Source organism: Carica papaya, chromosome 1 (assembly GCF_054855325.1).
Source record: "Carica papaya isolate Zhongbai chromosome 1, ASM5485532v1, whole genome shotgun sequence".
In the NCBI taxonomy this organism is placed as follows: domain Eukaryota; kingdom Viridiplantae; phylum Streptophyta; class Magnoliopsida; order Brassicales; family Caricaceae; genus Carica; species Carica papaya.
Window position 1 is genome coordinate 3,510,983 of NC_142309.1, and position 121,896 is coordinate 3,632,878.

Genomic DNA, 121,896 nt, shown 5'->3' on the forward strand with positions numbered 1-121,896 from the left:
TCTTTACATGTTAACCGAAGTAAAACACCCAATCGCAAAGGTGAGCCAGTGGAGCCGCTGCACCAGAGAACTTTGTCGCCGATGAGTTTAGATTTTTCATTTTTTTGGGCTAATCGAGGTTCCTTAACGTATTTTATCGTAGGAATTAATGCAAAACTGGTCGAATTCGGTTGAAAACAGCTGGCCCAAGGTAAACCGCCGTCGCCAGAGCACGGCGAAGCCGCCATGTCGGAATTCTAAAATTGGCCAAAAAGAGGTCCTGACACTGATTTTGGGTTTTTTGGGATATTTATAGGTACTTGTAGCATGTTTTAATTCTCGAAGAAAAATTCAGGGAACCCGAGGACCAGCAGTAGGTGCAGTCAACAAGTTTAGCATTTCGGGCATCAATTTGAGTAAGAACCTATCACCTTATTCTTTGTTATGGAATTGAAATCAAATTAACAATAATACGGTGTTTTGTGTAATTTAAAAAATATCCATAATTAATTATGAGTTACTAATAGAGTTAGAATCGAAAATTATTCACTGTTGATTCTATTAATTTATTTTACAGTTTGAATGTATGATAGTATCTTATTGATCGATTTTATAGTTTTGAATGTATGTATTGTTTGTTTTATGTTATTACGGTTGAATTAGAAAACTGGATATTAAAGGTAAGCGAAAAATTGTATCATTAAGTGAATGAACGAAATGGTAGCCTTACTGGATATTATGGGAGATGGTGGACGGACTGGGTATATAAGGAACCCTACTGTTAATGTTGCCTCATACTGGACAGGGTATGGGGACGTCCCGTTTCACTCTCATATCGGACGGGGTATTGAGGTTTAGTAATTTAATGCTCATATTGAACGGGGTATGGGGACGACCCATTAATTAAAAATATTAAAAGAAATAGTTCACGTGTTGTGGGGACATCTCTATGAACCCTCATGGATACCAGTAGGCTGATAAAAGAAAAAATTGTTATTCCAACCAATTGCATATGAAATCAAGATATGTGTTATGTTATTATCTCTATAAGTTATTTTGTAAATCTCGTTACAGTAAGTAGATGATAAATGATTTTATTTTGCTAAATTAAGAACTCTATTAGTTGTTTTTATTATTTCTATCAATTTTTATTTTTGTGTCAGTGAGTAGCGTGATATTCTTGTTGGGCTAGTGTAGCTCATTCATTTATTAATCATTTCATATCAAGAGGACCAGGATCCAGTGTCCGATCTACAAGAGAGTTGCGAGTAGGATGCCAATTTTATTTATTTTCTGATTATTTTTTTAATTTCTCATATTTCTCTCAAAAAGGTCATTCTCGTAGTCCTACTTGGTACTTTAAGTCATTTTGTAAAGAATGTAAACCCTAACTATTTATTTTACTTCCGCACTTAATTTATAATTTATTTCTTTTAGAATTTTCTGGGTTGTTACAAGAGAACAAAAGACAATAATTTTTTTTTCTTGCTTATTGGTACTCCTGAGATCCATAAGGATGTCCCCCTACTTGTGAACTAAATATTCAATTTAAACAATTAACCAACCGTTCCCATATCCCGTTCGATAATAGGTGCCAAATATTCCATCACCTCAATACCCCGTCTAATATGAGGGTGAACCATATCTCTTAAACCTTTCCGATAAAGGACTTTCTAGTCCCATTTGAATGAGGTAATGTTCACGGTAAGGTTCCCTGTATACCGGGCCCGTTCGCTCATTCAATAAGTACCCAGTAAGTCTTTCACATAAAGATTTTCATCAAGCAAAATAACCAACAAACGTATACCAATATCTCATATTATATTTGTAAATCAATTAAACTATATTCATGATGATGGTATATAACTGAATAAACCAGATAAATCGATAAGAATAAAGAAAATATAATTTAAGAACATGCACTATATAATAACGAACAATTAGAGCAGTACAGAAAAATAAACAAAAAATCGGGACAATTGTGAACTAACTGGCTCTGGCTCTGGCTCTACTAGTGATCTGCAATTATTTTTAGGATTATCTAATTTTTTATAAAAATACAAAATTATACAACGTTAAACCTCAGGATATCGTAACAGAGAATATGGTGAGGGATCCTTACCTGAATCGGTATTTTGAGACATCGAGCTGTCTACTACACCTCATAACCAGTACTGAATTTCCTGAATTTTTCCTATAAAATCCAAAACACTTGTCATATACTAAAAAATACTCAAAAAAAATCTAAAATTGGTGTCTAAAACTCTTTTCGGATAATTTTTGGGGTTCTGGCACGGTAGCGCCGCTGTGCTCCAACCTCGGCTCCATCACCCGCAGCAGCGGTTGCTTCGACATGATCGGTTTTGGCCAATTTTACATGTATTCTAGTAAAAACAACACGTTAGGGGGTCCCGATTGGTCAAAAAAATCATAAAAATTGAATCTACCGACGGTGGGGGACTCCGGGTGCGATGGGTCCACCAATCCTCCTTCGCAACTGAGATTCTTTCTTCGGATAACTTATATAGAAAAAGATGATGAATACAATAACTAAAATATCTTGTGAAACAGGAAGCAAAAAGGGGCTCATCGGAGAAATTTTTAGGTTTTGACCGCGACAGGTCCACCAAGCTTTACCCATAATTTCTGGCTCACCCGTTGTCCTTCTTGCTCCGATTTGACTACAGGGATACTCAAAATCAAATTCCGAGTGGGTAAGAGAAATTTTTACCTTTTTGGCAGCCGGATGTGGCTCTGGTGTAGCGACGGTCTGTAGTTGGCCTCCTTCTCCGGTGCCTGATTCTTCTTCTCGGGTAGGGGTTGGCAGTAAAGGTTTGGATTTTCATGCGACGTGAAGTATTTATACCCATCCTGCGTCAATCTGGGTCATTTATCGCAATTGATCTCGTCCGTCCTAGTGTGCCTAAGAAAAAAAATAAATCTGAACCGTTCATTGCAATTGATCTCGTCTGTCCAATCGTGTAACACCCAAACAATTGGGCATTTTTGGGATTTTATTATTAATTTTAGTTATTAAGTTTAAAAAAAAAAAGAGCGCCACGTCAGCAGCCACGTCAGCGGCCCAGTCAGCTGCCTTGGCCAACCAGGACCTGCCACTTGGCAAGACCACGTCGACCCGGGGACGGGCCATGTTGGCGATCTGCGTGCGTGCGATCAGACGGCCCATATGTGTCCCCGCGCGCACGAATGGCCCAGATCAAGCGTGCGTACGGACGGCCCAGATGCAATCGCACGGACGGCCCAAATTCAATAAAAAACGGACTGCCCAGATTAAATCAAAATGGATGGCTGAGATCAAAAGGCAAAAGGGTATAAATAGAACCCCCACACCTGACCACAAAAACCCTAGCCGCCTGCCCTCGCCGGAGAAGACGAACCAGACGCCGGAGGAGCTGGCCGCTGCCACCCGCCGCCTCACCGGGGAGATTTCTGACCACCGATCGAGGTAAATTTCATACCCACGACTCGTTTTTCCACGCTAAATTCCCCTATGGCCAAATCAGAGCCAAAATTTTGGCCAAATGGCCGGAAAGCACGGCCGAAACCCAGCAGCGCCGCCGCGCCCCTCCTCGGTTTTTGCCTCCGATGAGGCCCTTCCCGGCCTCCGTTTGATGCAATTTTTATATCACCGTGATCACCATTCTTTTCTCTACAGGTTGATCGAGCCGAATCACCAAAACACGAACCTCACTGGAGAGCCGCCGCACCCGAGAGCACCACCGCCGGTAAGCTTCGGTTTTTCGTAATTTTTTGGCCCCCCGAGAGCCCTAGGGTTGTTTTATCGTAGGGACCGATGCAAGTGTGGCCGAAAATGGCCAACCCGAGGCGAATCGCCGCCGTGCCGGAATTGCGATATTGGCCGAAAGGGGCCCTGGGCCTAATTTGGGATTTTTTGGAACACGTGCAGGTACCAGTAGTGCGTTTCAATTCCCCAGGAAAAAAATTCAAGGAAAATTAGGGACAGCCTGTAGGTGCACTGTGAAGCCGTGTTCGGACCCCGAAACGGGTAAGGACCCCTCACCCTATTTCTTATCACGGTGTTAAAGTTCAATAATGATAAAACGGTAATTCTTGAATCAACAAATGTGTGAAATTGCTTAAGGTCACTAATGGAGCCCGAGTCTAGTGTGTATGTCGGTTAACTATTATTTGGCATATTTTACAGTTTTAAATGCAATATGAGGTCTGATGTTTTCATTTTATAGTTTCGTGTGCATATTTTACTGTTTTATTGATTATGGGTTGAATGACTGAGAAACCGATGCTGTATGTTGTCTTGTTTGGCATAAATTACTGTTTTGCTTGTTTGTGTGTGAATTGATGATGTTGACTGAGGAAAAGGGGAATGAAAGGTTATGTAAATTGATAATTGTATAATGTGATCAGCCTGACTAGATATCCTGGGAGATGGTGGACGGACCGAGTCCGTAGGAAACCCTACCGGGATTGTGGTCTCTCATACCGGACGGGGTATGGAGACCCTATGTGTTTTGGCGCCCATACCGGACGGGGTATGGGGACGACCCGTTTCACCCTCATACCGGACGGGGTATCGAGGTTTATAGTTTTAGCGCCCATACCGGATGGGGTATAGGGACGGTCCTGGAATCTGATTACAAGTGTTAAGGGTTAATGGGTAGCAGGACCCCTATGGATCCCCATGGATACTAGTAGGCTGGTAAATGAGGAAAAAAATATGTTGTGTAATGATTGAATTGCAAAAAGCGTGGTAAGTACTATGTTATACAGTTTATATAATTTCATGATGATGATAATGTTATTGCTTTCGTATACTGTTTTATGACTTTCACCGAGGTAAGTGGATGGTAAGAGTTTTATTATTGATAAAAGGATTTGTTATAAATTATGCTCCATTGGTCTTTTTGTGTTTTCTACCCACCTTTACCTCCGTGACGGTGAGATATCGTGATGTCTTTACTGGGCTAGTGTAGCTCATTCTTTATTTAATCATTTCATATCACGAAGACATTGTTTCCGAGCCCGTTCCGCAAAAAGACGACGAAGGGGACGCCTAAAGACTCCATAGTCATATTCATAGCTTTTACTTTCGAGTTTCTCCTTTAGTTAGTTTGATCTTTTATATTTTGAGAACGTTTTTGGTTTTAGTGTAAGGGATGTTAATCGAAATTTTGACTTCGCTTCCGCATTTGACATTTTTAATACACGTATTTCATTTTAAATTTTCGGGGCTGTTACAAATCGCACCTAAAGAGGGAATGGATCTGAGCTGTCCATACGTGCGGGATCGATCCTGGGCTGTCTGATCGCTAGGCACACGAATCACTCACATGACATCCTGCGTGACAACGACATCAGCGTATTTTACCATGCGACATGCTACGGTTCGTCCGGACTACTGACTGGGTCGTTCTATATGGTCGAATTTTTTCTTTTTGCATTTTAACCCTTTATTTCTAATTTTTCTTTCAAAAATACTTTCCAAACCCAAATTTTTATCCATTTTTTACAAAATTATTTTTGATTACATGCATAACCTATTTTTTTCTAATAATTTAACAAAACTAAATTAAATTAATTTATAAATAAATTTTTAATTTATTTATAAATTATCAAAATTGATCCTAAGCCAGGGTATTACGACTATAATAATTAAACTATATTAATTTTATAGATAAATAAATATATTGTAAAGACAAAATATTAATTAATCTCTTTAACGATTTTATCTATCTGTAATGATATTTTTATTATTTGACAAAGGGTATATATAATTATCGTGTGATACATGTTAATTAATTATGAATTTAATGTCCATTACAAGGAGTAAATGTAGTAACTGAAAAAAAAAGAGAGAAAAACAGAGAAGGAAGAGAGTGGGAAGTAGAAAGAAGAGAGCAAGGAAGGTTCCAGAAAGAGAGAAGGAAATCGGAGTGGAGAGGAGCGAGACGGGAGAGAGAAGGAGACCGCGGACGGTGATAACGCTATCGACATGAGGAAGGAAGATGGAAATGGGAGGTACGGTAAAGATTCAATTTCATGTGTGGATTTAGGATTGGAATGTTGATGAGAGATTTGGCTTGGTTAAAGGTGTAGTGTTTATTTGTGACTGCATATGGAGGTGGTGGTGTACGGAGGAGGCCGTGTAGGGAGTGAGTGTGCAAAGTGAGTGAGGTATATGGGAGGAAGTAGGTCCGCGTGAGCATCGCGGGAGGAGAGGGAAGGAGGATGGCAGTGTGAGTGAGGTCCGAGAGAGAGGTAGGGATGCGGAGTGAGTGGAGGCTGAGAGAGAGAAGGATTTGTGGTGTGAGTGTGGTGTGTGAGAGACAGTCGGTCTGTGTGAGCATCGCGGAAGGAGAGAGAAGGAGGATGGCAGTGGGAGTGAGGTCTGAGAGAGAGGTAGGGATGCAGAGTTAGTGAAGGCCGGGAGAAAGAAGGATTTGCGGTGTGAGTGAGGTCTATGAGGGAGAGGAGTGTGATTGGTAAGGGCCTTACGAGAGAGAGTAGATTCGGGGAGCACCGAGGGAGAAGAGAAAAAGAGTAGGTGGAGTGAGTGAAGTCGGTAATGGAGTGAGTGTGCAGTGTGAGTGAGGTTCGTGAGGGAGATAAGTGTGATTGCTGGGGCTTTGTGAGAGAGTAGGACCGGGTGAGCACCAAGGGGGAGAGAGAGAATGAGTAGGCAGTGTGAGTGAAGTCTGTGACGGAGAGGGAACGCGGTGTGAGTGAGGTCCGTGAGGGGGAGGAATGTGGTTGTTGAGATTGGTGAGAGAAAGCAGATTTGTGTGGGCATGCCTGTAGGAGACCACAGAAGGAGAGAGAATGAGGAACGCGGTGTGAGTGGGAACACTTAGAGTGTGCCACAGGAAAAGGGAGAAGGAGGAGCAGTGGGAGGTTGGGATTAGTACAAGCAGAAGAAAGGAAAACGGGGTTGGGAATAGAGGTATGTTGGGAAATTAGAGAGTAGGAAAGGGAGACCTGTGGAGCGTGTATAGTGGGATTTATATATAGGTTGTCGTGCCTTAGTGGTCGGCACGGAGAATTTGCGGTTGTGTGCATGTTAAATGTTACTGGATATACTATAGAGGGAACCGACATTGGTGGTTACGAGTAGAGAGAGTAGGTTGGCCACCGATAGCGGTGTTAGTCGGGAGATCCCGACGGACAGGGGGCTAGGTCGCCGATATTGGTGACAGAAAAGAAAGATAACTGTGTGTGTGTGGCCCATTAGAGGTCGAGAGGTGGCTAATGGCCGCCAATGTTGGTGACGAGAGAGAATGATAACTGTGTGTGTGTGTGGCCCATTAGATGTCGAGAGGTGGCTAATGGTCGCCGATGTTGGTGACGGGAGAGAATGATCATTGTGTGTGTGTGTGGCCCATTAGAGGTCGAGAGGTGGCTAATGGTCACCGATGTTGGTGACGGGAGAGAATGATCATTGTGTGTGTGTGTGGCCTGTTAGGGGTCGGTAGGTGGATGTTGGTCGCCGATGTTGGTGACGAGAGTGAATGATAATGGTGTGCGTGCGTGGCCTGGTAGGGGTCGAGAGGCGGATGATGGTCGCTGATTTTGGTGGTGGGTGACAATGTTGGTACGCTTGGGGTGGCGTTGGGGGACGGTCACCCTTGATAGGTATGATCGTTGAGATATCAGGGTGAGCTTTAACTCTGAGTAGTCTCATGGTGATAGTAAGGTGGGACTTGGGTTAAGTAATGAAACATTGGTAAAAGTATGAGGTTTTATATTGTTGCATCTCATATCTGTAACTTGATTTTTACTGTACTGAATTATATAGACTCACTCTTTATTCTTTACAGATGATGTAGGAACGGAGTCCGGATCGAAGTTGCTGGTGTCCGAACCTAGTGTATAGAGCGACAGGATAAAGATTTTCCTTTCTTTTGACAGAATTGAGTGTGTAAAAGTTGATAGTAGTGTAGATAGTGAGTACGGTTATATTGTATGCGATGTCTCGTGCATGATTATAGATTTATCTTGACCTTGAATATGAGATCGCGATAGTGTTTCTATGTGCATGACTGATTTGATTATGAAATTTGTTGTTTTAATTATGCCATTAGAAGTGAAAAGAGAAAAAAGGAAAAAAAAAGGGCATTACAGTAAATATGCACATCTAAAAAACATTCATAATTTATTATGTTATAATTCGGAAATTCCAGATCATGATAGTTCAATTAATCATAAATTTTTATGCTTGCAAAAAAAAATAGAACTATTGGGTTCGTATAAACTATACATATATTGTAACACCCCGTTTTTTTTATTTTTTCTAACGGTATACGATAAAGCACTCATACAACACAATACCGAAATCCCATATTATTCCAACCATGCACAAGAGAAACTTGTCCACCTTCATTGTTCTAAATCAATTGTACATACATCTCCACCTCTACAACATATAGTAACACAATATCAAACATTCCTAGATGTTCAATATCCAGACTAAACCATCCTTTCAAACTACTTTAAATCACAAACAAAACTTGTGCCCTATGGCACTACCGACGGGGCTCCATTACCAGCCGCTCGGATCCCAATTCCGTTCTTACTCCACCTGTGAATGATGAGAAGTGAGTTCACATAACTCAATACGATAAAAATCAATTTGTAAGTGCAATATGCAGTGACAAGAATTTCCAGAAATGTCTATATGCATTTATCCTACCCAACCCAAAACAACTCATAACCCCCTCCCTACACTAATCATCAAGGTCCTATTCCAAGGAAATAGCACGGCCAAACAACCACACCCACCCAACAATCATCCATTAACTCCCGTCACCAACATCGGCGACTCATACGCTCTTTCCCCATCTCCCGACCTCATGAGGCCACACACACACACACAACCACCTTCATTCCACGTCACCAATATCGGCGACTCATATCCATATCTCCACCTCTCGACCTAATAGGCCACGCACACACACAAACACCATTATTCCGCGTCACCAACATCGGCGACTCATACTCACTCCTCCACCTCTCGACCTAAAGAGGCCACACACACACACGAATACCATCATCTCGCGTCACCAACATCGGCGACTTATACTCACTCCTCCAACTCTCGACCTCGTTGGGCCACGCACACACACAAACATTTCCACCTCCCGTCACCACCACCCGTGACTCATACACCCTCCTACCCCTCTCGACCTTGCTAGGCCACACCCACACACATATCCCCTCCTCGCGCCACCAACATCGGCGGCTCAAACCGCCCCCACCAACGGCCTCCAAATCTCCCATCCCAAATCTCATGCTCCCATCTCCCCTTATACCATGCTAGTCCCAAGCGCTCTAACTTACTAACTCCTACTGACCACATTACTCCTCTTCTCTCATCCAATCCCCCTCAAATCCTGTTTCCTAGTCCCCTCTACCGTACCTTCCAGCCCCCTTCCCTCTCCTACTACCCCCTACCCGCCACCTCCCCCATCCTCCTGCCTCCTCCCGTTTCCTATACACTTTTGCCTACCTAGGGCGATTAACCTCTCAGCTTGCACCGTCTCACGCCATACACACGCCCTCACCACCGTGCATTTTGGGGAAACACATCGCCGCCTATTAGCGGCTCCCTCCACATCCCCACCCACGCACACACCACGCACACACCTCTTCTGTCCTCTCGAGTTTTTATCCCACCCGCGCCCCCTAGATTGTCCTCTCACATCCTCCTCACTCTGTTCTACCCGCACCACCCCCATCCTTCCCCACGGCTTCCCACACGCCTCCAACACCGCCACACCTTCAATTCCTCCCCCGGTCACCTCCGTGAGCGCGCGGGACAACCCCACGCTTACGGCCTACCTTCACCGCTCCACTCCGTCGTGCCATTGCCGACGCCGCAACCTGCAACAAAAACTCACTACACACACACACCACACCAAACAGCTCAAATTTTCACCGTACATCCCGTTTCCATCTTCCTTCTTCCTGCCGGTCGCGTCGTCCGTCCACAGCCTCCTTCCCTCTCTCTTCTCGCTCCCCTCCGCCCCGACTCTCTCCTCTCTCCTTCTGGAACTTTCCTCTTCTTCTTCGTCTCCGCTGCCCTCCTTCCCTCCTTTTCTCTTTTTCTCTTTTTCCTTTTCTTTTCTTTTTTTTTCCTCTTCTCCCTTTTCCGACCTCCCTTTATACTCTGCCAGCCTACCCCAAAACGACGTCGTTTTCCTTCATCCCAAAACGACGTCGTTTTCCTTCATCCCAAAACGACGTCGTTTTTTTTTTCTTTCAAAACGACATCGTTTTTTCCCTCTCTAAAACGACGTCGTTTCCTACCTGATAGAAATTTATTTAATTATTATATTTTTATTTTTATTTTTATTATTATTATTATTTTTTTTTTCTTTCTAGTCTTTCTAGTCCTTACAACACTTCCCCCCTACAAAAAAAAAATTTGGTCCCTCAAATTTTGTTACCTTACCTCCAAACAATTCCGGATAATTCCGTCTCATTTCGTCTTCCCGTTCCCAGGTTGCCTCTTCCTTGGCATGATGTCTCCACTGTATCTTCACCATAGGTATCACCCTGCTCCTCAACTTCCTTTCTTGTCGTTCTAGAACTTGGATTGGCTCCTCCTCATAAGACAAGTCCTTCTCCAATAGCAACGATTCATACCTTAGAATGTGGTTGGGATCCGGACGGTATTTCCGTAGTAGTGATACGTGAAATACGTTGTGAACCCCACTGTACCGAGGAGGAAGCGCTACCCTATACGCAACCACCCCCACTTTTTCCAAAATCTCAAACGGCCCTATGAACCGGGGACTTAATTTCCCTTTCTTTCCAAACCTCAATAACCCTTTCATGGGAGAAACTTTCAGGAACACACGATCCTCTACCTCAAAGCTTAACTCCCTCCTACGATTGTCTGGGTACCCCTTCTGTCTACTCTAGGCAGCTTGTAAATTATGTCGTATCATCTGCACCTTAGCTGTGGTTTCCTCTACCATCTCCGGCCCCAATAACTGTCTTTCCCCCACCTCGCTCCAACACACCGGCGACCTACAGGGTCGACCATACAGAGCTTCATAAGGAGTCATGCCGATGCTGGTGTGATAACTATTATTGTATGCAAATTCTATTAAGGGTAGTATGTCTTCCCAATCTCCTCCCGTGTCGATAACACAGGCTCTCAACATATCCTCCAACACTTGTATCGTCCTCTCCGTTTGTCCGTCCGTTTGTGGGTGAAAAGCTGTGCTAAAGCTCAATTTAGTACCCAAAGCCTGTTGCAACCCTCTCCAAAATCTGGAAGTAAATCGGGAATCCCGGTCGGAGACAATTGTCACAGGAATGCCGTGTAATCTCACTACCTACCTGATATACAGTCTCGCTAACCGTTCTACTGGATCGGTCACTTTCATTGCCAAGAAATGGGAAGATTTAGTTAGACGATCAACCACCACCCAAATACTATCATGTTTCTTACGGTTACCTGGCAACCCGGTCACAAAATCCATAGAGACATGTTCCCACTTCCACTAGGGTATAGGTAGGGGTTGTAACAACCCCCCAGGCCGCTGGTGTTCCGCCTTGACTTGTTGGCATATCAAACACTTTAACACATACTCGGTCACATCCCTCTTCATGCCCCTCCACCAGAAGTTCTTCTGCAAATTTTTGTACATCTTAGTACTTCCCGGGTGTATAGCAAGTTTGGTGTCATGAGCCTCACTGAATATCTCTTCTCTGAGTGTACGATCACTGGGAACGCACATTCTGGTTTGAAATCTGAGTATCCCATCGTTCCCCACCCCAAAATCTCCCACTGTACCCTGTTCCACTCCCTCCCGGATCCTCTGTATCTCAGTGTCCCCCAATTGTCCCTCTCTTATTTTCTGAACCAAAGTAGGTTGTGCCCTCAAACTAGCCACATATCTGCCATTGTTCCCCTCTTGAATATCCAATCGTTGCATGGCTTCCCGTACACACCACTCCGACACCATCAAATGAGATAACACCCCAGTACTCTTACGGCTGAGTGCATCTGCCACGACGTTTTCCCGTCCCGGGTGGTACTTAATTCTGCAGTCAAAATCTTTCAACAGATCCATCCATCTCCTCTGTCGCATATTCAATTTCCGCTGCGTGAACAAGTACTGTAAACTTTTGTGATCTGTGTAAATTTCAAATGTTTCCCCGTATAAGTAATGTCGCCACAGTTTTAAAGCATAGACCACTGCAGCTAGTTCCAAATCGTGTGTTGGATAGTTCTTTTCATGTGTCCTCAATTGTCGCGACTCGTACGCTATAACCTTCCCTTGTTGCATTAATACACAGCCTAACCCAACATGAGATGCATCGCTATATACTGCAAAATTACCCTCCCCCGATGGGATGGCCAATATTGGCGTAGTACTCAGTCTATGTTTCAATTCCTGAAAGCTACTCTCACACTTTTCATCCCATTCGAACTTCACATTCTTCTTTGTCAGCTTGGTAAGAGGTGCTGCAATACTAGAAAACCCCCGCACAAACCGACGGTAATATCCTGCTAAACCCAGAAAACTCCTGATCTTTGTGACAGTCTTTGGTCTTTCCCACTTTACCACCGCTTCTATTTTCATTGGGTCTACTGATACCCCATCTCTCGACACAATATGTCCCAAGAAGGTAATTTGATCCAACCAGAACTCGCACTTACTAAGTTTTGCATACAGTTTAGCTTTTCGAAGCATCCCCAGCACCGTAGTCAGATGTTCTGCATGTTCTCCCAAATCTCTTGAGTAAATCAATATGTCATCTATGAAGACAATGACATAGCGATCCAGCAGGGGTCGGAACACCCGATTCATCAAATCCATAAACACTGCAGGCGCATTCGTTAGTCCAAAAGGCATCACTAAAAATTCATAGTGACCATACCTGGTGCAGAATGCTGTCTTGGCAATGTCTTCGGCTCTTACCCATAGCTGATGATACCCCGAACGCAAATCTATTTTTGAAAACACTTGTGCCCCTTGCAATTGATCAAATAAATCGTCGATCCTAGGTAACGGATACCTATTCTTTATTGTCACTTGATTCAGGTCTCTATAATCAATACACATTCGCATGGATCCATCCTTCTTCTTAACAAACAATACTGGGGCTCCCCACGGTGATACGCTCGGCCTTATAAATTTCTTATCCAGTAACTCTTGTAACTGTCTACTTAACTCCATTAGTTCTGATCTCGCCATCCTGTATGGGGTCTTGGAGATTGGTTGGGTGCCGGGCTGGAGTTCGATGACGAATTCGACCTCTCTATTGGGTGGTGATCCTGGAAGGTCGTCCGGGAAAACGTCTGGAAAACCTCTTACCACTGGTATCTCTCGGAGTGCAAGTCTCTTATCCTCGTTACCTATCAAACGTAGACAAAATTGTAATCCATATACATATTCCCGCTAGCACATTTTAATATAACACTCATTCATTCATTGAGATTTTTCTTTCCATACAGAAAAAGGTTCTTCGTTAGGCATCTTAAACACTACCCTCTTACGGAAACAGTCTACATGGGCACGTTGGGCCGCAAGCCAATCCATCCCCAGTATTACATCAAAATCCTTAATGTCTAACAAAATCAGATCCACTTTTAACTTCCTCCCCTCTACATCTACCTCACAAGAATTAAACATCACATCCGTACATAAAGGGCCATTAGTTGGCGTAGATATGACTAACACTCGATCTAACACTCGAGGTTCTATACCTATCCTAGATGCAAACATAGGCGATACAAATGAATGTGTGGCACCAGGGTCAATTAGTACTTTAGCAGGAATATCTGAAATGTAAAGTATACCTTGTATTATTTCGGAAGTGGCGGCCGCCTCTGGCGCTGTGATGGCGAACACCCGTCCTTGAACCCACGGTCGACCCGGCTCCTTCAGCAACGGGCAATCACGCACAAAATGTTGAGTGTTTCCGCACCGATAACAGCCCCGCCTGCCGCTCATACATGGTCGATCCCCATGATTTCTACCACATTGGGTGCAATTTGGTTTACTCCGGGATACCTAATGACTCAGGGCAAAATCCGGTGCTATCCTCTACCTTTTATCTGTTTGGCCGGAGGGGGGTGGTGGACGTCTGTAACTGGACTCCCCTTTACTATTCTCAACTTGTTCTTTATACAGTGCTTCCACCAACTGTGCCTTTTCTAACACCATCTGATATGAGGGTAATGCAAACACAGCCACTTGACGATACAGTTCTGACCGTAATCCTTTTTCGAATATGCGGGCCTTCTTGGTCTCATTCATCATCACCTCGGGCGCGAACCGCCCCAAATCTATGTACCTCTCAGCATATTCCACCACTGACAATCTTCCTTGTCTCAGTTCGGCAAACTCTATTTCCTTCCGTTGTCTCAAGAAATCCGGAAAATACTCTGCATTGAAGGCTTCCAGGAATACTTCCCAAGTGACTGGGGGAGCTAGAGTTCTTTTTTTTAATTTCCACCAACGCTCAGCGGATCCTCTAAACATGAATGTGGCCAGTTGCACCTTCTGTTCAGTGGTCACTGTGATCACTGAGAATAATTTTTCGGTCTCCTTTATCCAGTCTTCCGCCACCAATGGATCAGTACTCCCATTGAAAGCAGGAGGGTTTAACCTTCGATATTTTTCAATATTGCTGGTATCCACCACACCCTGGTGAATCCCCGGTTGTGGGACCGAGGCCGTCTCAGCCCGTAGTTCTCTATCTCTGATCACCGTGGCCAGACTCTCAACCACTCTACAAAGTCGGTTGAAGTCTTCCTGTTGTACGCCAGGCAGTCCCGTCTGGTTTACCGCTGGGCCAGGCGCGGGCCTCGGTTGTGTGGGAGGGGGCACCGCTTGATACGGGGGTGGCTCGTGAAATGCTGGGAGTGGTACCTGGGGACACCCAGGTGGTCGTTGTGGAATCCCCGGTGAGTCCCGCAACCCCGGGACAACTCCGCGACGGGGTCGGCCCCGTCCTTTCTTCGTCACCTCCCTTGATCCACCTGCAGGATAGTTATACCAGTTAGTAGGTATACTTAGTTTTGCTCTGATACCAACTGTAACACCCCGTTTTTTTTTATTTTTTCTAACGGTATACGATAAAGCACTCATACAACACAATACCGAAATCCCATATTATTCCAACCATGCACAAGAGAAACTTGTCCACCTTCATTGTTCCAAATCAATTGTACATACATCTCCACCTCTACAACACATAGTAACACAATATCAAACATTCCTAGATGTTCAATATCCAGACTAAACCATCCTTTCAAACTACTTTAAATCACAAACAAAACTTGTGCCCTATGGCACTACCGACGAGGCTCCGTTACCAGCCGCTCGGATCCCAATTCCGTTCTTACTCCACCTGTGAATGATGAGAAGTGAGTTCACATAACTCAATACGATAAAAATCAAGTTGTAAGTGCAATATGCAGTGACAAGAATTTCCAGAAATGTCTATATGCATTTATCCTACCCAACCCAAAACAACTCATAACCCCCTCCCTACACTAATCATCAAGGTCCTATTCCAAGGAAATAGCACGGCCAAACAACCACACCCACCCAACAATCATCCATTAACTCTCGTCACCAACATCGGTGACTCATACGCTCTTCCCCCATCTCCCGACCTCATGAGGCCACACACACACACACAACCACCTTCATTCCACGTCACCAATATCGGCGACTCATATCCATATCTCCACCTCTCGACCTAATAGGCCACGCACACACACAAACACCATTATTCTGCGTCACCAATATCGGCGACTCATACTCACTCCTCCACCTCTCGACCTAAAGAGGCCACACACACACACGAATACCATCATCTCGCGTCACCAACATCGGCGACTTATACTCACTCCTCCAACTCTCGACCTCGTTGGGCCACGCACACACACAAACATTTCCACCTCCCATCACCACCACCCATGACTCATACACCCTCCTACCCCTCTCGACCTTGCTAGGCCACACCCACACACATATCCCCTCCCCGCGCCACCAACATCGGCGGCTCAAACCGCCCCCACCAACGGCCTCCAAATCTCCCATCCCAAACCGCAAGCTCCCATCTCCCCTTATACCATGCTAGTCCCAAGCGCTCTAACTTACTAACTCCTACTGACCACATTACTCCTCTTCTCTCATCCAATCCCCCTCAAATCCTGTTTCCTAGTCCCCTCTGCCGTACCTTCCAGCCCCCTTCCCTCTCCTACTGCCCCCTACCCGCCACCTCCCCCATCCTCCTGCCTCCTCCCGTTTCCTATACACTTTTGCCTACTTAGGGCGATTAACCTCTCAGCTTGCACCGTCTCACGCCATACACACGCCCTCACCACCGTGCATTTCGGGGAAACACATCGCCGCCTATTAGCGGCTCCCTCCACATCCCCACCCACGCACACACCTCTTCTGTCCTCTCGAGTTTTTATCCCACCCGCACCCCCTAGATTGTCCTCTCACATCCTCCTCACTCTGTTCTACCCGCACCACCCCCATCCTTCCCCACGGCTCCCCACACGCCTCCAACACCGCCACACCTTCAATTCCTCCCCCGGTCACCTCCGTGAGCGCGCGGGACAACCCCACGCTTACGGCCTACCTTCACCGCTCCACTCCGTCGCGCCATTGCCGACGCCGCAACCTGCAACAAAAACTCACTACACACACACACCACACCAAACAGCTCAAATTTTCACCGTACCTCCCGTTTCCATCTTCCTTCTTCCTGCCGGTCGCGTCGTCCGTCCACGGCCTCCTTCCCTCTCCCTTCTCGCTCCCCTCCGCCCCGACTCTCTCCTCTCTCCTTCTGGAACTTTCCTCTTCTTCTTCGTCTCCGCTGCCCTCCTTCCCTCCTTTTCTCTTCTCCCTTTCCCGACCTCCCTTTATACTCTGCCAGCCTACCCCAAAACGACGTCGTTTTCCTTCATCCCAAAACGACGTCGTTTTTTTTTTCTTTCAAAACGACGTCGTTTTTTCCCTCTCTAAAACGACGTTGTTTCCTACCTGATAGAAATTTATTTAATTATTATATTTTTATTTTTATTTTTATTATTATTATTGTTAATTTTTTTTTCTTTCTAGTCTTTCTAGTCCTTACATATATATATATATATATACACACACACATAGGTGCATTGTGTTTTTTCCTTTTAATTTCAAGTCCTTAATTTTTTTTTGTTTCACTAATTTTATACAAGTGATAAATAATTTATAAACAATAATATACATGGTCCGACTCAAATATATAATTTTTTATTAAAAAAAAGAAAGACTTATTAATCATTTATAATTAATAATAATTAAAAATACCAAAACGTGAATAAAACTAAGAAATCCTTGTATAATCCATCTTAATTAAATTTATAAAAATAATCAAATTATAGTTTAGTAGTACCAAGAGGGAAATTATTATATATATATATATATACGTGCGTGTGTGTGTGTGTGTAATCACTTATAGTTGGCTAATTAATTAGTTTGAAAGCAATGGAACCCACGATCAGAAAGAATAATTCAAAATAAAAAGAAATTCTTTTTAATTATTAATTTAGACCTTTGCTTTATATGCGTATATGAATAATAAAGCTATACATATATATGTAGGTATGTGATATATGATAGCTTAGTAGATATTTTGGCTCTTGAATAATCAGATTTTTTAAAACAAAAATCCTTCAACTTAAAAAATATGCTTTGCATACTTTTTCAAAGGCAATAAGTTATAATTTTTAATTATTGTCTATTAACTTCATGGGTGATTTTCTCTTTTTAATGAAATATTATTTGGATAATGCCTTTTGATAAGGTTGTAATGACAATTATATTGTTTAATTAGGGATGACAATTTAGTTTTGATTTTATTAAATCAAATTCCGACCCGTTCTTATAAATAGTAAATCTTTATTTATTTCAAGTTCGGGTCGGTTTGAATTTTTTTAAAATAAAAATTGAAATTGTATAAAATTTATTGATTGTCTGATTCAAAATTCGATTTAGTTATTTTATTATATTTTAATATAATTATATTTATAAAAATAATAAATTAATATATATATTCATAATAAGTTGGGTTCGGATAGATTTTAGAAAGATAAATTTAATTTGACTCGATTCGCTTCCATTCTTCCACTAAGTTGAATCTAACTCAATCCGACCCAAATTTATATTTTTTTAAAAGAAAAAAAAATTTATTGTATAGAATTTGATTAGATCGAATTAAACGAGTTTTGGAATAAAATATCATTTCTAATTCCAAGTCTATTGGTGTATTTGAATGTACTTTCAATATTTGTAGCATCTTTTTTATTCTTTTATTGGGGTTGATTTCTTTCTGAACTTAAAGTTTAATTCAATTAAAAAGTAATAAAAATACTAAAAATTATAAATCCAGAATAATACATTTTTAAATTTCATTAAAATTAATAGCATTTATAATATATTATTTATAATATACTAAAGTTTATATATATTTTTAATTAAATTATGATACAAATAAATTTCAAAATTAATATACTGAATTACACAAATATACGAATTAATCAGAGAAAAAAATTAACATAAAATGAAGAAGATTAATCAGAAAAAAAAAAAGTAAATATTAAAGAAGAGTTTAATAAAACATAATAATTTGTGCGTAGAACTTTTTTAATTGGGTTTTTAAGTGAGAGACTGACCGAACATACATACACACACACATATTTATATGTATATATGTATGATGTAGTTGATGATGATGATGATTACTTGGTTACTTTCCAAAAATGGAAGAAACCTTGATCTTCATGATGATTAAACTGATGATGATTAACCAAGTCAATATTATCCCAAGACATGAAAGAATCAACAGCATCAACCCATTGTTTCAGAGAGAATTCTTCTTGCAGAGACGCCATTGATTGATCTGTAATGCTGCTTATAGACGACGTCGTATTATGATCTTCCAAGGAACTATTACATTGGTTTGAATCACGCGAAGTACTGATCAACCACTGCTCAAAATCAAAACTCTCTTCTTCAATAAAATATTTCATTCCTTGATCATCTTCTTCTTCCTCTTCTTTCATCTTCTTGTTACTGGTTCTGATTTCCTGTAATGTCTCTTTTTGTGCATGATCAGCCTCATCATCACGATCCGTGATGGGTTTGTGGGTTACAGGATCTAAACCCAGAAGCTTTAGTTTCTTCTTGATTCGAGTATTCCAATGGTTCTTGATTTCGTTGTCTGTTCGTCCTGGAAAATGTGATGCAATCTTCGACCACCTATATATTCAAGTTTACACAATTAATTCTATTTTTAGTCACTTCAATCTTATATCATCTTTTCTTTAATTCAATTTGTATACATATATATGTGTGTGTATTTAATTTACCGGTTTCCAAGACGAGAGTGAAGTTCGATAATTTGATTCTCTTCGGACTCCATGAATCCACCTCTCTTAAGGTCGGGCCTCAAATAGTTAATCCATCTTAATCTACAACTTTTCCCACATCTTAACAAACCTTCATCACCATATAAACATACAAAACAAATATATAAAACTTTCATATAAAATTTAATACAAATGTAAGTTTATCACTATATATATGTACAAAATAAATATTTTAATCTTAATATAAAAATGTAAGTTTAAGTCATATTGTGTTTTTATCTATGTATTCTGTTAAAAAATTTAATTATTTTATTATTATTTGTGTATAAATGTTATTCAATTATTAAAATATATAAATTTTTACAGAAAAAATATGTGTTTACCCCCACAAATAGAAACAAATATTTACATGTATGTATGTGTATGCATATATGTACGTGTATTACACTTACATATAATGTAACATGTGTATGTATATGTACATGTGAGAATCAAAAACAAGAAACATAAGAAAAACTAAACGTTAAATGCTACCTAATGATCTTATGTAATGCATATATAAATATGTATACATTTATGCATGATATTGTAAGAATACCTGCAAGCTTAGGAACGGTTCTCCAGCACTGAATACCATTGTTGAGTATAAAGTTCATGAGCTTATGATCTTCCTCAATCGTCCATGGACCTCTCTTCAACCCGATCTTATCGCAACAAGGCTGTCTTCCCATTTTCCTCCTCTTTCTTCTTCTTCTTTTTCTTCTTCTTCTTCTTCTTCAGAAAATTCAACTGATAAAGAATTCTGATTACAGAATTCAACTAAATGATCCCTCGAGAGCTTCACTCCTACTAAGAAAGCACTCGAAAGCAACTTGTAAACCAAGCAAACGTGCTTACATATATAGATATATAGATATTTATATAAATATATGATGAGCCAGATCATACAAAAGAAATAAAGAGAACAAAGAATTTGTAGCTAAACGGGGGAGATTCATGATTGGGGATGATGATCAGAAAAAAAGCTTGTATATATATGATGTATGTACGTACATATGGTGTTTTTAATTATTATATATGTAGGTATGTATGGTGTGTTTGCAATAATTAAAATGCCCACCACCTTTCTTATTTAATATCATATATATTTTTTAATTATTATAAGGTTCAATTTGCTTTTGCATTGACAAAAGTAATTAACTTAAGTAATTATATGTTAAATTTTGGTTTATTAATATAATACCAGCGACAATAATGTTATATGTACACATATATATATATACATATATATAAGCTTCTGCTCTTAATCTTATTTTTTTAATTAGCAATTATAATAATAATAATTGCTAGCTAATGATAGGATTCCTTATGGTCCCTTAAAAGCTGGCCAGTTTTGTCGTTGGAGGCAACTCTCTTCTGTTATATGTATACATACATATATATATATATATGTATGTATATATAATATGTTTGCATTAAATTATATAATCTTCCAGCCATGGATTCACTTGAGTTGGAAAGTCAAAGTAAATTGCCAACACGACATACATATATACTTTTGCAGGGTCAATTCTTATTATCAATGTTAATTAATTAAAAAACTTGATTAATGAACAAAATTAAAGATGATGTAAATGAAGCTTCGTTAATCCATCCACTTGTTAATAATCAATAACTAATAAGAGATAATGTAAAAATATTACAAATAGAAATAACTTTATAAATTTAGAAAAAAAAATTATATTACAATTAATATGTTCAAATAGTTTTAGAAACTAAAATAGTAATTTATTATTAGTATTATTATTATTATTATTTGAGATTCAACAGTCATTTCGAATATATTAAAGTTTATATATATATATATATATATATATATATATACACACACATATACGTATGATGACTTTACTTATTCTTTCGTATAATATACTCTTAAAATTTTAATTACAATTTATTAAATAATAATCATACAGTGGTGGGTTTTTGTGGGTTTTAAATAATAATTAAAGCCATTGATGGAGCATGTAATTATAGCTAGTTCTTAACAAAGGAGACAGCTGGGTCATATAAATTAAAATAATTTTGCATGTCAACAAAATTGTTGTACCATTAGGATTAGAAATTAACTTAATGAAATTAATAGTAATTTAAGTTAAATAAAATAAGTTTCAATAATGAATTTATTATATTATTTATTTTTTAATTAAATTAATTATAATATTTTTAAAATTTTCAAATAATAAAAAAAAAAATCAATTTAACTCAAGTACCATATTGTATCATAAGCACAAACTTTTAATTAGGGATTGTATAATTAACGGTCCAAAATTAGACTAAATTTTTAATTAGGACAAGAATAGTTTTCTTAAGGTCCGGCAACCAAATTCATCCCCCTAATAGCAGCAAACTAAATTAATTAATTAAATTATATATATATAAATATATATACGTAAATATAGTTATAATAGGTTCATGCATACAAGTTAGGAATATTCTCTAAACACACAAAATTCTTGAGAGATTTATTAGATTTTCAAGGATTTGAGGGGGGGGGGACGGACTATTTGGTGGTGGTTATCATTCATGAGCTCCACATTAATGATTAATTTATATCATAACTATATATTAAAATCTAATCTCGAACCAATATTGTATACCATGATCAAAAGTATTTTCCAATACCCATTTATCTAAGTTTTTTATAATCAAAATATTTTGGGACGAAATTTGGCACGTCAAATTAATTTATACTTTCATAATTTAATTAAAAATAACCCGTTCCACTCATATTATATTTTCTTACATATCTTTTTTTAAAATTTAATTGTATTATTTTTTTAATTTTCGAGAGTTAAAAAGATATAAAGATTGAGACTTTTGCTACAAGAAATTTAAATTTATTACATACTATATGTGTGTGTATATATATATATATATATAATAATGTTGACTAGCTAGCTAGTCTAATTAATTAAGAAAATTATTAATTTTAAATAATTGAGTAGTATATTTCAATGATATTATTGAATTATTTATTCTCCATAAAAATTTGAGCCTCCCACATCTTCTTTTCTATCCCAATAATTAATTAATAACTTACTTTAATTTATACAATTTATGTACAAAATATATGAGATCAATCGCAATCCATGACATCATAGTGGCAAAAAAAAAAAAAGGCAAAGGTATAGAGACATGTGACAAAAAAAAACATAGTAGTAATCAAGACATGAGCAACCTTTGTATTATTAAAGATTAAAATTGAACATTCCTCTAATGTCTCTATATGACTAATATATATATATATATATATATAAATGCCAATTGATGGTACAATTAGTTTTTATAATAAAAATGTATGTACAATTTTATTTTAATAAATAATTATTAATATATTTTAAATTTATAAAAAAAAACAGAGAAACAGTTCGATTTTTACTAAAATTTTAGCGATTAATTTATATTAAAAAATAAATATTATTATAATTTAATGTTTTTAGGAATAGTCGGACAGAAAATTTTAAAATAAAATAAAATAGAATATAAAATTTTTAATAAAATTTTAGATATTTTACTAATTAAATAATATTATGCACATCAATCACAATATAATCTCCTAATAAAAAAACATATAGAGATGCATATTTAGTTCAAATTCACAATATTTTATAATATATATTCATAAATTAAGTAATACACATACATTAATTATACTATAATCTCTTAACAAAGACTTATGAAATTGCATATATGTTTTGAATTCACATTCTTCTACAATTAAATGAAAGAATAAGTGGAGGTTTCAAATATAGTGATAGTTGATGATATATAAGAATATATATATATATATTATACAAAAAATATAATTATATGTGTTAAATTATTATAAATAATTATGTCAATTTTGTTTTTTAAATTTTAATAAAGAAATATTTGGGTCAACAAAATATATATTAAAAAAATTGGGCTTTAAGAGGAAGAAACAAACACAAATCATCTTAGGCCCATCACATTAAGAACACTAATTAAATCTTAATCTTAACAATGTGAAATATTGGATAAGTTATAAACCTTTATATATTTTCTAAAAAAATTCTAAATAAATTTAGCCAAAATTCTAAATAAGAATGAAATAATTTAAATTTAATAGGTATTTGGGACTATTATAATTTGTATTGTAAGATTTAAAAATATTCTTAAAATAATTATTTATTAAAAATAAATTTAATAAAAATAATAGAATAAAATATTATTATTTTTAAAAAAAATCAGATATTTAGTGTAGCTTACTCTTAAAATTTTAACTATACATTATTAGTTTTATTTTCAACCTATCAAAATAGATTTTGAACTTATTTGTCACCAAAAATTCTTTATATTATATACATTTAGTTGTAACTATATTTTTTAAAATTAAAAAGCTTATCCAAACACACCCATTTAATTGTTAGTGACCAACTTATATAATCACATACACATAGATTTAATGTAATATTTATGCCCGAAATTTGGTTTAGAATTAATTTTAAAAATTAAAATTAATATATAAAAATATAATTTTTAAATTTATAAATTTTTATTTAATATAAAAATTAGAAAAAAATAAGTGGAGAATGAAATTAAAAATAATTTTGAGAGAAAAATGTGAAAATTTAGATTTGAGATGTATTTTTGAAAGAAAAATTAAAAATTGGGGGGTCAAAACGTAATTTAAAAAAAATGTGACACGTATAATTGTCTGCGTGAATGATCTGAATCTGTTCCCTCATCAGACGCGATCGGACAGTCGAGATCAAACGCGATGAACGGTTCAGATTAAAAGGAGATGAATATAAATACTTCACTTCACACTGAACCCTAACCCTACTCGCCAGCCTCTCGCCGGAGAAGAAGAACCAGTCGCTAGAAAAGGGAGCCGACTACTGCCCGCCGCCGTGCAAAAACCACATTCGACCGACAAAAAAGGTAAAAAACTTTTCATTCGCTTGAAATTTGATTTTGAATACTTCCATGGCTAAATCGGAGCAAAAGGAGTGGCAGATGAGTCGAAAATTGCGAGTAAATCCCGGCAATGCCGCCGCGAAAAAAACTAAAAATCGCCTCCGATGAGCCCCATCCTGATTCTCGTTTCGTGCGATTTTTTCACCATTATAGTCACCATTCCGTTTTCTACAAGTTGACTAAAGAAAAATGCTCAACTGCAAATATAAGCCGGTGGAGCTATCGCACCGAAAAATCTCGCTGCCTATAAGTTTTTGTTTTTCGACTTTTTTCGGCCAACCGAGACCCCTTAACGTGTTTTTTTTGCAGGGATGAGTATAAAACTGATAGAAATCGGCCAAAATTGGCCAAAAATAGTCAGTCTGAGGCAAACTGCCGTCGCGGGTGGCAGTGCCGTCGCTGGAGCACAGCAGTCCCGTCGTCGGAGCACAACAGTGCCGCCATGTCGGAATTCTAAAATTGGCTAGAAAAGATTTTTAACACTAATTTTGAATTTTTTTAAGGTATTTCTAGGTACTTAAAGCGTGTTTTAATATTCGAAAGAAAATTCAGAAAATCCGGGGACCAATAGGCGCAGCTAAAAGTTTAGCATTTTGGACGCTAATTCGAGTAATAATCCATCATCTTATTCTCTGTTATGAAATTGAAGTTTAATTATAAATAATACAGCATTTTACGTAATTTAAAATTTTTCAATAATTAATTACATGTTATTAATGGAGGCAGAACCGGTTATTTATTACTGTTTGCTCTGTTTTAAACTGATTTATTGATTTTATAGTTTTAAATGTATAATAATACACTAAAATCGGTAAGATGATTCAGTTGTATTTCCTTAATGCATGTATTGCTTGTTTTGCATGACTTACAGTTAAATTATGAAATTAAAAATTAAATATAAACGAAAAATTACTTGATTAAGTGAATGAATGAATGGTAACATTACTGGATATCTTGGAAGATAATAAACAGACCAGGTATATAGAGAACCCTATCGTGAATATTGTCTCATATCGGATAGGGTATCGAAGGTTGGTATTTTGGCGCTCATACTGGACAAAGTATGTGGACGTTCCGTTTCATCGTCATATTGGACGGGGTATTGAGGAATGATATTTTGGCACTCATACCAGACGAGATATGGAGACGGTCAGTTAGTTGACAATGTTGAATAAGGGTTCAAGCGTAATGGAGACATCCCTATAGACCTCCATAGATACTAGTAGGCAGATAAAAAGAGAAAATTATTGTTCTGTTTAATTGAATATGAGATTATGATATTATTTGTATCATTATCTCTACATGTCAGTTTTGAAAATCTCACTACGGTAAGTATGTAATAAATGATTTTATATATGATAAATAAATTTGCTTAAATTAAGAGCTCTATTAGTTGTTTTATAAGTTTTACCAACATTCATTTCTGTATCGGTGAGTAATATGATATTCTTACTGAACTAGTATAGTTCACCATTTCATTAACCATTTTAGATCAAGAGAATCAAGATTTAGATCTCGATCAACAAGGCAGTTGTGAATAGTTCACCACCCGAACTTCCTTCAAATGCTAGTGAAGGTTGTTGTAGGACAGTTAATTGCTTACTTTTCATTTATTTTTTTATTTTTCATTTATTCTTTTAAAAAGATTATTCTCATAACCATATTGGATATTCTAAATTATTGTGTAAAGAATGTAAACTCTAACTCTATTATTTCACTTATGCATTCAATTTATAATTTATTTTTTTTAATATTCATATTTAATTTAAAATTAAAGCAACTTGTGTATGTGTTGTGTGTGTATATATATGTATATATCTAATCTATTATTTTCATGGCTAGAGCATAAGTGAAGTCACAACTAATACCAATTAGACCAATTAATAAAAAATAATTAATGCTCCTAGTCCTCTTTTATGCATGTCATTAACTTCCAACTATATCATTAACACATTTTGAGAAATTCACATTGAATTTAATTTGATTCCCAACTAAGAATTTAATGTTATATGTATTTTAATGCTCAATCAACTAATGTAAAATACATTAAAAACAAAAATTGATTATATTCAATTTATTAGATTTTTTTTTGAGTTCAATTACACAATTGATTGACTAAATTATAAAGAAACCATAATGGAATCTTGAGTTTTTAATTTATTTTTAATTGAATCTATAAAATTTGAAAATTTATATAATGGAATTCGATAGATTATGAGCAAATATTGCAATTTATTCTAATAAATTTTTAATATATTAAATTCGTGACATATACTACATGTAAAATATAATTTCTTATAATAATATAAAATATAATATAAATATTATCTATGTAAATAAAATAATATAAAAATAACAAAATTTCAAATAAATATATAAAAATTTAAATGAATAATAAGTAATTATTAGTGTAATAAATTAATTTACGTGTTATATGTTTTTTACTATTTAAATAAAGACTTTCTTTTTATAGTTATTTTTTATAATATAAAAGATTGTGTTTGTAATTATTTTTATAGTTTAACTTATTTTTCATAATTGAGTAAAAAATAAAATATATAATAAATATAGTCGATAAGATGTGTGTGTGTGTATATATATATATATGTATACATCCTTTTTAAGCATTGTAAAGTACCCCAAACCTAATTATTAGAAGAGAAGAGTTTTGATTAAAAAAAAGCTTCTTATAGTATACGTTTGTATTTTCATATTTTTGGGGATATATACTCTCCCATGGACTCTACCGCGACAAAGCAAGCTGACAGATGACGTGGAACTATACGGAGAATGTATGCTTATATGTGTAGGACCCACATTGCCGGTAGAATAAGTGGACCCCACTCCTTCCAAGATACTATCGCCTTTAAAAAGAATTGCACCAAACTAACACGCAAGGTATTTGATCGGATGCAACAGCGTCCACGTTAAGATTCCACGCCTATCCCAACAAGATGTAATAAATTTTTAACTCATTATTATTATTAAAATTAAAAAATATTAGTTTAAATTTTTAACTTATTATGTCCATCTAAATTAAAAAAATTTAACAATTATAGAATGTTCATATATCTAAAAACATAATAAATTTATTTATACTTAATTATATAATTACACTTCTACTAAAATATTAATAGGTTAAATCTTAAATTTAATTAAATTAAAAATTAAGTCAATCACTGATAAATATATAATATATTTATAAAATAATAAATTATATATTTTTAATAAAATTTAAATTTATGATATTTAAATAAAATATAAAAACTTTTAAATATAAAATAATCGTGTTATTGAAAGTTGGAAGTATTTAAAACTTATTGAGTTCTAATCCAAATAATAAATTTGTTACAATAACAATTAGGAGACAAATAAAATGCATGCATAATGATTTTCCATTGAGATGATATGGCGGGAGCTGATTGGCAGGGAGTTAATAACACGTGGGAAGTTCCGCAGGAGATCATAGCAAAAATAGTAGTGAATCGCATATTAAAACGACCTGAACGGTCGAAACTGCGACGATCGTCACCATCAGATCACATCATATCTCATTTAGATCATCGCCCACCTTCCTCTTCCGCCAAAATAGTGAAACAACACTCCCGACTTTCCCTCTCTCACTTCCCCGTCTTCCTCCCTCTATCGTTCTCTCCCAACTTTCCTTGAAATTTTCGAGTAGCAGGAAGAAACAGAGGAAGCAACAGGTCGATAAATGGCGCAGAATTTTACCGCACCAGAAGAATGAGCAGGAGAAGAAGAAAGAAGAAGAGATATTAATGGTGTTGTCATCTACCGTTCTTCTTGTTGTGCAAAGCAGCGGCCGTGACGGCGACGGACTGAACTGAAGTACTGTAAATATTAGTCGACGGAGGCGATGAAGAACCGTAGGAAGCGCGACGTCGTTTCATGGAGCAGGTTCTTCTGGTGCACTCTCTTCACCGTTTTCTCCTGCGTCTTGCTATCCGCTTCTTTGTTCGTCTCCACTTTTCGCATCTTCTTTGGAGGTATTTTTTTTTTTAAAAATTTTAATTACTTTTTAATTTTCGTAATTAATAAATATCTGGATTTCTTCTAATTGCTTTTTTCAAAATTAAGTTGAATCTAGTTTCCATTTTCATGGATTCGGAAGTAATAAATTTTAAAATATTTTGAAAGCAGAAACGTTTCGTCCTGTGCTTGCGTCCACGTGGCGGACTCCGGCGGTGGAGGCAGTCGCGGCCGAGTATTTGGTATCATCGGCGGCGATTCCAGTTTATGAGACGATTATGTTTCCCGATCAGATTCTGATTTTCCTAAAATACCCTTCGCCGGCTCGTTTATTTACGAAAGAGGATCTTCACTGTGTTTATTCCTCGTCTAACTGCTCATCCTCCCAGCTCAAACAGCCGCCATCTCGAGTCGACATGAAGGATCTGGAAGTTCAGATCGTACGGTGCCCGGTCGCTCCACGTGGCTTCACCGTGTCCCTAGCCACGAAACCAAACTCACACATCGCTGACGTCGGGCCCGCCCACAAGTGGGACCTCCTCGTGTACGAGGCCTTGATCGACTGCGACGGTACCACGATAGTTTTCGTGAAGGGACTGAATATACGGCCAGAGAAACTCTCCAATGCTTCGAGATATGAGTGCGTGTACGGCTGGGACTTCACTAAGCCCAAGTTGCTGCTAAGATCAGAGGGTGTCTCCGTTGCACAGGAGATTGTACGGTGCAAAACTCCCATGAGCCTGTTGAACGGTCAACAAAGAGTCAACAACAATTCGATCAAAGTCTCCGTAAGAGTGAAAGGGAACGGAGATAGTGGAACATTACCCTCCATAGCCCGCCCGAGGATGATCGGTCGGGCGTGTCCGCATCCGGATTCGGCCCGAAAAGAGCACGAGATCTGCGTCTGCACAATGCTACGAAACGGAGCTAGATTCTTGAAGGAATGGGTCATGTACCATGGCCGAATCGGAGTCCAGCGCTGGTTCATCTACGACAACAACAGCGAAGACGAGATTAACGATGTGATCGACGAGTTATCAAAGAGTAATCACCGCATAACCCGACACGTATGGCCATGGGTCAAGACCCAAGAAGCCGGGTTCGCCCACTGCGCCATACGAGCTCGTGAATTGTGCGAATGGGTCGGGTTCATCGACGTCGACGAGTACTTCCACCTACCAACACCGGATTTACCGACTATCCAAGACGTGATCAGAAACCAGACTGCCACGACGTCGTTTAACGTCGGCGAGCTGCGCGGTTCGTGCCACAGTTTCGGACCATCGGATCTTACGAGAATCCCCCCAGAAGGAGTGACAGTAGGGTACACTTGCCGGCTACAGAGGCCGGAGAGACACAAGAGTATAGTGAAACCGGAAGCCATGAACACGAGCTTGATAAATATAGTTCATCATTTTCACCTGAGCGAAGGTTACGTGTCCTTAAACGTGGACAAAGAGTTGATGGTGGTTAACCATTACAAATACCAGGTTTGGGAGGTTTTCAGGGAGAAGTTCTATAGGAGGGTAGCTACGTACGTGGTGGATTGGCAGAATGAGGAGAACGAAAGTTCTAAGGATCGGGTTCCCGGGCTGGGGACTCGGGCCGTTGAGCCGCCGGACTGGGCTGGCCGGTTCTGTGAGGTGAGGGACACTGGACTTAGAGATAGGGTGATGGAGATGTTCAGTGATGCTAAAACGCACCGTTTGCCGTGGGAAGAGGAGGAAGAACAAGCAAAGATGAGTTAGTGAAGTTTGTATATATATTTTTTCTTCTCTTTGTATTAATACTCAAATAACAAACTCAAGCAAACCATGATAACCATTTTTGTTTTCTATTCTTGAGTCTAGATGTAAGTTACCGTTATATTATTATTAAATTATATAATTAATAATAAATTAAATAAAATATAGATTATTAATTATTCATTATACTTATTAATTTTAGAGTAATTTGATTTATTAAAAGTCTATGTTTTTAATTTATTTATAGAGTTACATAATTCAAATAAATATTAAAGATATTGTTGTAAGTAAAATGGTATTATGGTAATATAGGGAAAAAAAAAACGACAATCAACTTAATTAGTCAATTAATAAGTTTCTAGCATTTTGTTTATTAAATTAACTATCTTATTTAATTTCATCTTTATTTATATAATTTTATAATTTAAATAAAATATTAAATAATTTTATGATAAATTTATTATTACATAGTATGATATTAAGAAAAAATTAATATTAAAATTAGATTTAACAGCTTAATAAAAAAAAAAAAAGAAAGAAAAAAAGTCAATTCCGATACATTGGACTGCTGCTTCACTTAATATGGGCCCTCTCTTACTTCTCACGAAGGCCCAAAACTAAGTAATACGGACGGTGATCGATCGAGGGTTCACCAGAAGTTGATGGTCGAGCACGTACTGGATAACCATAACACAGGGCTATAGCCGTTAATGAAGTATCAATCAAATTTAAAAAGAATTCGACCGTTGAGCCAGATAATGCCGTTGTTTCTCTTTCTCCTATAATCATTCGTTCTCAAGAAGAAGAAGGGTTTCTTTCTCCTCTCTATTTTCCCGCACCAGGAAGAAGAAAATTCGAAAATGGTGAGAGAAGAGACGAAGAAGAGCGCACAAGCCTATTCAAAGCAAGCAAATCCGGTAGAGAACAGCCAAGATATGGAGAATCTGTTCAGTCCCAGATTCAAATCTGTGGCCGCCATGGCTGGTTGGGATGAGGAAGCTCTATTGATTGCTAGCCTCGTTGTTGAAGACACGCCTGATCGAAATGTTAAGCACAAAAAACGATCGGATTTGCAGTTCAAGACTCCGCCTTCCACTAATTCAAGAAGGTAAAGATTCGTCCTTGTAGGATTTTGTTTTCAATTGACTGTTTGGTTGCTGGGAAAATGTAAGGGAAAAAAATATTAACCCTAATCCTGAAAATTCTCTTGGAGTATTTGTTTTGTTCATTTTTTTTTCTCTCTAAATGTGTTGCAGAAAACGCAGGGCTCAGAGAAGCAGTCCTACTACAATCCCTCTTCCTGTTCTTGACTTAGAAGAAGAAGAATCTGTAAAAGAAGGTATTGATTTTCTCTTTACTTCTGATTTTGACAGAAAAATCATGTATACTCTAAATCATTGATGGTAAAAATTGGACAGAGAGAGGGAAGAGCAATACAGAAACAGAAAGTGTTGTGAAAGAAGAAAAAAGGGAAGTAGGAGAAAAGGAATTGAAAGAGAAGAATTCTGGCGTTTCTTGCCCAAATTTGGCTCTTCCATGCATGGATAAACTCAGAGAAGAGCTTTCTTGCGCTGTAAGGATCTCTCAAATTGTTCATATTTTTCGGTATTATTTTCTGAGTTTGATTCATCAAAAGCTAAATGGGTTTCTTATATGGTAAATTTTTCCATGGATATAAGCAAAATTTTGCTACAATGGTCATATTCCTCTATGTTTTATTAGTCTGGTTGATACAAAGCTATCTGGGTTTATGTTATGTGGGAGTCATTATTTATATAGAGTAAAACATAATATATTATGCATAGAGAAATATGAGTTTGAGAGTTTATGAAATAAGATTTTTATCCAGCAATTTCGTATAAATGCAATATTACATTTTTTTTTTTTAATAAAAAGTATGGTAAGTATACTTTGTAATCAGTGAATATATTTAGAAAATTCCCAAAATCCTTCATACTATAAGTATTATGTCATAAAACCAAAGAACCCAAATTGTAGTTCTCTGTTTCGAATTTTAGTTATCTCCTCTTTCTATCTACTCAAAAGCTCTACTATTCGTTCTTTTCCAAATTACCCAAAATATAGTCAGTACAATTTTCCTCCCTTTACTGATTCCTTCTCAAGCCCAAATCTCATCCCTAACCGATCCTGCAATAATCCAGTTTATTCCCAACAAACTGTAAACCATAGTTCATAACTCATATGCCAATGAATGTGATATTACGTCAAGGCATACTTGTTATATATTTGCTAATTTCTCGTTGTGCATATTCTTATTCCTTAAATTTCCTCTGAATTCCTAACAGTTTGCTCATTATGTTTACTGGGATTAATGTACTTTTGTCAGATTTGTTTGGAGATTTGCTTTGAACCAAGTACCACTACTTGTGGACACAGGTAAATCCTAACCCATATTTGCTTTGAACCCATCTTTTTCCATTGAACAAGTCTCTTAATTCTTCCTTCCGAACACTATTTGAAATCAAATCAAACCAATTCAACCAATATCACAGTCTGATCAAATATATTATTTTTGAGCCAAATACTTGATTAATTAGGCCTGACTAGTTCTTTCCCTATTGTAGTTTCTGTAAGAAATGTTTGAGGTCTGCTGCTGATAAATGTGGAAAAAGATGTCCAAAGTGCAGGCAACTAATAAGGTAAAATTCAACTCAACTTTTTCCCATTATGAATTTGGGTTTGACTTGATTTAGATCATATTAATTCAGTTTGATTTAGTTTGAAAAAGCCTTAGTACTTTGGGCATATTAGAATTTATAAATTAATTGGTGATTGTACTCTTTGCTTTTCACAGTACTGAAAAAAAAATTTCTTTATCTTATCTGCGGATGTAGACATATTTACCGAACCAAGTAAATATTGTATTTTTTCTTCTAAATTCTTTAGTTTGTGTGATTATTATGTGCATGATTGGGATTATTTCTTTAGCAAGTTATAAAAATTTTTTATTTTCCAAGCTAACTTTCTAATTAATTTTCAAATTGTACAACACAATCTCTGAGGTGTTTTGAGTATTTGCAGTAATGGAAGATTATGTTGCACTGTGAACACTGTTCTTTGGAACACAATACAGCTTCTGTTTCCTCAAGAAGTTGAGGCAAGAAAGGCTGCTTCAAGCAGCCAAGAAGGTGGTGAGCCTAAGAGGGAAGAAAGAGGACATGATGGGAATCCTCGAAGAAGTTTGCGGAGTCAAGACTCATCAAGGGGGAGAAGAAGAGGAGAGTTGAATGAAAATGAGGAATCTAGATTGAGTGGTAGGTTCGAGAGAGAGGACATTTCGCGATTATTAGCAGTAGGGAGCGGGAGAAGGAGAGAAAGACCGAGCCAAGACGAAGATGCAGCATTGGCTTTTAGATTGCAAAGAGAAGAGTTTTTGAATGCTTTTGAGGAGCAATCTCAATCTAGGAGAAGCTCTCTTCAATTGGCAAGAGCTAACTTGAGAGCTATGGCATCAAGAGCAATTAATACTCGGAGAAGAAATCACCAACCCGTCTAGTTAATTCGTATTGTTGTTGTGTTTAGTTTCAAATTTTAATTATAGAGTTTCGATGGAATTTAATGCACTGACGTTAATACGATCACATCTATATAAAATAATAATATTAATTAAATAGTATTTAATTGCAGAATTTTAATATAATATGTTATATTAATGTTAGTAAGATCTCATTTATATAAATTTTTTAATTTAGATTAGAGACTAAATAAGTAATGATTTGTAAACTATTTGAATCAATCTACCACATAGATTTATGAACGAATCTTTAAAATTCGCAAATGTTTCTCCTAACTTCAAGAATTTTATCTTATTTGAATCAATCAACAACTTAAATTTATGAACCAACTTTTAAAATGCACAAATATTTCTTCTAGTCACAAGAACTTCATCGAAGACTTTTTTTTCTAGTAATTTCTTATTGTAAATCAAAGTTTCAAACTCTATAATCTATGATTCAGTGTATCTTATATTATTATTTAAATTATTATCTTATAAATTTTTACTAATTTTTTTAATTATTTAATCTTAAATTTCTAAGAAAAAATAGAAAATAAAAAATAAAATAGTAGTTAATCTGCCATATAAATTTAATTGGTCCAATTAGAAATTTCATTTTCATGTCAACACAAATAAATAATTTTGGTCAATGGCAACATTAATAATAAATATATATGCATACATATATATATATATATATATATTTGGAGGACTTTGGGCAATTGTACTAACAATGGGAAAGATGGTAGTACCAAGTACAACAATTGAACTGGCCGGCCAGCTACAATTAGAATATTGACATGGCATGAAATCATTCAATTCTCAAATTATAGCATTTGAGGAGGGCACGTTTTGACTTCTTCTCTTGTCATCCTCATACAATACAATACAATACAATACAATGGAAAAAAAATATTACCTTGAAAATATGTAAAAATATAAGGAAATTTTAGTTTATGAATGGTGATTAAATTAGTATTTTAAAAAAAATTAAATTATACCCAAATACCATAAACCCTATATATATATATATATATTAAAATGGTGGGTTTATTTTTGGCTTAAGTTAAAAAATATATAAGAAATTATGGGAATGTCCAGATCATTAGATGAAATATATTTTTAGAAAAATATGACTCATTCTTCATTTGGAGATTGACAAATTTAAGCCTTGATATTTTTATTCTCAACCAACCAAACACGCCCTATATAAAAACCAGCCAATGTGAGAGATACACACACACAATTCAATATATTTCATTTGGCAAAAAATGGCAACAATGAGAAGTCTCCTTCTTCCATTAGCTTTGTTCTGTATCATCTTCTTGTCAATATTTGCTGCAGTTGCAGAGTCTCATGAAGGCCATGAACACCTTGACCATTCTCCTGCTCCATCTCCTCTGGGAGAGGGCTCGGGTGCAGCCGCGAATTTCCCTCACTCGATCGTCACAATCCTTATCGTCTCCCTGACTCTTGTATTTTCTTTCGTTCGTTGAACAAATATATCGTTTTGATTACGTTTTGAATAAATTTAAAATTTTTATGGAATTTCCTTATAAAAAAAGTCAACGTCACTTAAAAATTTTAAATGAAAATTGAAGAACACGTTTTAAATCTTATCGATTTTGATAGAATTTAGAATATGTTCTTTTAAGATTTCATTAGAAATTACGTATGTGTGAAGTTACTTTATTTTTTTAAGCGGATAAAATTTTACTACTTCTCTACTAAATAAAATGAAATGTGAATTTGTAAACGAATTCCATAAAACTTTGAAGTTTAATTCAAACATAGGGTTAAAATTTGGTTTGTTGGCTGTGTTATATGATGAGTGTTTTTGGTGGGAGGAACAAGTGATTTGGTTATTTTATAACCTGTAATAAATTTATTAATATCGGATTTGTACTTTGTCCAATTTAGTGAATAAATAATTTTTCATTTTCAATTCCAATTGGGGATTACATTTTGCATTAGAACCCATTTAAATGTTCTGTTTAAATTCGATTAAATATAAATGTTTTCGAGTTCAGATTAGTATGAAAAAAGAGGTGAATCGAAAGGACTTCAAATTCAATCTTTCGTTCGAATCTAACCTCCTACAATATATATATATATATATATTTAGTATAAATATTTATATTAGTAAATATATTATATTATATTAATAAATGTAGCTATATTTATATTGATAAATATAATTAATATAATCCCTCTTAAAGAATTGCTTAAAAATAAGAAAGATGAATCTCAATGGAATTAAGTTTGATTTTATTCATAGAAATTTTGAAAATATTCCATTCCAAAAATAAAAAATTTTGAAGATTGGATGCAATTACTAATTCATGTTCTGTCGAAAGATTTTTATTCAATTCGATTATATGAGAATTTTATGAAAGTCTTTCATTTGCTTCTCTTTAATAGAAGTTTTATTTTCTTGTAAATTAAAATAACTTTTGGTCTAATTCTTCTTTTGATGATCGATCCAAGATCTGATTAAAAAGATATACCTTCATTGCATTTCATCCGTTCAATACATTTTGCAATGAGCATAATAGTCTTATTGTTCTGATGAGGAGAAGAACCTACAATTAGTTCAGAAAATTTTTAAACGAACAATTTCAACGAAAATTTTCAATTTCTTATTTTACTATGTTCAACTCTCTATATTCTTTTATCTTTAAAGTAAATTTAATGTTATGAAGTGCAAATAAATAATTACTCTACTTCGATTGTGAAGTGCAAATTATGAACTTTCAAAAATTTTCCAACATATGACATACTCATGTAGCAATCTTATTCAGTTATGTAAAGAGACTAAAAGAAACAAGGATTGTAATAGAAATCTCAATGAGACAAGAGTTCTATTGAAATTAAATTGAATCATTAAAAATACTATTAAATCTATAATCAGTGTGTTAATTTTTATATTAAATAAATGTATATGAAATTAGTTAAAAAATTTAAAAAATATATATATATATATATTCAGGATATGAGAAATAATTAAAAGAAAATTTTATGGTGGCATTTAAAAGTTTTAGCACAAGTAATTTTACTTTTGTATTACTTTTGATATTCTTTATATAATGTTAATTTTACAATAAAATGTTTTCTTTTTTACAATATATGTATCTTATAAGAAACACTTTCAAATTTTTTCTATCAAATGTCATAAAAATTTCCCCTCTGAAGAAAAGCAACAGCTTGATCAGATTTACAGAGGTTTCACAATATTTGATTTTGTGGGGTGGTGGGGGAGCTCTCTAGTGGAGTGACTATGCATCATAGAGGTTTTAGATATATTGCTATTTCCATTTCACATACCAGAAGGTAAAAAACATCAAGATATCCAAATGCTAGGAATTGATAATACACACTGACTTGATTTTGTTCAACATGCAAGATACAGTATGTAAAACAGCTAAATATGCAAGATACAGTATATTCGACATTTCTTGTTATGATGCCAGTGAATTCACAAAATAAATGGGAATGCAAGATTTACAAATGACATCCTCTCATGCAAGATTTAAATCCTCGCCGTAAATCTTTAACGACTTACAGTTTAGATCTTGAGCTTCTCTTATCATCCAAAACAAGCATCACCTTCCCAATTGCCTTCCTATCTTTAATCATGGAGAAGGCGAGCTTGGCCTGTCAACAACCATATGATAAAAAAACATCAGATCCACCATATTAAGCAGAAACTGTAGCAACAACCATTCACAATAGTAGTTATATCTTCATCTTATCTACATTTGCGTGTCGAAATTGCATGATTAATATGGCAGTAAATTTCCACTCAAAAGAAGCCAGTTGAAAAAGTGTATCTTGCTTGGGGTGACCAATTAATAGGCTTCCTAGTAAAACATGCACGAAGTGCAGAAAAGGAATGTAGAAAATTAACTGCAATCCTATTATAGCCAGACAGAAACTTATCTAGATTCATTGGATGATAAGAAGTGAGTGCACAAACTATACAGTTAAAACTGAGTACCCTGTGACAATTGGATTGGACGTTATTTAGTTCCGTAAGTTAACACAATACAGAACCTGTCAGCTTTTCTAGGCATCCTGCTCAACCAAAGTGTTGGCCCTGAACTTCGCTACCACTTAGAGTTGGAGTTTGACTTTCAAAATGTTGTAGCCACTTTGAGTTACTTACTTCCTTAATGTCTACATCTATGCTCATACACCATTCACGCATAGCTTTTTCTTTATGGTTTTAGGAGAACCTATGACGTGGGGAAATATGGAAAGAGTGTAAGTAGCCACTGACCTCTGACAGTCTGTAAGTATGAGAAACGTGGACAGTAATTAGGCCCTTTGCCATCCAGGAGAGTAATTCTCTAAGAGAACCTTCAAGTACACCTGGTTGATGTATTTTGTAGCTACCCCAGTAGAGTCCATGCACCGTCCAGTTCTGGACCATGGGAAACAAGCAACAACATAGTCAATGGAGTAAAAAGAGAATTAATAAACATTTCACAACCAATCAAGCCATAGAAACCAGTGCTGCACATGGTCTATCTTTTCAATTGTGACAGAGAGTAAACAAAGCTTTCACAACACCACAATCCAGATGTAAAGAGTCAACAAAAAGTATAATAATAATATTCCATAGCTTCTTCTAAAGTAGGTTCAGTTGTTGACTTGATTAACAGTCAAGGAATGGAAAGATTAACATTTTAACATTTAGCCTCTAGTTTACTGGTTCACATACTGCTTAGAGTAACTGAACTCCAAAATCTGCTAAAGCAAACATGGATTGAAATTAAACATTACTAATAATTTCACTCTTCCCACCACTGGTCATTTCAGTTTATAACATTTTATATTCCTACATGATCTAGACACTTACAAAAGAGCCTAAGGTGTTGAATCCTGATTTCCTTGTATAAATCAGAAGTGTAAGATGATATTTTTTTCTATTTAAACTGTTTTAAGGTATAAATTAATTTGCAGAGAAGTATGAATAAGATTGAAACTTTAACCGAGAAGTGAAGTAAAAGAATCAGGTATCCCTCCACCGCTCTTGTTTTATTTGCATTGGAAAATAGGGAATCATGTACCTTAACAAGAGCAATATTTGCGGGGATGACAGGGATTTCCCCACTTGCGAATCCAATTACCAAAATTTGTGCCCCCCAATTCAAGAGCTTCATACTTTCTTTAGTAAGTTTGCCTCCAACAGGATCATAAAGAACATCAACTCCTTTGAGCTTCCTTGTCTTGAGAAACTCCTTCACACTTGCAGTTACATTCTCACTACCCGAATCTACCACATGATCAACACCCAAGGATTTCAAAACTTGAACCTTTTCCATTCCTCTGAGATTGAAGATACAGCTCAAACGTGAGAGAAAGGGCAATTGTAAATTGAGATTCAAAAACTTCTTGCAGAATGATTTAATAATGGATAATGACAAGCTCAAAAGGGAAATAAATGGTTGAAGGAGTAGAATGATGTGAGAAGTACCGAGCAACAGCAATAACAGTGGCACCGCAAACCTTGCCAATCTGGACAGCAGCAAAGCCAACACCACCAGCTGCACCAAGGACCAGCAATACCTACAAGAGCAGAATTTTTCATATAACATCAGATGACTCCATGTTAATAAAGATATTAGCATCATTGTAATCACAAAGCAAATAATGAGATTGAGGAAGAAGAGGATACCTGACCAGATGTCAGGTGAGCCCTGTGAACAAGTGCTACATGTGAGGTTCCAAATACAACAGGAAGTGCTCCAGCAGATACCAGATCACAACCCTCAGGGACCGGGAAGCTTAAAGACAAAGACACCATAATCCATCATAAGGATAATAATAACACAAAACACGAATCAAGCAAATTCAAGGTGGGGAAAAAGAACATAACACAACACAAAAATAAAGCAAGTACAAGAAGTGGAAGATTATACGAACAGATGGGACTGGTCGGCGACGATGAACTGAGCAAATGAGCCAAGGGAGACGAAGGAACAAACAGGGTCACCCACCCTGAACTTGGAGACCTGGGATCCCACAGCATCAACAACGCCTGAGTAATCAGAGCCGGGGATGAAGGGAAGGGGAGGCCTCTCTTGGTACTTGCCTAAAATCTGGAGGTAATTGGCATAGTTCAAGCTCGTGGCTTTCACCCTCACCCTCACCGCTGTAGGAGATTCCAACTGAGGAATTGGTTCGCTTCGACTCACCACAATAGGCGAACCCACTGATGCTGCTGGATCACCCAGATCCTTGCAGATAAGTGCCTCCATTTTCCTTTACGCTGATCTTATTGCAAAAATCTCGAGATTGCCAGATGGAAACCATACAGCAAAATAGATATAAAGCTCACAAACACTACCAAATCAAGACCAAAGACAAACAAAGCTAAAACCAGAAAAACCCCATCCAGAAGTCCAATATACCAAAAGCCACAAACTAAAACTGAGAAAACTTCAAAACCAAGAATTCAATAAGAAGCTGTTAACCACTGGAAATTTAGAAAGAACATTAATCCATCTCTGCCGCAAAACACATATTGACATATCAATTAACAATCCCAAGGCAAACAAAAAAAAATAAATAATCCAATCAGATTACTCAAACAGAAGCAAACCACAAAATATCCCAAAACCCAAAATCCATCAACTTTCTCTTAACTCCCTACATCATATTCTTCTCACTTTCAACCAACAGATTTCTTTTCAAAAACGTAAGCATCAATAAGTAACAGAGTGTATGATCCACAGTATCCAACCACCGTACAGTATCTTCTTAACCAGAAAATTAAAAAGAAAAATTGTATAAAACAAAAGAAAAACCGTTGAAACAATTACAGGTACGGATTCCATAAACGGAAAAAATGGCAAGAGGAAAGTATATGCTACGCAAACCAAATCAGACTAAGAAAAAGCAACCAGAACCACTAGATAAAACAAAAAGAGGACAGGGACGACGAGAGCACTCACTTTGCCGCGGCGCTGAACCACAGAAATGGAGGGAGGTAGAAGAAACGAGTTCACAACTGAGTACGGAAGGAAAAATAGAAAGATCGGCGAGAAGTTGGTTCGCCGGCTTGAGCTCCAGTCTCTTCGGAAGTCCGGTCCGGCGACGGTGAGAAAAATGAAAGAGGATAACTGGTATCAGGGTTGTCAAGTCACACCGGGATGTTTAGACACCACGTCACAACCGCATTGGTTTTGTAAACAACAAATATTATCTTTTATAAATTAAATAATAATTTTAATTATAATATTTAAATTTAATTGTTAGAATAAAACTTAAAACTTAAAATTAAAATAGAAATTGTAGTAACCACTTTGGAGACATAAAATATAAGTTCCGCGTTTTAATGCATTTTTTACTAATTTAATTAAAAAATTTAATCGTTATAAAATATTATTTTTATTTTAAAATATAATAAATTTAATTATTATAATTTTATTAATTATATTTTTATGGGAAAATTTCATAAATTATTGTCTTATATTTTTATATATAAATATAAAAACTATTTACTCGAATTAACTCTAAAACAAATGAGATTGAAATCATGGTCTTTTGAACTTTCACCACTGTTACTTCATAATTTATGTTCTAATGTTTTCAAAGATATAACTTATTTTCATTGTCGGTATAAACAAGTAATCATGTATATTTCTAAAATTTAAAATTAATATATAAAATATAATTTTTAATTTATGAATTTTTATTTAATATAAAAATTAAAAAAAAGGTAAAAGACGAAATTAAAAATAATTTTCAGAAAAATTAGTGAAAATTTAGGTTTTAGAATATTTTTGAAAGAAAAATCAGAAATTGAGAGTCAAAACACAATTTAAAAAAAATATGTCACGTATGACTGTCCAATCAGTAGCCCAAACGAAGCAGAGCGCACGCATGGGGAGGTCACGCTAGCAATCTGCGTGCCTGCGATCGGATAGTCCAAATTTATTCCCGTTCACGTGGATAGTCCGGATCCGTTCCCTCCTTATGTAACGACCCCGGAAATATTAAAATGAAATGAGTATTTAAATATATCAAATGCGGAAGCGAGATCAAAATTTCATTTAACATCCCTTACACGAAAAACCAAAAACGTGCTTAAAATATAAAAGATTAAACTAACTAAAAGAGAAACTCGAAAATAAAGCTATGAGTATGACTACAGAGTCTCTAGGCATCCCTTTCGTCGTCCTCCTACGGAACGGGCTCGAGAACCATGTCTTCCTGATCTGAAATGGTTAAATAAGGAGTGAGCTACACTAGTCCAGTAAGAACATCACGATATCTCACCGTCACGGAGGTAAAGGTGGGTAGAAAACACAAAAAGACCAATGGAGCATAATTCACAATAAACTCATTTATCAGTAATAAAACCCTTTACCATCCACTTACCTCGGTGGAATTTATGAAACAATATAAGAAAAACAATAACATTATCATAATCATGAAATAATATAAGCTGTAAAACATAACACTTATCACGCCTCTTGTAATTCAATCATTATACAGCATATCTTTTTCTCATTTACCAGCCTACTAGTATCCGTGGGGGTCCATAGGGGCCCCGCTGTAGCGCCCGGACCGAGAAGGAGGAGAAAAAAAAAAAAGGGCCACGTCGGCAGCCACGTCAGCAGGCCTGGTCAGCAGTCCCGGCCAACCGGGGCCTGCCACGTGGCAAGACCACGTCGCTCCGAAAAGGGGCCATGTTGGCGATCCGCGTGGGTGCGATCGGACGGCCCAGATCAATCGCGCAATCGGACGGCCCAGATGCAATCGCACGGACGGCCCAGATTCAATCAAAAACGAACGGCTGAGATCAAAAGGCAAGGGGTTATAAATAGAACCCCCACACCAGACCACAAACCCTAGCCGCCTGCCGCTCGCCGGAGAAGACAAACCAGAAGCCGGCCGCCGCCACCCGCCGCCGCGCCGGGGAAATTTCTGACCGCCGATCGAGGTAAATTTCATACCCCCGACTCGTTTTTCCACGCTGATTTCTCTTGTGGCCAAATCGGAGCCAAAATCCCGGCCAAACGGCCAGAATACGCGGCCGAAGGCCAGCGGCGCCATCGCGCCCCCTCTCGGTTTTTGCCTCCGATGAGGCCCTTCCCGACCTCCGTTTGATGCAATTTTTATGATCACCATTCTTTTCTCTACAGGTTGACCGGAGCCGAATCACAAAAACACGAACCTCGCCGGAGAGCCGCCGCACCCGAAAGCGCCGCCGCACCCGAGAGCGCTGCCGCACCCGAGAGCGCCGCCGCCGGTAAGCTCCGTTTTTCCGTGATTTTTTGGCCCCCCGAGGGCCCTAGGGTTGTTTTCTCACAGGGACCGATGCGAGTGTGGCCGAATTCGGCCGGAAACGGCCGAAAACAGCCAACCCGAGGCGACTCGCCGCCGCCAGCGGCGGCGCCGTCGCCGGAGCACGGCGGAGCCGCCGTGCCGGAGTTGCGATTTGGGCCGAAAGGGGCCCTGGGCCTAATTTGGGATTTTTTTGGAACACGTGCAGGTACTAGTAGTGCGTTTCAGTTCCCCGAGGAAAATTCAGGGAAAATTAGGGATAGCCTGCAAGCGCACTGCAAAGCCGTGTTCGGACCCCGAAACGAGTAAGGACCCCTCACTCTATTTCCTATCACGGTATTAAAGTTCAGAATGATAAAACGGTATCTCTTGAATTAACGCATGTGTGAAATTGCTTAAGGTTGCTAATGGAGCCCAAGTCTAGTGTGATTGATGATTTACTGTTATTTGGCCTGTTTTACAGCTTTAAATGCATTATGAGGTTTGATTTGTTCATTTTATAGTTTCGAGTGCATATATTACTGTTTTATTAATCATGGATTGAAAGACTGAAGAACTGATACTGTATGTTGTCTGTTTGGCATGAATTACGATTTGCTTGTTTAAATATGAATTGATGATGCTTATTGAGGAAAAGGAAAATGAAAGATTGTGTAGGCTGATAATTGTATGATGGAGTCAGCCTGACGAGATATCTTGGGAGATGGTGGACGGACCGGGTTCGTAGGGAACCCTACCGGGATTGTGGTCTCACATACCGGACGGGGTATGGAGATCTTATGGTTTTGGCGCCCATACCGGACGGGGTATGGGGACGGCCCGTTTCACCCTCATACCGGACGGGGTATTGAGGTTTATGGTTTTGGCGCCCATACCAGACGGGGTATGGGGACGGCCCTGGAAACTGATTATGAATGTTAAAGGTTAACGGGTAGCGGGACCCCTATGTACCCCCATGGATACTAGTAGGCTGGTAAATGAGAAAAGGATATGTGGTATAATGATTGAATTACAAAAGGCGTGATAAGTGCTATGTTTTACAGCTTATATTATTCCATGATTGTGATAATGTTATTGTTTTCTTATATTGTTTCATGAATTCCACCGAGGTAAGTGGATGGTAAAGGTTTTATCATGAATAAAAGGATTTGTTGTAAATCATGCTCCATTGGTCTTTTGTGTTTTTCTACCCACCTTTACCTCCGTAATGGTGAGATATCGTGATGTTCTTACTGGCTAGTGTAGCTCACTCCTTATTTAACTATTTCATATCAGGAAGACATGGTTCCCGAGCCCGTTCCGCAGGAGGACGACGAAGGGGATGCTTAGAGATTCTGTAGTCATACTCATAGTTTTATTTTCGAGTTTCTCTTTTAGTTAGTTTAATCTTTTATATTTTAAGTACGTTTTTGGTTTTCGTGAAATGGATGTTAACTGAAATTTTGATCTCGCTTCCGCATTTTATGTGTTTAAATACTCATTTCATTTTCACATTTCCGGGGTCGTTACACCCGCTACCCGTTAACCTTTAACATTCATAATCAGTTTCCATGGCCGTCCCCATACCCCGTCCGGTATGGGCGCCAAAACCATAAACCTCAATACCCCGTCCGGTATGAGGGTGAAACGGGCCGTCCCCATACCCCGTCCGGTATGGGCGCCAAAACCATAAGATCTCCATACCCCGTCCGGCATGTGAGACCACAATCCCGGTAGGGTTCCCTACGGACCCGGTCCGTCCACCATCTCCCAGGATATCTAGTCAGGCTGACCCCATTACACAATTATCAATTTATACAATCTTCCATTCTTCTTTCCCTCAATCAGCATCGTCAATTCACATTTAAACAAGCAAATCGTAATTCATGCCCAACAGACAACATACAGTATCAGTTTTTCAGTCATTCAACCCATAATTAATAAAAACGTAGTATATGCACACAAATCTGTAAAATGAACACATCAAACCTCATTTTGCATTTAAAGCTATAAACAGGCTAAATAACAGTAAATCACCAATCACACTAGACTCGGGCTCCATTAGCCACCTTAAGCAATTTCACACATTCGTTAATTCAAGAAATATCGTTTTATCATTTTGAACTTTAATACCGTGATAGGAAATAGGGTGAGGGGTCCTTACTCGTTTCGGGGTCCGAACACGGCTTCACAGTGCGCTTGCAGGCTGTCCCTAATTTTTCTTGAATTTTCCTCGGGGAACTGAAACGCACTACTGGTACCTGCACGTGTTCCAAAAAAATCCCAAATTAGGCCCAGGGCCCCTTTCGGCCCAAATCGCAACTCCGGCACGGCGGCTCCGCCGTGCTCCGGCGACGGCGCCGCCGCTGGCGGCGGCGAGTCACCTCGGGTTGGCTGTTTTCGGCCGTTTCTAGCCGAATTCGGCCACACTCGCATCGGTCCCTGTGAGAAAACAACCCTAGGGCCCTCGGGGGGCTAAAAAATCACGGAAAACGGAGCTTACCGGCGGCGGCACTCTCGGGTGCGGCGGCTCTCCGGCGAGGTTCGTGTTTTGGTGATTCGGCTCCGGTCAACCTGTAGAGAAAAGAATGGTGATCACGGTGATATAAAAATTGCATCAAACGGAGCCCGGGAAGGGCCTCATTAAAGGCAAAAACCGAGAAGGGGCGCGGCGGCGCCGCTGGGCTTCGGCCGTGTATTCCGGCCGTTTGGCCGGGATTTTGGCTCCGATTTGGCCACAGGAGGAATCAGTGTGGAAAAACGAGTCGGGGGTACGAAATTTACCTCGATCGGCGGTCGGAAGTTCCTCCGGTGCGGCGGCGGGTGGCGGCGGCCGGCTTCTGGTTCGTCTTCTCCGGCGAGCGGCAGGCGGCTAGGGTTTGTGGTCTGGTGTGGGGGTTCTATTTATAACCCCTTGCCCTTTGATCTCAGCCGTCCATTTTGTTTTAATCTGGGCCGTCTATTTTTTGATTAAATCTGGGCCGTCCGTGCGTTTAAATCTGGGCCTTCCGATCGCCTGCTTGATCTGGGCCGTCCGATCGCGCCCACGCGGATCGCCAACATGGCCCTTTTTAGAACGACGTGGTTTTGCCACGTGGCAGGTCCCGGTTGGCCGGGACTGCTGACTGGGCCTGCTGACGTGGTTTTTTTTTTTTTTTTTCTCTTTCCTCCTCTTTTCTGGGCGCTACAACTCTCCCCCCCATAAAGAAATTTGGTCCCCAAATTTGACTCATTACTCTTGATCAAACAGATGAGGATATTGGGCCCTAAATTCTGATTCCAGTTCCCAAGTCGCCTCCCTGGGCGTGTGGTTCTGCCACCTGACTTTTACAAATGATATTTTCCGGTTGCGGAGTATCCTGCTTTCTCGGTCCGTGATACTGACCGGTACTTCTTCATAAGACAAGTCCTCTCGGAGTGGAAGCGGTTCGTGAGCCAAGACATGAGAAGGGTCCGGATTGTACTTACGTAACATAGATACATGAAACACATTATGAACCCGGGAGAGCTCAGGAGGCAGTGAAAGTCTGTAGGCAGTGGTACCAATCTTGTCTAAGATTTCAAAGGGTCCAATATATCTGGGGTTTAATTTTCCCCTCCTGCCGAACCTACTAATTCCCTTGAAGGGGGTGACTTTAAGAAACACCCGATCGCCTTTCTCAAAGGCCAGGTCTCTTCTTCGGGTATCGGCATAACTCTTCTGCCTACTCTGAGCTGTCTGGATGTTCTTCTTGATCTTAACTATCTTGGACGTGGTCTCTTCTACCAAATCCGGGCCAAACAATCTTCTATCGCCCACTTCTTCCCAACAGATTGGCGACCTGCACGGACGCCCGTATAGCGCCTCGTATGGGGCCATGCCGATGCTTGCTTGGTAACTGTTGTTGTAACCAAACTCTATCAGGGGTAGGTGGTCGTCCCAATGGCCCCCGGAGTCAAGGACACAAGCTCGGAGCATATCCTCCAGCGTACGAATTGTCCTTTCTGATTGTCCATCGGTTTGGGGGTGAAAAGCAGTACTAAGAGACAGCTTTGTTCCCATAGCTTGCTGGAAACTATTCCAAAATCGAGAAGTGAATCTGGGATCCCTGTCGGATACCACTGTTATTGGAACTCCATGCAGTCTGACTACCTCCCGGATATACATTCTTGCCAACTTGTCTAAAGGATCAGTCATTCTGATGGCCAGGAAGTGGGAAGACTTAGTGAGTCGGTCAACAATTACCCATATAGCATCATATCCCGATCGTGCCTTGGGTAGTCCCGATACGAAGTCCATGGTGATATGTTCCCACTTCCACTATGGAATCGGTAAAGGCTGAAGTAACCCGCCCGGGCGTTGATGTTCTGCTTTGACCTGCTGACATACCAAACACTTAGACACAAAGTCGGCTATATCTCTCTTCATCCCATTCCACCAGAACCGAGGTCGCATAGTTTGGTACATTTTCGTACTTCCTGGATGCATGGCGAACCTTGAGCTATGGGACTCTGTCATGATGTCTCTTCTTAACTCACTGTCATCTGGGACACACACTCTGTCCCTGAAACGAATCAATCCGTCGGCGGAGATCTGAAATTCTGAGCTCACTCCCTGTTCTGCACTCTTCTTGCGGGTTACTAGGGCGGGGTCGACTGACTGGGCTTCTTTTATTTTTGGATTAACTCGGGTTGGACTGCTAGGTGGCTCAAACATGTGACTCTCTTCAGGTCTCGCAGGCGAACCTGCTGTGTAGCCCCAATAGACCTACATTCTGAAACCATCAGATGGGCCAAGGTGCCTGCACTTTTCCTGCTGAGGGCATCGGCCACCATGTTGCCCTTACCTGGATGGTATAGGATGTCACAATCATAGTCCTTGAGGAGTTCCATCCACCTTCTCTGACGCATGTTGAGATCTTTCTGGGTGAAGATATGCTTCAAACTCTTATGATCAGTGAAGATCTGAAAGGTCTCTCCATACAAATAATGGCGCCAGGTTTTCAAGGCGTGTATGATGGCGGCAAGCTCCAAGTCATGGGTAGGATAGTTCTTCTCATGATTCTTTAGCTGTCTAGACCCATATGCTATAACCTTTCCATGCTGCATTAGGACACAACCCAGGCCCAGATAGGAGGCATCACTATAAACTGTGTACCCTCCTGATCCACTCGGTAGAGCCAGCACTGGTGCAGTAGTCAGTCGCTTCTTCAACTCTGAAAAACTCCTCTCGCAGTTCTCATTCCATTCAAACCTTGCATTCTTCTTTGTGAGTCGGGTTAGAGGAGCTGCTAGACTAGAGAACCCTTCGACAAACCGGCGGTAATAACCTGCCATCCCTAGGAAACTGCGAATTTCCTTAACTGTTGTCAGCCTTTCCCAACCAAGTACTGCTTCGACCTTTTCGGGGTTCACCGACACCCCTTCCTTCGATATAACATGTCCTAGGAAGGCGGTTTGTTCGAGCCAAAATCCACACTTGCTCAACTTCGCATACAACTTCTTTTCCCTGAGTACCTGTAGAACTTGGGCAAGATGATGAGCATGTTCTTCCCTACTTTTTGAGTAGACTAAGATATCATCGATGAACACGATGACAAATTGGTCCAAGAATTCTCTGAAGATTCTGTTCATTAGATCCATAAAGATGGCCGGGGCGTTGGTTAGCCCAAACGGCATAACCAGGAACTCATAGTGTCCGTACCTGGTTCGGAATGTCGTCTTGGGGATGTCTTCTGCTCTCACTTTTACCTGATGGTAACCTGATCGTAGATCTATTTTAGAAAAGACCTGTGCACCCTGCAACTGATCGAAAAGGTCATCAATCCGGGGAAGAGGGTACTTGTTCTTAATTGTTACCTTGTTTATCCTTCTATAATCAATGCACAGTCTCAACGTTCCATCCCCTTTCTTTGCAAAAGTAACCCCGGCACCCCATGGGGAAATGCTGTGTCTAATGAAGCCACTGTTTTGTAGTTCAGTGATTTGTTTCCTTAGCTCTTCCATCTCGATGCGGCTCATTTGGTAAGGAGCTACCGAGATGGGCTGGGTTCCTGGCTGTAAGTCTATGGTGAACTCGACCTCTCTGTCCCCTGGTAGACCGGGCAGTTCATCCGGAAATACGTCTGGGAAGTCTCGGACTACTGGAATCTCTTGGATACAAACTTCTTTCTTGGGTTTACCTAGTTAGGGAAAATACAATATTAAGGCACCGGGAATTAAGGAGAAAAGAATTTGTCATTAGGGAAAATCAGTACCGAATAATTTTATTAACTTGTGAATGGCTCCTCGTTGGGAGGATTAAATATAATCTTTTCATTAAAGCAGTCTATGGTGGCGTGATACGCCGCTAGCCAATCCATTCCTAGGATTACATCAAAATCCCCTGTGTCTAACCCTATCAGGTCTACCCTCAATTTCCTATCTGCTATCTCCACGGCACATGCCCTGTAGACAACCTCTCCTAGCAATGTCTCCCCCCCAGCGGTAGATACAAGCAATAATGAATCAAGTCTATCAGGTGATACACAAATTTTGGAAGCAAGAACATGTGAAATAAAAGAATGTGATGCACCAGTATCAAACAAAATATGAGCAATGTGGCCAGAGATAGTATACATACCATGTACCACGTCCGGGTCTGCGTCGGCATCCTTCTGGGTAAGGTTGTAAACTCTGCCCTGGATTGGAGGCCTCCCTTGATTCTGGTTCCTAGGGCACTCCCTCGCATAGTGCTGGGCACTGCCGCATATGCGACAGGTGTTGTTGAGGCGGTAGCAAGGTCGGTCCCCATGATCCCTGCCGCAGTACTGGCAGATCTTCCCACGTGCTGCCCCCATAGCCTGAGGAGGGGCCTGAACGGCAGGCCTGGGCCTCTTACTGGGTTGGACAGGCATGGTAGGCGCTGGCCTGCGGAGCGGGGCTGAGGGTCGGAAACTTCCCGCTAGCTGAGGGCGGGTGTCGAAGCTCCTTTCTATGATCTGCGCCTTTGCCAGGACTGCCGAATATGTCTCGAGCTCCATCACCAATAAGTGCTGTCTGATCGCCGGGCGGAGGCCCCACTGGAATTTCCTGGCATTTCGGCCCTCACCCAACAATGTCTCCGGGGCATGTCGGCCCAGCTCCAGGAACTTGTGGGCATACTCCGACACTGTCATATTACCCTGGACCAATTGAGCAAATTCTATTTCCTTTAAATGTTGGATGTGTTTAGGGAGATACTCCGCATGGAAGGCCGCTAGGAACTGCTCCCAAGTAACTGGTACAGGCAGGGTGGCCCGCTTGAGCTCCCACCAGCGTATCGCTTCCCCTACCAGCATGTAGGAGGCAATGGCAGCCCTCTGCTCAGGAATTACTCCCAGGGTCTCAAAAGCTCTCTCAGTCTCTGCCAGCCAGTATTGGGCCTCTTCGAACGAGGATCCCCCTGAAAAGGTAGAAGGGTTCAGTCTCCTGTACCTCTCTATGAAGCCGGGGTCGATCAAGGAGGGAGCGGGGTCCCGAGGTAGAGGGACTGGGACCGGCTGAGGGTGAACTGGGGGACCCTGTGGTGGCGCCTGCTGATGTGGTGGGGGCACCGGAATGTGCTGTGGCGGCACCTGTTGGTATTGTGGCTGTGGTACCGGATCGTACCGCGGCTGTGGTGCCGGGTGGTATCGTGGAGGAACAGGCTCCTGCCGGGGTGGCTCGGGATCAGCCTGCTGTAGCGGGGGCTCAACCTGCGCTAGTGGAGGAGGTCCCGGTAACTCCCTTCTCTCCTCTTGCCTTCGCTGGGCAGCTGCGAGAGCCTCCACCATCTCGAATAGTCTATCTAAATCCTCCCGAATTGAATTATCTGGGGCCGCTCGGTTTAGTGGGGGCCTTCCTCTCCTCATTCCTGTGTACCTGCATTCACAAGGAATGATTGAGTAACAATATATCGGTGAGTATTTCTCTAAGGCACATTAGTGTAAGAGATGGGTCCGAGGAAATGCGGCTCTGATACCAACTGTAACGACCCCGGAAATATTAAAATGAAATGAGTATTTAAATATATCAAATGCGGAAGCGAGATCAAAATTTCATTTAACATCCCTTACACGAAAAACCAAAAACGTGCTTAAAATATAAAAGATTAAACTAACTAAAAGAGAAACTCGAAAATAAAGCTATGAGTATGACTACAGAGTCTCTAGGCATCCCTTTCGTCGTCCTCCTGCGGAACGGGCTCGGGAACCATGTCTTCCTGATCTGAAATGGTTAAATAAGGAGTGAGCTACACTAGCCCAGTAAGAACATCACGATATCTCACCGTCACGGAGGTAAAGGTGGGTAGAAAACACAAAAAGACCAATGGAGCATAATTTACAATAAACTCATTTATCAGTAATAAAACCCTTTACCATCCACTTACCTCGGTGGAATTTATGAAACAATATAAGAAAAACAATAATATTATTATAATCATGGAATAATATAAGCTGTAAAACATAACACTTATCACGCCTCTTGTAATTCAATCATTATACAGCATATCTTTTTCTCATTTACCAGCCTACTAGTATCCGTGGGGGTCCATAGGGGCCCCGCTACCCGTTAACCTTTAACATTCATAATCAGTTTCCAGGGCCGTCCCCATACCCCGTCCGGTATGGGCGCCAAAACCATAAACCTCAATACCCCGTCCGGTATGAGGGTGAAACGGGCCGTCCCCATACCCCGTCCGGTATGGGCGCCAAAACCATAAGATCTCCATACCCCGTCCGGCATGTGAGACCACAATCCCGGTAGGGTTCCCTACGGACCCGGTCCGTCCACCATCTCCCAAGATATCTAGTCAGGCTGACCCCATTACACAATTATCAATTTATACAATCTTCCATTCTTCTTTCCCTCAATCAGCATCGTCAATTCACATTTAAACAAGCAAATCGTAATTCATGCCCAACAGACAACATACAGTATCAGTTTTTCAGTCATTCAACCCATAATTAATAAAAACGTAGTATATGCACAAAAATCTGCAAAATGAACACATTAAACCTCATTTTGCATTTAAAGCTGTAAACAGGCCAAATAACAGTAAATCACCAATCACACTAGACTCGGGCTCCATTAGCCACCTTAAGCAATTTCACACATTCGTTAATTCAAGAAATACCGTTTTATCATTTTGAACTTTAATACCGTGATAGGAAATAGGGTGAGGGGTCCTTACTCGTTTCGGGGTCCGAACACGGCTTCACAGTGCGCTTGCAGGCTGTCCCTAATTTTCCCTGAATTTTCCTCGGGGAACTGAAACGCACTACTGGTACCTGCACGTGTTCAAAAAAAAATCCCAAATTAGGCCCAGGGCCCCTTTCGGCCCAAATCGCAACTCCGGCAAGGCGGCTCCGCCGTGCTCCGGCGACGGCACCGCCGCTGGCGGCGGCGAGTCGCCTCGGGTTGGCTGTTTTCAGCCGTTTCTGGCCGAATTCGGCCACACTCGCATCGGTCCCTGTGAGAAAACAACCCTAGGGCCCTCGGGGGGCCAAAAAATCACAGAAAACGGAGCTTAACGGCGGCGGCGCTCTCGGGTGCGGCGGCTCTCCGGCGAGGTTCGTGTTTTGGTGATTCGGCTCCGGTCAACCTGTAGAGAAAAGAATGGTGATCACGGTGATATAAAAATTGCATCAAACGGAGGTCGGGAAGGGCCTCATTGGAGGTAAAAATCGAGAAGGGGCGCGGCGGCGCCGCTAGGCTTCGGCCGTGTATTCCGACCGTTTGGCCGGGATTTTGGCTCCGATTTGGTCACAGGAGGAATCAGCGTAGAAAAACGAGTCAGGGGTACGAAATTTACCTCGATCGACGGTCGGAAGTTCCTCCGGTGCGGCGGCGGGTGGCGGCGGCCGGCTTCTGGTTCGTCTTCTCCGGCAAGCGGTAGGCGGCTAGGGTTTGTGGTCTGGTGTGGGGGTTCTATTTATAACCCCTTGCCCTTTGATCTCAGCCGTCTATTTTGTTTTAATCTGGGCCGTCCATTTTTTGATTAAATCTAGGCCGTCCGTGCGTTTAAATCTGGGCCGTCCGATCGCCCGCTTGATCTGGGCCGTCCGATCGCGCCCACGCGGATCGCCAACGTGGCCCTTTTTGGAACGACGTGGTTTTGCCACGTGGCAAGTCCCGGTTGGCCGGGACTGCTGACCGGACCTGCTGATGTGGCTGCTGACATGGTTTTTTTTTTTTTCCTCTTTCCTCCTCCTTTCCGGGCGCTACACCTTAGGTGCGATTGTACGGTCCAGATTAAATCGCGATGAACGATCTAGATTTATTTTCTATTTAAACGTGATCAGACGATCGAGATCAAACGTAATGGACGATCCAGATGAAAAGAAAATGGATATAAATACCTTACTTCATACCAAACTCTAACCCTAACCGCTAGCTCCTCCCCTCTCCCCCACCTTTTTCGCCAGAGAAGAAAAAGCAATTGCCGGAAAGGAAGCCGATCACCACCCACCGTCGTACCGGAGCCACCTCCAACTGCCAAAAAAGGTAAAAAAAATTTCATTCCCTCAAAATTTGATTTTAAACACCCTCATGGCCAAATCGGAGTAAAAGAACTAGAGGATGAGCCGGAAATCGCGGGTAAAATCTGGCGGTGCCACCGCAGAAAAAATTAAAAACTACTTATAATGAGACTCTTTCCGATTTCCGTTTTGTGCGATTTTTTCACCATTGCATTCACCATTCTGTTTCCTATAGGTTGATCGAAGAAAAACGTCCAACCCAAAGGTGAGCCGGCGGAGTTGCCGCATCGAAAAATTTTGCCACTGGTAAACTTCTATTTTTCTATTTTTTTTCGATCAACCGAGATCTCTTAACATGTTTTCTCACAGAGATGAGTACAAAATCAGCCGAAATCAGGCGAAATTGACTAAAAACAATCAGTTCGAGGTAAACCGCTACCACAAGCGATGGTGCCATCACTGGAGCACGACGGTACCACCGTGTCGGAATTTCGAAATTAGCTAAAAAAAATTTTAACACCGATTTTAGGTTTTTTGGGATATTTCTAGGTACTCGAAGCGTGTTTTAATCTCTGAAGGAAAATTTACGGAATCCGGAGACCGCCAGTAAGTGCAGCTGAGAGTTTAGTATTTTGGACACCGATTCAGGTAAGAATCCATCACCTTATTCTTTATTATGAAATTGAATTTTAATTATAAATAATGTGGTATTTTGGATAGTTTAAAAAATTTCGATAATTAATCATATATTACTAATAGACCCGAAACCGGTTATTATTAACTGTTTATCCTGTTTGATTAATTTAGTTTCAAATGCATAATAATATACTAGAGTTGATATAATGATTCAGTTGTACTTTCTTGATGCATATATTACTTGTTTTGTGTAATTTACAATTAAATTATGAAACTGAAAATTAAATGTAAACGGAAAATTATTTGATTAAGTGATTGAATGAATGGTACCCTTATCTTGAGAGATGTGAATAGACCGGGTATATAAAGAACTTTGTCATGAACGTTGTCTCATACCGGACGAAGTATTGAGGATTGGTATTTTAGCGCTCATACCGGACGGGGTATGGGGACAGCTCGTTTCACTCTCATACCATATAGGGTATTGAGGGATGATATTTTTTGCGTTCATACCGAACGGAGTATGGGGATGACTGGTTAGTTGACAATATTGAATAAGAGTTCACGCATAGTGGGGATATCCCTGCAGACCCCCACAGATACCAGTAGTCAGATAAAAAAAAAAAGTTGTTATTCTTACTTAATTGAATATGAGATTATGATATTATCGTGTTATTGCCTCTATATGTTAGTTTTGAAAATTTTACTATGGTAAGTATACAATAAATGATTTTATTTGTAATAAATGAGTTTACTTAAATTAAGAGACCCATTAGTTGTTTTCATTATTTTTACTAATTTTCATTTCTGTATCGGTGAGTAGTGTGACATTCTTACTAAACTAGTGTAACTCACTCTTTCATTAACCATTTCAGATCAAGAGAATCAAAATTCAGACTCTGATCCATAAGGGGGTCACGAATAGGATGTTCAGTTGTTTACTTTCTATTTATTTCTTTAATTTTTCGTTGTTCTTTTAGAAAAATTATTCTCGTAACTTTATTGGATATTCTGAATTATTGTGTAAGGAATGCAAATTCTAACGCTATTATTTTGCTTCCGCATTCAATTTATAATTTATTTCATTTCTTGTTCAAAGTTGTTGCATGTGATCTTATAGAGTTTCAAAATTGTTCAACCATTAACCACACCCTATGGATTTTATAAATTATTTTTTTCGAATTTTGAGATTTTAATTTATTTTAAGATAATAGTGTAGCATTTAAAAGATTTTTATATATTTAAAAGAAAAATTACCTTAAATAAACAACAACAAAAATATAAATAAAGACATGGCAGTTTATGTTTATTATATTCTGCAATCTCTTGTAAATCCTTTTTAATTTTAAGTTTATTGTTAGTCCAAAGAATAAAATATTTATGTGTGGATAGAGATTTTATATAGCTATTATGAGTAAAACTATTTTATATAATATATAACTATAATAAAAAATACCATGTGACAACTTTTAGTATTCTTTGGACTACAATTTTGTTGAAGATCTATCAATCGAAGGCAGAGATGCAAGCAAATAATTTTCATCAAGCATTTGGAAGAAAAGATTTATGATTCTCCATAGCCAATCAGAGATATGTGGAATTCTCTAATTCGTACAAGCGAATTCGATACAAATACAAATACAGATACAAATTCGTAACAAAATTGTCCTACATCTAGGCTGTAGAGGAAAACAAAAGCTTGCCTAATTAAAGAAAAGCCGAGCCAATCCGCGTAAACAGTTTCCAACAACTTTTTTGTCCTAATTTTAATGATCTTTTTCTTTTTACTTTCAAATTGTCAGATCAGGAGAATTGCAGTTTGAATATGAAAATTTGCTATCAGTGGAACAACAGTAATTGAAGGCTGCCGATGTAGGTGAGAACTGGTCACTCCATATACTTACATAACTGATAGAAGGAGCTATGTCAGTTTTCTTTATCAGTGTCTGTGTGAATGCTTTCTGATACGAAAACGTTGATCTCCCTGCTCTGTTTTCTTTATCTGTAAGAGTTTTGAAACGAAGGAGATAAACCCTATGGCAGCCATGGCGTAGAAAACTCTGTATGGAGCCAAGTCCAGGCCAGAAAAATAAGAATAGTATCCGGCAAGCATATAGATGAATTGTGGTCTCACTTCAAGACTCAGGATGGGAGGAAAGTAAAACAAAAAACTCGACTCAGGCTTTAAGTTGAATATACAGTGGAATATTACACCTATGCAGAGGGCCGAATCCAAGAACCATGGGAAACTCTGCCTCATCCCAATTCTCTGCAAAAGCAGAGAGAAAAATGAGAAAAAAACAGAAAGAGCATTAACATCCCTCAAAATAAAAGAAAAACATGACTTGTCAGCAACCAAGTTGAAAGTCTTCTGGCTTTTCTTACATGCTGGTTCATGGATATATATATATATAGATATATATATATTCAAGAAAAGCAGCATGGATTTTATTTTCTCCATAAAGTGATAATAACAGTCAAAATAAAGTGTTCAAGGTGCAAGTAAATGTTGGCTTAAATCTAGCTTTGGAAAAATTGAGTGGGTTTTTGTGGCACTAGAACATTGCACGATGATCAAATTCCATATATTGAATGATTCAGGTCTCTTCAGAATTTAAATAAGGAAGCACAAAAGAAAAGATGAATGTGCAATCCATACCTGCAACCAGGCCACCAGTGAGGGGGCAAACATTAGCGTGGCAACAAGATGCAGGACCAGCAAGCCATGCCTGTGATGAAAGATCTCTATTTGTGTCTCTCCAAAACATTTTTTTGGGGAGCCTGGTAAGCTGGGAGGTTTCTCTTCTGGAGGAAAATCCTGGTCAAGTGTACCTTCATTTTTAGGTGCAGAACGCTGAGATTTATCATTGGCTTCATATTTATCATAAAAGAACTCTTTTCTACGGGAAGCCATCAAGAAACTGTCACAACAAGGGAAACGGACAACTCTTAGAATCTCATTAATCCACCTTAAGGTACTCATTAGGTTGCTCATTAATTAACCAGATTACAATCTATGAACCGTTTTCTTCAACAGGAATGGCCTGAGTGTAGGGGGAAAATTATGGACCTTAACAAGTCTAGAAGTGGCTCATCAAAGACTATGCATCAACCTTAATTATAGTCCATAATCTCCTTAAACCTCAGAGAGCTATCCAACCTAAGGCAGCATGCTGGTTATTTCCAGCATTAGTAGTTTGTTTCCAAGTACCAGAAGAATTAGAAGAATATGCTGATTTTCTTAATTATTCGCACTTTTTTAATTAACTCCTACTCCAAATGAAAGAATAGATGAAAGGAAAGGACAAATTCTAGCAAAATAAACAAAGAAGATTAATTAGACTAATGATTGAGATTTATGTAGTTTATCCTGACTCCTCAGAGTGTTCTTTTGTAGTCTATAAACATCTGGTGCCCGTTTTCTCTTTTCTTCTCTTACGTAAATCTAAAATACTATGGAATTAGGTAAATAAATGCAAATTAAAGTTTAACCTCTGATTCTTCTCTCATGTTGCTTTATTTTGTACTCTTTTCCATAGGAGGTTTTCTATTATGTATTTGTATTTATTGGTGTAATACTCCAACTCTAATATCTAAACTTTTCTCCAAATGCTCTTTAGAAAAAAAAAAAAAAAAGAAACTCCAAATATTAATATTGACAGACGGTCTAGTTATAGAAGTTTCGGCAATCTAATATTTCCCGTAGGAAGAGTTTATCATTATGCAATAGATCTAATTAGACAGATTACAATCTCTGCGTAGAAGCTTCTAATATTTATTGATCTTAAAACTTCACAGAAGAAATAATGAATTGGATTCCAGTTCTGGTTAGGGTGTCAGAAGAACACAAACTTGTTATACTGTGAGTGAGTGCCTGAAATGAAAAATAAACTCACATGCCTAATCCTATTCATGCATGAGAAGCCAAAATAACTGATAGATAGGCATTCAAACATTAAAACAGACCTGGACATTGAATTATGGCAGCAGAACGCATGAGACAAGACGAGTACGAAAAGACCCAAAGCTGGATGAACAAAACACACCAAGGAAATTGCAACTGCTGCCGTAATAAGCACCGTGTTGACTCTGAGAATCCTTATAACCTGTTTCTCAAATTAATCAGACCCACACGCAGTTCAATCCTTGCCTATTGACTTATTTTAAGGGAAAAAAACCCTTGCCTATTGACAGAAAAAGAGAATAATAAGGAAAAATCTGAAAGATTATAATCTTCTACTTCTGGAGACAACTAACATCAAAGAAACTGATGCTCAATCATCCCTTCTACCAGTCTCTATGACCAGATGGTGGGGCTTAGGCCAACACCTCTGCCTTATATTCCATAAATAAGAGTTGATAATCGAGCTATTAATGACACATTTCCAAATGTAATATTTACCTTCAAGGAAAAGAAAATTGAAGAAAGTTTAATAACCAAGCGTGGACAAGAAAAAGAAAAATTCCTCCCCCATGCTTGCCACCTGCAATTGTCATTTATTTTCAGTGCCCAGAGCAGTATTTCTACAAATTTTTCTGAAAAAGAAAAACAGTAAGACTAAGAAGAGTTTTGGAAAAATAGTGAATAAGCTTAATGAGCATTTATGCAAATAAGGCTACAACTACAAAAAAATTTTAAGGTAAAAACTCATATATTCATTAATTAGGTAACATATGTGCACCTATTATAACACAATAAAACACAGACACTAAAAGAAAATACATGAGAGCACAGCGCAACTTGAATAATACAACCTCTCATTAAAAAAAAGGACATGCTGATTATTCAGTTTAATAGTAGTTAGTACCTACAAGATTAATAGGGAGATGCTAGATAAAAACCTAAAGACTTAACCACTAGATTATCCAAAGTCAAACACATTTCTTTAGCAAAAGAGTAGGGGGCAGCGGTTTTTTCTCTTGGAGAGAAAAAGAACTAAAAATAACAGGGTATATAAATCTCTTGGGAGATGAAATTTTTTTACATTTTACAGATGTAATTGAAAGGAGATTCTAGAATAGACAAAACAGATTTTTACTCTCTTCAACTTCTGCTTTGTCTTTTTTTTTACCTGAAATAACTCCAATGTAACATTGCAAGCTACATAATCTAAATACTCAGTTTCTTAAAGCATGAGAAAGCTACCAACCTTGCCTTGATAGAAGTGTGTACAACTGCAGCTAAATAGAAGACTAGTTGAGAAACCAACGTCAACAGGATTATGAAACCATTTGCAAACAAATAGCAAAGAAGTGAGACAGTGATGAAGCTTGTCATTGGAGGAGAAGGTTGGGACTTTAGCAAGGATAAGAAAAAGGAAGCTAAAATTGGCACAATAGCTAAAAGCAAAAATGGAAAAGGCATCCTTAAGTTGAATTCAACAGCTGCCAGCAGTGATGGGATAACCAGGTTACTATCCCATTCATAGGCTTGACGCGTCAGAGAAAAAAATAAAACAGCAACAGATAAAGCAACCATCTGCAAAAGAGAATTCCTAGCATGTGAAACAGAAGTATAACAAAAGGAAAAGAAAGTAAGAAGAAAGAAAACAAAAAGAAAATGCAAAGGACTACAGCATCTGCTTTAATGCGTTAGAATTTATCACCTGCGGACCATACAGAAGCAAAAATCTGCTGGCTGCGGCTGTGACAGAAACAGAAAAGCTAATCTTATAAGAACAGTGTGGATCAACCTGCATAGTCATCCAAAGGGGAAAAAAAATACTTTTTTAACATGGAATAACAACACAAAAACTAAAAGCTATTGGCATACAAGAGAAAATTCCAGTATATGATCTCCTACCAGTAACATAACACTGGTTTTCTCCGATCCGTGAGCATGATTCCAAAGTGCTGGAGAGGCATCAACAATTATAGTCTCACTATAGAGATTTGGAAATATATGAAGACCAGATATAGGGTCCCAAGCAAGAGCTACAGGAGGGAAACAACGCATTTTGCAAAGCCCTGAAATGCAAATAAAGATAGTTAGCAGAGAAAAGACGGGAACAAGGTAATAATTGCATAATTCTGATCACAGCTGAAAATTTACTCAACAAAAAGATTTTTTTACTCTACAAACTTCCAATAACAAAAAACTTAAAACCGTTATGTATTATGCTCTTCAATTAAGAGCTTTAGAATTTAACTTTGCCTCCAATGAGTAACAAAAAAGCAATGAATGTAAAATATCAGTGAAAACTAAAACTGAAATACCAAGAGTACGTCTAAAATATTTGAAAAAGTAGCATACATTACGAGTTTTATACAAGATATCTCATTATACACTCAAACATCTACATTCCACATAATTGGAGAAAAGGTAATTAGACACGCCAGTACTTTTCATGCTCTGAGTTCAGAGGAGGCATAGTACTTATCAGAACATGAACTTCTGCCCCCATCTGTACAGAAAAGTCAATGAATTTAAATTGTACAACTGTACCCTTGAAGCTTAATTAGGAAAACAATGAGCTAAAAAAGCAAAGTACAATAAACAAGAAAAAGGATGGCAGAACAAGGTAAACCAATTCATGGGAGTGATCATTACCAGATATCAAGACAATATTCAGATGGTTGACAAGTTTTAAAGGGAAAAGAGAAAAAAAATAGAGCTTATATCTGTTAGACTATGAATCAAAAATCAAGAGAGAAGCTTCACGTTTAGCATTTCTAGGAGTCAAGCCGAAACCATAAAAACATAATAAGACTATGTTTGGAAAAGATTCAACAATTTTTGGGAACCATTTGCAGATCTTAGTTCAACATGGAGAGGTATAATTAAAAAAATTTGATGGCATATGGATTTTATATGGAATTGGAACAATGCAATCCAAATTCCATCAAAAATTAATGAAATCTGGCACAAAGTTCTATATTTTAATGAAATTTGGAATTATTACTCCAATTCTGTGTAGAACCCAATGCGGCCAATTTTTCTTTTTTCATTTTAGTAAGAATTTTCAGTCTTCTAATTTTTTTTTTGAAAAAATAAACATTGCAAAATTTGATTAACAACAGCACCAAAGGGGTGCCAACCCATATGCAAAATGTTTCACAGTCTTCTACATGAATAAAGTGTTGATTTATAAATGTAGCTCCACAAAATCTCTAGAATTATTCTAAACCTAGGATAAGAGTAGTTTCATAATCAGAACGAGAAAGTCAAGTGAAAGAATTTGCATAGTAAATGCTTAATGACAAACAATAGTGTAGTTATGGAATTTAAAAATTACTATTAAAGAACAAATTTAAAAAAAAATCTTACTACTGTTGTCCAAGTGTTCGCCATCTTCATCTGGAAGTCCAGACTTCTTTATTCCACAGCCTGCAGTTTCCAAAGAGAGAGTAACAGGCAAGAGGCCCAGACTAATAGCAAATGACAGATTAAAAGCAAGGGGGTGGTCCTCCTTCAGAAACATCTCCTGCATGATATTGAAGTTATCCACCATCAAACACCAGTCATCTTAACAATCTAAACTAATTTCATCAAGCTAGCTTGAGCTTTTCAGATTTAGGACACTAGAAAGCTCATTAGCTCTTTAAGGAATAACAACCTTATGTGAATAGGCAGACAAAAGCATCCACTGAGGAGAGTACTCTTTCTGTCCTTCCTCTGGATTAAAGAACTGCCCAACTGCCATGGAAGTGGCTGGTGGAGGTCGGCCTGAAATAGTCTGAGCACCAAAAAGTCAACTCGAAAGAATTTCAAACTTTTAAATATCCTATCCAACAAGAGAGCAGTTTTCTGCTTTGGGAAAATACAGACTAAGAAAGGCAAATAAAAAAAGCTATATTCTGTAGATGAAAGGTGAACAGATTCGGTTGTCATCATTAACTTTCTCCATGAAGAAATATAGATCAAATGGTAAAAACCCAAAAATAGGAAAAAGTAACTAAATTCCAGGACATGAAGTAAAGATTAAAATTTCCAGCACCTCAAAGAAAAAAAAAACATTAACTAATAACCAGAAATTCATCAGAATAGTACGTTGGCATTCTTGGAAGAAAGAATTCTTTACATGAAAAAAGTAAAAGCACTCTATCATACAAGATGATTAAGTATGAATGTTGTCATTCAGTTTACGAACTTCAAGGATCCGATGTTGTTTACATGTTAAAATTTGGAAAAGGCAAATTAATGATGTCAAATTAGTATAGGATTGTATTCATCCTCTCAAATAGAAGAACTCATTTCTAGTTTTCCTTTTCTGCACTATAGATACTGATAAGAAATGCACAAGCTACAACAGACAACAAAACAAATGTGAATCATGCTTTCTGATGTATGCCTACAAAGCTGAAGGCATGAGATGAACATAATCTAGAGGAGACAAGTAAAATTCCAGGAATCCTTTTTAATGCAAACTGGTTGAATGTTTCCTGGAAAATAAATCTCATGGACAAGAATTAATTGTAACAGTACCGGACGAGGAGCAACCGAGATAGTCAAGAATCTGAAACCATGCATATCATCAGGACCCAACATTAATACAGCAGATGGAGGTGCCTGCTCAGTCTGACTCCCGGGTTCAATCTAAAAAAAAAGGCATCTCGTCATGTGCAATATTTAGAAAATCAGTCAGCATGACCGACCTTTATTACAAAATAAACTTCAAACTTCTTTGCACAGCATGAAAAATTTCACATGAAGGCAAGAAAATAAATCCACTTCAAGTTTAGATGAGGGAGAACCAATAAATATCATGATTTAAATATAGATATTCCGCTCAAGAGCACCATAAAAATACAAAGCTTGGTACCTGCCTAGGTGCTGGCCCGGAAGGAATTAGAACCATCTTTGATGTCACCTCTAGAACTCTTCTAGAAGCAGGCAAATCTGATGTTGATTTCCCCTTTTCAGGCCATAGATGAAGTCTAACTCCAGAACATGGAGCAAGGTTTGTCACAAATATGAAGTGGCTTTTTCCATTTGACCCCTGTGAATATAAGGATTGAAGACCTAGTGACTTCATGAAAAAAGGATAAAAGGAAACCTAAACACCAATAGAATAAGAAAATAAGACAAATCCGCCCTCCTTATTCTCGCAGGTGCAGAAGGGTAGGGAGGGACTTTCCAGGTGTTAATTTTCAACGAGGCAGCCCCTTCCAAGATTATATATATATAATCTCAAAGTTTTTTTTTTCTTTGTTGCTCAATAGAAGAATCTCAAAGAAATATTAGAAATCTCCTGTAGTCAAATTTCAAATTTAAGAAGTCTCTTGAGATCAATCGAAGCATTGCCTGCATCAGACATTCTAAAAACAGACAAAAAGATAACTGCAAAGATTTTTAAAAACTTCCTTAAAACATATGCTAGTAAGTTAATACTAACCAATTTCTGAATGTCCAACCATCGCCTTCTCCCATCCATTGCTAAAACAGTGACAGTGGTTGTTTGAATGTACAGATCCCTCTCAAGAGCATCATCAGTCCAATAAGTGGGACAATTAGATAAAGGACATGCTTGAGAACCTGTAAAAATGTAATCCCAAATATATAATTGAGTCACCAGGAAAAGAAAATAAATTAGAAACCAGTGAAAATAATGTTTCAACACTGACTAGAAATTCGAGGCATCATGCAAGAGAACAAATTCAAGGACTCTATATCTGAAGTTTACAACATTATTATATTTCACATAAACCCTGAACAACACGTCCTAAATGCTCTATAATGCATATGATCAAATTCCTCACTAAATACATATATGCCCAGAAGTCCAAAATGATGAACAACTTCAGGAAAACTGCACCTGCTTTCTACTAACTTCTCATTCATGCTTTCTAATTCCCAAGGCATGTTCTAAACATTTCAATCTCAAGGTTGAATTTCAGATCAAAATATGTATGAAAAATGTTAAATAACCTCAACAACAGAAAACTTAACAAGCAACCATTTTTTAGGGGAAAAAAACCAAGTTCAACTGTATATTAATAGTTGGAAGGAAATGAAATGATTTCCTAGATCAATAACTTTGTGAACACTTACTAGGGAGATGAGAAACTCTATAAACAGTCCTTTGGAGAAATTAAGTTCTAGGGCTATTCTTGGAAATAACATGGTGTAAACCCAGAAGATCGTGTTTCAACATTTTGACCAAAGAAAAAGCTCACACCATTGACAGCCAAATAGATTATTTTCTTTATATTTTTCATTGGTGTTAGACAAGAGGATGAATATAGATGATACCAGCAGCATTGTTTGCATTCTCTGTGGATACAGTCAACCGAGGAAACAACTGTGGTTGCATCTTCCAATTGAAACTCTGTGGTAACCCACTATGAAGCATCCTTGTGAATATTGCAAGTCTTTTTCGAGTATCAGAAAAAGGCTGGCCTGTTCTGGAATTTATCAAACTGAGGACTGTGTGTGACACCTAAAACAAACATGCATTAGAACCACCTACGTCAGATTCTAGAATTGGTTCTAAATGAAAAGCTCGACTCACTTGCACAACAAGTTGATTGCACCACAAAATAGCTTGATGTTCCATTGACAGCCACACATTTTTCATGCCAGTACTACTTATCATAAAGCCATGAGTTGGAGGCACAATGCCATCGAGTGATTCTAACTTTGATCTTACCTGTCGCCATATAGCAAAAAAAGTTTTACATTTAGTAAGAGTAAGAGGAGTGCCAAGCATTCTTACTAAAAGAACCTCAAAGCAAAATAGCCAAGGGTGGTAACAAGATGAGTAAAATCAATTTCAGTTACCAAGGTCTTTCATATGACTTGGAATGTAAATAAAATGTGGAGAACTGGATTGAAACAACGTAATTGGCAAGCTTCACCAAGTCATATTGTAAAGTATCTACTGATATAGAGTAAGAAAATTAAAGCATATAGGATATAGCATCTTATAATAGGATTCCCCAGGAAGGATGTTGTGATTGTTAGAATTAGGAAGAAATATAGAAGCTATGAGAGGCTCAATTATCTTGTAATCGCATAACAGATTGAATAATATAGCTGTATTGAGTTTCATTAACTTGAATATCTCTTTGTTGTTCTCCTCCTCCCTCCTCTCTGCCATTTCTTCTCTTCTTCATTACCTCACCTTCTGTCTCTTATCTTCTGCTTCTTCCCTTCTTCTCACGAAAATACCACGTCAATACATCAAACAGTTCTTTTAGCATGTGTTTTTGAAGGAACCTTCTGGGCAGAATTTGGGGGAAATAGAGAATGCATGAATCCAATTATTTGAGGCAGAATTAGGATCCAGATCCTCATACTACCATCCAATATATGCTACTTCGGGACATGTCATATGAACAAAGTTGAATTGCCAACCATATTATCTACAGAGGCAAGATAAGTCTTATCTATAGCATGAAATTATTTAATCTAGGAAATGAAAAGAATTCTACACAAGTAAATACAAGCAAATGATATTTTGGATACAGCATAAACAACAGAATAATTACGAAACGGTAAGTACCTGATAATCATAATAACCACCCGAAATGGAGATAACAACTATATGAGAGAGTGGTGGATCAGACACAAAACGTCCTGCCTGAGTGGTTTGGACCTGATATCCCTCTCTCCATTCCTCATTTATTTGTGTAAAGTAATGACCCAATGATGGCTGCAATGCCACTGGAGGTGATCTGGATGACATTTCAGTCATCATGAAAATCTAGTTGATACAAGAAAGTAGGAAGTAAGATATCAAAGGATAGAAAAAGCTCACTGATGTGGCGTTGAGAGTGTAAGAATAGTTTCAACAGCAGACTTTCTTAAAGAAGGGTGGCTGGCAGCAGCTCTCGCAACAAAGCCACCCATTGAATGACCAACCAATATCACACTTTTGGGTAAGTTCCCAGACACTGCAGCACCTTCTCTTTCTCGTGCATCATGAGATTCCTTGTACTGATCCAAAATCTACAAGTATGGTCGCAAAATAACTAAATGCAGAAATTAATAGATTGAAACAAAAGTATCTAAGCATAGATGACAGAGCAAAGCGTACAGAAGCACTATGTGGAGAATACTAGATTCGGCAGCATGATTATCTACCAAAAAAGAGTAACTCCATTGGCAATGAAACTAGACTTTTTCTTTTTTTGCTTGTTCCTTTCTGATTTCAAGTAAAATAACCAACAGAGAGAAAAAGAAGAGTGATTTATTAAAGTAAAGCATACTAGATTGTGGAAGGAAACATGACAATCAGGATAGAAAACCATTGCTTAGCAACAAATCATAGGGATTCTGAAGCCAATTCCAACAAGTTGAGATAGCCTTTGCGAAGTTCAGGCCTAAGCTCAAGCATTTGGGTATTCACAAGTGAGAGGCCCAAACCTAAAATGATGTACATAATCTTTATTATAAGATTTAATTCCAGTATAAATCCAGAAAAAAAGAATGCATTTTTATGTTGGTGAGGAGTAAATGTATCTGTACTGTCAGAAATTTTGGATAGAGTATTTCTTGTTGTTTCATGGGACTGAATATTTATTGAATAAAGGGTATGATATAAAAAAAATTTATATATACAATAGACATCTCCATTGGACTATGACTGAGATTGTTACCCCAAAATGACATTTAAACACAATAAAGCAAATTAACAATCAGCAATACCCTGTGAATGGCATATACAACATATTCTGTGTGTTCTTCAAGTATCCGACCATCCATAGCAGAGTGTTCACCTTCAAGATCCACAGCAAACCAATCTAGCCTGTAATTATACTGGCTGGGCAATTGAAAGCAAGCCAAATCCATATCTGCCCCTCCCTCTTCAGCAGTGAGGAAAGCTTCTTGGTAAAACGTACGCTCAAGTGGACCCCCTTGGTATGCCCGATCAGATTCAGCTGCCAAGGACCTAACCTATAAGAAGGAAAAGGGAACAAAAAATGCAGTCTATGAAATGCACAAATCGGAAGCTGAGATAACTTAATATATAATCAGGTGTAGTATAAGCTTCCATCATATAATATAGAACCTACTCTCTCCTCTATATAATCATCAAATAGGGTCTTTTTGTTCTGAGAGAGATTCCCATGTTTTCTTCATTTGTATATATGTATTGTAATAAGTAGTTATGAGTTTGATGGCATTAGATTAGTTTAAATGGCAGTTCCTCCACCACCTTAATAATATAGACATTCTCAAGAAGAATTTGGAAAAAGGAAAGGGTTAAACAAGCACAATTTTTTAGCAAAACCGACTCCTATCAGAACTAGAACACATTTCACCATCTGGACAAACTCCAGTTAACATTCACTAAACCAGCCAACACAAACAAAAGTAAAACTCAAGCATCTTCCGCATGATTTAAATTCAATTCTGGGAACAACTTGACTGTCGAAATGTGTGGTTACTAAATGATCACAGGATAAAAGATTTTTTTTCTTTCGAAATAACACAGGATAAAAGATTTTAGATGGGCATTTGTAAAACACAATCCTTTTTCTTTCAGATAAGGGAGAAACCTCAAACAAATCCATGATTGCCGAATCGTCTTGCAAGGTGCCCACATGTCTGATACTAAAAGCCATCTATGCATGACCAACCTAAACAATTTGAATCAAACCAACTACCCATGCAAATACTCAAGTTGCATCAGTAAACCATCTGACTACATATATTTTACAGCTAATCATAAAGATGCACAACTGAATGGTTGACAGGATGTGTTCCTTACTAACAGTCAAACATCGAGCCTTTAACCTATCTCCTAGCTCAATGCTCACATTTGTTTTTGAAACATTAGCTCAATACTTACACTATAACCCATTCTCTTTTATTTCCAGGGGAAAGAGATAGGAACCTCTCTTTTTTCTTTCAAAATCAATACAGAAAAATAAAATATATATGAGATGGTAAACTTATCTCAGTGAATCCATAAATTCACAATCAAATATTGATTTACACACTTAAGCATGCACACAGATCATAGGTGTAGAAATTTTGCAGCAAATCAAAAAACAAGACAGTTTATCATGGCTACCACTTCCAACTTCAAACTCAATTAACATATATAACATATGCAGAGCATGGAAATGTTAAATCTTTTATGAGAAAGATAAGTAATAGAACTCAAAAAATGTGTAAAATTTTGCCAATCAAGAACACGAAGACCCTGCCTGTTTGTAGCTACCACCATTGCCTGGGATAAAGAGCACTGGAACTCCATTCAGCTTCTTGAGGTGCTCCTTATAATCAATCTTCTTCCAGCCTTCATGATACAAATACAATGCATATTTTGCACTTCCCATTGAGGAAATTGGGATGTACGTTGGATACATGTATGTCATAATACAACCATTGGAAACAGGCTTTAAAAGGCCATATAAAGCTGCAATGCCAATGCATAAACTTATGATGACAACAATCACCATCCTCAATTTGGCTTTGCTGCCTTGCAACATCAAGGCAACTTCTCTATGTGCCATTTCACTTTTGCATATCCACCATAAGTACAGCCCTTCAAAAACCACGAATTAGCCAATGATTAATATCAAAATGATGCCTAATTTATTTACAAAAATCAAATTATTGCAGTCCCTTTTACGCATACATTACCTGTATTTCAGATACAAAAATATTAGTTTATGCTTGAGTTTTCATTTCATTGAATGACTAAGCTCAAAGCAACCCTTCTACCTACAAAACTCAAATTATAAACAAAATTACAACTCAAGGTTCCATTTATAAATATATACACAATATATATAAGTATTTATGTATATAGTGCATGCTTGAGCTTTCATTTTACTAAATTATTAAGCTCAAAGCATCTCTATCTATCTGGAAAGAATCGCATTTTCAAAAATATTCACTACTCCCCATTTTACATAAAATACATATGCATGCAGACATATACTAATATGTGCATATAATCTCGTATTTACAAAAGCGCCAAATATTAACTATAATCCAGAATATTTAGCGGGTGCTTTAGCATTCACTGCACCAAATTATTACAATAAATACAACATTAAGCGAAAATCAGCTCCAAGCAACTGCAATTAAGAAGTTCAAGTTAGAGAAAGGAATTTTTTATCCGAAAGAAAGCTCATTAAAGCGGAAATAACAAAACCGCAGCTCAGATACCAAAACGGTCCAAATGTGCGCTTTAGATCTCTTCAGAAAAGGAAACTTTGATAAACTTAGATTTACTTTCCAGGCCTGATTTAAGCAAATATAACGCCAGATGGCAGCTAAAATCTTTCCATTCAAAGAACAAATGGCAGCTAAAACTGAAGAGTGTATATAGTATCATTAATAATCAAAAGTTAAAAAAAAAAAAAAAAAGCATTAAACAAACAAATTTGGTAATCTGCATACTTACTAAAAAGAGAAAACCAAGTAAATGATTCCGATTGCTCTACAAAGCACTGCACTGGATCGGAAACGCGCCGGAAAATTTCCCGTTGAACACGCCGGAACCAGAGGGGATCGAATTTACAGTGAGTTGAGCTCCAAACTCTGCGTTTGTGAAGCTAACACAAAGAGGCCACGTGAAAAGAATGGAAATCTAAATGAAGCGGGTCGGGTCCAGATAATTACCATAAATGATGAACTGTATTCTGTTTATAGAAAATTAATTACTTTAACTAATTAATCTTAATCTATTAATTAAATGAGAAATAATTAAACTTATTCTAATCATTATTAATAAAATGTAATTGATCACCTTGTGACGTCATAATAACTATTTCCCAGGGATAAAATTTAATCCAATTTTTACGAACGCATGACGCAACTAAGTGTCTGAGCATTCACTAATAATTGTTGTTAATTTTATAATTTCAATTTATTTTATACGTTAATTTTGTGTTATAATTTCGAATTATATTATAAATTAAGCAGCAAAATTAATACATACTCTCAATTTAAATGAAAATTTAATCACAATTTATTCTAGAAATAAATTAATCAAAATATTTTTAATAAGTTAATAACCTAATTTTGTTAATAGAAAATTACACATAATAAATTGCTATAATTTAAAATTTTAATGATCATTGTTTAATAATTATATCAATTTAAATTTAAATTTAAATTTAATCTGATTTTATAAATAAAATTAACTAATTTAAATATATTTTATTGATATATAATCAAAAATATTCTACCCACTATTAAATAAATATAAAGATAAAAAAAAAATAATAACGTTATGAAATAGTCAAAGTGCAAAATAATACAACTCTGTATCCCTCAAATGCTTCCAATATTGAGGCATCATCAGCTGATTTCTCATTTCTTCACTTTCAATTTTTGCTCATCTCAACCTTCACCTATAACCTCCTCTTATAGTTCTTCCGATCATATCATTTTTTTACTATCTCGAATTGAGAATGAAGTAAATCATAAACATTATCGAATATACATATAAATATAAATCGACTCAGGATAGACATGTAGTACATTAACAGAGCTCAATGGTCCCGACATAATTTAGTACCAAACTAGTTCAAACCTATATAGGCGAATTTGACGAACGAGTAACATGTCAACGGAAGTAAACATTACGGATTAGTTCCTAATCACGCTGGAGGAAGCCGGTGAGGCAAATTTTTTTTCCAAAATATGATTTTGATGCCCCATTTTTGAAACCTAAAGAAGATCACAAGATTTATACATGGCAATGTTCCAATCCAGCCCGGAAGATTACAAGGAGGAAAAGATAAAGCTGTCCTAATAAGAGAAGCATAGGGCAAAACCTAGTTCACTAAGAAAATTTTGAGGTGAAGATTGCATAGACATATATATAATGCTCTGGCCTAGATGTTCACTAACTGCTGAAATCAATTTTGTCTGTTCTCATTTTGAGTTGCCCAAGGCAACAAAAAAAAAAAAAAAGAAGACAGAGATCACATGAAAAATTGTGACAACTAAGCATGGGATCTGGAGAAGAATTGATGTTTCCAAATGCAAGAAAGGGGAAAAAATCCCTAACATACAGATTAGGTTAAATCTGTACTATAATTAAACAAGTTAAAGTATGAAAGCCCCTAACATACAGATTATATATACACATTAAATTACGAAAACAATTAAAGAGAAGTCGCCCACGATGACCAATCTAGTTGGGCAGCATATACAATGTCTATTCTATTGTGGGTGACTATAATCTTTAGGATTGTATACATACCAAATTATAAATCAATGATCTAAAGTTCAAATCGATTCAAGTGGAATAAGTTGCCAGTTCCATCGAACTCGAGCTTCTGAAATGAGAGTTTTCAATGTAACCTGCTATATGCGAATCTAAATGCACAAAAATTAGTATAAGAGAGAGTGAGATAAAGATTGAATTAAACTCTATGCATTAGAAAATTATACATTTTAATACACAGGAAAAAATAATATTGGGAATGCCCCAATATAACCAACATCACTCAAGCAAGAGGCAAATTCATCTCATAGATCACTAACTCTAACTCAGAAAGTTCTCTATCTTACAAAAAGAACAATATATGACATGGGGGAAATATGAAAACTGGGATTGCCATGAACAATAGATTTAATATATTCAAACCCCATGTACTGGCAGTGGCCAAGTGCTGTTGTCTCCCTAGGTACAAGGCTCTTGCCACATATTTTTAATTTCCCTTTTGTTTTCCTTTCAGATTTTGCACCTCCGAGCTAATATGAAAACTCATGACCTCGAATTGAGATGTATTTCTTAACCCAAATTGCAATATCCTCGGCGCAGGCCTGGGCCTGAGGTGTCTTCAGAAGCATGTCAAGGGTTGCAAATTCATGAACTGCATCCTTGTACTCAAGAACAGGGGAATCAACATTAACCTTCCGAAGCTCCTCCGAATAGGCAATGGCCCGATCTCTCATCCAGTCATGCTCTGCAACAACTGTCAATGTTGGGGGCATGAGCTTCAAAGGCGGTCCCCTCCCCGGAACAAGGGGGTTTGCAGCTGGGTGGTCAAGATTGAATTCTTCTTCGGGCAGAAAGAGCTTCCATGCGAGCATGCACATAGCCTTGTCATAGAAATAGGAGTTTGCCAACTTTATCTCAGAATGTGTCGGGACACTTCCGATGAAAAATGGGTACATTAGAACCTGTGCTACAACCTTCACAGGGTCCAGAAGCCTGCCAGCTTCTACTGCTTTCCGAGCCACATAATCTGCTATGTTTGCACCACAGCTCACACCAAGCAGAACACATCTGGTTACAGATCACACAGAAATTTAGCAACATACCACAAAAGGTTTGAAAGTGGAGACAAGAGAACCAAAATAATTTGAAATGATCCATATTCAAAACACTTTCCCCAAAGGTTAGTCAAAAGGAATCTTATGGAAAATGAAGACTAGTCCAACCAACAGAATTGTTCTTGCATAATCTATTCGGAAACCTTAGTTTTATGCAGTCATTTCTTTTAGACAAAAAGTGAATAACATCCCAAGGAGTACTGACTAAAAAGGTGCCGCCATAATGAATTTTTCTCAATATAGCACTTTTTCTATTAAACCATCACAACTTATTTTGAATCTCTATCAATTTTGATGAAATTTAAAACTATTTTTTCAATACCATTTAGAAATGGAATCCACCTTTCTTAATGTTTGAACTGAAGCACTAAAAGAGTGTGGGGAAGCATGGCCACTAAGGGTGCTATGCCTGGGTCACTTAGAGTTTATTTGAAATTGAAAATTATATATTCTGATTGAACTAAATAAACAAGTCTAAATGAATTCCAAATAGCTGTTTTGTTCCAAAGACACCTTTAAGAATTGAATATCAATTTAGTGGACCTTAACTTATAACAGGTAGCAACCTCAGTTAGTCAGCCTGTCTATTTCATTCTTTAGTTATTCCAGTACTGGCTAAAATTCAGGATCACGTTCCATCTAACCCAGCCTCCTTGAAGCAGGAGCATATTATAAACAACAAAGTCATCTTGTGAATGACAAACAAAAGAATTTTTTTAGTAATTGTTACATAGAAGGGAAACTAATTATGATGTTTTATTTGGGTCAAATAGTTTAGCGCCACAACAAAACAAATTGCACTATCGTAAGAACATTCTCTGCTTAAAGTTTGGTTCCTATATAAAAAATATCATCACAAATACAACAACGTCATTTTGCAGGTTTTGCAAGAGAACAGACAAAGCAGTGAATGCAGGGAACTGGTTGTAATCTAATCACTATAAAAGTTACACAAGACATTTTTCTTTCAAGAAAAAAAAAAAGATGAAAGTTACATAAGATGAACTCCCAGGACAGCCAAATGTTGCCTGTTCTATCACCATTAGACCATATCACATTAATCTTTCAACATCCATTTTTGTACGAGCACAAAATGCATGAGATCACTTGGACGTGCAACAAAACATAAATTGACAGACTAGCCAGTAGAACTTAATACAATAGACTTTTTTCCCAAGAAAGGAAAGTATAATTTTTTATATTCTACAGACAGTTTGATCGATATGTAAATATCTTTGTACTTGAGTTTGCAACCCATTGGTGCATGTGAATGAATCATACCATACTATTTTTATTTCAAAAAATATATATACATATTCTATTTCAAATTTTTTCCTTTAAAAGAACCCTGTCTTGGTATCAGAACAAATGAACCATCAGTACCATCTAGGCTTGTACATAAGATAAGCTTTGGACAAGGAAATGCTCCCATTCCATGTGTGGAAGGCAATAGATTTTAAGTTATTACATACATTAATTGAATACGAGAAGTCCTGTTAAACTAATAGCTTTAACTCCTAAAAGTAAGGTGAGTAGCTTTAATCAAAAGGACCTCTCTCTGGAAAAGGGACGAGATCACAACTAACATACATCTATAAAAAATTTTAAGCAAAGTTCGATACTTAAAATTATAGTATCAAAAACTACGATCCAAGTTATCTCTATATCAATTGATTAGAAAGCACATCGGAACCAAGACATAGAAGCCAGCTTACACTTCATTTTGAAGATAGAGGTTAAATTCCAAGTCAAGCAAGAAACTCCGAATTCCTTATTTTTACCCAATTGAAAGGCAAATTTCATTTCATTATGATACTTAGAATATATTGTATTGAAAACTATGATCCAAATTCACTATCTCAATATATCAGAGAAAACATCAGAACCAAAAAATAGAAGCCAGCTCATATTTTATCTTCCAAATAGAGGTTAAATTCCAAATCATGTAAGAAACTCTGAATTCCAAAATCAGTGTCATCCGTAATGTTTTTAACATAAAAACTCAGGAATGGCATAGATACTCCATACAAAGCTATATCTAATTAAAGGGTAAAAAGGAAAATTATTCTATGATCACTTCAATGCTCCAGTGACATGGCTTCCAGATAACAAATATACACAAATATTGCTCATGTCACTTGCAGAGCATTTCTTTTAACAATTCGAATGATAATAAATCTCTTGAGCAGGTAAAGAAGTAATCAACCTCAATCGACCATCACTACAAAAGATAGTAAGATCAAAAATTTTTAGGAGAATCAAGGCTTTCATATCTCACAAGAATAAATCTATGATGCATAATTAAAGATAGGAAAATTTAAAAAATTCTTTTGAGAATTTATGCCTTCAATCTACAAGAAAAAATGTATAACACAAAAATCAACCCTGAATTTTTTGTCCACATTATGGGATCTTGTTATCAATGAAGGGTAACACCCAAAATCCCCTATTGTAAAGCCCACAACTTTTCCATACCAAATTCCCTCCGTGAGTATGCCATTCTCTTGTTTTTCCCACACCATAAAACCACATGTGACAACTTAAGGTTAAATCAGAGGTACCTTCTGTCAGACTCCCTGAAAAAATTTGTCTCTATCAAGCAGGGTTCGGACTCAAACAAAATCAATAATCTCAGAAATATAAGTCTCACCCACAACATTCTAGAAGGAATAAATTGAAGACCAATCATTAGTGCTTTAAGAGAAATTACTTTCAGTATCCATTCTCCTTAACAGCAACGTACCCCTGCAACTTTACTATAAATTCAGCCTATTCATCAAACATACTCAGATTTCTTGTTTTCCCCAAAATGTCACAAAAAGAGAACTCGCCATGTGCGCTAACTTCTACCATTTTCAGCTAACAATAAATTCAACAACTATGGAGTTCCCCTTCATCCCAAGCAATGGATGAAAACCACATTGCCAACTTCAGCATAGCAACAATTTATCTTTTATTTTTTAGAAGAACCAAAACTAAACAGAAGAAAATTAATCAATTGAGATCAAAACGTAACCTGGAGGGATCTCCGTGAGCAGCCAGCCAGGGCTCCACCATAGAAGCTCCAAAGGCATCCACTATGTGTCGGTGCACCTCCGACTTCTTGAACTCAGTGCCACCACCTCGGGCATTACCTAAAGACTTACTGCACTCCGCCAAATTCGCCTGCTTCCCGAGCCAATTCAACACCTTGAGTCCATCATCAAACGCCGCCGGGTACCGATTCTCCGGCGCCAACCTATACCCTACGGCCAAAACGATGACGTCGCAGAGTTTCGCGACTCGTCGACAAAAGAAATCGTTGGCCACCGAATCGTTGCTTCCGCTCACCCAACCTCCGCCGTGAAACTGCAACATCACGGGAAGCCGTCGGCAATTCCCCGTCGCCGGCGAGTATCCTCTGTACACATCGGATTTCAAGTTTAACGCCTCCACGTCATTGCTGCAACCGTAGCTATTCCTTCTTGATTCTTCGATCGACGAGGTCGAATTCGGTGACCCGTAGCTGCTTCTCCTCAAAACTGGATCAGATCCGAGGTGGTTATTGTGAGGTCGGTTCCGAGGCTTAGCAGAATCGTGTTCCGGCGGGGTAAGGGCGGATTCGGGAAGGAAGATCCGAACGGAGAGAGATGTGAAGGGATCGATATGGATGTCCTTGGTGGCAACTCCGTCGGTGAATGACGGATTCGGCGCCGTAACGGACTCCTCTGGCCGGGTCGTGACGCCGAACGGGTCTGACGATTTGTCGAGCGGATATTGGATCCGGTTCTGCAAACGGTGCTTCAAGAGGAACTTGAAGAACACACTGTACAACTTCACAGCCACGCTTGGCATTGCTGTCTGTCTCTCTCTCTCTCTCTCTCTCTCCCTCTCTCTCGCTCTCGCTCTTTATACTTCTTTCCCGCTCTCTCCTTGTTACCTCTTTTCAATCCTTGTCGTCCCTCGGAGGCGTGCTTGAAAGGCAGAGAGACCAATATTACTCCTTTGTCTTCTCTGCAACGAATTTTACGAAGAAAAATTTACAAATTTTTGGATATTCTACCACGAAGGAATAAATTTTGCGATTGAATGTTACATCGGGAGTTAGGGTTTTTGAAATCTGAGATTGCTTGAATCTGATGTTTTCCAATGGAGCGCAGAGAGAGAGATAGGAGGAGGGGAGAAGAGGTAAGTTAATGGGCAAAACATGCAACTTTAGCCTGCTCTGTTTTTTTTTTAAATAAGTTAATTTATTTTTTAAAAAAAATATAAATAATTAATTAAAGAATCATTCAATAAATTATTATTTAATTTTTTCTCAAAGAAAAAGCATTATTTATAAATTAATAAATTAACTTCTTTAAAAAGGTGGTGAATAAAAAAATGTAATCAATATTCATAAATTTGAAGTATAGAAAGTAATTATGTAATATAGTTATATATTTTTTTATTTAAATTAAAACACAAAAAATAATAATATTACACTTAAAATTGAAATTTACCTCATCAATTATAAATGTTACTTTGATTATTATATTTTATTTTTATATATTAACATTTAATTTTATATATCGTATTAACAATCTAAACATAATTAAAATAAAAAATCTTTATTTAATAGTTTTTTTTTTATCTTTATAAATTTTGTTAGATTTAGAGATGATATATTAAAAGAATTTTTAAGTCTTTTAACATCAATATATTAATTATTTTTCTCATCTATTTATTAAAAAATAGATAATATAAAAGAATTATTTTTTAATATGAAATAAAATTTTTCTAATAATTAAAAAATGTATCATACTTAAATTTAACCGGAGTTCGTGATAGTTGAATAACTAAATTAAAAAAAAAAAAAATTCTAATAATAAGATATATAATGAAATCGCTAAAATGTATATTAATATTAACAAATTAATGGTATAAATTTAAATATTGTACAACATTTTTAAAAAAATTAACGCAAACACGATATAGAATAACTTTTAAATATTTACTTTCAATCAACTTTTTCTTTTAAATAATAATTATTTATGTTGGTTAATTCATCAATTAAAATAATGTTATAATGTAATAACTATTTAATATAAATAAAATAAAATTGTAACTACATTATATTCATTAATTAAATTATAGCTTAATTAATGGTTCAATTATAAACGAGATTAAAACATACCCAATAATTACTACTCTTAATAAGACTATAATAGCCTTTCCTTATGTGTAGCCATAAATATTTTTAATAATTGAATTAAATTACATAATAACATAAAAGTAAAAATAACATAAAAAATGCATATTTGATAACCAAAATTTTATAATATTACATAAAACTTAATAAATTTATATAATTTTTTATATAATCCGAATAAAAAATTTACTTTATTCCAAAATAACCTAAAATTTAATTTTTAAAAATTATAGAATTTTAGTTTCTAATATATAGTTTTAAGGTTACATTAAGATCTTTGCATGTCTCATCAATAAAACTTGAAATACACACACACGCATATATATATATATATATATATATATATATATATATATATATTAAAATCGTTTCACGTATTTAAATATGGAATTTACACATATAAACAAACACCATGTTTTGACATAAATTTATTTGGCAAAACAAATACATAATTAAGTATCAAATAATGTAAATTGTAACGACCCCGGAAATATTAAAATAAAATGAGTATTTAAATATATCAAATGCGGAAGCGAGATCAAAATTTCAGTTAACATTCCTTACACGAAAACCAAGAACGTACTTAAAATATAAAAGATTAAACTAACTAAAAGAGAAACTCGAAAATAAAGCTATGAGTATGACTACAGAGTCTCTAGGCATCCCTTTCGTCGTCCTCCTGCGGAACGGGCTCGGGAACCATGTCTTCCTGATCTGAAATGGTTAAATAAGGAGTGAGGTACACTAGCCCAGTAAGAACATCACGATATCTCACCGTCACGGAGGTAAATGTGGGTAGAAAACACAAAAAGACCAATGGAGCATAATTCACAATAAATCCTTTTATCGATAATAAAACCTTATACCATCCACTTACCTCGGTGGAATTTATGAAACAATATAAGAAAAACAATAACATTATCATAATCATGGAATAATATAAGCTGTAAAACATAACACTTATCACGCCTCTTGTAATTCAATCATTATACAGCATATCTTTTTCTCGTTTACCAGCCTACTAGTATCCGTGGGGGTCCATAGGGGCCCCGCTACTCGTTAACCTTTAACATTCATAATCAGTTTCCAGGGCCGTCCCCATACCCCGTCCGGTATGGGCGCCAAAACCATAAACCTCAATACCCCGTCCGGTATGAGGGTGAAACGGGCCGTCCCCATACCCCGTCCGGTATGGGTGCCAAAACCATAAACCTCAATACCCCGTCTGGTATGAGGGTGAAACGGGCCGTCCCCATACCCCGTCCGGTATGGGCGCCAAAACCATAAGATCTCCATACCCCGTCCGGCATGTGAGACCACAATCCCGGTAGGGTTCCCTACGGACCCGGTCCGTCCACCATCTCCCAGGATATCTAGTCAGGCTGACCCCATTACACAATTATCAATTTATACAATCTTCCATTCTTCTTTTCCTCAATCAGCATCGTCCATTCACATTTAAACTAGCAAATCGTAATTCATGCCCAACAGACAACATACAGTATCAGTTTTTCAGTCATTCAACCCATAATTAATAAAAACGTAGTATATGCACACAAATCTGTAAAATGAACACATCAAACCTCATTTTGCATTTAAAGCTGTAAACAGGCCAAATAACAGTAAATCACCAATCACACTAGACTCGGGCTCCATTAGCCACCTTAAGCAATTTCACACATTCGTTAATTCAATAAATACCGTTTTATCATTTTGAACTTTAATACCGTGATAGGAAATAGGGTGAGGGGTCCTTACTCGTTCCGGGGTCCGAACACGGCTTTACAGTGCGCTTGCAGGCTGTCCCTAATTTTCCCTGAATTTTCCTCGGGGAACTGAAACGCACTACTGGTACCTGCACGTATTCCAAAAAAATCCCAAATTAGGCCCAGGGCCCCTTTCGGCCCAAATCGCAACTCCGGCACGGCGGCTCCGCCGTGCTCCGGCGACGGCGCCGCCGCTGGCGGCGGCGAGTCGCCTCGGGTTGGCTATTTTCGGTCGTTTCCGGCCGAATTCGGCCACACTCGCATCAGTCCCTGTGAGAAAACAACCCTAGGGCCCTCGGGGGGCCAAAAAATCACGGAAAAACGGAGCTTACCGGCGGCGGCGCTCTCGGGTGCGGCGGCTCTCCAGCGAGGTTTGTGTTTTGGTGATTCGGCTCCGGTCAACCTGTAGAGAAAAGAATGGTGATCACGGTGATATAAAAATTACATCAAACGGAGGCCGGGAAGGGCCTCATCGGAGTCAAAAACCGAGAAGGGGCGCGGCGGCGCCGCTGGGCTTCGGCCGTGTATTCCGGCCGTTTGGCCGGGATTTTGGCTCCGATTTGGCCACAGAAGGAATCAACGTGGAAAAACGAGTCGGGGGTATGAAATTTACCTCGATCGGCGGTCGGAAATTTCCCCGGCGCGGCGGCGGGTGGCGGCGGCAGGCGGCTAGGGTTTGTGGTCTGGTGTGGGGGTTCTATTTATAACTCCTTTCCTTTTGATCTAAGCCGTCCATTTTGTTTTAATCTGGGCCGTTCGTTTTTGATTGAATCTGGGCCGTCCGTGCGATTGCATCTGGGCCGTCCGATCGCGCGATTGATATGGGCCGTCCGATCGCGCTCACGCAGATCGCCAACGTGGCCCGTTCTGGAGTGACGTGGTCTTGCCACATGGCAGGCCCCGGTTGGCCGGGATTGCTGACCGGGCCTGCTGACGTGGCCCTTTTTTTTTTTTTTTTGGCTCCTTTTCTCCGGCTACATAAATTAAGTGTGCAATTAATTGAGAACAAAAAATATTAACTTATACTATAATAATAAAATTTTATTAGAATTATGATTCGATGGATGATACATATTATTTAAAATATTTGAATAAATAATAGAACATACGAAACAAGTTAATAATTATTTAAAAAATTTGATTTTAATTATTTATTTAAATATATACTCCAATTTATTATAAAACCAATATTTACATATTTACTCGTAAATTTAAATTATAACCACTAAAAATATTTTTTTAATAAAAAATAATAATTTAACAAAAAACACATATAAATTGGGAATCAAATTAAACTCTTCAATGTTTAAATCAAAATCCTACCGTACACCAGGTGAAAAACATGCATTGATGAGTTGTACGTTTAGGTAAAGGTACAAATGATTAAGCAGGAATGTTGGAGATTTAAGGGACGTTGTTTTAATTAATTAATCCCCTCTCTTGATAATGTTTACGTGATAAGTTATAAGGATTAAGTTTATTTATTTTTTAATAAAATAAATATTATATATCGATTAATTTTTCTTAATTAAAAAAATATAAAATATAAAAATTTCGACATAAATTTTTATTTAAAAAAATATTAAATTATATAAAGATGTTATAATTATAATTATTTTGTAGTTGTATTATACATTAAAATATTAAATATTTAATTTAATAAAATAAATAATTTAATTTACTAATATATTTAATGATTGTACTTCGACAAAATTAATAGTTATGAGTTTATTTAATTCAAATTTGCTTGAAAATGGCATAGAGAAAACATCTGAAATGTTACCAACCGACCCTAAGAACCAAAATGAACGAAGACTCCGTACATCATATAAGTATATGTATATATATATATATATATATATATATATATTATATACACATGTGTCTGCAGCAGAAGAATAGATTTGAGCCTTAGACTGCCATACTTTTCAATTTTTCACAATGTTAAACAAAGCTTAAAGAATTCCAGCAGCACAACTAAATAGACTAATATAACATCATAGAAACTCCAAAAATACAGGAATCTCTGATTTATCAACTCAACTTCATAAGACTAAAAACTCTGAGAGAATTCTTTCAATGAATTCTATTATAATGACTCTTTCAGGATACAGCAATTCTAACAATCATAACTCTATGACTTCAAATTCAGTTTTATATAAAATCTTCCATTTTCTCACAAGACCATATATATATATACATATGTTGTTTTAAATTATAAACGTGTGGAAATTTAGAACTCAATAAATCAAAATTAGGGAAAGCACAGCGAAATTAGAACATAACATCCTAGAAATAAGTATTTTTATATAAAAAGACAAATTATCATATTAATTCTTAAATTTTGATTTTTTTTGTTTTTTTACAATTTAATCACTAATGTTTGTCTCATTATAATTTAATTCCTAATGTTTTTATTTATTTATTTCAAATGCCTAGTTTCTTTTTATTTTTTAACGAAAAAATTAAAATATTCAAATCATATTTATATACTTTCAAAAACTAATTAAAAAAAAAAAACAATATAACCAACGAGTTAAATTAATAATAAAAATTAATGATTAATTTAAACTAATTATTGAAATCATTCTTTTAAACTTTTTTTTAAAAAAAAACATCTAAATATGACCTTATCATTTTAGTTCTTTTTCATAAGAAAATATATGAAAACTGAATATTTGAAATAAATAAATAATATCAAACACAATGTTCTCATAATAAGGTTGAGCTGGAATAAGACCAAACTAGGAGGATGAAACTGTAATTTTGCACTTTGCTTGCACCAAATAACTCTTACGGGGTCAAACAATTTCGTGACTTCATGTATAAAGCTGAAAGGTATGTACGTACAACGCAAGTAAAGGCAAAGGGAAAGGGAAAAGGAAAATTCCTCTAAAAGAATTCAGACATTCCGATACGATTTTCATATCCGTGATGAATCACAAGAATACACAATCAATTAATACATATCAACCAGAGATGGATAGATACACAGAATCAAGTTCGTCACAAAAAATCTTCTGAGGAATGATATAAAACACAACGCCAACATAAATTGCTGTACTGCTCTCTAGGATCAGCCAAAATAAGATTTTGCAATATTCCTCGTGGTTTTTTTCTCAAAAGAAAAAAGAAGCAAATAAACAAACAAAAGAACCTAAAGAAGTATTAGCTTAAAGCTGTATTTGCTTACCAGTGAAGTGGAATTTCTTATGGTATCTAAGAGCATACACCTCGAATATCTAGAACCAAGTTGTGACATCAGTTGATCTCGTTGAGCTCATGCCAGCATCAAGCCAGTAAAACGGTTATGTCGACCTTTTCATATATCCTCCAAATGATGACATGTCAATTCTAAAAGAATCGGAGACAGCCAGGCAATAGATGGTAGAGAAAGAGCAATAGATCACCATGTTCTACAAACAATAAATGGGAGTGTGGAAAAATCATTCCCAAGGGAGGAGTGAAAAGAAACCCATCAGAATGGTCTAAATCAACTCCTCGATAAATATTGTAGTCCAAACATGAATCTTAGTGTTCCATTAGGGCAGTTTCGGTTTCTGATAGTGGAGCTGCAAAGGAAAAAAACAAACTTTTTAATTGGGAAAGCACTTTCTTATTGGGAGAACAAGAAAGAAATAACTAAGAAAACTATATCTTATCAGTAGCAGCATCACATTTCAAGAATATATGTCACATTTATTTGTCTAGAAACTTATTTCCTTCTTTTGGGATGGGGAGGATTGGAACAATTTTCAACCTCCTTGGATTTCTAAAAAACACCTTTATCAATGTCTTCCTATATAACATGACTAAAGTCTAACAGATAATGGACGAATCTTTAATCAGTGTAAGGATTTGCATAAGATATGTTTGGAGTTCAGGAACTGAACAAATTACTAGATGTCATTTTGTATTGATCAAAAAGCATCTAACACTCCTAATAGCACAAATAAATTTGAAACCTTAGGTGTGCATATAATTGAACTGCTTACGGACAGATCAGCATACCAAGCAAGTCTTCATAAGCATCCTCTAACAGGGATGTGTCTATCAGCAAAGGAGGGGAGAAAACCTGATCCTGAGTATCTTCAATGTCAAAAAATGATTGGTGTGCTGATGCCACACTATTTGAGCCGCCAGCTGATAGAAACCCATTTACTTGTTCATATTCGTTAAATGAGTCCAGATCATCCAAAACATCTGGTATGTCATCATACTTGCTCCTAACATGATCATCCGATGCATGCTTTTCATGCAAGGAAGACTCCGTTTGAGATGCAAACAATCTCTTGCTTCTTGTTGAAGGCCTTTTATTTTCTCCAACTAAACGAGAAAAACCACTTACTGAAAGAGGAACAAAGAAGTGCTCAGAGCCTTCATCAGAGTGACTGTCTCGAGATGATTCTGAATTACAGGATGGCACTGACAAAGCAGATTCCCTTACAGATCTCTTCAAGTTATGAACATAAGAACTATCACTATCTGCAATTACATATAACTGAGCGTCAAAATCTCTGAATGAACCTGTTCATGATTTTGAGAGTCAAAATCTCTGAATGACTTTTAAGATTAAATTTTATTGCTTAACTTATAAAATAAAATGCCAGCAGCAAGCCAGTATATGATCAAACAAGCGGGGAGTAAAACAAGTTCAATGCAGATGCAAGAACCTTGAGTTAGGTTATCTAGACGATTGTTTGACAAAGGCTGGTCCAGGGAGATCCTTTCAGACAGATTTTCCACTTGACTCGTCTGAGGAGCTATTGTTTGTCGCTTTTGCATATTTCCACCTTTTCCAGAAGAATTGGGAGTCAAACTGAATAATTGAGGGAGCTTCAGCGCAGGCGGACTAGCTGAAACCTTGTCAAGCTGAACATTAGACAGTTTTGATGTCACCTCTGTAACATCATCAGAGCTACTTTCCTGGATAACACGAGAAATTCTGTAAGGAACATCAGATATGTTTAAACACTTGAAAGAAACATATTCACTAAATAATTACCAGCATCCTCCCACTGGCCCAAGAGTGAATAGGTGAAGTGGCTAGACCATGATGTCTTGAGAAGGAAGGCAGAGTGGAAGGAATACTATTAACTTTCTCTGTAAACTCTGATATTGACTTTTGTATGGCTGGAGCAACTTCCTTCAGTTGGTTAATAAGCACCTGTACATGCAGAACATTGGATGGGACTCTATATCATACGATCCGTTAAGCATGTAAAAGTAGCAGATTGCTATCTTTCCTCTATATCACACTATCATACTTTATATCAACTTGATACAGGTCTGCAAAAGCACATTGCAGATATATAGAATCATAGCATCAGTAGAGGAAAACATGTGTCCACTTGTGTGTGAATCTGGTCCAACTCATATTCTCAGTCTTTTAAGTACCTAAAGCTGATTGACTCCACTGCATCTCTCATTTATTGAAAAATATACTCTGATAAACAACCTTGGGGCATAAACATCCTCCAATAAGCAAGGGGAGTTAAGTAACAATTAAAGGCCGTATGCATGATAATTTGGAAAAGCTAACAAAAAATGAGCCTTCTTTCATAAACAAAATCTGTGCAAGTTTTTGACATTCAAGTTCATTAACTTTCATCCTTCTTTTACACTAGATGTTTGAATAACAGAATCTCCCTTTCATTGAGCCATGAATCCCATGCATAAGTTTTTTTTTTTTTAATAAAAAGTTTATATGGATCAGTATATAAGTACCGAGGGGGTGCCACCATAGTGCCACCCATTTACAACATTTACAGATCTATTAACATATCAACAAGTTCCACAAAATCCTCCATAGTGCCCAGAGGATAACCCTATAACAAATAATCAAGGGTATGCAACCATCTATTTCTTTAAAATTCAAAACCATTAGTGTCATCAACCCCCTTAAAAGCCCTCCTATTCCTCTCTTTCCACACAACCCAAAAGTCAAGCAAAATGTTTGAGGGAATAAAACACAACAAAAGCAGACTACATCAACTATATTGTTACCCCAGATCAAAGCTTACAATTTCATGATACTATTTATTGAGGCTTAAAACTGAAATTACAATTATTCTTAAAAAAATTGAAATTACATCAAATTGCCACTAACATGCCATGAGATTTCTACATAAAATGAAAGAGATTTACTTTCTTTACATGCTCTTTGTAGCTCTTACACTTTGAAATGATTTTCAATCTATAGTGTTGATTAGCATAATTTATTATTTAAATATTTTATTTTGTTATTTAATTAGTTACTATTATGTAATTAGAATTTTATTAAAATAGTAATCTTATATAATTAGAATTATAATAGAATAGTTATTTTCTAATTATTAGTTTAAGAATTCTATAACTACCCATGTGTAATAACCTAAAAGGTGAGAAGAAAATTATTATTTTTTCTCCAAATTCTACATGGTATTAGAGCAAAATAAAGATATTTTAGAATTTTATTTTTAGGATTTCTTTCAAACCCTAGAACAACAAAAACAAGCTGAGTAAAAAGTAAGTCAAACCAGAGGAACAGAGCAAAAATTTGGGAAAGAAGGTCAGATCAAAGGAAGGGGGAAATCAGAGCACCAAGGTTTCCTTCTTCTTCAGCCGCATGCAGAGCAGCACAACCACCAAGAATTCCTTCTTCGTCAATTGCGCATAGAGACACGCGACAACCTCTGGTTTCTTCTTCCTCTGGAGCACTGAGGTTTTCTTCTTAAGCCGCACATAGAGCAACGCGACCACCAAGGATTGCTTCTCTGTCAGCCGCACGCAGAGACGCGCAACAACCTCTGGTTTCTTCTTCCTTCGCGCACAGAGACGCGCGAAGAGCCGATCAACACAGCTTCTTCTTCCGTTGCGCACAGAGATGCGTGAAGAGGCGATCGATCTAGCTTCTTCTTCCGCCACGAGCAGAGCCGCGCGATTTGCCTCACTCCGATTGCACAGAGCCTTTGGCCACAATCTATCGGCCTTCTATCGGGCACAATCGCCCACTTTCGCCGCATGCAAAGCCGTGCGCGGGGAATTTTTCAGGCCAGCTGCATTGAGCCGATCTGAGCCGTTGAGGCGAGCCAATTTCAGCCCGAGGCAAGCCGCCTGCACCAAGCCGAGCCAAGTTTCAGCCAAGCCGACCCAAGCCGTTTCTTTAAGCTGAGTTGAGCTGAGTTCAGTCAGACTGAGCCGAGCTGTTTTCCCAAGCTGAGCCATTTTCCGAGCCAAGCTGAGCCCGACAGCTAGATAGATCCGATTTTAATATTTTTCTATTCTTTTTTTACTATTTTAGTGTAGATAAAGAGATCTGTTTTCCATTATTTGGTATTTTTCTTCTTGTTTTTAGCACTTTAAAATGACATAAACAAAAAAAGTGATGGTTTCTTATTCGGATAACCCCTCATTTCAAATCAGTCCCGTAAAACTTGATAAAACTTATCTTTCTTGATCAAAATCTTATTTATTATTTATCAAAGTTAGAGGATTGCAGGGGTACATTACAGGTGATATGAAAAAACCAGATATAAGTGACTTGGAATATAATAGATGAGACTCTGAAAACTCTTTGGTAATGTCTTGGCTAATCAATTCCATGCAACTCCATATTGCACGAACATATTTGTTGCTCGATACTGCAAAAAAAATATGAAATACAATATCTCTTACACATTCACAAGTGGAAAATGACGCCCCAAATTTATGAACTCCGGAATAAAGTTCATAATACAAAGTAACTAAAGATGACTATTTCACAATATATTTCTGAACTAAGTGAATTGTGGCAAGAATTAGATTATTATCAAGACTTTCTGATAAATTGTCCTGCAGATACAGTTAAATTTCAGAAATTGATAGAAAAAAAGTGAACTTATGATTTCTTAAGTAGTTTGAACACTGAACATGATCAAATACGGGTCTAAACGCTTAGTAAGGATCGTTTTCCTTCATTAGAACAAACTTATGTCCAACAAAAAGAAAGTAGACGGAATGTCATACTTTACATAGCACACATTAAAAAAAGTGAACTAATTGCTCAGTCTGAACAATCTAAAAATCTACGGATATGTGATTATTGTAGCAAGCCAAAACACACTAGACAAACTTGCTAAAAGTTGCATGTAAAACCAACTAGAGGTCGTGAGAAAAAGAATGGTGGACCTACGAGATTTCAAGAAAATTTAGTTGACAAAAGTGAAATACTTGACACACCAATAGTTAGAGCTTTTTCGAATGTGGAGATTCAAACCCTGAAGTGTATTCTGTCTCAATTTAATGCTTCATCAACTATAGGTACAACAAATCTAGTAAAATCATAATTTTCGAACAAGAAAGATTATTGACACTGATAAACTGTAGGATGACTTTTTAGAACTTGGTATGCAAGTTAAGCATGAAAGATTTCTCTGCACCAACTTGAGGGGGGATGTTGAGTAGCATAATTTATTATTTAAGTATTTTAGTTTATTATTTAATTAATTAGCATTATATAATTAGAATTCTATTAGAGTAGTAATCTTATGCAAGTAGGATTCTATTATAATAATTATTATTCAATTAATAGTTTAAAGATTATATAATTACCCAGGTGTAACAACCTAAAAGGTGAGAATAAAATTAATATTTTTTCTCCAAATTCTACATATAGTTATGCTGAAAAGAAAAACCTAGGTTCTCCCTTCAAGAACAATTTCTCCAGTGTCTTCAAGAAAAGAAAGAACACAGACACTTACACAATCACATACAAACATAAAGCCAGATTAGTGCTCATTACCTGAAAACTTGCTAAATGTTGCTGGTGTTCAGCAAGAGTTGCAGCTAAAGACTCTGCATGGCCACTTGTACCACCATCATGTGCATTTTGTAAAATATCTGGACCCTCTCCGTTGTTAGCTTTTGCCTACAAAAGATTAGGGATGATAAGCACACTGTCGCAATTCACATTCCATTTAAGACAATAAGCACAGCAGTTCAATAAATTAGGTAACTTCTCTATTTCATACTGCAAAAAAGTGGAATATTGAGACCCAGCAGAAGGAACCTATTTTTCCCATTAACTTATCCAGAGCAGCACACCATAAGTTGACATTTTGAGTTCAATGGATTTTATACAACTGATCAAACAGATTTTTTTGAAATAAAAGTTAGTAGATGTATTAAAAAAGGCACCAAGGGAGTACCGCTCATGTACAACAACTGATCAAACAGATATGCACTCTCCATTGATGACTAGCTAAGTTATGTTTTTAATACCAAAAATTTGATCTGACATTATTAAAATAAACAAATATGAACATTTATGAACCACACTGAGACATCCAGAAGAAACTTCGGAATGCAAAATTTACGATGTTACCATACACGTGGAGAAAGATGATCACGGATTAGTAGCAATAATAATGTAGTAAAACAAATATCATGAAGTACATACCAGATGAAGTGACTGTTTATGAATACGTTGTAATGCATGCGTCCAACGCCTAATAATTTCTGCTACATCAACCGTCTGGTGAACCCTTCCACCTCGATCATCCATTCGAGAAAGTGTTTCATCAGTCTGTGAGTGGGATGAATCAAAACTGTTCTTTAACTTTTCTCTATGCACATTGCCATATGATCCATCACTCTGTTCCTTGTCATCAAAATGTGCTGAAGCTAGATCACTAGACTGGACGGATAAGATATCCGTGTGAGGAATCTGAGAGCTCTGATCCATAGCAGCAAGTAGAGATGATCCAGATATGCGGTACCTGTAAAGAAATTTTATACATCAAAGTGCAAAAGAATGCATCCTCAACCAGAGGAAATAGTGGTTAATTACCTATGCTCCCGATGAGCGATCAAATCCTCAATTGGACCTGAAGCAAGAACTTCATGTTGACCTGCACATAGACATAATGGATACAAATGTCATCGCAATTAATTGGATGGTGGCAAACCCAAAAACCTATAATTAAAACCAGAAGAAAGAATCAACACCAAAATAAGAACATAAAAAAAAAATAACAGTTCAAATTTGAAAACAGTTAAGCAGATTGAACAGAAAAATGTTTTTACTTGGTGAATCAGATTTCCAATTAATAAGTGAAATCTCAGAAGAAAGATGAGATCCACATGAACAGATTTATCAATACCTTGAAATTGTTCAGATGCATAAAGCATAAAACTAGATTCATATGAGATTTCAGGAAACCTGGTAGAGAACTAGTGAACAGATCTAGGAGCTCTTAGCTTTGCTTATTAAAATTCATTTTTTTTTCTCAAAGCATGTGTTAGCTAAAAAATCTTAAAGATGTTTGAAATACCATTTAATTTCAGCCTAGGAATTAGATTAGCCCAATTCTATTACTATAATGAATACAAACACAACTTCAGACAGCACATAACACATGATGATCCTAAATCAATAAATTTTTACAAATCCAGATCCAAGAAAAATTATATAACAGAAAATTTATATCATCAAGGCTTTTTCCCATGCAAGAAAGTCCACTTCACCTAATTATCTGAGCTCAGCTCTGTCAAGGACAAATATCCTCCACCTCATACATTTGTATGAAAAAACTCATGCCTTACCCACGGCAGCAATATACCATTATAATTTGCATTTGACCATTCATACAAACGGAAAAGAAACTATGATGTTTACTTACTTTTACGAGCTAATATAGACTCCCAAAGGCGAGTAGCTTTTGAAACTAAATGAGAATTCTGACTTGAACTGGATACAAGGTCATCCCACAGTTCTCCTTCCATCTTCACTTTGTTCCGCATATCATGAAGTTTTTCCAGCTCTTGCTGCAAATATGCCTGACACCAAAATATTCCATAGAAAATTGTAAAAACAGATCCCAGAAGAGGGAAAAGGAAAACAATATCCTCTTCTTCCTAACAAGAAAATTGCATCCCTTTACCTCTTCAGCACAAAGACCACGAAATTCTGCAGTCATTTCATGAGCCAGGTTTGACCACATAGCCTGTCTGTGTACTGCTGTTTCTGCATTTTTAAGAAATTTCCTTCGTTCAAGTGCTATTCTAGCCTGTTGAAGATACCAAATGTAAGGTTAAATGATTTAAAAATGTCATCACACTAGAGTCAATATCCCCACATCTATTTGGTAGATCGTCTAATAGAGAATTCAAAATCATTACAGAAACTATGGAAGAGTATGTATCCCACAACCTTTGTAATGGGAAGTAATGTAGCTGCATGGGAAAAAGCTACATCTGTCAGTGAAGCAGGCAGAGGATTAGAAGCTACATCTGCAGGAAACGTCCGTCTATGGACCTCCCTTAGTGCATGCAAGGAAAGTTGCCATAAAAGTTCTACGAACCTGCAGTCAAATATGAAGCTTTGTTCAGTTGACATGAAAGAAAAATGCAAGCATCATCCAATACAGTAGAACATAAGAACCATAATAGCTTACAGCATCTTGGTTAACAGGAATATTACAAACAGATTCAAGTCTTGCCATTTGAAATTTAACTCACGGGAAAATTTCTTCTCAAGATTCTAAATTCTTGCAATTTACATACCACATAAATAAGTATGTGCTTTGGCTCACATCTTTACCCACAAAAATCTACTGAATGAGAAAGAACAAAATCCATCTTGTTCCAGCAAGGAAACTAGATGGCCCTCCATTTAAAAAAAAAACATTAATACAGCGCACAAGAAGTTATTCTTAAGACAAAATTCTAGCAACTTTTATTTACCACATGAAGATAAATGCTCTTCAGAGCATACCTTCACCAAGAAATCTATCCTGAAAGAAGCAAAAAAAAAATTTCTTTATGAAGTATGAAAAGCTGGAATACGTACACTAAAAGACCCCAGTAAGCTACTTATCTCTGGAGGTTGAAGTGAAAAATAAAGCAACTTCACATTCATATTTATGTTCGCATTTTGTCACTCGGTTCTATCAGCACATAGATCAGCTTTTTCCTCTGAATTTAACTCAGAAAAGATAATAAGCATTCAAGAGAGGAAGCATGGGAAAGCAACCTTGGTCCACAACACGTAGCAAGCGAAGAAACCCTCGAGTTACTCCTCGGGAGCGCCCCTTGCGATTCGAGCTCACTAATAATCCCTTGCACAACCTTCACCAGCATAGTTTCACTACATAATTATCCTCAATTTAAAGTAAAAAACTAATAAATAAATTTAAACAACAAAACCAAACAGTAATCCGAATGAGAATCCAAAAATTCTCATCTTCTCCTGTTTACCTTACGGAAATCACGAGATTGCGCAGAATCGAAAATCGGCCAAACCTTGTCGAAATCCTGAGAGATCGCAACGTAATTAAACGAAAATGAAACCAAAATTATCAGATCAAAGTGAAACCAAAAGACGAACACAGACACACAGCGAATTGTGTAAATATGTAAAAACAGGTAAACAGAGAGGAGAGAGAGTGTGTATGATACTTTGGCGGATTGAGTAGGTCCACGAAGCGAAGAAAGGATGAAGTAGAGAAGCTGTTCGCCGAGTTTAGGGTTGGAGTGACGGAAGAGTCCGACCCGAGGCGTGCCGTTGGATGCTCCCAGCCCGATTACGTTCGGATCGAGACCTAACAGCAAGCAGTTGGTGTACATTGCACTCTCTAGCTCAATCTCTCTCTCCTTCTCTCTATCCATCGTCATCACCACCACCACCACCAACTCCTTCTAGTCTTCTTCTCTCTCTGTTTACCCTCCCGATTCCTTCTGCTCTGCTTTCTCTGCGATTCTTCTTGGTTTTTCAAAATTTTTATTGATTTTTTATTTTCAAATTCGATTAAATTGCAAATCAAAAAATATTCCGGGTTTTTAAACAGGAGGTCCCTGAAGAAGCATTTAATTAGGAAAACGGAAGTGAATGGCGAAAGAGGCAGGGGGTTGATTTATAATTATGGATTTATTAGAGGGGCTTTTTGAAAATATTTGGGTAAATTAGTCACGTTTGTCGAGTGAAGTTGTTTTGAAATGGATAGAGGGCGACTAAGGATTATTGCTAACGTGCGCAGGAGGAAAATGTTGCCGGCCACTTGGAAAAGGTGTTGGATTTTCAAAAATGTTTAATTAATAGTATGTTTGTTTAATTAGTCCTTAAAATAAGTGAAATAAATAGAAATAAAAAAAATGTTTAATTTTTAATTTAGATTATTTAATTTTAAATTTTGTTTAACAAAAATATCTGAAAGAAGTAGCTATTGACCCTTATTTCCTTAGTTTATAAAATAATAAAATTATTGTTTTTTTTTTATAATTTAAATAGACTTTCTACATGCTGCCAACTACCATTTCAAAAGATATTTTTAATTATTTCCGGAATTAATTGGAAATGTTTTATTTAATTAAATTTTCTAGTTAATGCACATATATATGTATGCATGAAACTTAAGTTGTTAATCTATAAATTTCAAAGCTTTTCGTGCATTTTTCTTAAAAATAATTGATACATTCTAAATATATTATGATATTTGTATTATTTAATTCGGTGATATTCAACTTCAAATTTTAATAAAAATTTAAAAATTTTAATTTAATTTTTTTAATAATTAAAAATAAATATTTACTAAAAATTTTGTGTCAGACTATACTTTCAACTTATAATAATTTAGAGGTTAAAAATTCATCCTTTTTTTTTTTTGTAAGATGTATTTATACTATATTATATTTTAAAAAAAAACAAAAAGATATCATTGAAACATAATATTTTTATAAATAAGTCTTATTTTACAAAAGAAGAAAGTGTAATTTTTATTTATAAATTTTTTTGAAAAATAATAATTGAATAATTTAAAAAATAATTTTAAGAATATAGAAAATAAGCACATTTTCTCTAGTTTTTCAGATTTTTTATATAATAAATTTACTTAATTACCCTATTGAAGTTTACATAAAATTAATGACATATAATAAATATAAATTATTAAGTAATTTTTTATAATCAATACTTTATTCAAATCTATATATTAATTAATTTATGCTTGTTTCTTGTCAACATAATAATGGCCAAAGCCGGCCAACTACATGACTAGACCGTACTTAAAGTAAAGAATGATTAGCAAAAAAATTCTTGGTAGCATAAGGAATTATCTTGAATTGCATCTATATATACATATATATAGAAGATGCTAGTGAGCATAACCCAAATATTGTTATCACAATTAATTCAAAGTAGATAGCTGGTATATATAACACTCTATATAACTAGATTAAGACTAATGTTTGAATCACAAACATTAGTTTTAAAGCATGCAATAGATGAACTTTCTGTCTAGTTATCTTTATTCTCATCAACAAAAATTAGCATGTTTTTCGTTTTACCTTTCTTCTACGAGCTTTACGACCACGATAAGAATAAGCTCCACGGCGTTCTTCATCGTTGAACTCATTATTGCAACATGGGTTGACTTCGGATGGCTAAATGCGGAAAGCACATACCAAGTATATTCTACTTTCCTTCAGAAATCTGATACTATGTTAACTAATAAACCTTAACCAATTATCAAAATCTGGAACCTATAGCAAAGGATTCATTTATTCTCTATACTGTAAAGCAAATATATACAAGAGAGTTTGTAAATAGTTTGTAAATAGATAACTATCATATTCACATTCTCCCGCATATCAAGGAGATCCGCTTCTAAAGTTATCACTTGCTATATCGGAAAGCTAGCTGCAAATACTTACAAATCAAACAATAGGTTTTCTCCCCTTAAACCAAGTTATCAACTTATCAATATCTGCTCTATACTACTGAACTATGGTATCCTTACCATCAAAATTGAGCAGCATTCACAAAACCAGACTCTTTACCTCCTTTTCTCCAACATATCCAAATTGTATCTATAACATAGTCATCCACAATCCCCAGCAGCTTTCTGTCTTACGATCGGCATCACGTCACGCCTATCATTTCAAATGGAATGCGATTGTAATTTCCACCCTGCTTCGTGAAATACTCCTTAAGGGATCTGAATATGAACGCCAACTTTGTAAATAGCTTGCAGATCTATGTTCCTTGAATTCAAACTTAGAGGTCAATAATTTTACCTGCAACGCGGCAGTTGGCATTCGGATTCCTTGCATGCACGAGCATGAAGTTGCAGAACATACCACAACTTCTTACAGAGATTACAACCTCCGCTAGAATACACTTTACATTGCCTGCCATGTTGGAACAGTCCCCTAGCCTTGTCGCAATATTGATATTGGCAGTGCTGTAATTGACATTGTGCCGCATGCAGCAATAGATCAAGCGTTTTTGAGAGCTGCAATGTTCAGTAACAAATTTCATTAACAAAGGAAGATGCAAAATACATCAGAGCTCAAAATCCTAATACTACTCAGAAGACTCAGTACAAAGAAGGTAGAATCGTTCAAACTCATTATTATAAAATTCAATAAAGTCGCTGACGATAACATCATGCTATCTTCAATTCTCATTTAATACCCAATTAATTTTCATCTATTTTTATATTATTCTTAACATATAGAATTATAATATTTGATCTCCTCCCTCACCTTGAATTTTCAACTTTAATTTAAAGAAGTGAATTTCCACCTATAAGGATCAGAGGTGGGGCAGAGATGGAATTAATTTCTAACTCCATATGTCAAGATTATGAAAATTATGAATTCACTGAGAATTGAACCAAACACAAACTAAAACGTAAATCATCAAATTAAATTCATCAATGTAAGATCAAGAATGATCATTTTAAATCTTAAAAGATCACTCCAGTATTAGCTGCAAACCCTTCATATCCTAACTAATCTAAGGCTTTTTTTGCATAAGAAAACTTCATTTTCACAAAATTGTACATGGTTAAGTTGCACCAAAAAAAATTATTAGATAAATATAAGATGGGCTAAATAAGCTGTGTTTTTTTACTAAATTATAGGGACTTATATTCTATCGACCACATAATTTGGTAAATGTGTTTACTAAATCTTAAAAGTAATAAATGCAAGTCAAAGAACAGCAAGCATAACATGTGGTAGAAAAAGAAGTATAATTTGGTAGTAAGTCAAATACTCAACACAAATGTTTATTTGGAACAACATTATTCACTAGGAAGAGGTAAAGGTAATCTAGCTATCTGTCAGACACTTTTTTATTTCAAAAAAAAAAAAAGCTATCTGTCAGGGTTTTTTCACTGGATGTATTGCTGTTAAATTGTGTAAAAGTAATTCTAGAGAATGAGTTAAAATTCAATTCAAAACTAAACTAAACAAAACTACAAGAACATCCTCCCTACTTATTTTGAAGTTGAAATTTAGTGAGTTCAAATTTAGCGACTTCATTTTCATTACAAAATCTGACAAGTCAAAGTAACATCATTTAAGACCAAACTATCGTATAATGAGAATCTAACAGACAGCTAGAACAGTAACAAATTAATCTCCAATAACTATATTTTATTAATAGCAATCAGAAGGGTCCATCATGGCATATGTTTGTTGTCACAAGTTTCTTCAGCCAGTATTGGAAATTTTAACGAGCGGCTAAAAGATTCAAACTGAATCTCCTGAGTCAAATTCAGTAAAACATAAAGGGATCGTACCGCAGTATCAAATAATCAAGCGGAATTTTACAGTGTCTTATGCAGAAATCAGTACATTCTAAAAATTTCAGTAGCGTTCTAGTCATCAGTCAACCAAAAATCTCTAAGTTACTGCATAATATACAAATTTATCAAATTACAAGAGCAAAAGTGGTGAACAAAAAGAAAGTTTGAACACTATTATTAACAACCAAAAATTGAAAATCTCAAATTTCAATAATCAAATTGGTAACTCAGTGTTTGTATATTAACATATGAATAATCTGCCGAAAACAAAGTTAAGGCATCCTATTTATAGGTATGAAATGCAATTAAAGTAGGAATTCTTAGATCTATTTAGGAAATCTATTCAATAGAAAGAAAAAGCATATTAATTGATTAAACTACGATAGAGTAAATACGATTCTTTATTTTTAAAAAAAAAGTAAATAGGATTCTAGCTAAATAGAAAATAATAAACTCACACAACTAATAAGCCTAAAGGTAATTATTCCTAAATAAGATAAACATCTTAATAACTAGCAATCATTATAAATATATGAATATTTCTTAGCATTTAAACATATCTAATTTTGGAAGTTTTTGTTCTGCATCAGAAATACATGAAATTAGAAATGGTGCCTCCATATACCACAGTAGCACCTACATGGCAGTTGTTGAAAACCAGAGATGCAGAAGTATACTAATGCACTTCAATGTATTCCTGAGTAGGAAGTTTCCATATTAGTGTCGTAATTCTTGATGTATTTCCGAATAGGAAGTTTTTATATTAGCATCATAATTCTTGATGTAATCCAAATAGGAAGTTTTTATATTAGTGTCATGATTCCTAATAAAATTCATAACATATCAAGACATTGTCCATGGAAAGGTAAGTAACAACGCAAATACAGTCTAGTAGTCATGTACAAACAAAACCAATGAAATGCCAGAAGATCATAGAAGCTAAAACCTTTGCAAGGAAATTAAAAATTTGTGCCACGTGTAATGCTGGTGCACCCATATCACATGCAACGTAGAATTAAGTTATTAAGGCATGCATGGATCCAAAAACTTTCCCAAGAATGTGATTTTTATAGAAATCAAATTCAAAACTCACTTTCAGAACATGTGATGACAAGCAAAGTTTCTCCAGCTGTTGCTCGATCCCCTCTTGCTTCCCAAAATGAAACGCGGTGTCAGCCCAAACTGCTAGGATGGTTACCTTCTCCAAAGCTGTTGCGTTAGTAACCAAAAATTTTACAAAATTTATTTCGTATTCAACTGCAGCAAACTTTGACAAGCTAAATCTCTTGAGGCGGGACTTTAAACAATCAGGTAGCGTATCAAATATGGATGTGTTGATTCCCTGAAAGACAATAAATAGTCATGAATAAGAAGGTCAAGAAAATCTTCCGGGCCACAAACTCCATTTTGTAACAATAAGCAATGTACTAAATGAACAATCAGCTTTTAGAAACCAACCACTGGAATGTCAAGAGATTGTAGATTTGGTGATTTATTAAGAAAGCACATCAACTCTCTACCAGCCGAAACAAGTACCCCACGATGATTTAAGCCGACCTCCAAATGAATTAAATTATAAAATTTAGGCAGATGAACTGCGAGATTCTTGGGGAAGAGAAACTTCACAAAACAGAACAGAAATCATTATTAGTGTTCCAGAATATGGGACCAAAACGACACAAGAAACAATGGAGAAAAGGTGAAGCTAATGTACCCTTAGGGTCTCACTGGTTATTGTAAGAAATTTAACACGGTAAATCCTGCCAAGTAGTTGAGCAGCACGGCGAATAGTTTCAAGGTAATCAGCGTCAACTGTCTTATAGAAACAAACATACGAATTCACCAACAATGGTACGTTGCAGAGGAGAACTTTCACTGTCAGAAAACCTGCGTACTTGAAGGATTTAAGATTCACTGCATAAAGCTTGATTTTACATTCTAGTAACCCATGCTTCAATGTTTCAAGCAGAAAAGCAAATTTCCTCAGTGTAGGAATTGAAATGGTGACACAATTTATCTTTTGCCAATCACAATCATGTAAAACTAACTCTTCAAGGATTGGAAAGCCAGAAAATAAAAGCTGGGTTGACTCATCGTCCCGAAATGTAACCCTTGAAAGAGTCAAACACTTGAGGCTTATGAAACAGATCTGAGAAGGAATCTCTAGAGTATGAAGCATAGATAACTTCAGATTGCATAATGATTTGGAAGTAAAAAAACTAGGAGGTAACACAAAGCTCTGTCCTCCACAGAGGTTAAGATCAAGCACTTGAACATTATGCTCTATTGCTGCAGATATCCAATCTTTGAACAGGTCCAAACTGACATCGAAATTTAGCTCCAAGCAGAATTTCCTTAGATGCGAAGTGTCACGATGGAAAAGTGCCTTAGACACCAATACAGTGAAGCTAGACTCTAGCTCCAAGCAACTCCTTTGAAGATCAACGTCAGGCAGGAAAATCCACAAGTCTTTCCATCTTTTTGACAATAAGGAAGTTCTTATGGCCTCCTTGGTGGACGTAAAAGAAAGAATGTGAAGAAGAATGTTATCAGGTAAATCACTGATCCTGTCAATTTTCTGTCCCACATCATGTCCTTCAGAAAGCTTCTGACTTTTAGGATTCGGTTGCACAGCAAGTCCATCCATATTTGTTACCCTAGAGAAAGAGCAAAACTTTAGATAGTATTAGACAAAGTCAGGCAAAATATAGCACTGAATGTGGGAATTTAAAATTATAACAAACCGTTTTACACACTTTTTGTGACAAATAAACTCCACAAAAAAAAAATGGAAACCCTTCACGAATCCACTCTTTTTTTCTTTACAATAACTATGGCTTGAGAATTTGGAAATGAATTTAGAGGAAAAAAACCTCGAAATGAGTTTCAGACTTTTGTCTCTGATCCAGAAAATGTAACTCATCTGTCAATGAATTCCTTTATACATCATTTATAAATGAAACGACATTTCATTTTTCTTTATCCCAAACATGGACTTAAGTTTGCCAAAACCCTATTTATCATTTCGTTTTTCCTCCCCCACGAAACGTAGCTTATTATTATTACTGTTCTTATTATAAAACTCATACAACACACAGTTGCTCTCTCATGAAACTGCAATTAACTGAAATCAGAAACCTAAAAGTGAAGACATATCTTCTCTAAACACATTCATCGATAAAATAGAGACAATTAAATTCCAATAACACATGCAAATAAACGTGCAAAAAGCACATTCCGATTCTCCTCTCACAATCATAAACTAGCCAACCAAACACTCTTCAATTCAAACTCACAGAATTATAGATTTTAAACACAAAACTACTTCTGCTTCTACGATCAATCTTCTCCGGTATAGAATAAAGAACTTCAAACAAGAAAATCAATCAAACAGTCAACCCGAATGAATTTGAATTCCGTACCCGAGTAAGGAAATGAGATTGCACAGATTAACGGTGAGTTCCTGAGAAAAACCTGATATCCATTGTTTTGGTGAGTGGATTGATTTCGTAAAATGGATTTTAATGATCAAGCCATGGATGGATTTTGCCCTAGAGTGAAGGTTGAAGAAGAGAGAAAATGAGAAGACTGAACCAGTCGAGCAGAGAACAAACGGCGGAAAGCTACGACTGCATTTGGTTTTGATATGAAAAATATGTATTTATAGTTTCAATTTAAAATATTTGTTTAATTTTATAATTTAAAAAAAAAAACCTAATAGTTTTTTTTATTATTTTGCTTTGAAAAAAAAAATAGTTTAATATAAGGATAAATATATTTTAAGTTTTTTCCACTAATTTATACAATAAAATATATTTTGAATTTTTAATCTTATAACACGATCCAATGTTATAAATTTACTTGAAAAAATAAATGAAATTAGGTGTCGACTTAATTTAAAAAATATATAAATAATAAAAATAGTTAACTTTAATTTAAAATATTTATTTCAATAATAAAAGAATTTTATATTTAAAATCAATTAGATTATATAAATAATAAAGATGAAAATTTATGAGACGGTATGAGATAAATCAAATCAAATATAAATAATTGAATTCTCGAATATTCTAAAAATAAAATATTATAATATAAAGTATTCAAAAATGATTTAAGAAGGTGAATAGAAAAATTGTTATGACTATAACTTTTGATAAATTTACCAAATATGAAAGTGATTTATTTGATATTATGAATGATTGATTACGTAAATATTGTTCGTTTTCGTTTAAAATATTTATTTATTTTTAATAAATTTTTAAAAGAACTTAGTAGTTTTTTATTATTTTTCTTTTTAAAACAAAATAATTTTGTATAAGGATGAATAAATTTAATTTGTTCCTCTAATTTATACAATAAAATCTACTTTTAATTTTTTCTATATATGTTTTAGTCTTATAATATAACGTTATAAATTTATTTTAAAAATAAATATAATTAAACACTGTTTAAATTTAATTTGAAAGTATTTATAAAATATATAATAACAAAAATAATTAAATTGTTTTAAATTTTTAATGTAATGACCCTAAACTTAAAAGGAAATAAAGTCATAAATTAAATGCGAAAGCGAAATAATAGAGTTTAGGGTTTATATTTCTTACACAATAATTTAAAATATTCAATAAAACTACGAGAATATCACTTCTAAAAGAATAAACAAAAATAAAATAAAATAAAATGTAATATACTAAACATTTTAGAATGACTTTCACTAGTGAAGGGAGTCCGGGTGATGAACTATTCACAACTCTCTTATTGATCAGGATCTGGGTTTTGGTTCTCTTGATCTCAAATAGTTAATGAAACGGTAAGTTACATTAACTCAATAAGAATATTACACTACTCGTTGATACAAAAACCAAAAGTTTGTAAAAATCATAAAAACAACCAATAAAATTCTTAATTTAAGTAAATTCATTTATCATAAGGAAACCCTTTTATTGTATATACTTACCGTTACGAGATTTTCAAAATTAACGTATAGAGACAATAACTCAAATAATATTCCAATCTCATATTCAAGTGAGTAAAAATAATATATTTTTTTATTTGTCTACTGGTATCATTGAGAGCCCATAGGGATATCACACTAAGCGTTGTAACGGCCCCGAAAATATTAAAATGAAATGAGTATTTAAATATATCAAGTGCGGAAGCGAGATCAAAATTTCAGTTAACATCCCTTACACGAAAAAAATTAAAAACGTACTTAAAATATAAAAGATTAAACTAACTAAGAGAGAAACTCGAAAATAAAACTATGAGTATGACTACAGAGTCTCTAGGCATCCCCTTCGTCGTCCTCCTGCGGAACGGGCTCGTGAACCATGTCTTCCTGATCTGAAATGGTTAAATAAGGAGTGAGCTACACTAGCCCAGTAAGAACATCACGATATCTCACCGTCACGGAGGTAAAGGGGGGTAGAAAAACACAAAAGACCAATGGAGCATAATTTACAACAAACTCGTTTATTAACATGAAAACCTTTACCCTCTACTTACCTCGGTGGAATTTATGAAAACAATATAAGAAAACAATAACATTATCATAATCATGGAATAATATAAGCTGTAAAACATAACACTTATCACGCCTCTTGTAATTCAATCATTGTACAACATATCTTTTTCTCATTTACCAGCCTACTAGTATCCGTGGAGGTCCATAGGGGTTCCGCTACCCGTTAACCTTTAACATTCATAATCAGTTTCCAGGGCCGTCCCCATACCCCGTCCGGTATGGGCGCCAAAACCATGAACCTCAATACCCCGTCCGGTATGAGGGTGAAACGGGCCGTCCCCATACCCCGTCCGGTATGGGCGCCAAAACCATAAACCTCAATACCCCGTCCGGTATGAGGGTGAAATGGGCCGTCCCCATACCCCGTCCGGTATGGGCGCCAAAACCATAAGATCTCCATACCCCGTCCGGCATGTGAGACCACAATCCCGGTAGGGTTCCCTACGGACCCGGTCCGTCCACCATCTCCCAGGATATCTAGTCAGGCTGACCCCCATAATACAATTATCAGTCTACACAATCTTTCATTTTCCTTTTCCTCAGTCAGCATCATCAATTCACATTTAAACAAGCAAATCGTAATTCATGCCAAACAGACAACATACAGCATCAGTTTTTCAGTCATTCAACCCATGATTAATAAAAACGTAGTATATGCACACAAATCTGTAAAATGAACACATCAAACCTCATTTTGCATTTAAAGCTATAAACAGGCCAAATAACAGTAAATCACCAATCACACTAGACTCGGGCTCCATTAGCCACCTTAAGCAATTTCACACATTCGTTAATTCAAGAAATACCGTTTTATCATTTTGAACTTTAATACCGTGATAGGAAATAGAGTGAGGGGTCCTTACTTATTTTCGGGATCCGAATACGATTCACAGTGCGCCTGCAGGCCGTCCCTAATTTTCCCTGAATTTTTTCCAGGGAACTGAAACACACTAACAGTACCTGCACGTGTTCCAAAAAAAACCCAAATTAGGCCCAGGGCCTCTTTCGGCCCAAATCGCAACTCCGGCACGGCGGCTCCGCCGTGCTCCGGCGACGGCGCCGCCGCTGGCGGCGGCGAGTCGCCTCGGGTTGGCTGTTTTCGGCCGAATTCAGCCACACTCGCATTGGTCCTTGTCAGAAAACAACCCTAGGGCCCTCGGGGGGCCAAAAAAATACGGAAAAACGGAGCTTACCGGCGGCGGCGCTCTCGGGTACGGCGGCTCTCCGGCGAGGTTCGTGTTTTGGTGATTCGGCTTCGGTCAACCTGTAGAGAAAAGAATGGTGATCACGGTGATATAAAAATTGCATCGAACGGAGGCCGGGAAGGGCCTCGTCGGAGGCAAAAACCGAGAGGGGGCGCGGCGGCGCCGCTGGGTTTCGGCTGCGTATTCCGGCCGTTTGGCCGGGATTTCGGCCTCGATTTGGCCATAGGAGGAATCAGCGGGGAAAAACGAGTCGGGGGTATGAAATTTACCTCGATCGGCGGTCAGAAATTTCCCCGGTGCGGCGGCGGGTGGCGGCGGTTGGCCTCTGGTTCGTCTTCTCCGGCGAGCGGCGAGCGGCTAGGGTTTGTGGTCTGGTGTGGGGGTTCTATTTATAACCCCTTGCTTTTTGATCTCAGCCGTTCATTTCATTTTAATCTGGGCCGTTCGTTTTTTATTGAATCTGGGCCGTCCGATCGCGCGATTGATCTGGGCCGTCGGATCGCACCCACGCAGATCGCCAACGTGGCTCCTTTCGGAGTGACGCGGTCTTGCCACGTGGCAGGCCCCGGTTGGCCGGGACTGCTGACCGGGCCGTCTGACGTGGCTGCTGACGTGCCCCCCCCCCCCCCTTTTTTTTTTTTTTTCTCCTCCTTTCCGGGTGCTACAACTCTCCCCCCCATAAAGAAATTTGGTCCCCAAATTTGCCTCATTACTCTTGATCAAACAGATGAGGATATTGTGCCCTAAATTCTGATTCCAGCTCCCAAGTCGCCTCCCTAGGCGTGTGGTTCTGCCACAAGACTTTTACAAATGATATTTCCCGGTTACGGAGTATTCTGCTTTCTCGGTCCGTGATACTGACCGGTACTTCTTCATAAGACAAGTCCTCTCGGAGTGAAAGCGGTTCATGAGCCACGACATGAGAAGGGTCCGGATTGTACTTGCGCAGCATAGATACATGAAACACATTGTGAACCCGGGAGAGCTCAAGGGGCAGTGCAAGTCTGTAGGCAGTGGTACCAATCTTGTCTAAGATTTCAAAGGGTCCAATGTATCTGGGGTTTAATTTTCCCCTTCTGCCGAACCTACTAATTCCCTTGAAGGGGGTGATTTTAAGAAACACCCGGTCACCTTTCTCAAAGGCCAGGTCTCTCCTCCGGGTATCAGCATAGCTCTTCTGCCTACTCTGAGCTGTCTGGATGTTCTTCTTGATCTTAACTATCTTGGACGTGGTTTTTTCCACCAAATCCGGGCCAAACAATTTTCTATCGCCCACTTCCTCCCAACAAATCGGTGACCTGCACGGACGCCCGTATAGCGCCTCGTATGGGGCCATGCCGATGCTTGCTTGGTAACTGTTGTTGTAGGCAAACTCTATCAGGGGTAGATGGTCGTCCCAATGGCCTCCGGAGTCAAGGACACAAGCTCGGAGCATATCCTCCAGCGTACGGATTGTCCTCTCTGATTGTCCATCGGTTTGGGGGTGGAAGGCAGTACTAAGGGACAACTTTGTTCCCATAGCTTGCTGGAAACTATTCCAAAACCGAGAAGTGAATCTGGGATCCCTGTCGGATACCACTGTTACTGGGACCCCATGTAGTCTGACTATTTTCCGGACATACATTCTTGCCAACTTGTCCAACGAATCAGTCATTCTGATGGCCAGGAAGTGGGAAGACTTAGTGAGTCGGTCAACAATTACCCATATGGCATCGTGTCCCGATCGTGCCTTGGGTAGTCCCGATACGAAGTCCATGGTGATGTGTTCCCACTTCCATTCTGGAATCGGTAAAGGCTGAAGCAACCCCCCTGGGCGTTGATGTTCTGCTTTGACCTGCTGACATACCAAGCACTTAGATACAAAGTCGGTTATATCTCTCTTCATCCCATTCCACCAGAATCGGGGTCGCATAGTTTGGTACATTTTTGTACTTCCTGGATGCATGGCGAACCTTGAACTATGGGACTCTGTCATGATGTCTCTTTTTAATTCATTGTCGTCTGGGACACACATTCTGTCCTTGAAACGAATCAATCCGTCGGCAGAGATCTGAAATTCTGAGTTCACTCCCTGTTCTGCATCCTTCTTGCGGTTTACTAGGGCGGGGTCGATTGACTGGGCTTCCTTTATTCTTTGGATTAACTCGGGTTGGACTGCTAGGTGGTTCAAACATGTGGCCCTCTTCAGATCTTGCAGTCGAACCTGCTGCGTAGCCCCAATGGACCTGCATTCCGAAACCATCAGATGGGCTAGGGTGCCTGCACTCTTCCTGCTGAGGGCATCGGCTACTACGTTGCCCTTACCTGGATGGTATAGGATGTCACAATCATAGTCCTTGAGGAGTTCCATCCACCTTCTCTGACGCATGTTGAGATCCTTCTGAGTGAAGATGTGCTTCAAGCTCTTATGATCGGTGTAGATCTGAAAGGTCTCTCCATACAAATAATGGCGCCAGATTTTCAAGGCGTGTATGATTGCGGCAAGCTCCAAGTCATGGGTAGGATAGTTCTTCTCATGATTCTTTAGCTGTCTAGACCCATATGCTATAACCTTTCCATGCTGCATCAGGACACAACCCAGGCCCAGATAGGAGGCATCACTATAAACTGTATACCCTCCTGATCCACTCGGTAGAGCCAGCACGGGTGCAGTAGTCAGTCACTTCTTCAATTCTGAAAAACTCCTTTCGCAGTTCTCATTCCAATCAAACTTTGCATTCTTCTTTGTGAGTCGGGTTAGAGGGGCCGCTAGACTGGAGAACCCTTCGACAAACCGGCGGTAATAACCCGCCATCCCTAGGAAACTGCGAATTTCCTTAACTGTTGTCAGCCTTTCCCAACCAAGTACCGCTTCAACCTTTTCGGGGTTCACCGACACCCCTTCCTTCGATATAACATGTCCTAGGAAGGCGGTTTGCTCGAGCCAAAATCCACACTTGCTCAACTTTGCATACAACTTCTTTTCCCTGAATACCTGGAGGACTTGGGCAAGATGATTAGCATTTTCTTCTCTACTTTTGAGTAGACTAAGAAAACATCGATGAACACGACAATAAATTTATCCAAAATCTCTCTGAAGATACAGTTCATAAGATCCATAAAGATGGCCGGGGCGTTGGTTAGCCCAAACGGCATAACCAGGAACTCATAGTGTCCGTACCTGGTTCGGAATGCCGTCTTGGGGATGTCTTCTGCTCTCACTTTTACCTGATGGTAACCTGATTGTAGATCTATTTTAGAAAAAACCTGTGCACCCTGCAACTGATCGAAAAGGTCATCAATCCGGGGGAGAGGGTATTTGTTTTTAATTGTTACCTTGTTTATCCTTCTATAATCAATACACAGTCTCAACGTTCCATCTCCTTTCTTTGCAAAAGTAACCCCGGCACCCCATGGGGAAATGCTGTGTCTAATGAAGCCACTGTTTTGTAGCTCAGTGATTTGTTTCCTTAGCTCTTCCATCTCGATGCGGCTCATTCGGTAAGGAGCTACCGAGATGGGTTGGGTTCCTGGCTGTAAGTCTATGGTGAACTCGACCTCTCTGTCCCCTGGTAGACCGGGCAGTTCATCCAGAAATACGTCTGGAAAGTCTCGGACTACTGGAATCTCTTGGATACAAACTTCCTTCTTGGGTTTACCTAGTTAGGGAAAATACAATATCAACGCACTGGGAATTAAGAAGAAAAGAATTTGTCATTAGGGAGAATCAGTACCGAATAATTTTATTAACTTGTAAATGGCTCCTCGTTGGGAGGATTAAATACAATCTTTTTATTAAAGCAGTCTATGGTGGCGTGATACGCCGCCAGCCAATCCATTCCTAGGATTACATCAAAATCCCCTGTGTCTAACCCTATCAGGTCTACCCTCAATTTCCTATCTGCTATCTCCACGGCACATGCCCTGTAGACAACCTCTCCTAGTAATGTCTCCCCCCCAGCGGTAGATACAAACAATAATGAATCAAGTCTATCAGGTGATACACAAATTTTGGAAGCAAGAACATGTGAAATAAAAGAATGTGATGTACCAGTATCAAACAAAAGATGAGCAATGTGGCCAGAGATAATATACATACCATGTACCACGTCCGGGTCTACATCGGCATCCTTCTGGGTAAGGTTGTAAACTCTGCCCTGGATTGGAGGCCTCCCTTGATTCTGGTTCCTAGGGCACTCCCTCGCATAGTGCTGGGCACTGCCGCATATGCGACAGGTGTTGTTGAGGCGGTAGCAGGGTCGGTCCCCATGATCCCTGCCGCAGTACTGGCAGATCTTCCCACAAGCTGCCCCCATAGCCTGAGGAGGGCCCTGAACGGCAGGCCTGGGTCTCTTACTGGGTTGGACAGGCATGGTAGGCGCTGGCCTGCGGAGCAGGGCTGAAGGTCGGGAACTTCCCGCTAGCTGAGGGCGGGTGTCGAAGCTCCTTTCTATGATCTGCGCCTTTGCCAGGACTGCCGAATATGTCTCGAGCTCCATCACCAACAAGTGCTGTCTGATCGCCGGGCGGAGACCCCACTGGAATTTCCTGGCCTTTCGACCCTCATCCAACAATGTCTCCGGGGCATGTCGGCCCAGCTCCAGGAACTTGCGGGCATACTCCGACACTGTCATATTACCCTGGACCAATTGAGCAAATTCCATTTCCTTTAAATGTTGGATGTGTTTAGGGAGATACTCCGCATGGAAAGCCGCTAGGAACTGCTCCCAAGTAACTGGTACAGGCAGGGTGGCCCGCTTGAGCTCCCACCAGTGTACTGCTTCCCCTACCAGCATGTAGGAGGCAATGGCAGCCCTCTGCTTAGGAATTACTCCCAAGGTCTCAAAGGCTCTCTCAGTCTCCGCCAGCCAGTATTGGGCCTCTTCGAAAGAGGATCCCCCTGAAAAAGTAGAAGGGTTCAGTCTCCTGTACCTCTCTATGAAGCCGGGGTCGATCAAGGAGGGAGCGGGGTCCCGAGGTAGAGGGACTGGGGCCGGCTGAGGGTGAACTGGGGGACCCTGTGGTGGCGCCTGCTGATGGGGTGGGGGCACTGGAATGTGCTGTGGCGGCACCTGTTGGTACTGTGGCTGTGGTACCGGGTCGTACCGCGGCTGTGGTGCCGGGTGGTACTGTGGAGGAACAGGCTCCTGCCGGGGTGGCTCGGGATCAGCCTGCTGTAACGGGGGCTCAACCTGCGCTAGCGGAGGAGGTCCGGGTAACTCCCTTCTCTCCTCTTGCCTTCGCTGGGCAGCTACGAGAGCTTCCACCATCTCATATAATCTGTCCAAATCCTCCCGAAGCGAATTATCTTGGGCCGCTCGGTTTAGTGGGGGCCTCCCTCTCCTCATTTCTGTGTACCTGCATTTACAAGGAATGGTTGAGTAACGACCAATCGGTGAGTATTTCTTTAAAGGACTATAGTGTAAGGGATGGGTCCGAGGAAATGTGGCTCTGATACCAACTGTAACGGCCCCGGAAATATTAAAATGAAATGAGTATTTAAATATATCAAGTGCGGAAGCGAGATCAAAATTTCAGTTAACATCCCTTACACGAAAAAAAACCAAAAACGTACTTAAAATATAAAAGATTAAACTAACTAAGAGAGAAACTCGAAAATAAAACTATGAGTATGACTACAGAGTCTCTAGGCATCCCCTTCGTCGTCCTCCTGCGGAACGGGCTCGGGAACCATGTCTTCCTGATCTGAAATAGTTAAATAAGGAGTGAGCTACACTAGCCCAGTAAGAACATCACGATATCTCACCGTCACGGAGGTAAAGGGGGGTAGAAAAACACAAAAGACCAATGGAGCATAATTTACAACAAACTCGTTTATTAACATGAAAACCTTTACCCTCCACTTACCTCGGTGGAATTTATGAAAACAATATAAGAAAACAATAACATTATCATAATCATGGAATAATATAAGCTGTAAAACATAACACTTATCACGCCTCTTGTAATTTAATCATTGTACAACATATCTTTTTCTCATTTACCAGCCTACTAGTATCCGTGGAGGTCCATAGGGGTTCCGCTACCCGTTAACCTTTAACATTCATAATCAGTTTCCAGGGCCGTCCCCATACCCCGTCCGGTATGGGCGCCAAAACCATGAACCTCAATACCCCGTCCAGCATGTGAGACCACAATCCCGGTAGGGTTCCCTACGGACCCGGTCCGTCCACCATCTCTCAGGATATTTAGTCAGGCTGACCCCCATAATACAATTATCAGTCTACACAATCTTTCATTTTCCTTTTCCTCAGTCAGCATCATCAATTCACATTTAAACAAGCAAATCGTAATTCATGCCAAACAGACAACATACAGCATCAGTTTTTCAGTCATTCAACCCATGATTAATAAAAACGTAGTATATGCACACAAATCTGTAAAATGAACACATCAAACCTCATTTTGCATTTAAAGCTGTAAACAGGCCAAATAACAGTAAATCACCAATCACACTATACTCGGGCTCCATTAGCCACCTTAAGTAATTTTACACATTCGTTAATTCAAGAAATACCGTTTTATCATTTTGAACTTTAATACCGTGATAGGAAATAGAGTGAGGGGTCCTTACTTGTTTTCGGGATCCGAATACGATTCACAGTGCGCCTGCAGGCCGTCCCTAATTTTTTCTTAATTTTTCCCGGGGAACTGAAACACACTAACAGTACCTGCACGTGTTCCAAAAAAAACCCAAATTAGGCCCAGGGCCTCTTTCGGCCCAAATCGCAACTCCGGCACGGCGGCTCCGCCGTGCTCCGGCGACGGCGCCGCCGCTGGCGGCGGCGAGTCGTCTCGGATTGGCTGTTTTCGGCCGTTTTCGGCCGAATTCGGCCACACTCGCATTGGTCCTTGTCAGAAAACAACCCTAGGGCCCTCGGGGGGCCAAAAAAATCACGGAAAAACGGAGCTTACCGGCGGCGGCGCTCTCGGGTACGGCGGCTCTCCGGCGAGGTTCGTGTTTTGGTGATTCGGCTTCTGTCAACCTGTAGAGAAAAGAATGGTGATCACGGTGATATAAAAATTGCATCGAACGGAGGCCGGGAAGGGCCTCGTCGGAGGCAAAAACCGAGAGGGGGCGCGGCGGCGCCGCTGGGTTTCGGCCGCGTATTCCGGCCGTTTGGCCGGGATTTCGACCTCGATTTGGCCATAGGAGGAATCAGCGGGGAAAAACAAGTCGGGGGTATTAAATTTACCTCGATCGGCGGTCGGAAATTTCCCCGGTGCGGCGGCGGGTGGCGGCGGTCGGCCTCTGGTTCGTCTTCTCCGGCGAGCGGCGGGCGGCTAGGGTTTGTGGTCTGGTGTGGGGGTTCTATTTATAACCCCTTGCCTTTTGATCTCAGCCGTTCATTTCGTTTTAATCTGGGCCGTTCGTTTTTGATTGAATCTGGACCGTCCGATCGCGCGATTGATCTGGGCCGTCGGATCGCACCCACGCGGATCGCCAACGTGGCTCCTTTCGGAGTGACGCGGTCTTGCCACGTGGCAGGCCCCGGTTGGCCGGGACTGCTGACCGGGCCTGCTGACGTGGCTGCTGACGTGGGCCCCCCCCTTTTTTTTTCTCCTCCTTTCCGGGTGCTACACGTGAACCAATATCCACCATTGTTAACTAACTGATCGTTCCCATACCTCGTCCAGTATGAGCACTAAAAATACAATCCTTCAATACTCTGTCCGATATGAAGATTAATTGAGTCGTCCCCACTGCACCGATCCCGGAATGTCCAAAGAAAATAAATTATAAATTAAGCGCGAAAGCGAAATAAATAGTTAAGATTTACATTCACAATAACTTAAAGTATCAAGTAGTGCTACGAGAATTACCCGTTTGAAGGAAATACAAAAAATTAAGGAAATAAATAAAAAATAAAATGAAATTGGCATCCTACTCGCAGCCCTCTTGCAGATCGGGCTTTGCATCCTGATTCTCTTGATCTGAAATGGTTAAATAAGGAATGAGTTACACTAGTCCAGTAAGAATATCACACTACTCACCAACACAAAAATGAAGATTGTTAGAAAATCAAAACAACTAATTGAGCACTTAATTAAACAAATATATTTATTAATAATAAAATTATTTACCGTCCACTTACCGCAGCGAGATTTATAAAGACAACCTATAGATATAATAACATAACATTTATCATGATTTTATATGCAATCGGTAACATGTACACATTATAAATCTATATTCAATAAATCAAACAACAACTGTCCCTTTTCCATTAGCCTGTTGGTATCCATGGGGGTTCATAGGGATGTCTCAGCTACACGTGAACCATTTTCTTTAACATTCTCAATTAATGAGTCGTCCCCATACCCTGTCCGGTATGAGTGTCAAATTACTAAATCTCGATATCCTGTCCGGTATGAGGATAAAGCAGGTCGTCCCCATACCCTATCCAATATAAGCACCAAATTACCAAGTCTCAATACCCCGTTCGGTATGAGACAACGTTCACAGTAGGGTTCCCTATTGTACCCGGTCCGTCCATCATCTCCCAAGATATCCAGTAAGGTTGTCGTTTCATCTATTTACTTAATCACACAGTTCCTATTTACCTTTAATCTCGAGTTTCTCAATTCAACCGTAATCATATAAACAAACATACATAAGGGAATACAATCATATCTCAGTTTCTCAATTTAACAGTAGTCACATAAGACAACAATACATATATTCAAAATCATAAAATCAATAAATTAGATATTATTATGCATTCAAACTGTAAAATAAATCGACAAAAATCAATAAAGAATAATTTCTAGTTTTACCTCCATTAATAACTTGTAATTAATCATAAATATTTTCTAAATTGTACAAAATATCGTACTATTGTTAATTTGACTTCAATTCCATAACAAAGAATAGAATGATGGATTCTTACTCAATTTGATGTCTAAAAAGCTAAATTATTGACTGTGCCTACTGGCAGTCCTCTGAATTTTTCTTCGGGGATTAAAATACGCTATAAGTACCTACAAATGTTCCAAAAACCTAAAATCAATATCAAGATCCATTTTTGGTCAATTTCAGAATTATGGCACGGCGGTGGTCCGCCTCAAGTCGATTGTTTTCGGTCATTTTTTGGCCGATTTTGCATCAATCCCTATGAGAAAACACGTTAAGAGGTCTCGATTGGCCGAAAAAATATAAAAAATTAAAACTCACCGACGGTGGGGCTCTCTAGTGCGGTGGCTCCTCCATTCACGTTGCAGTTGGGTGTTTTGCTCCAGTCAACCTGTACAGAAGGAAATGATGATCACAATGGTCGAAAAATTACGCAGAATGGGAATCGGAAAGGGCCTCATTGTAAGCATTTTATGAAATTTCTCGCGGCGGCGCTGCCGAGCTTTGCCCACGATTTTCAACCAATCCACCGGTCTTTTTGCTCTAATTTAGGCATGTGAGTGTTTAAAATTGAATTCTCACAAAAAAAAAAATTTTTTAGCTCTTTTGGCGGTCGGAAAGGGCTCCAGCGCAGTGGCGAGGTTTGGCGGCTAGGGTTAGAGTTTAGTGTGAAGGTGGTCATTTATACTCGTCATCTTTTGATTTGGGTCGTCCATCGCATTTGATCTGAACCGTCCAATCGCGATTAAATAGAGAGTGAATCTGGACTGTCCATCGTGATCTAATCTGGACCGTTCGATCGCGTTTAAATATAAAGTAGATTTGCACCGTTGATCGCATTTAAATCTAGTCGTCTGAGCACGCGAGAACGGATCTGAGCCATTCGATCACTGGCATGCAGATCACTCGCGTGGTACCGCGTCAATGTCCGTTACCATGCAGCACGTTCTGGTTCGTCGGGACTGCTAACCGAGCATCCTACGTGGCACAAGTTTTCTAAATTATATTTTGACCCATCAGTTTTCGATTTTTCTTTTAAAAATACTCTCAGAACCTAAAATTTCACCTCTTTTTTCCAAAATTATTTTTAATTTCATACTCCATCAAATTTCCTTTATTTTTACACTAAATTAAAATTAAAAATAAAAAGTTATTTTTATAAATTAATTTTAAATTATATTAAAATTAATTTTAGGTGTTACAGTCCCCATAGCCCGTCCGGTACGAGTGCCAAAACTACTATTCCTCGATACTCCGTCAGTATGAGGCAACGTTCACAATAGGATTTTTTATGTACCTGGTCCGTCTACCATCTCTCATGATATTCAGTAAGGTTACTATTCATTAATCCACATAACTAAATAATTTTCCATTTATATATTAATTTTCAATTTCACAAATCAACCATAAATCACGCACGACAAGCAATATATATTAAAGAAGTACAACTAAATCATTCAATCATTCCAGTATATCATCATATATTTAAAGCTGTAAATTCAACAATTAGTTAGACAGGATAACAAATAAATGACTAACCGATTTCGACTTTATTGGTAACTTGTAATTATTCTCAAGGTTTTCTAAATTACACAAAATACTATATTACCGATTATTAAGTTTCAATTCCATAACAGATAATAAGGTAAGAGATTCTTACCCGAATCGGTGTTTGAAATACCGAATTTTTTACTGCATCTACTAGCAGTCTCCGGGTTTCCTAAACTTTTTTGCTAAGATTAAAACATGTTTCACGTACATAAAAATACTCTAAAAATCCAAAATCGGTATTCAAAACCCTTTTCCAGCCAATTTCGAGATTCTGGCACAGCAGCACCGCCGTGCTCCAGCGATGGCACCGTAGCTCGCAACAGTGATTTGCCTCGTCCTGGCCGTTTTCGACCCGTTTTAGCCAGTTTCGACTGGTTTTATACCTATCTTTGCGAGAAAACACATTATAGGGTCTCGATTGGCAAAAAAAAAGGTCAAAAATGAAAACCTACCAACAGTGAGATTTTTCGGTATAACAACTTCCCCGGCTCACTTTTGTAGCTAGACGTTTTTCTTCGATCAACTTATAAAAAATAGAACGGTGAGTACAATAGTGAAAAAATCGTACGAAACGAAAAACGGGAAGGGACTCATCGGAGATAATTGCAAGTTTTGCCCACGACGGTGGCGTCGAACTTTGTTCACAGTTTCTGGCTCACTCGTCATTTCTTTTGCTCCAATTTGGCGATGAGGGTGCTCGCAATCAAATTCCGAGCAGGTAGAAATTTTTTTTATTTTTTTTAGTAATTGGAGGTGGCTCCGGCACGGTGGTGGGCGACGATCAGCTCCCTTCTACGACGAGTGATTCTTTTTCCCCAGCAGGAGGCTAACGACTAGGGTTTTGGTTTGGCGTGATGTGAAATATTTATACTTGTCTTGCGTTAATCTGAGCCGTTCGTCGTGTTTGATCTTGACCGTTTGATCGCATTTATAGAGAAAATAAATTTGAACCGTTCATCGCGATTTGATCTCGATCGGATGGTCGTGTTTAAAGAGGGAAGGGATCTGAACCGTTTATCGTATTTAATCACGACCGTCCGATCAAGCCTAAGGAGGGAACGGATCTAGACCATCTATGTGCTCAGAAACGCTTCCGGATTGTCCAATCGTGGGGCACACGGATCGCCAACGTGACCCCCCTCTCTCGCGGCACCGAGTCAATGTGCCTTGCCACGCAGAGCGCTCTGGTTCATCGGCGCTGCTAACTGGGCAATTCTATGTGATACAATTTTTTTTAATTGCGTTATGACTCCCAGTTTTCGATTTTTCTTTTGAAAACACTACCCGAACCCAAAATTTCACCCATTTTTTTAAGAATTATTTTAAATTTCATTATCAACTTAATTTTTTTTTCATAATTTCATATTAAATTAAAATTTATTAATTTTAAAAATAAGTTTTTATATATTTTTTGATATTAAAATTAATTTCGAGCCTGAGTATTATATTTAATCAATTATACTTTCCGATAATTTTCTTATTTTAAAAAACTTAAACATATTTACACCAAATTAAATTTTCTAAAAATTAAACAATAATATAAATTATTTATAAAACAAAGGATAATTAAATTCCACATAACCAAATCATGGTCATTAAAATTATTATACAAAAAATCAAATTGTATTAAGACTAAATCTACACTTTCATAACTTTTTTAGTACTATTTCAAAGTCTCGTATATGTTATTTGAGATTATTTTATTTATTTGAATTAAATTATATTACATTAATTAGAATAATGATATTTTTTTTATCAAAATATGTTAGAATATTGTTATAATATAAGTATACTAAAAGTTGATAAATAAAATATCATCATATAAACATATTATTATACAATTTACTAATGTCAATATTACATATATAATATTAATTTGTTACCTTGTTGTTCATTCATTAAATTGATTACAATCAAATCGTCACTGACTGAAAATTAAATTAGAGAAAATTAAATTTAAATGGATAATTTTACTTGCAGCCAAATTTTAATTTTTTAAAAATACACTTTTTCGATTTAGTCTCAAGCAAATTCGAATTGAATCAAGAAAAATTTGAACGAGAGCTGAGATGAGATGCTGAAGAATTAAAGTTACAGAGAATGGATGGATTGACAAACTGAGAAAGAGAAAGAAAGTGAGGTAAAAGAATTTTAATTTTTTTTTCTTTTATATTGTTATACCACATTTCTACTAACTAAAACGTAAAAAATAATTAAATAAATAATAAGATAATAATAGAATAACCAATGATTGCAAAATTATTATCACTATCACAAGTATTATTATTATTATGTTTCGTCTTACTTTTATTTTGAGGAAGAAAAAGGTTAAGCCCACTAGCCAGCCCCAATCCAAGAAACCAACCCAAGACCAGTCCATCCGCACGCATCCAAGCCCAGCACCACCTGCTTCCTGAAACGACGTCGTCAAGCATCCTGTGTGTACAGGCTAAATAAAAGCCCGAAAATTTTTGTAAAATTATTATTTTCTTTTAGTCCTAATTTGTAAAAGACAGATGCTCATTTTTTTCTTAAAAAAAAATATTGATGAAGTTTGTTAGTGTAATTATTATTAAATTACAAAATTCAGAAATAAGTTACATTGAAACTTATATTTAAAAAACCTCAAAATTCAATGTTCAAAACAAGTTTCGAAATGATTTCAAATTCAATCTATAAATCCACACTCGGTTTAATAATAATAATGCATAACTTATTAACAAAAAGTTCCAGTATATATATATTCAGCATCCAATTAGACCAATCAATTCAAAATTTAAAAGATATTTTTTTATCAGCATCCAAGTAAAATAAATATAAACTTATAAATGAGTTCCAAACAAATTTCAAGTTATTCTACAAGGAGCCCTAAAACCAATGAGTTTCAAAATAGGAAGCGTTAGTACCATTATCATCCCAAATAGCCAGCCATTTCATCACCCATATACCAAAACAATAAAAATCACAGAACACCATCTAAATCTATATTTACAAAATGTTCTGCTAAAATATTTCAGGTGTACTCCATATTTACCAATACCGAATCTACATCTTGATCCCATGCACAAATGAAAAAACTTACAGAAATATTTGATTTTTTAAAACTTATATTCAAAACTCACTTTCACCATCTCCAGTCCCATTTTTCTTCGAAGAATCTGTAAGTCTCGCTTGATTTTCTCTTGCTTCTCCAAATTAAAGATTGTCTTAGAATAAAAAAGGATGGTTACCTTCTCCAAAGCAGTTGCACTAGCAAACAATCGATTTAGAAAATCTAGTTCTCGCAAATTCGCTTCAAAAACTGAGATGCTCACGCTCTTGAGGCAAGACTTGAAACAGTCAGGTACTGTCTCAAGAATAAATTCGTTGATGCCCTGAAAACAATAAGATTACTCACCAAACAACAAGGTTGACATGATCCTTACAAGCTACAAATCTAATAGAGTAAATGAATAATCAGCTTTAGGAACCTACCACTGGAATGTCAAGAGACAGTAGGTTTGGGGTATTTTGGAGAAAGCAAGTCAACTCCTTACCAGCAAAATAATCATCTTCTCCGACAGGGTTTACACCCATCTCCAAATGAATCAAATTATAAAATATAGGTAGAAGAATCACAAAATCATCTTCATGGAACAGATACTTCACAAAAACAAATTTCAAATCATCATTGGTATTCCAGGATATCTAACAAATGACTAAAAGAAACTGTAGAGATAAGATGAAGCAAGTATACCTTAAGGGTTTCAATTGATATTGTAAGAAATTTAACACTGCCAATTGCATCAAGTAAATCTGCTGCAAACTCGGTCTTCATCTGATAATCAAGTTCAACTGCATCGTATAGAGAAATAGATGCATAGACCAATGATGATATGTTGCATAGGATAAGCTCAACTATGAAATAACCTGTGTACTTCAGATATTTAAGATTCTCAGCATAAAGCTCGATTGTACAATCTAGTACATCATTCTCTGTAGTTTCAGCATGAAAATAAAATGACTCCAGGGTAGGAATTTTAAAGGTGACAGTAGTTAAATTTTCCCAATCACAACAATATAAAGCCAACTGTTGGAGGACTGGAAAACCAGAAAAAAATAGTTCGGTTGATTCATTATCCTGAAATTCAACACCTGAAAGATACAATTTCTTAAGGCTTGAGAAACAGATGCGCGAAGGAACAACGAGAGTATGATACATAGTTATTGCCAGAGTACATAGTGATTTAGAAATAAAAAAACTAGAGGGAAAAACATATTCTGTTTTTTCACGGAGGTTAAGATCAAGCACTTCAACATTGTGATCTATTGCAGCAGATATCCAACCTTTAAACACACGTAAACTGACACTCATATTTAGCCCAAGGCAGAATTTCCTCAGACATAAAGCGTCACGATATAAAAGTGCCTTTGAAACTAGCACCACGAAGCTGTATTTTGACATGAAATTCCTTTCCCAAGGCTTTTCAAGCATAGAATCCTCAGCGCTCTCTGGCTTCAAGCCATCATCCATATCAATGATAGGCAGGAAAACCCATAAGTCTCTCCATCTTGTTGACAGAGTGGAAGTCCTTATGGCCTCCTTGGTTGACATAAATGAAAGAATGTGAAGAAGAATGCTATCAGGTAAATTACTGATCCTGTCATAGGTAGGCTCCATATTATTTCCTTCAAAAAGCTTCTGAGCTTTGCGATTGGGTGGTAGTTCAGTTCCATCCATCCTTACTATTCCCTCCCTGACAGAAAGAAGTCAATGTAGCATTGATGTGGAAAATTAAATTTACAACAATTCTTTCATACAACATTTTGAACAATTGAACTTCAAAAAAACATGTTCATTTCATTTACAAATCCAAAAATTTGAATTTAGAAATATTCCAAGTGATGGATCTAATAAGTACATTATTTGGAAATGGATAAGAGGATTTACAGAGAAAAAACAAAGCTGGAAATGTGTTTTGATTGTGTGCTTATCCAAATGTTGAGATTCAACTGAATTCCACAAAGTATTTTAAAATATAATCATTTAACTTTCTTCTAACAAAGAATTCATCTAATACTCATTTGTTCCAAACATAGGGATAGACACTACATTGGTATGTGGTTTTCCCTCCCACAAAATACGTTTCGTGAAACATTAATCTGCATTAACATGCATAAAGAGAAGTATAAAGTATTAGCTAAGAAAAATAATGCATTATCTCCCCTATTCGTACACAATTACCAAAATTAACTATAAACAAAAACAATATTCTTCGGACTTCAGAGCAAAGATATATATCGGCAATCCCAAATATCATTGACAAATTTTTTCTATAAGCAACAAGTTAGTACAGTCCTCATTAACATGATTTTTGCGAGAACGAGCAGAAAATAAAATTCTCAACCCCTAAAATCAAATAAACTTGCGTGAAAACATTCAGCAGTAATGCAGCAACCACCGAATTCCAACAAAGCTGGCAAATACACCAACAAGATAAAATTTGCCAATGGAGTATAATTAAACGAACACTCTTTACCAAAGGTGCACTATATACGCACCTGCTTCACAACATTATAGATTTTAGGAACAAAACTTACTTCCTGGAATCAATATCGTCCACTTCATAGAATAAGAATTTGAAACTAGTTAATCGGATAATCTGATTGAGATTGAAGTCTATACCTGAGCCAATCGGATAAAATTGCAGCTGTAGGCAAGATAAATCTGTGAATTCTGCTCTAAGAGCGATCGACTAATTTCATTGCGATCTCAGAGATTACGATTGGGATTATCTTGCCCTAACGCGCGCGCGCGCTCGAGAGAAATGAAGAGGGAAATAAAACGTCAAGAGGAACAAGACGAATTTAAACTTTGGAGGCATGTCACCAACCCCAAGTCTCGGTTAAGCTCGGAAGTCTGCTGTGCGTTAAACATGGATTTGGGAATATTCGGCCCATTGAAAAGTGTTGATTTTTATCATTTTAAAATATTTAATATGCTATTTAATGTATTTTATTAAATATTTGCCATAAATTTAATTTTGCTATTTTATTCTTTTAATAAAAATTTATAAATTCATCATTATATGATAAACATACACAAATAAAATAATAACCTCCAAATAATGACACACGTGAAGGTACAATTCTACTCGAATTCATGACTTTAATATGAATTTCATATGAACTTAACTTTCATCATTTCTAATATAACTTAAATCATTGCCTAAACTGAATTAAACATGAATTTCTGAGTTTATTCTAAACACACCTAATAATTATTGTAAAAATGTGGAGTTTTAAAGAAAATCCAAAGAAAAACCGATCCTCACAGCTGATAATCCTACTCGAAGAATCTGTAATTGTTTGCGAATCTCCTCTTGCTTTCCCAGATTGGCTAACAAGTCTTCCGAAAGAAATACGGTTACCTTCTCCAAGGCCATGGCGTTACTGAATAAGAATTTTAAAAACTTAATTTCTTGTTCATCCTCAGCAGAACATAAGATGCTAACTGCCCTGAGGGAAGACTTGATGCACTCAGGTACAATCTCAAGTGCAAATTGGCTGACTCCCTGAAAGATAATACTAGTCATGAAAATTTGGATGTATTGTAATTATAACCTAATATATTAGATGCCTCATATGCAACAATAAATAACTGAGTGAATAATGGGCTTCTAGGAACCAACCACTGATATGTGAAGAGATTGTAGGTTTGGCAATTTTTGAAGAAAGTATATCAGCTCCATACCAACAGATTCTGCATACTCGGCAAAATATGAATCCACCCTCAAATGAGTCAAATTAGTAAATGTAGGAAGAGTATTGAGGTTCTCTGCAAGGAAGAGAGACTTTGGACAAAACAGAATATAAATCGTTGTTAATATTTTAAAATATGTGACAAAATAAACCAAGAAACACGAGAGAAAATAGGAAACGGGCATACCTTAAGGGTTTCGCTCGATACTAGAAGAAATTTGACATTGTGAATCATACTAAGCACTTTAAATGCACAGCTAACAGTTTCATCATCCCCATCCATGCTAAACATATCAAGTTGTGATTTGAACACTCGCGATGAGATCAGGATAACATCAACTGCCAGAAAACTTAACCAGCTAAAAGATTCAAGATTCTCTGCATAAATCATAAATTTACAATGTAGTGTACCCTCTGAGTGTGAATTCCCATTATGAAAAATAAATGTCTTTAGAGTAGGAATTGAAAAGGTGATGCTACTTATATTTCTCCAATCACAATCAAAGAAAATCACCTCCTGGAGCATTGGACACCCAGAAAACAGATTGCGGGTTGACTCATCATCCTGAAATCTAACTTTTGAAAGATGCATGATTTGAAGACTTGAGAAATTGACATATCGTGGAGCCTTTATGGCACAATGAATATCTAATTTCAGAGTGCATAGTGATGTAGAAGTAAAAAGACTAGGAGGCAATACATAGTCCCGTCCTCGTTGGAGGTGGGCAAGAAAAAGCACTTCAACTTGATGATCTACTGCAGCAGCAATCCAACGTTTCACCAGAAACACATTGACATCCATGCTTAGCACAAGAGACAATTTCCTGAGACATGACATGTCACGACTGAAAAGTGCTTCGGACACCAACATCACAAAGCTATCCTCCAGTTCCAAATTCCGACCATTTGCCAACACAGAATTCTTCAAGCCATCATACAGGTCAATAATTGGCAAGAAAATCCACAAGTACTTCCATCTTGTTGACAAAATGGAAGTTCTTATGGCTTCCTTGGTCGAAATAAATGAAAGAATGTGGAGAAGAATGTTATCAGGTAAATTACTTATCCTGTCTTTGCAATGTTCCATATTATGTTCTTCAAAAACTTTTCGAGTTTTAGAACTACGTGGTGGAGCAATTTCATCCATCTCGTTGTTTCCTCCCTAAAATAAAGTGGCAAAAAACTTAGAGAGTAATGCACATAAGCGCGCAAAATAAGTAAATCTAATATTGCCTTGAAAAAATTAAAATTATGCCAAAATCTTTTATACCAAGTTGGGACAAACGAAATCAACAGAAACTGTTGAATTTAATTAACAAACTCCAAACTTGTATATTTAGAACTACTCCAAACTATGGAATTGGCAGCACATTTATCTAAAACGAAGTTTTCCAACTATATGTTGCTCTTAATATGGTGGTTCAACTGAATTAAGCAAAACATTTTAAGATATCATGATTTATTTCGATTATCAAATTTAATTTGCAAATAGATAGATGAATTCCTTATCAAGTCCACTTCCCAATGAAATAGAACTTCATTGTTCATTTGTTCCAAACCCTATCAATATCTTTGGTTTTCCTTCTGCAGAATATGAATAAACTGAAACAAGACAACCAAAATTTTCTTTTAAAAAGCTGCATCAGAGCAAAAGTCAACGATGAATGCTATGAATCCTAAAATCATAACCTCATATAGAAACCTTCATGAAAAAGATAACAACAAAAAAATTTTAATGAAAGCAGCACCGAAATAAAAAGAAACTACATTACCTCGAATTCTGGAATAAAGTACATATACTAAACAAAAAAAACTCGCCTATTGGAACAAAAATTTACGTTTCATGTAATCGGTCTCATCCATTCTTAAGACAAAAAACTCGAAATTAATCGACAAAAAAATCGACTGAGATTGAGTTTGTACCTGAGTCGGTGATTAAAATTGCAGCTACTGGGAGAATCCTCTGATTCGTTGTTCTCGTGAGGAACAGGTTCATTAGGGATTTTAGAAATAAAGCAAAGGAATAATTTTGCCATAAAACAAAAATCCAAAGAGAAAAAAGAGAGAGAAAAAGAGGGACAGAGTAAGTGAGTTGGATGAAGCACGGAGAGGGTGGATTGGGAGGGAAAGATACAGCTGCTTTTTGCTTTATTTATTTATTTAATTTTAAGTTTAGTCCACAAATTATTGTTATATTACAATTTAATTTCAAAATTTATAGTAATCTAAAAATCTCATTTAAAAAAATAAAAAATAGTACTTTTATTTTATTTATGTAATATAAAATAATTTATAAAACATAGACCTCTTAAATTAAGATTGTAAATCTGATAAAAAAAAATATTAAT

At 37.3% G+C, this 121,896-nt stretch overlaps 8 protein-coding genes across 17 annotated transcripts; 1 reads left to right on the forward strand and 7 right to left on the reverse strand.

Moving 5' to 3' along the window:
- Positions 1-18,557: 18,557 nt before the first annotated feature.
- LOC110813306 (myb-related protein 315-like) lies at positions 18,558-20,357 on the reverse strand. The gene is made up of 3 exons (XM_022040388.2): positions 19,965-20,357; positions 19,367-19,496; positions 18,558-19,256 (listed from the first exon to the last, which is right to left on the reverse strand). The coding sequence occupies exons 1-3, from the start codon at positions 20,095-20,097 to the stop codon at positions 18,737-18,739; spliced, it is 783 nt and encodes a 260-aa protein (XP_021896080.2). The 5' UTR covers positions 20,098-20,357; the 3' UTR covers positions 18,558-18,736.
- A 7,514-nt stretch (positions 20,358-27,871) lies between these two features.
- Positions 27,872-33,737, forward strand: LOC110813325 (zinc finger (C3HC4-type RING finger) family protein). The gene is made up of 8 exons (XM_022040411.2): positions 27,872-28,377; positions 28,532-30,107; positions 30,899-31,213; positions 31,362-31,444; positions 31,524-31,678; positions 32,453-32,502; positions 32,691-32,765; positions 33,148-33,737. Exons 1-8 carry the CDS (start codon positions 28,248-28,250, stop codon positions 33,620-33,622), a joined length of 2,859 nt encoding a protein of 952 aa, XP_021896103.2. The 5' UTR covers positions 27,872-28,247; the 3' UTR covers positions 33,623-33,737.
- A 3,231-nt stretch (positions 33,738-36,968) lies between these two features.
- LOC110813333 (GroES-like zinc-binding alcohol dehydrogenase family protein) lies at positions 36,969-40,810 on the reverse strand. Of its 2 annotated transcripts, none has more exons than XM_088214787.1 (7): positions 40,582-40,810; positions 39,551-39,915; positions 39,303-39,411; positions 39,102-39,193; positions 38,695-38,953; positions 37,902-38,045; positions 36,969-37,276 (listed from the first exon to the last, which is right to left on the reverse strand). In XM_088214787.1, exons 2-7 carry the CDS (start codon positions 39,883-39,885, stop codon positions 37,181-37,183), a joined length of 1,035 nt encoding a protein of 344 aa, XP_088070913.1. In that variant the 5' UTR covers positions 39,886-39,915; positions 40,582-40,810; the 3' UTR covers positions 36,969-37,180. The 2 variants fall into 2 exon arrangements, with proteins under 2 accessions (XP_088070913.1, XP_088070907.1); XM_088214781.1 differs by having other exon boundaries at positions 39,551-39,922.
- Positions 40,811-55,530: 14,720 nt separating this feature from the next.
- Positions 55,531-69,499, reverse strand: LOC110808971 (phosphatidylinositol deacylase). Of its 6 annotated transcripts, XM_088214790.1 has the most exons (20): positions 69,300-69,494; positions 68,531-68,611; positions 68,092-68,432; positions 66,584-66,832; positions 65,694-65,884; positions 65,439-65,610; positions 64,446-64,583; positions 64,187-64,373; positions 63,330-63,469; positions 62,757-62,933; positions 62,420-62,530; positions 61,551-61,670; positions 61,262-61,418; positions 59,798-59,961; positions 59,601-59,687; positions 59,145-59,473; positions 58,397-58,478; positions 57,961-58,100; positions 56,654-56,915; positions 55,531-56,263 (listed from the first exon to the last, which is right to left on the reverse strand). In XM_088214790.1, exons 3-20 carry the CDS (start codon positions 68,398-68,400, stop codon positions 55,934-55,936), a joined length of 3,345 nt encoding a protein of 1,114 aa, XP_088070916.1. In that variant the 5' UTR covers positions 68,401-68,432; positions 68,531-68,611; positions 69,300-69,494; the 3' UTR covers positions 55,531-55,933. The 6 variants fall into 6 exon arrangements, with proteins under 6 accessions (XP_088070916.1, XP_088070921.1, XP_088070923.1 ...); XM_088214795.1 differs by lacking the exon at positions 68,531-68,611 and having other exon boundaries at positions 69,300-69,495; XM_088214806.1 differs by lacking the exons at positions 55,531-56,263; positions 56,654-56,915 and having other exon boundaries at positions 58,052-58,178; positions 69,300-69,499.
- A 1,761-nt stretch (positions 69,500-71,260) lies between these two features.
- Positions 71,261-76,383, reverse strand: LOC110808996 (alpha/beta-Hydrolases superfamily protein). The gene is made up of 2 exons (XM_022034693.2): positions 75,204-76,383; positions 71,261-72,140 (listed from the first exon to the last, which is right to left on the reverse strand). The coding sequence occupies exons 1-2, from the start codon at positions 76,019-76,021 to the stop codon at positions 71,603-71,605; spliced, it is 1,356 nt and encodes a 451-aa protein (XP_021890385.2). The 5' UTR covers positions 76,022-76,383; the 3' UTR covers positions 71,261-71,602.
- Positions 76,384-82,016: 5,633 nt separating this feature from the next.
- On the reverse strand, positions 82,017-91,863 carry AUG6 (HAUS augmin-like complex subunit). Of its 2 annotated transcripts, none has more exons than XM_088214816.1 (13): positions 91,541-91,863; positions 91,340-91,396; positions 91,116-91,210; positions 90,294-90,444; positions 90,025-90,150; positions 89,764-89,920; positions 88,932-88,992; positions 88,542-88,860; positions 87,885-88,010; positions 84,129-84,290; positions 83,797-84,049; positions 83,135-83,650; positions 82,017-82,695 (listed from the first exon to the last, which is right to left on the reverse strand). In XM_088214816.1, the coding sequence occupies exons 1-13, from the start codon at positions 91,754-91,756 to the stop codon at positions 82,655-82,657; spliced, it is 2,280 nt and encodes a 759-aa protein (XP_088070942.1). In that variant the 5' UTR covers positions 91,757-91,863; the 3' UTR covers positions 82,017-82,654. The 2 variants fall into 2 exon arrangements, with proteins under 2 accessions (XP_088070942.1, XP_021890366.2); XM_022034674.2 differs by having other exon boundaries at positions 83,135-83,608; positions 91,541-91,862.
- Positions 91,864-93,620: 1,757 nt separating this feature from the next.
- On the reverse strand, positions 93,621-99,313 carry LOC110808995 (F-box/LRR-repeat protein At4g14103-like). 3 transcript variants are annotated; one of them, XM_088214824.1, is made up of 6 exons: positions 99,148-99,313; positions 97,388-98,330; positions 97,132-97,293; positions 96,767-97,015; positions 94,154-94,371; positions 93,621-94,074 (listed from the first exon to the last, which is right to left on the reverse strand). In XM_088214824.1, the coding sequence occupies exons 1-6, from the start codon at positions 99,156-99,158 to the stop codon at positions 93,999-94,001; spliced, it is 1,659 nt and encodes a 552-aa protein (XP_088070950.1). In that variant the 5' UTR covers positions 99,159-99,313; the 3' UTR covers positions 93,621-93,998. The 3 variants fall into 3 exon arrangements, with proteins under 3 accessions (XP_088070950.1, XP_088070955.1, XP_021890383.2); XM_088214829.1 differs by having other exon boundaries at positions 99,096-99,313; XM_022034691.2 differs by having other exon boundaries at positions 97,388-98,347; positions 99,096-99,313.
- A 16,408-nt stretch (positions 99,314-115,721) lies between these two features.
- LOC110811378 (uncharacterized) lies at positions 115,722-121,682 on the reverse strand. Its single transcript, XM_088210563.1, has 11 exons — positions 121,472-121,682; positions 119,736-120,710; positions 119,479-119,640; positions 119,090-119,361; positions 118,473-118,542; positions 118,349-118,390; positions 118,213-118,263; positions 117,932-117,949; positions 116,544-117,551; positions 116,282-116,449; positions 115,722-116,181 (listed from the first exon to the last, which is right to left on the reverse strand). The coding sequence occupies exons 2-11, from the start codon at positions 120,693-120,695 to the stop codon at positions 115,906-115,908; spliced, it is 3,027 nt and encodes a 1,008-aa protein (XP_088066689.1). The 5' UTR covers positions 120,696-120,710; positions 121,472-121,682; the 3' UTR covers positions 115,722-115,905.
- Between the last annotated feature and the right edge of the window lie 214 nt (positions 121,683-121,896).

Bases quoted from the DNA above. Each gene is read 5' to 3' on its own strand.
- LOC110813306 (XM_022040388.2), bottom strand. From the start codon at position 20,097: ATGGGAAGACAGCCTTGTTGCGATAAGATCGGGTTGAAGAGAGGTCCA. The intron at 19,497-19,964 runs GTATTCTTACAA...ATGGTGATGAAG, and splicing joins AACCGTTCCTAAGCTTGCAG to GTTTGTTAAGATGTGGGAAA. The intron at 19,257-19,366 runs GTAAATTAAATA...TTGAATATATAG, and splicing joins CACTCTCGTCTTGGAAACCG to GTGGTCGAAGATTGCATCAC.
- LOC110813325 (XM_022040411.2), top strand. From the start codon at position 28,248: ATGAAGAACCGTAGGAAGCGCGACGTCGTTTCATGGAGCAGGTTCTTC. The intron at 31,679-32,452 runs GTAAGGATCTCT...TACTTTTGTCAG, and splicing joins GAGAAGAGCTTTCTTGCGCT to ATTTGTTTGGAGATTTGCTT. The intron at 32,766-33,147 runs GTAAAATTCAAC...GAGTATTTGCAG, and splicing joins AAGTGCAGGCAACTAATAAG to TAATGGAAGATTATGTTGCA.
- LOC110813333 (XM_088214787.1), bottom strand. From the start codon at position 39,885: ATGGAGGCACTTATCTGCAAGGATCTGGGTGATCCAGCAGCATCAGTG. The intron at 38,954-39,101 runs GTACTTCTCACA...CTTCAATCTCAG, and splicing joins ACTGTTATTGCTGTTGCTCG to AGGAATGGAAAAGGTTCAAG. The intron at 38,046-38,694 runs GTACATGATTCC...CCCATGGTCCAG, and splicing joins CAAATATTGCTCTTGTTAAG to AACTGGACGGTGCATGGACT.
- LOC110808971 (XM_088214795.1), bottom strand. From the start codon at position 68,400: ATGGCACATAGAGAAGTTGCCTTGATGTTGCAAGGCAGCAAAGCCAAA. The intron at 66,833-68,091 runs GCAGGGTCTTCG...TCCTTCTTATAG, and splicing joins ATGGTGGTAGCTACAAACAG to GTTAGGTCCTTGGCAGCTGA. The intron at 64,584-65,438 runs GTACTTACCGTT...ATATGGCGACAG, and splicing joins GTGGTTATTATGATTATCAG to GTAAGATCAAAGTTAGAATC.
- LOC110808996 (XM_022034693.2), bottom strand. From the start codon at position 76,021: ATGCCAAGCGTGGCTGTGAAGTTGTACAGTGTGTTCTTCAAGTTCCTC. The intron at 72,141-75,203 runs GTTACGTTTTGA...ATCTGTAACCAG, and splicing joins GCTCACGGAGATCCCTCCAG to ATGTGTTCTGCTTGGTGTGA.
- AUG6 (XM_088214816.1), bottom strand. From the start codon at position 91,756: ATGACGATGGATAGAGAGAAGGAGAGAGAGATTGAGCTAGAGAGTGCA. The intron at 90,151-90,293 runs GTTGTGGGATAC...TATCTTCAACAG, and splicing joins CATTACTTCCCATTACAAAG to GCTAGAATAGCACTTGAACG. The intron at 88,011-88,541 runs GTATGTACTTCA...AATCTTTTGTAG, and splicing joins ATAAACAGTCACTTCATCTG to GCAAAAGCTAACAACGGAGA.
- LOC110808995 (XM_088214824.1), bottom strand. The intron at 97,016-97,131 runs GTTGGTTTCTAA...ATTGTCTTTCAG, and splicing joins AATCTCTTGACATTCCAGTG to GGAATCAACACATCCATATT. The intron at 94,372-96,766 runs GTGAGTTTTGAA...TGAACATTGCAG, and splicing joins TGTCATCACATGTTCTGAAA to CTCTCAAAAACGCTTGATCT.
- LOC110811378 (XM_088210563.1), bottom strand. From the start codon at position 120,695: ATGGATGAAATTGCTCCACCACGTAGTTCTAAAACTCGAAAAGTTTTT. The intron at 118,543-119,089 runs AAACTCCACATT...CAATGAAATTAG, and splicing joins TTTTCTTTGGATTTTCTTTA to TCGATCGCTCTTAGAGCAGA. The intron at 118,264-118,348 runs GTGCGTATATAG...TGTATTTGCCAG, and splicing joins TCTATAATGTTGTGAAGCAG to CTTTGTTGGAATTCGGTGGT.